We start from the raw sequence: 144,179 nt of genomic DNA on the forward strand, positions 1-144,179 counted from the left end.
CGCCAAAATACATTTTAGTCGACTAAATCAACTGTTCTTAAATTCTTATGACATTTAGTCGACTAAAACTAGACTAACACTAAGACATTCCAGGTGACTAAAATGTGACTAAAACTAGTCACACAAAACTAGTGACTAAACTAAAATATAAATTTGCTGCCAAAAACAACACTGGTATGGATGGATCTACTCCTTGTTTTAGATGCTTTTCCTTCTCCTCCATCGTGGTAATTAAACACTGACGACTCAACAGGCCTATTATTATTATTATGAGTTTTTATTTATCCGATTCTTTCTCTTACTTCCAAAACAAAAAGCAGAACTAAACGTAAACACAAAACAGGTGTGTGTGTGTCTCAGTGTCCGTTTACTTGTTTCTCTCGGAACAACCTGGCAACCCTTGTTTTAACCCATTCTGACCTGAGATCAGATTCTAAAAATGTCAGTCGTTCTTCGATTTTTCAAAAATAGCAGACCTACAAGCTCATAGCGCGCCACTCGGTGGCGTGCTATGAGCTTGTAGATCTGCTATTTTTCAATAGCTAAAGCATAACATGACGCTAACACCAAAATGGGTTCTCGCCCAAAATGGGACAAAATGGGAAAAACCTGGCAACCCTTGCAGGGCAATAAAACGTCATCCATGCGCGACGTCTTGCGCGACACTGACTGTGGGCGTGGCTTGCATTGTTTACACTTGTTGCAAAATGGCGACCGTCACAGAACTGAAGAGTGGTAAATATTAATACACGCTATAATTATTATGATTCATGTTCTGTTTGTTTCATGTTAATTATGTGTTTCTGTTAAATGTTTTCATGTCAAGGACCCCCAAATTGACACTAATTAGCCCCGCGGACCCCCCATTTGAAGAGACATGCCAGGGACCCCCATAAGAGAAGATTTATATTCTCAACCATTTCCACCCACAGTTTGACCTGCATTAGTCTAGACGGACCCCCCCCCCCCCCCCCCCCCCCATGGCATGTAATGACATTACTATCTCTGGGACCCCAATTTATATTGTAAAATCAATGTAAATGTAACTCTGAGTCTGAGCAGTTGGAACCAAATGGACCCTTTACTCTCTGGGTTACAGACAGTCACTGTGACCATGTGACCAGATGTCCCTCTTTGCGTGGGACAGTCCCTCATTTCCAAGACTTTTCAGGCGTCCCACATATTGAGACCCTGTCTGTCCCACATTGTGACTGACACTGACAGACATCAGTGTTCACATTGAGACCCTGTCTGTCCCCCATTGTGACTGACAGGCATCAGTGTTCACATTGAGACCCTGTCTGTCCCCCATTGTGACTGACAGGCATCAGTGTTCACATTGAGACCCTGTCTGTCCCACATTGTGACTGACAGGCAGCAGTGTTCACATTGAGACCCTGTCTGTCCCACATTGTGACTGACAGACATCAGTGTTCACATTGAGACCCTGTCTGTCCCACATTGTGACTGACAGACATCAGTGTTCACATTGAGACCCTGTCTGTCCCACATTGTGACTGACAGGCATCAGTGTTCACATTGAGACCCTGTCTGTCCCACATTGTGACTGACAGACATCAGTGTTCACATTGAGACCCTGTCTGTCCCACATTGTGACTGACAGACATCAGTGTTCACATTGAGACCCTGTCTGTCCCACATTGTGACTGACAGGCATCAGTGTTCACATTGAGACCCTGTCTGTCCCACATTGTGACTGACACTGACAGACATCAGTGTTCACATTGAGACCCTGTCTGTCCCCCATTGTGACTGACAGACATCAGTGTTCACATTGAGACCCTGTCTGTCCCACATTGTGACTGACAGGCATCAGTGTTCACATTGAGACCCTGTCTGTCCCACATTGTGACTGACAGGCATCAGTGTTCACATTGAGACCCTGTCTGTCCCACATTGTGACTGACAGGCATCAGTGTTCACATTGAGACCCTGTCTGTCCCACATTGTGACTGACAGGCATCAGTGTTCACATTGAGACCCTGTCTGTCCCACATTGTGACTGACAGGCATCAGTGTTCACATTGAGACCCTGTCTGTCCCACATTGTGACTGACAGACATCAGTGTTCACATTGAGACCCTGTCTGTCCCACATTGTGACTGACAGGCATCAGTGTTCACATTGAGACCCTGTCTGTCCCACATTGTGACTGACAAACTTCACATTGAGACCCTGTCTGTCCCACATTGTGACTGACATGCAATTGCATCAGTGTTCAAATGCCCTAATAGTTTAGTCCCCTAATAGTTGGCCTTCTGCTCTCTCATTGTCTCTCCCTGCAAGTGTTTTTAAGCCTGTCAAAATAGCATAAAAATAAAGCATGATTTTCATGATAGCCAATATTAGGCCTATATGACATCAAGGCTATTGTGGGTCCCCCGTCCCACACATGTGACACTTCTGTCCCTCAAATGAACATTTTGGATCTGGTTTGGATCACCCTAGACTTAGGTCATTGGGGTACTTTAGTTAATTTAACCACTGATTCATGACTGTACATTGACCTAATGCAAACTTTCTATTCCCCCCCCCATGCAGCCGTGAGAGAAACGCTGGAATCCCGCGGGGTTCTGGGCCAGCTGAAGGCCCGCATCAGAGCCGAGGTGTTCAGCGCGCTGGACGACCAGAGCGAGACTCGCCCCGCGCTGTCCCACGAGAACCTGCTCGTCAACGAGCTCATCCGCGAGTACCTGGAGTTCAACCAGTACCACTACACGGCCTCGGTGCTCACAGCGGGTGAGTCTAGTCAGTGGAACTAAATGACCGCAACCAGTACCGCTAAATGACCACAACCAGTACCGCTACACGGCCTCCGTGCTCACAGCGGGTGAGTCTAGATCAGAGGGCCACTATATTTCCACACTCACTCCAGAGGGCCACATTGTATATTTCTGTTATAGCAAAAAATAGCCGATCTACAAACTCAAAACGCGTCGCACTGCGACACGTGTTGAGCTTGTAGATCGTAATTTTTTTGCTATATTTGAATTTATATCCTGAATTCTTTTAGCTTTTTTGAATTGGAATTCTGAAAAGTAACCTTTTTTTAATTTAATTTCAAATACATTTAACCCATTCTGGGCAGGAACCCCTGTTGGTGTTGTAAGCATTATGTTATACTTTAGCTATTGAAAAATAATGCAATTTTTTTTAATTGTGAAAACGTGGTGCAAGAATGAATATATATTCTTTCAGAGCGAACATTTTTAACTCAAATGTTTGCTCCTGGGAGGGTCCCTGGAACTACATATTTTCAGAAGACCCCCGCAGCCAAATACAGATAATTCTGGGGGCCCTTGACACGGAATTGTTGAGCACCACTGACATATAGGTTTCTTTAGGAAACTGTCAGGATTTAGAAGACATTCGTAGAATCGTCCTCGGGTCCAAATGGGTTTTTAACTCGGCCCGGGTTTGTTCTTGCAGAGTCCGGCCAGCCTGGACTTCCTCTGGACAGACAGTTCTTGGCCAATGAACTGAGTGTAGTGGAGGACGCCAGGTCCACATCCGTGTAAGTTCATCAGGACTTGAAGTCAATATTAACCCATTTTGGTGTTAGCATCATGCTATGCTTTAGCTATTGAAAAATAGCAGACCCTACAAGCTTGTAGAGCTTGTAGGGTCTGCTATTTTTGAGAAATCGAAGAACCACTGACATAGAAACATGGCTTTTTCAGAAAACTGTCTGGATGTAGACGACATTTTTAGAATCTGATCTCAGGTCAGAATGGGTTCTTGTTACTCATGCATGTCAACTGATACAGTGCTCTTTCTGCAGGCCCCTCCTGTATGGCTTGGTGTCTCACTTCCTGACACGCAGGGGTGACGACGGAGGGAAGGTGTTCCTGCGAGGTCACCCCGTCCCAGGGGGTCACCCTGCCCCCCTGGGTCACCCCGTCCCAGGGGGTCACCAGGAGTCTGGACCTGATGTCTAAACATTGACCACTGGAATGTTTTTAATGTCCATGTAGTTGTTCCCAAAGTGCGGCCTGCGACCCCCCAGGAGTCCTTGAGAGGGTTAGGGTTAGGGTTAGATTCAGGTACAGTAGTTCTGTAATGAGTTGTTCCAAGGGGTCTCGACCTAGCCTGGCTAATAAGCCAGACTAATATCACCACGACACTGCAACGGCTGATTCGGTCTGGCTTTAGTGGCTTATTATTAGCCAGGCTAGTCTCGACCAGCATAATGTTTCACAGTTAAGAACCAAGTGGACACTTATGTCTGTAACTCTGATGACAGTTTTAACTCTAACAGTGTACAAATGGAACCAATGGATCCATTTGTACACTGTTAGAGTTAAGGGAGGGTGGGGGGGGTGTCTGTGGCCTAATGAATACCAAACGGGGGATCCTTGAAATGAAAAGGTTTGAGAGATACTGATGTACAGTACAGTACAGTACTGTCCAACAAGGTGCCTCGACATTTCCCAATGGTAACCATATTATTATTCTATGTTGCCCCGAAGTGTTTTTTGGCTGGGGACCCCCAGAAATGCTTTGGCCGTGTGAGTTAAAATAAAAACCCAAAATGATTTGGCGACGTCGCGCCCCACGGGTTGAGAACGCCTGCATTAGAATATGGAACAATAATTCTGCTACAATGAATATGAATGAAGTCTTTGAACTGCTCTTGTTGAGCTGTTGCCAAATGTTTGCTGAGGGCCAAATCATACCTATCGTATGTGATTCATGGTGTTTGTGTGAAATGTGAAAGTCAAATGGGGATGTTTTGTGTGTTTTAGACCTAATGCTCCCAACGTCCCCAAACATGTTTGTAAGTATTTGCTCTTCATGTGTAAAATATCTGTCTTTAATTTGGTATGTTGTATTTGGAATAAATATTTTTATATTGCTGAATCATTTTAATGTTGCTGTTCCTCTCTGCACCACATGGTGGCAACCTCACCCAAGAGGTTGTTACATAATAGTCATAGTTATCATACTTTGGAAATAATTCAATAGCAAGAATTGAATGAGTTCTGACACAGCAATATACATTTATCATGGCAATTATATATTTACTGGTGAATCTCCCATTAACCATCTGTGCCAACCAGTCTGCCCAAGAACTGAGCTAACCTATGCCACCATTGACCACCCATTCACTTCATTTCATTTTTTTTTTAATTCTCTGTTGGACCTATATGAACACCAAATGTATCGAAAGAAACTTTAGAATGTCTGGATTCATGGAAAAAATAAACTGAATTCATAACATTTTGTTATGTAGATATCAACAGATAAATAAAGCTTGTTCTCCATGTGTACCCTTGTCTGAAAACTACTATTAGCGTGAGACACATTTGAATGTTTCAAACACCTCTAGTCTAGGTTCTACTATAGCAACATATTCATGCTACATAACAAATTAAACCTGAGGTTGTCGAGTGTAATTGTAAAGAGAAATATTTCGAAACTGCCTCCCCCTGGCCAGCCGGGGCGCCTGATGGAGGGGAAAGGAACTGGTCTCTATACTGCCTCCCCCTGGCCAGCCGGGGCGCCTGATGGAGGGGAAAGGAACTGGTTGGAATAACGTGTTCCTTCCACGCGCTACGTCCAACCAGGGAAACTCCCCCCTGTCAGGTGTAAAGGAGCAACTTGGACACTCAGGCATGAAGGAAGCATGAGTTCAAGTCCGTTGCTCTCCCCAGGTTGGCGGAGGGTGTGTAGAGCCCAGGATCACATTATATGATTGACACAGGGGTGAAAAATGGGTTACAAAATCGTGGGATAAAAATATTTAAAAAAGAAAAAGATTTAAAATTGCATTATCAAAATATGGGCCTCTACAATGCAGCATGCGTGTAAACATACTGCTGTACTTGGTGGCCTCAAACCGTCTTTGGCTGCTGAGAACTGCACATGGTAGAAGATTATTATTATGTTTGGCTGGAAGTGGACATTCTATATGCTGTATTTGGATATACATTATGTTCACATTGCAATAGCAGTACAATGTCTAGGGATGCATAAAGCAATGTTGCATGTTTCTCAAATATCTGTTTATGAGAGAAGCAGATTTTTGAGAAACATGCAAAATCGTGGGATAAAAATTATAATATAAAGAAAATGAGCACTTCACTCCTTTATTTTTCATCTTGAGCCTTAACAAAATGCATCTCAAAAGATCTGTCAGAGTTCGATAATAATGGACTGTAAAGTACTGTGTAAAGTACTGGGAAACTGTCCACTAACCACATACTTCAAAGACACGAAAAGAAGAACAACAAAATGTATTCATTTCCAAACATAGAATATTCGCAATGGCACAGTTATCTGAATCACTGAATGTAGTACACGTTATTATATTTACTGGCTAATATATACTGTACTTTACATATTTACTGGTATCATATTTTAACATGAACTTGAGCTTGGAACGATGCAAGTTGGACATGTATGCCCCACCCAGTTATTAGGCTATATGGGTCCCATGTATGCCCATATATGGAGTTCTTTGTAAGGCATGCCCATGCAGTCTATGCAGATGTGAGAACATAAAGCACAGGCCAGCTCCATATATGGAGTCTAGGCAGGGGCCCTGTCCAGACTCCATATATGGAGTCTGGGTAGGGGCCCAGTCGCAGGGGCGAACAAAGGTGCACGTATAAACGGACGTATAAACGGGTATTTCAGTTTTCTGAAATACAGTGTCAGTGGTTCTCAAACTATTTCACGTCAAGGACCCCCAAAAAATATATGTAATTGGCCGCCGACCCCCGTGTGAAAATATGTTGTTCCAGGCACCCCCCCAGTTAAAAACGGTCGCCCTGAAAGAATATATATTCAAAGATTTGCACCACATTGTCACGATTTCTCAAAAATAGCAGATCTATACAAGCTCGTAGCACTTGGTGCCGATCTGCCCAGAATGGGTTAATTAGTGTGGCAAGATATCTGGGAGTGCTTTTCTAAGTAGAACTCAAAGACACTTTACATGTGTGGGGGCCGCGGGAGAGGACAAAAGAAAGGACTACTGACTACTCTATTAGGAAAAAAACAGAAAAAGAATAACATGAATTAATGGAAATAGCACAGTAAATGTAACAAGTTGAAATCAAAGTGAAGTCAGAAGTCAGGCTGTTCTGAACAGGTGGATTTTCAGGGCGCTGTTGAAGGTAGGGAGGGAGTGGCCGTCGCCTTTACCCCGTGAATCAAACCTATTCTGTTGAAGGTAGGGAGGGAGTGGCCGTCGTCTTTACCCCGTGAATGATACTTTTGCTGCCTGCCCACTGCTGCATACAGTGCTGGTCCCAAGTCGCATGACGCTGGAAGACAGATAATGTGTTAACCCATTCTGACCTGAGATCAGATTCATACGAGGTTTCCACTGGAAACACACTGGTCTGATTAACCCATTCTGACCTGAGATCAGATTCTAAAAATGTCAGTCGCCCTTCGATTTTTCAAAAATAGCAGACCGACAAGCTCGTGTGGCGCGCTATGAGCTTGTAGATCTGCTATTTTTCAATAGCTTAAGCATAACATGATGCTAACACCAAAATGGGTTCCCGTTCAGAATGGGTTGAGACACTTTTCAGTGCATTGTTAGCAGAATTAACACGTCTTAAGGCCTAGTTCACAACACGTACCAAACACCAATCAAGCAAATTTTTGGTCGTTTATTCAGACAGACAGACAGACAGTAGAAACATGAGATATTTACCATGTGCTGGTCTCTTATGCGAACACAGTCGATGAACGGCTGTCTTCCAGCCGGCGGCCCACACACACGACATGTAACCTCGAGCTGACAGACAGACAGACAGGTATTAATGTTGTGAAAAGGAATACACATGTTTAAAGGACAACTCCACCCATTTCCACGCCTTTGTTTTTTCTCGGCTTGACTACTGCAATGCGCTCTTTTCAGGACTGCCTAAGAAAACAACTGACAGACTACAACTTGTCCAAAATGCAGCAGCTAGAGTTTTAACTAGAACTAAGATGAGAGAACATATTACTCCAGTTTTGGCATCACTGCACTGGCTTCCTGTTGTTTTTAGGATTGATTTTAAAATTATTTTACTTGTCTATAAAGCTCTCAATGGTCTCGCACCTTCCTACCTACATGACTGCCTGCCTAAATATGTCCCAAACCGCCCCCTAAGGTCTTACACTGCTGGCCTGCTCGCTTTGCCTAAAAAAATGGCAACTAAAAAATACGGGGAAGCAGCTTTTTGCTTCTACGGGCCGTCGGCATGGAACAAGCTCCCACTGTATCTTCGTCAGGCAGCCTCTGTAGACATTTTTAAAGCACAGCTCAACTTCTCAAGACCCACTTCTACAACATTGCTTTTAAGTGATATTTTATTTTTTGTTATTCACTGTATTGTATTACTGCTTGTTTTTTAATGTCGTTGCCTTATTTTATCTGTTCTTATCTTTGTACCACTGCCTTCTCCTGATTTGACACTGCGTTATTGTCCTATTGTTTTAACTGCATGCCTGTTTTAATGCTGTTTTGTTTTGCTTTTGTTTTTATTATCTTTTCTGCTCTGTAAAGCACTTTGAGCTACATTTATGTATGAAAGGTGCTATATAAATAAAGTTTATTATTATTATTATTATTATTATTATTTAGTTGCATATAGTGAATGTAAACTTGTAAAGTGACCAACCTGTTTGAATGGACATTCAGGGCGATGTCTGTGCTCGGTCTGTTTGTTGCAGTTGGTGTTCTTTAAACGCACATCAATATTCACCCAGGACTCCGTCTGCAAGACAACAAGTCAACACAACTCCATTAAATGAAATGAAATGAAATTCAAGTAGATTCGTGCACATGTGTGCATGCGTGCACATGTGTGCGTGCGTGTGTGTGCGTGCACATGTGTAGGTGCGTGCACATGATGTAAGCACTTTTAAAACCTTTTAAAGGTTTCATGACATTAATTCCATGACGTTTTTCATTTAGGTTTTATTATGACCTACATTACACATCGGCTATACACCCTAAACACATACATAATACCTATTATACCTATACACCCTAAACACATAGGCCTACATATATACCTATTATACCTATACACCCACACAACCTGAACTTTGAACACTCAGTGGATTTTCTGTGGTCTATGAAAACAGGCAACGCACTCTGAGCCCCCCCCCCCCCCACCACACGTATAAACTGTACTTTTTGGCCAAAAGGGGATTTTGTTTCCACCGGGAAAAAAACATTTTTATTTACTCCGCTGCGCCCTCTACTGATATTGCCCAGAGAACTGCCTCATAGAGAATATTTTTCCTCCGGTGGAAAAAAATCCCTTTCTGGCCAAAAAGTACCGTTTATACGTGTGGTGGGGGGCTCAGAGTGCGTCCACTAAGGAAAGTAGGCTTTCTATTGACACAACCCGCCTTTGTTTTGGTGAGTAGCAAAAACGTTCTTTTTATTTACGCTAAAGAGGAGAGGCTGGTCTGATTTCGACTTGAGATTTAAAACGGAAAGTCCCATAGCCTTACTGCGCAGGGCAGAATCGTAGAAGCAGTAGAAGGCTATGGATCAGAGCTATCTATAAGCCATATCTCCAAAACTGGTGGGTCAAACTGAACAACCAATATGTCAATTTGAAGTTATGACAGTCCCTCAGTCAAATGTAGTCACATATATCGACACTCACCACTTTAGTATCACCCATCTTGTAGAAGTTAAGATGTCCATTTGATGAGAGCTCTCGGTTGGCTTTAACCAGAGCCGTGTCCACGTAGCCCTGCAGGCCAGCTGCTGACAGCTGATGGTAGCTGCTCTGTGCTGCCACCTGCAGGCAGGACGCCACGCTCAGGAATAACACCAGCATCATCTTCTACAGGAGAAGATAGTTATTATTATTATTATTATTATTATTATTATTGTTATTATTGTTATTATTGTTATTATTATTATTCTGCAGCGTGGACGCTGAACAGGAGAAGATAACAGTCAAGGACCCCCAACTTGACACGTATTAGCCCCGCACACAGACTCCCATTTGAAGAGATGTGCCAAGGACCCCCTCCATAAGAGAAGATTTTCACGGCTCTAGCAGTGATTCTCAACCCGTTTAATTTCATGGACCCCCACCCCCAGTTTGACATGCATTAGTCTACGGATCCCCATTTAATGTAATTTCTATCTAAAATAATGACCAACTGAAACTGTAGGCTATTGTCCGTTTTCAAAACAAACAAAAATAATAAATACATTGTCCTTTAGTTTTGTCAGCAATGTATAATTTAGGCTATTTAGTTTTTCTTTTTTTTAAATCGCAATACAAACTAAAATAAAACAGCCGTTGAAACTAAATTAAAACTGGCAAACTCGCTGCAAAAACTTGGAAGTCAAAACCAATGGAAAATAAAAAACAAATGAAAGATTAAAAAAATTACCTTTAACTTCAGAGGGAGGAGAATGTGGTGCTGTCTGGTTGAGTTTGTAGAGAGAGTTCTGCTGCGTCGGTCCTCGGTTATAACTGAACTGACCCTAGACTGTCGGTCCTCGGTTATAACTGAACTGACCCTAGCTGTGCACCCGATTCGACTGTTAACAATAGACAAGACCGCAGTGATCACTTAGGATCAGTACGACTGTTTTCGACGAGTATGGACATGCTCTGCCGACTGAGAAAAAACCTACTGGGAGCTGTGACCACTCCCTGCACGCACCCACCCACACACCCACCCACACACACACACGCACACACGTACACACGTTGAGTTGCTTTTAGTGGTTAAAGGATCCTAGGGAGGCAAGGGAGCTTTCCCTAAAACTGGACCAAATTGTTTTGTTTACTGCCTGCGGCCTGCGGGCACTAGTCTGAGCTCTTCAGAGAGAGAGCATTGCAGTCAGTCACTTTTCGGCTTGTAGGGCAGGGCTAAGGCTTACAGCGAGCCTCTCTCTGACGCCTTGTGGAAGTACCTTCCACAGCCCTCTGGTCATATTTCCACTCCCGTGCGCTGTTTTTCTAATAACAGCAAATAAACAAAACGACGAAACCACTCACCGAAACAAAGCCTGCTAGACCTTGGTAAAAGTCTATTCTCGAACCTGGGAAGCGTCTGAGGTCCCCAGTTTCTCTCTAAAATGCACTTTGTGCCATTTTAATAACGCAATGTACCCTGAATTTAACTGGGTCACGCTATCCTACACTCGCTAACCGCCAGTAATGTGATCCAATAGTGTGATTCCAAACTATTTGGAATAAATATTTTTATATTGCTGAATCATTTTAATGTTGCTGTTCCTCTCTGCACCACATGGTGGCAACCTCACCCAAGAGGTTGTTACATAATAGTCATAGTTATACTTTGGAAATATTTCAATAGCAAGAATTAAATGCGTTCTGACACTGCAGCTGTAGCAGTATACATTTCTCATGGCAATTATATATTTACTGGTGAATCTCCCATTAACTATCTGTGCCAACCAGTCTGCCCAAGAACTGAGCTAACCTATGCCACCATTGACCACCCTTTAATTTCATTTCATTTCTTTTAATTCTCTGTTGGACCTATATGAACACGGAATGTATCAAAAGAAACTTTAGAATGTCTGGATTCATGGAAAAAAATAAACTGAATTGATAACATATTTTGTTATGTAGATATCAACAGATAAATAAATAAACTTGTTCTCCATGTGTACCCTTGTCTGAAAACTACTATTAGCGTGAGACACATTTGAATGTTTCAAACACCTCTAGTCTAGGTTCTACTATAGCAACATATTCATGCTACATAACAAATTAAACCTGAGGTTGTCGAGTGTAATTGTAAAGAAAAAGATTTAAAAATAAATTGCATTATCAAAATATGGGCCTCTACAATGCAGCATGCGTGTAAACATACTGCTGTACTTGGTGGCCTCAAACCGTCTTTGGCTGCTGAGAACTGCACATGGTAGAAGATTATTATGATGTTTGGCTGGAAGTGGACATTCTATATGCTGTATTTGGATATACATTATGTTCACATAGCAATAGCAGTACAATGTCTAGGGATGCACAAACCAATGTTGTTGTTTTTGTTGTTGCATGTTTCTCAAAGATCTGTTTATGAGAGAAGCAGATTTTTGAGAAACATGCAAAATCGTGGGATAAAAATTATAATATAAAGAAAATGAGCACTTCACTCCTTTATTTTTCATCTTGAGCCTTAACAAAATGCATCTCAAAAGATCTGTCAGAGTTCGATAACAATGGACTGTAAAGTACTGGGAAACTGTCCACTAACCACATGCTTCAAAGACACGAAAAGAAGAACAAAATGTATTCATTTCCAAACATAAAATATTCGCAATGTCACAGTTATCTGAATCACTGAATGTAGTACACGTTATTATATTTACTGGCTAAAATATACTGCACTTTACATATTTACTGGTATCATATTTTAACATGAACTTGAGCTTGGAACGATGCAAGTTGGACATGTATGCCCCACCCAATTATTAGGCTATATGGGTCCCATGTATGCCCATATATGGAGTTCTTTGTAAGGCATGCCCATGCAGTCTATGCAGATGTGAGAACATAAAGCACAGGCCAGCTCCATATATGGAGTCTAGGCAGGGGCCCTGTCCAGACTCCATATATGGAGTCTGGGTAGGGGCCCAGTCGCAGGGGCGAACAAAGGTGCACGTATAAACGGACGTATAAACGGGTATTTCAGTCTTCTGAAATACAGTGTCAGTGGTTCTCAAACTATTTCACGTCAAGGACCCCCAAAAAATATATGTAATTGGCCGCCGACCCCCGTCTGAAAATATGTTGTTCCAGGCACCCCCCCCCCCCCCCCCAGTTAAAAACGGTCGCCCTGAAAGAATATATATTCAAAGATTTGCACCACATTGTCACGATTTCTCAAAAATAGCAGATCTACAAGCTCATAGCGCGGCACCCATAATGGGTTAATTAGTGTGGCAAGATATCAGGGAGTGCTTTTCTAAGTAGAACTCAAAGACGCTTTACATGTGTGGGGGCCGCGGGAGAGGACAAAAGAAAGGACTACTGACTACTCTATTAGGAAAAAAACACTAAAAGAATAACATTAATTAATGGAAATAGCACAGTAAAAGTAACACGTTGAAATCAAAGTGAACTCAGGAAAGCTGTTCTGAACAGGTGGATTTTCAGGGCGCTGTTGAAGGTAGGGAGGGAGTGGCCGTCGTCTTTACCCCGTGAATGATACTTTTGCTGCCTGGCCACTGCTGGATACAGTGCTGGTTCCAAGTCGCATAACGCTGGAAGACAAATAATGTGTTAAGACACTTTTCAGTGCATTGTTAGCAGAATTAACACGTCTTAGGCCTAGTTCACAACACGTACCAAACACCAATCAAGCAAATGTTTGGTCGTTTTTTCAGACAGACAGACAGACAGACAGACAGACAGACAGACAGACAGTAGAAACGAGATATTTACCGCTTTCCGCAGGTCTCTTATGCGAACACAGTCGATGAACGTTGGCTGTCTTCCAGCCGGCCCACACACACGACATGTAACCTCGAGCTGACAGACAGACAGACAGACAGACAGGACCATATTAATGTAGAAGTGCTGACGTGAAAAGGAATACACAATTGTTTAAAGGACAACTCCACCCATTTTGTTGCATAATAGTGAATGTAAAGTGACCAACCCGATTGAATGGACATTCAGGGCGATGTCTGTGCTCGGTCTGTTTGTTGCACTTGGTGTTCTTTAAACGCACATCAATATTCACCCAGAACTTCGTCTGCAAGACAACAAGTCAACACAACTCCATTAAACGAAATTAATTGAAATTCAAGTAGATTCGTGCACATGTGTGCGTGCGTGCACATGTGTTCAAATACATATAAGTGGAGTAACTAGAAATACAATATTTGCCTCTCGAAATTGGAAATACTCAAGTAAAGTACAAATACATCAAAGTTGTACTTATGTACAGTAGCCTACTTAGTTACTTTTAATCACTGCCCTTCTATGGTCTGGCGTTTATTTTTAGTTGACCATGAGACTTTTAGTCAACTAAATCTACGGTTGATTTAGTCGACTAAAATGTATCTTAGCAGGCGATGAAATGTCTGATTTATTCTCAGCTGTGTGCCGAAAATAGCAGAGAGCAGTACACCAGCACACAGCCAAACATAACATTTGTCTTTTTGTTGTACTGGATCTTCACTAGTTTTTAAAACTATGTTTATATCACTCAGTGGTTCTCAAACTATTTCAAGCCAAGGACCCCCAGAATTATATGTATTTATTTGGCCGTCGACCACAATCTCAAATGATGTTGTTCCAGGGACTGCCCAGAAGCAAAGATTTGAGTTGTCGAAATCGACACTCACCACTTTAGAAGCAACACCCATCTTGTCGAAGTTAAGATGTCCATAATGATGAATGTTTTGGTTGGCTCTAACCAGAGCCGTGTCCACGTAGCTCTTCAGGCCAGCTGCTGACAGCTGATGGTAGCTGCTCTGTGCTGCCACCTGCAGGCAGGACGCCACGCTCAGGAATAACACCAGCATCATCTTCTACAGGAGAAGATAGTTATTATTATTATTATTATTATTATTATTATTATTATTATTATTCTGCAGCGTGGACGCTGAACAGGAGAAGATAACATCAAGGACCCCCAACTTGACACGTATCAGCCCCGCAGACTCCCGTTTGAAGAGATGACCCCCTCCATAAGAGAAGACTTTCACGGCTCTAGCAGTGATTCTCAACCCGTTTAATTTCATGGACCCCCAGTTTGACATGCATTAGTCTACGGATCCCCATTTAATGTCATTTCTATCTCTGGGACCCCCAATTTATATTGTGAAATCAATATTAATTTAAGTCTGAGAGTGTACAAATGGTAAATGGTAAAATGGTAAATGGTGCATTTATATAGCGCCTTTATCCAAGGCGCTTTACAGAGATTGTGCATTACATTCACCCATTCACACACACATTCATACACCGATGGCAGCGGAAACCATGCAAGGCACCAACTAGCACATTGGGAGCAATTAGGGGTTCAGTGTCTTGCTCAAGGACACTTCGACAGTAACTCTGGGGGAGCCCGGGTTCGAACTGGCAACCTTACGGTTACCATCCAGGCACTCTACCCCTGAGCCACCGCCGCCCGTTAGGGTCCATTTGGAGTTACAGACGTAAGGGTCCACCTTATGGGTTACAGACCATAAGGGTCCATTTGGTTCCAAACTAGCTGGGGACCCCCTGGAACTGCTGGACCCCTGTGGGTCCCATGGACCCCACTTTGGAAACCATTGGTTTAGGCGGTTAACTGAAATTAAAATAAAATAATGACCAACTGAAACTGTATTGTCCGTTTTCAAAACAAACAGAAATACTAAATACACATTGTCCTTTAGTTTTGTCAGCAATGTATAATTTATTTAGTTATTTAGAAAAGAATCGCAAAACTAAAATAAAACAGCCGTTGAAACTAAATTAAAACTGGCAAACTCGCTGCAAAAACTTCGTTAAAACTTGGAAGTCAAAACCAATGGAAAATAAAAATAAAAATCTTTTTTTTTTACCTTTAGCTTCAGAGGGAGGAGAATGTGGTGCTGTCTGGTTGAGTTTGTAGAGAAAGTTCTGCTTCGCAAGACTGTCGGTCCTCGGTTATAACTGAACTGACCCTAGACTGTCGGTCCTCGGTTATAACTGAACTGACCCTAGACTGTCGGTCCTCGGTTATAACTGAACTGACCCTAGACTGTCGGTCCTCGGTTATAACTGAACTGACCCTAGACTGTCGGTCCTCGGTTATAACTGAACTGACCCTAGCTGTGCACCCGATTCGACTGTTAACAATAGACAAGACCGCAGTGATCACTTAGGATCAGTAGGACTGTTTGACGAGTATGGACATGCTCTGCCGACTGAGAAAAAACCTACTGGGAGCTGTGACCACTCCCTGCACGCACCCACCCACACCCACACACACACACACACACACACACACACACACACACACACACACACACACACACACACACACACACGTACACACGTTGAGTTGCTTTTAGTGGTTAAAGGATCCTAGGGAGCTTTCCCTAAAACTGGACCAAATTGTTTTGTTTACTGCCTGCGGCCTGCGGGCAGTAGTCTGAGCTCTTCAGAGAGAGAGCATTGCAGTCAGTCACTTTTCGGCTTTGTAGGGTCAGTATAGGTCATCACTGATGATGAGAGATAAAAACTGAATGTTGATGGTTTAGAAACTAATCCATCATCAAATCAAATCAAACTTTATTTGTATAGCACCTTCACACAGCCAAAGCTGACCAAAGTGCTGAACAGAGTAAAAACAAGACAGTAGAGCATAGCAATATAAAACAATGAAAAGAGACAATAAAATATAAAACAGAGCATAAATAACACAGAGCAGGAAATCAAAATACAGGTAAATCAGTAGCCGCAATTTGCAACTCTAGATTTTTTTTTACAATGGGTTGAATCTAGAGTTGCAACAAGCTCCATCCACTTCCTATTCATCATTTTTGGTTTGTGATCTGCTTGTCTTAAATGACGTTAAACTCACCAACATTGCAGCTGCAGTCCAAGCTTGAATTATTCTCTTTCAATCTGCCGAGCTTGTTTTTCATAAAAATCCCCCGTAGACATGTTGTGAGCTACTTTCTGTCCACAATATTCCAAGAGTGACATTCCGAGCCAGCCATTTTGTATTTTTGCAACGTGCCGTAAAACAAGATGTGAGGGGGAGCGCTTGTTTAATAGAAGGCTGTGCGTGATGGGGCGTCGCATTGCGTCGGCCTCTTCTTTGGGTGTCTTACCTGCGCAGGTAAGATTCTATTAAACAAGCGCTCCCCCTCACATCTTGTTTTACGGCACGTTGCAAAAATACAAAATGGCTGGCTCGGAATGTCACTCTTGGAATATTTTGGACAGAAAGTAGCTCATAACATGTCTACGGGGGATTTTTATGAAAAACAAGCTCGGCAGATTGAAAGAGGATATTCAAGCTTGGACTGCAGCTGCAATGTTGGTGAGTTTAACGTCATTTAAGACAAGCAGATCACAAACCAAAAATGATGAATAGGAAGTGGATGGAGCTTGTTGCAACTCTAGATTCAACCCATTGTAAAAAAATCTAGAGTTGCAAATTGTGGCTAGTAAATCAGGTGCAGTTAAAGGACAACTTTAGTTTTTTTCAACCAAGGTTCATGTTGTAGGTTGTTATTAGAGAAAGTAAAAGATGAGTGTTATTTTTTTTCCATTTGCTGCTTTCTTTCGTTTTAGGGATTTTAGCTGTTTTGTACAGGGGGGCGGGGGCATTCGAGCATGGTGCTAAATATGTATTTTTTTACAAAATATTATGGAGATAATTTTTTTTATTATTTACTATAGCCCTAATAAACCTGTGTATAAAAATGTCAGTTTGACACATTCAGTAGATTTCGTGATGTTTTGTCGCCAGATGTAATTTCCAGGGGTTTATTAGGACTATAGTAAATAATTAAAAAAGAAATCGCTATAAAATGTTGTAAAAAAATACATATTTAGCCCCATGCTCGAATGCCCCCGCCCCCGTCAAAAACAGCTAAAATCCCTAAAAAAAAAGAAAGCAGCAAATGAAAAAAAAAAGAACACTCATCTTTTAGTTTCTCTAATAACAACCTAAAACATGAACCTTGGTTGAAAAAAACTAAAGTTGTCCTTTAAAGACGAGGGAGAACAGATTTTGAGGAGGGATTTAAAAGCCCCAATTGCATTTTTGAGGATTTGAAAAAAATGAAAAAAACGACAGGTTATAGCCCATCGTTTTTTTAATTTGAGATTTTTTTTTTATCCTCGTTTTTCATCATTTTATCGTTTTTTTGATTTTTTGGGAAAAAAATTATCCTCGTTTTTCATCATTTTTGACCATGGGCTATAGCCCATATCGTACGGCATACTATAGCACGCCTTTTTTCATCATTTTTGAGGATTTGAATTTTCTTTTTTAAACGATGGGTTATAGCCCATCAGTTAAAAAAAAAAAAAAAAATCATCCTCGTTTTTCATCATTTTGTATGTAGGACTAGTAGCATGCCAAAGTTTGTGCTATTGCCATAGAGCATGCATTGGGCGTTTAAGTTAAATAACTCAGAAACTATAAAACATTTCAAAGTAAAAAGTTCCAGCATGTGTCTCCACAGTAAGCTGAACTAGAAAATTCGCAATTTAAAAAAATTGCAGAGTGTGGTTGCCGCAGTGGCTTACATATGCCCCTCCCACTAGTATTGCCAGCCAATTACAATTTCAAGTCACGCCTTAGATCATGCGTAAGTAATTCGGAGGGGATTTAACCCCCGAAATTCATGTTTTTGCGACAAACGGTTACATTTCTCGCATTTGCGGCGCCCCCTATGGATGAAAATGGAATTGCTTTTAGAACTTGGTTGATTGAACCACCCCGGACATGTGATTGAAATGTGGGATGGATTGGACATTCCGTTCGTGATTTATGGCATTTTTTGTGATATAGGCCCCTCCTACTAACTTCGGAAGAGGATTACGGCCGAACGATACGCACTTTCAAAATTCTGCAGTTCAGTTTTAATTGGATGGGTCCAGAGATCACGTGTGCCGATTTCTGTGAGATTTGGACAAAATCTGTAGGAGGAAAAGCAAAAAGTGTGTTTTGGACAAAATTCAAAATGGCGGAAAATCTATCATGGCGGAAATGGGCGTGGCCTATATGGGGAGATGCGTCATGACCCAAGGAATCCAGGGAAAAAATATTTTTTATTTTACGACCTACGGTTCAAGAGTTATAAGCCAAAAGGTAAAGTGGGCTGTTATAGCGCCACCATGAGGCCGACCGATAAAATGTTAGGGTTAAATAATTTTAGGGATAATGTTGAATTATCCCTAAAAGTTTTGTAACTATAGTGATTACAATCTCCGAGGAACAAATACTTGAATGTGAATTTTTGCCTTTTCCCATTCATGTCAATGGGGAAATTTAAAAATCACTTTCACCTAGAAACTACATTCACGCTTTGTTATTCAGCTTACTGTGGAGACACATGCTGGAACTTTTTAGTATTGAGTTTGTGCTTGAAATGTACTGTAACTCGACAATCAATCAATCCATCACTGACCTTGAGCAGTATAAATGACCTTCATAAGATTAGTAAATGACCTTCACCAGTATATATGACCTTCACCAGTATATATGACCTTGACCAGTATAAATGACCTTGACCAGTATAAATGACCTTGACCAGTATGCGGTCCGTGACCATGGACTATAGCCTTTCTCTTTTCCGCGATTTTCACCTTTTTTTTTTCAAATCCTCCGAAATCGAAAAAAAACGACATACTATTGTATGACCTCCGAGACCATGGATTAATGACCTTGACATGTATAAATGACCTTCACCAGTATAAATGACCTTGATCAGTATAAATGACCTTCACCAGTATAAATGACCTTGATCAGTATAAATGACCTTGACCAGTATAAATGACCTTGACCAGTATAAATTACCTTGACCAGTATGCAGTCCGACACCATGGACTATAGCCCTTCACTTTTCCGCGATTTTCACCTTTTTTAAAATCCTCAACAATGATGAAGAATCGCGCACTATAGCACGCCGCTCAATGACCTCTGAGACCATGGACCAATGAACCATGTAAATACAACACATTGAGCAGGGCACTGCAGGGAGTTGAACCCCGTTCAATGAACCATGTAAATGGCCCAGGCCGTAGCGTAACGGTCTGGGCACCGGACTGGTGATCCAGTCGCGGTGTGCCGCGGGTTCGACTCCCGAACCCGGCACGGCCTTTACCGCATGTCATCCCCCCATCTCTCTCCCGTTTCCTGTCAGCCTACTATCTGTCCCTTAAAAAATCAATAAAAGGCGTAAGCCGCAAAAAAAAAAAAAAAAAAAAAAGAACCATGTAAATACAACACATTGAGCAGGGCACTGCAGGGAGTTGAACCCCGTTCAATGAACCATGTAAATACAACACATTGAGCAGGGCACTGCAGGGAGTTGAACCCCGTTCAATGAACCATGTAAATACAACACATTGAGCAGGGCACTGCAGGGAGTTGAACCCCGTTCCGGTAAACCAGAAGTACGACACCAGTGCCTTAGGTTTTGTGTTGTCCTTTACAGGTCCTTTCGTTGAAATGTAAATTTTACATTTCAAACAGTAAAGTAATATATAAAGAAGAGAAACACAAAAGCACAAAAATAACATTTTCGAATTACCTTTGCTTTGATTTTTTAAACTTTCTCTTTTGCCGACCTCCCACATTTCATTCGATGATTAACAAAAAACAGTGTTGGATCTGTAAGGATCCATTTGGTTACACGTGCGTGCGTGTGTGTGTACATGCTTCGATAACCAGTGTTGGACCTGTAAGGGTCAATTTGGTTACATGTGTTACACTCTCAGAGTTAAAGACCTGTAAGGGTCTATTTGGTTACATGTGTTACACTCTCAGAATGACAGACCTGTAAGGGTCCATTTGGTTACATGTGTTACACTCTCAGACTTACAGACATGGACCAAATGGTCCATTTGGTTACACTAGACCTGTACGTGCCCGTCGGCCACCATATATACTCTCAGAGTTAGAGCTGTAAGGGTCCATTTGGTTACATGTGTTACACTCTCAGAGTTACATTTGGTTAGCGTGTGCATGCCCATGTGCGCCCGTGCGTGTGTAGGTGCATGTGTGTGTGTGTGCGTGTGTGCACGCTTCAATGACCACTGTTGGACCCCATGGGGATCAAGGACCTCAGGGAGCCACCCATAATTCACAACGATCACAGCGAACTCTGTTGCGTCACAACTGGTGGCCAACAGTCATAACCAACACCGCCGCCGACCCACAGGAGAATACCATCGCACAGTGGTATCAGACCAACCACAATCAGCCAGCCCTCAAACCAAACCCTTCGACCTAGAAGAACTCGAAACTGCAATGGGAAAGTTGAGCACCTGGGACCTAACGCAAAGACCTGGCTTGTGGGGATACTGAATAAATGCATGGCACAGAAAACCATCCCTTCTGTCTGGAGAAAGGCCAAAGTGGTTGCAATCCCCAAACCTGGCAAAGACCCATCATCCCCAAAGAGCTACCGACCCATTTCCCTCCTCTGCATCACCTACAAGAGAGGCTGCTACTCCAACGCCTCATGCCACTCATAGACACCAAGCTGACTAAAGACCAAGCTGGTTTCCGTCCCGGCCGCTCCTGTGCTGGACAGAACTGAGCGTCACTTGGGATGGTCACAAACTCTCCAACCATACCCACCCCATGTATCTTGGAGTTATACAGGACCCTCTTCTTCAAAAAACACCTGGAGAACACAAAAGCCACGGTCAACACCCACAATAACATCCTGTGAAAACTAGTGAACTCCAAGAGGGGCGCAGACCCACAAACAATCCGTGCAACTGCCATGGCCCTGTCTTTCTCTACAGCAGAGTATGCCTGCTCAAGCTGGAGCCGATCACGTCACACCAAATTGGTCGACACAGCCCTAAATGACACCTGTCGCATCAACACGGGATGCGTCAAGACAACACCTGTCCCGTGCCTTTATGCACTAGCCGGCACCTCCCCCCGCACATCAGACAACTGTGTATCGCTCAAGATGAATGGAGAACACAGGAGATAGACAGTGAAGTTGGGAATGAACGAAGGAAAGTCTGGAATTAAATGATAGAGAACACCTCACACACACATAGTTTCCTTTCGTGGCTGTTTACATTCGAGGGTTGCCGGTCCTCTCGAACGGAACAGTTTAACGTCATGCCCAGGACGAAAAGATATAGAGAACACCAACATGACAAATAACAGCAGGAAGGCATGGGCCACAATCCACCGTCTTGGCAAAGACCACACCACCCATAATTCACAACGGTCACAGCAAACTCTATTGCATCACAACTGGTGTAGTTATTGGATGGAGCCCGCACACCACCAAAAAAAGAAAAACAACATACTATAGTATGCCCTCCGTGACCATGGACTTTAGCCTTTCGCTTTTCTGCGATTTAACCTTTTTTCAAATCCTCAACAATGATGAAGAATCGTGCACTATAGCGTGCCACTTAATGACCTTGACCAATATCAATGACCTTGAGCAGTATAAATTACCTTCAATAAGACTAGTAAATGACCTTGACCAGTATAAATGACCTTGACAAGTACAAATGACCTTGACCAGTATAAATGACCTTCACCAGTAGAAATGACCGTGACCAGTATATGACTGTGACCAGTATACATGACCTTCATGAGACTAGTAAATGACCTTGACCAGTATAAATGACCTTTATAAGACTAGTAAATGATCTTCACCAGTATAAATGACCTTGACCAGTATGCGGTCCGTGACCATGGACTATAGCCTTTTGCTTTTCCTTGATTTTCACCTTTAAAAAATCCTCAACAATGATGAAGAATCGCGCACTATAGCGCGCCGCTCAATGACCTGAGACCATGGACCAATGAATGAAATACAACACATTGAGCAGGGCACTGCAGGGAGTTGAACCCCGTTCCGGTAAACCAGAAGTCCGACACCAGTGCCTTAGTTTTTGTGTTGTTGTTCATTTAAAGGTCCAGGTGTGCATACGCATGTGCGCCTGTGCGTGTGTAGGTGCATGTGTGCATGTGTGTGTGCACGCTTCAATGACCACTGTTGGACCCAATGGCGATCAAGGACCTCAGGGAGCCACCCATAATTCACAACGGTCACAGCAAACTCTGTTGCATCACAACTGGTGGCCAACAGTCGTAACCAACACCGCCGCCGACCCACAGGAGAATACCATCGCACAGTGGTATCAGACCAACCACAATCAGCCAGCCCTCAAACCAAACCATTCGACCTAGAAGAACTCGAAACCCGGAAAAGCAGCAGGGATTGATGACATACTGGCAAAAATTATACAGCACCTGGAACCTAACGCAAAGACCTGGGTCGTGGGGATGCTGAACACATGCATGGCACAGAAAACCATCCCTTCTGTCTGGAGAAAGGTCAAAGTGGTTGCAATCCCCAAACCTGGCAAAGACCCATCATCCTCAAAGAGCTACCGACCCATTTCCCTCCTCTACATCACCTACAAGAGAGGCTGCTACTCCAACGCCTCATACCACTCATAGACACCAAGCTGACTAAAGACCAAGGTGGTTTCCGTCCCGTCCTGGACAGAGCTCAACCTCACCCAACACATTGAGGATGGGTTTGAGGGAAAACAAATAACTGGAGCAGCAACTGGAGGGCGAAGCAAGCACGCAGGCAGCTTGTGCCTGCCTGCGTGCCTGCCTGCCTTCCTGCCTGCCTTCCTCATGTGGAAGCTGCATAGTTGACTTTGTGTGTGTCTTTCTTTTTCTGTCTGTCTTTCTTAGGATGAAGATCAAGGTAGACGCCGTTGGAAGGCTCAACACAAGCCGATGCCCCTAGAGATCCATCCCAAAGCTTCCCTCAGGGAGTCCAGCAAGCCAGCTAGCCAGCAAGCCCGCCCAGTCAGCCAACGCAGCCAGCCAGCTCCGCCAGTCAGCCAGTGTAGAAAGTCAGGCTGACAAGCCAGAGCATATCAGCCCTTGCAGTCCGCCATTGCAGCCATACCAGCCTTGCTCAGTCAGCTCAGCCAGGCCTCTCTCGAGGCCTGGCTCTCTGTCTGCCTGGCCCGGTCTGCCCTGCCCTGCCTTGCAGCAACAGAACCAGCCTTGCTAGCAAGCCAGCCAGCTCAGAATACGAGCTCAGCAAGCCAGCGCAGCTGGCAAGCACGCAGTTAGTCTTAACCAGTTTCAGACAGGCAGGCCAAGGCAGACAGACAGGAAGACCGAGGCGCCTAGGCAGGCAGACAGGCCAGGAAGGCAACAAAGTGCAGGCAGGGGGACTATCCGGCCTAAGGCTGCGCTGCAAGGGTTGGAGCCTGGCCAGCTCCTGCTGATCTCCGCTGAGTGGCTGTGGCTGCACAGTAAGGCTGCAGTAACCTAGTCTGGGCTTGTTGCTGCACTGGCTTGCTCAGCTCGCATTCTGAGCTGGCTGGCTTGCCAGAAAGGCTGGTTCTGTTGCTGCAAGGCAGGGCGGGGCAGACCGGGCCAGGCAGACAGAGAGCCAGGCCTCGAGAGAGGCCTGGCTGAGCTGACTGAGCAAGGCTGGCATGGCTGCAGTGGCTGACTGCAAGGGCTGATATGCTCTGGCTTGGCAGCCTGACTTTCTACACTGGCTGACTGGCGGAGCTGACTGGCTGCGTTCGCTGACTGGGCAGGCTTGCTGGCTAGCTGGCTTGCTGGGCTCCCTGAGGGAAGCTTTGGGATGGATCTCTAGGGGCATCGGCTTGTGTTGAGCCTTCCAACGGCGTCTACCTTGATCTCCGTCCTAAGAAAGAAAGACAGAAAAAGAAAGACACACACAAACCCAACTATGCAGCTTCCACCTGAGGAACCGAGACGCGAAAAAAGAACTGAGCGTCACTTGGGATGGTCACAAACTCTCCAACCATACCCACCCCATGTATCTTGGAGTTACACTGGACAGGACACTCTTCTTCAAAAAACACCTGGAGAACACAAAAGCCACGGTCAACACCCACAATAACATCCTGTGAAAACTAGTGAACTCCAAGAGGGGCGCAGACCCACAAACAATCTGTGCAACTGCCATGGCCCTGTCTTTCTCTACAGCAGAGTATGCCTGCTCAAGCTGGAGCCGATCACGTCACACCAAATTGGTCGACACAGCCCTAAATGACACCTGTCGCATCAACACGGGATGCGTCAAGACAACACCTGTCCCGTGCCTTTATGCGCTAGCCGGCACCTCCCCCCGCACATCAGACGACTGTGTATCGCTCAAGATGAATGGAGAACACAGGAGATAGACAGTGAAGTTGGGAATGAACGAAGGAAAGTCTGGAATGAAATGATAGAGAACACCTCACACACACATAGTTTCCTTTTGTGGCTGTTTACATTCGAGGGTCGCCGGTCCTCTCGAACGGAACAGTTTAACGTCATGCCCAGGACGAAAAGATATAGAGAACACCAACATGACAAATAACAGCAGGAAGGCATGGGCCACAATCCACCGTCTTGGCAAAGACCACACCACCCATAATTCACAACGGTCACAGCAAACTCTATTGCATCACAACTGGTGTAGTTATTGGATGGAGCCCGCACACCACCAAAAAATGAAAAACAACATACTATAGTATGCCCTCCGTGACCATGGACTTTAGCCTTTCGCTTTTCTGCGATTTAACCTTTTTTCAAATCCTCAACAATGATGAAGAATCGCGCACTATAGCGTGCCACTTAATGACCTTGACCAATATCAATGACCTTGAGCAGTATAAATTACCTTCAATAAGGCTAGTAAATGACCTTGACCAGTATAAATGACCTTGACAAGTACAAATGACCTTGACCAGTATAAATGACCTTCACCAGTAGAAATGACCGTGACCAGTATATGACTGTGACCAGTATAAATTACCTTCATGAGACTAGTAAATGACCTTGACCAGTGTAAATGACCTTTACAAGACTAGTAAATGATCTTCCCCAGTATAAATGACCTTGACCAGTATGCGGTCCGTGACCATGGACTATAGCCTTTTGCTTTTCCTTGATTTTCACCTTTAAAAAATCCTCAACAATGATGAAGAATCGCGCACAATAGCGCGCCGCTCAATGACCTGAGACCATGGACCAATGAATGAAATACAACACATTTGAGCAGGGCACTGCAGGGAGTTGAACCCCGTTCCGGTAAACCAGAAGTCCGACACCAGTGCCTTAGTTTTTGTGTTGTTGTTCATTTAAAGGTCCAGGTGTGCATACGCATGTGCGCCTGTGCGTGTGTAGGTGCATGTGTGCATGTGTGTGTGCACGCTTCACCACTGTTGGACCCCATGGGGATCAAGGACCTCAGGGAGCCACCCATAATTCACAACGGTCACAGCGAACTCTGTTGCATCACAACTGGTGGCCAACAGTCGTAACCAACACCGCCGCCGACCCAAAGGAGAATACAATCGCACAGTGGTATCAGACCAACCACAATCAGCCAGCTCTCAAACCAAACCCTTCGACCTAGAAGAACTCGAAACTGCAATGGGAAAGTTGAAACCCGGAAAAGCAGCAGGGATTGATGACATACTGGCAGAAATGATACAGCACCTGGAACCTAACGCAAAGACCTGGCTCGTGGGGATGCTGAACACATGCATGGCACAGAAAACCATCCCTTCTGTCTGGAGAAAGGCCAAAGTGGTTGCAATCCCCAAACCTGGCAAAGACCCATCATCCTCAAAGAGCTACCGACCCATTTCCCTCCTCTGCATCACCTACAAGAGAGGCTGCTACTCCAACGCCTCATACCACTCATAGACACCAAGCTGACTAAAGACCAAGGTGGTTTCCGTCCCGTCCTGTGCTGGACAGAGCTCAACCTCACCCAACACATTGAGGATGGGTTTGAGAGAAAACAAATAACTGGAGCAGCAACTGGAGGGCAAAGCAAGCACGCAGGCAGCTTGTGCCTGCGTGCCTGCCTTCCTGCCTGCCTTCCTCATGTGGAAGCTGCATAGTTGACTTTGTGTGTGTCTTTCTTTTTCTGTCTGTCTTTCTTAGGATGAAGATCAAGGTAGACGCCGTTGGAAGGCTCAACACAAGCCGATGCCCCTAGAGATCCATCCCAAAGCTTCCCTCAGGGAGTCCAGCAAGCCAGCTAGCCAGCAAGCCCGCCCAGTCAGCCAACGCAGCCAGCCAGCTCCGCCAGTCAGCCAGTGTAGAAAGTCAGGCTGACAAGCCAGAGCATATCAGCCCTTGCAGTCCGCCATTGCAGCCATACCAGCCTTGCTCAGTCAGCTCAGCCAGGCCTCTCTCGAGGCCTGGCTCTCTGTCTGCCTGGCCCGGTCTGCCCTGCCCTGCCTTGCAGCAACAGAACCAGCCTTGCTAGCAAGCCAGCCAGCTCAGAATACGAGCTCAGCAAGCCAGCGCAGCTGGCAAGCACGCAGTTAGTCTTAACCAGTTTCAGACAGGCAGGCCAAGGCAGACAGACAGGAAGACCGAGGCGCCTAGGCAGGCAGACAGGCCAGGAAGGCAACAAAGTGCAGGCAGGGGGACTATCCGGCCTAAGGCTGCGCTGCAAGGGTTGGAGCCTGGCCAGCTCCTGCTGATCTCCGCTGAGTGGCTGTGGCTGCACAGTAAGGCTGCAGTAACCTAGTCTGGGCTTGTTGCTGCACTGGCTTGCTCAGCTCGCATTCTGAGCTGGCTGGCTTGCCAGAAAGGCTGGTTCTGTTGCTGCAAGGCAGGGCGGGGCAGACCGGGCCAGGCAGACAGAGAGCCAGGCCTCGAGAGAGGCCTGGCTGAGCTGACTGAGCAAGGCTGGCATGGCTGCAGTGGCTGACTGCAAGGGCTGATATGCTCTGGCTTGGCAGCCTGACTATCTACACTGGCTGACTGGCGGAGCTGACTGGCTGCGTTCGCTGACTGGGCAGGCTTGCTGGCTAGCTGGCATGCTGGGCTCCCTGAGGGAAGCTTTGGGATGGATCTCTAGGGGCACCGGCTTGTGTTGAGCCTTCCAACGGCGTCTACCTTGATCTCCGTCCTAAGAAAGAAAGACAGAAAAAGAAAGACACACAAACCCAACTATGCAGCTTCCACCTGAGGAACCGAGACGCGAAAAAAGAACTGAGCGTCACTTGGGATGGTCACAAACTCTCCAACCATACCCACCCCATGTATCTTGGAGTTACACTGGACAGGACACTCTTCTTCAAAAAACACCTGGAGAACACAAAAGCCACGGTCAACACCCACAATAACATCCTGTGAAAACTAGTGAAATCCAAGAGGGGCGCAGACCCACAAACAATCTGTGCAACTGCCATGGCCCTGTCTTTCTCTACAGCAGAGTATGCCTGCTCAAGCTGGAGCCGATCACGTCACACCAAATTGGTCGACACAGCCCTAAATGACACCCGTCGCATCAACACGGGATGCGTCAAGACAACACCTGTCCCGTGCCTTTATGCGCTAGCCGGCACCTCCCCCCGCACATCAGACGACTGTGTATCGCTCAAGATGAATGGAGAACACAGGAGATAGACAGTGAAGTTGGGAATGAACGAAGGAAAGTCTGGAATTAAATGATAGAGAACACCTCACACACACATAGTTTCCTTTTGTGGCTGTTTACATTCGAGGGTCGCCGGTCCTCTCGAACGGAACAGTTTAACGTCATGCCCAGGACGAAAAGATATAGAGAACACCAACATGACAAATAACAGCAGGAAGGCATGGGCCACAATCCACCGTCTTGGCAAAGACCACACCACCCATAATTCACAACGGTCACAGCAAACTCTATTGCGTCACAACTGGTGTAGTTATTGGATGGAGATGAAGAATCGCGCACTATAGCGCGCCGCTCAATGACCTGAGACCATGGACCAATGAATGAAATACAACACATTGAGCAGGGCACTGCAGGGAGTTGAACCCCGTTCCGGTAAACCAGAAGTCCGACACCAGCGCCTTAGTTTTTGTGTTGTTGTTCATTTAAAGGTCCATGTGTGCATGTGTGTGTGCACGCTTCAATGGCCACTGTTGGACCCCATGGGGATCAAGGACCTCAGGGAGCCACCCATAATTCACAACGGTCACAGCGAACTCTGTTGCATCACAACTGGTGGCCAACAGTCGTAACCAACACTGCCGCCGACACACAGGAGATTACCATTGCACAGTGGCATCAGACCAACCACAATCAGCCAGCCCTCAAACCAAACCCTTCGACCTAGAAGAACTCGAAACCGCAATGGGAAAGTTGAAACCCGGAAAAGCAGCAGGGATTGATGACATACTGGCAGAAATTATACAGCACCTGGAACCTAACGCAAACACCTGGCTCGTAGGGATGCTGAATACATGCATGGCACAGAAAACCATCCCTTCTGTCTGGAGAAAGGCCAAAGTGGTTGCAATCCCCAAACCTGGCAAAGACCCATCATCCCCAAAGAGCTACCGACCCATTTCCCTCCTCTGCATCACCTACAAGAGAGGCTGCTACTCCTGTTTACATTTGAGGGTCGCCGGTCCTCTCGAACGGAACAGTTTAACGTCATGCCCAGGACGAAAAGATATAGAGAACACCAACATGACAAATAACAGCAGGAAGGCATGGGCCACAATCCACCGTCTTGGCAAAGACCACACCACCCATAATTCACAACGGTCACAGCAAACTCTATTGCATCACAACTGGTGTAGTTATTGGATGGAGCCCGCACACCACCAAAAAAAGAAAAACAACATACTATAGTATGCCCTCCGTGACCATGGACTTTAGCCTTTCGCTTTTCTGCGATTTAACCTTTTTTCAAATCCTCAACAATGATGAAGAATCGTGCACTATAGCGTGCCACTTAATGACCTTGACCAATATCAATGACCTTGAGCAGTATAAATTACCTTCAATAAGACTAGTAAATGACCTTGACCAGTATAAATGACCTTGACAAGTACAAATGACCTTGACCAGTATAAATGACCTTCACCAGTAGAAATGACCGTGACCAGTATATGACTGTGACCAGTATACATGACCTTCATGAGACTAGTAAATGACCTTGACCAGTATAAATGACCTTTATAAGACTAGTAAATGATCTTCACCAGTATAAATGACCTTGACCAGTATGCGGTCCGTGACCATGGACTATAGCCTTTTGCTTTTCCTTGATTTTCACCTTTAAAAAATCCTCAACAATGATGAAGAATCGCGCACTATAGCGCGCCGCTCAATGACCTGAGACCATGGACCAATGAATGAAATACAACACATTGAGCAGGGCACTGCAGGGAGTTGAACCCCGTTCCGGTAAACCAGAAGTCCGACACCAGTGCCTTAGTTTTTGTGTTGTTGTTCATTTAAAGGTCCAGGTGTGCATACGCATGTGCGCCTGTGCGTGTGTAGGTGCATGTGTGCATGTGTGTGTGCACGCTTCAATGACCACTGTTGGACCCAATGGCGATCAAGGACCTCAGGGAGCCACCCATAATTCACAACGGTCACAGCAAACTCTGTTGCATCACAACTGGTGGCCAACAGTCGTAACCAACACCGCCGCCGACCCACAGGAGAATACCATCGCACAGTGGTATCAGACCAACCACAATCAGCCAGCCCTCAAACCAAACCATTCGACCTAGAAGAACTCGAAACCCGGAAAAGCAGCAGGGATTGATGACATACTGGCAAAAATTATACAGCACCTGGAACCTAACGCAAAGACCTGGGTCGTGGGGATGCTGAACACATGCATGGCACAGAAAACCATCCCTTCTGTCTGGAGAAAGGTCAAAGTGGTTGCAATCCCCAAACCTGGCAAAGACCCATCATCCTCAAAGAGCTACCGACCCATTTCCCTCCTCTACATCACCTACAAGAGAGGCTGCTACTCCAACGCCTCATACCACTCATAGACACCAAGCTGACTAAAGACCAAGGTGGTTTCCGTCCCGTCCTGGACAGAGCTCAACCTCACCCAACACATTGAGGATGGGTTTGAGGGAAAACAAATAACTGGAGCAGCAACTGGAGGGCGAAGCAAGCACGCAGGCAGCTTGTGCCTGCCTGCGTGCCTGCCTGCCTTCCTGCCTGCCTTCCTCATGTGGAAGCTGCATAGTTGACTTTGTGTGTGTCTTTCTTTTTCTGTCTGTCTTTCTTAGGATGAAGATCAAGGTAGACGCCGTTGGAAGGCTCAACACAAGCCGATGCCCCTAGAGATCCATCCCAAAGCTTCCCTCAGGGAGTCCAGCAAGCCAGCTAGCCAGCAAGCCCGCCCAGTCAGCCAACGCAGCCAGCCAGCTCCGCCAGTCAGCCAGTGTAGAAAGTCAGGCTGACAAGCCAGAGCATATCAGCCCTTGCAGTCCGCCATTGCAGCCATACCAGCCTTGCTCAGTCAGCTCAGCCAGGCCTCTCTCGAGGCCTGGCTCTCTGTCTGCCTGGCCCGGTCTGCCCTGCCCTGCCTTGCAGCAACAGAACCAGCCTTGCTAGCAAGCCAGCCAGCTCAGAATACGAGCTCAGCAAGCCAGCGCAGCTGGCAAGCACGCAGTTAGTCTTAACCAGTTTCAGACAGGCAGGCCAAGGCAGACAGACAGGAAGACCGAGGCGCCTAGGCAGGCAGACAGGCCAGGAAGGCAACAAAGTGCAGGCAGGGGGACTATCCGGCCTAAGGCTGCGCTGCAAGGGTTGGAGCCTGGCCAGCTCCTGCTGATCTCCGCTGAGTGGCTGTGGCTGCACAGTAAGGCTGCAGTAACCTAGTCTGGGCTTGTTGCTGCACTGGCTTGCTCAGCTCGCATTCTGAGCTGGCTGGCTTGCCAGAAAGGCTGGTTCTGTTGCTGCAAGGCAGGGCGGGGCAGACCGGGCCAGGCAGACAGAGAGCCAGGCCTCGAGAGAGGCCTGGCTGAGCTGACTGAGCAAGGCTGGCATGGCTGCAGTGGCTGACTGCAAGGGCTGATATGCTCTGGCTTGGCAGCCTGACTTTCTACACTGGCTGACTGGCGGAGCTGACTGGCTGCGTTCGCTGACTGGGCAGGCTTGCTGGCTAGCTGGCTTGCTGGGCTCCCTGAGGGAAGCTTTGGGATGGATCTCTAGGGGCATCGGCTTGTGTTGAGCCTTCCAACGGCGTCTACCTTGATCTCCGTCCTAAGAAAGAAAGACAGAAAAAGAAAGACACACACAAACCCAACTATGCAGCTTCCACCTGAGGAACCGAGACGCGAAAAAAGAACTGAGCGTCACTTGGGATGGTCACAAACTCTCCAACCATACCCACCCCATGTATCTTGGAGTTACACTGGACAGGACACTCTTCTTCAAAAAACACCTGGAGAACACAAAAGCCACGGTCAACACCCACAATAACATCCTGTGAAAACTAGTGAACTCCAAGAGGGGCGCAGACCCACAAACAATCTGTGCAACTGCCATGGCCCTGTCTTTCTCTACAGCAGAGTATGCCTGCTCAAGCTGGAGCCGATCACGTCACACCAAATTGGTCGACACAGCCCTAAATGACACCTGTCGCATCAACACGGGATGCGTCAAGACAACACCTGTCCCGTGCCTTTATGCGCTAGCCGGCACCTCCCCCCGCACATCAGACGACTGTGTATCGCTCAAGATGAATGGAGAACACAGGAGATAGACAGTGAAGTTGGGAATGAACGAAGGAAAGTCTGGAATGAAATGATAGAGAACACCTCACACACACATAGTTTCCTTTTGTGGCTGTTTACATTCGAGGGTCGCCGGTCCTCTCGAACGGAACAGTTTAACGTCATGCCCAGGACGAAAAGATATAGAGAACACCAACATGACAAATAACAGCAGGAAGGCATGGGCCACAATCCACCGTCTTGGCAAAGACCACACCACCCATAATTCACAACGGTCACAGCAAACTCTATTGCATCACAACTGGTGTAGTTATTGGATGGAGCCCGCACACCACCAAAAAATGAAAAACAACATACTATAGTATGCCCTCCGTGACCATGGACTTTAGCCTTTCGCTTTTCTGCGATTTAACCTTTTTTCAAATCCTCAACAATGATGAAGAATCGCGCACTATAGCGTGCCACTTAATGACCTTGACCAATATCAATGACCTTGAGCAGTATAAATTACCTTCAATAAGGCTAGTAAATGACCTTGACCAGTATAAATGACCTTGACAAGTACAAATGACCTTGACCAGTATAAATGACCTTCACCAGTAGAAATGACCGTGACCAGTATATGACTGTGACCAGTATAAATTACCTTCATGAGACTAGTAAATGACCTTGACCAGTGTAAATGACCTTTACAAGACTAGTAAATGATCTTCCCCAGTATAAATGACCTTGACCAGTATGCGGTCCGTGACCATGGACTATAGCCTTTTGCTTTTCCTTGATTTTCACCTTTAAAAAATCCTCAACAATGATGAAGAATCGCGCACAATAGCGCGCCGCTCAATGACCTGAGACCATGGACCAATGAATGAAATACAACACATTTGAGCAGGGCACTGCAGGGAGTTGAACCCCGTTCCGGTAAACCAGAAGTCCGACACCAGTGCCTTAGTTTTTGTGTTGTTGTTCATTTAAAGGTCCAGGTGTGCATACGCATGTGCGCCTGTGCGTGTGTAGGTGCATGTGTGCATGTGTGTGTGCACGCTTCACCACTGTTGGACCCCATGGGGATCAAGGACCTCAGGGAGCCACCCATAATTCACAACGGTCACAGCGAACTCTGTTGCATCACAACTGGTGGCCAACAGTCGTAACCAACACCGCCGCCGACCCAAAGGAGAATACAATCGCACAGTGGTATCAGACCAACCACAATCAGCCAGCTCTCAAACCAAACCCTTCGACCTAGAAGAACTCGAAACTGCAATGGGAAAGTTGAAACCCGGAAAAGCAGCAGGGATTGATGACATACTGGCAGAAATGATACAGCACCTGGAACCTAACGCAAAGACCTGGCTCGTGGGGATGCTGAACACATGCATGGCACAGAAAACCATCCCTTCTGTCTGGAGAAAGGCCAAAGTGGTTGCAATCCCCAAACCTGGCAAAGACCCATCATCCTCAAAGAGCTACCGACCCATTTCCCTCCTCTGCATCACCTACAAGAGAGGCTGCTACTCCAACGCCTCATACCACTCATAGACACCAAGCTGACTAAAGACCAAGGTGGTTTCCGTCCCGTCCTGTGCTGGACAGAGCTCAACCTCACCCAACACATTGAGGATGGGTTTGAGAGAAAACAAATAACTGGAGCAGCAACTGGAGGGCAAAGCAAGCACGCAGGCAGCTTGTGCCTGCGTGCCTGCCTTCCTGCCTGCCTTCCTCATGTGGAAGCTGCATAGTTGACTTTGTGTGTGTCTTTCTTTTTCTGTCTGTCTTTCTTAGGATGAAGATCAAGGTAGACGCCGTTGGAAGGCTCAACACAAGCCGATGCCCCTAGAGATCCATCCCAAAGCTTCCCTCAGGGAGTCCAGCAAGCCAGCTAGCCAGCAAGCCCGCCCAGTCAGCCAACGCAGCCAGCCAGCTCCGCCAGTCAGCCAGTGTAGAAAGTCAGGCTGACAAGCCAGAGCATATCAGCCCTTGCAGTCCGCCATTGCAGCCATACCAGCCTTGCTCAGTCAGCTCAGCCAGGCCTCTCTCGAGGCCTGGCTCTCTGTCTGCCTGGCCCGGTCTGCCCTGCCCTGCCTTGCAGCAACAGAACCAGCCTTGCTAGCAAGCCAGCCAGCTCAGAATACGAGCTCAGCAAGCCAGCGCAGCTGGCAAGCACGCAGTTAGTCTTAACCAGTTTCAGACAGGCAGGCCAAGGCAGACAGACAGGAAGACCGAGGCGCCTAGGCAGGCAGACAGGCCAGGAAGGCAACAAAGTGCAGGCAGGGGGACTATCCGGCCTAAGGCTGCGCTGCAAGGGTTGGAGCCTGGCCAGCTCCTGCTGATCTCCGCTGAGTGGCTGTGGCTGCACAGTAAGGCTGCAGTAACCTAGTCTGGGCTTGTTGCTGCACTGGCTTGCTCAGCTCGCATTCTGAGCTGGCTGGCTTGCCAGAAAGGCTGGTTCTGTTGCTGCAAGGCAGGGCGGGGCAGACCGGGCCAGGCAGACAGAGAGCCAGGCCTCGAGAGAGGCCTGGCTGAGCTGACTGAGCAAGGCTGGCATGGCTGCAGTGGCTGACTGCAAGGGCTGATATGCTCTGGCTTGGCAGCCTGACTATCTACACTGGCTGACTGGCGGAGCTGACTGGCTGCGTTCGCTGACTGGGCAGGCTTGCTGGCTAGCTGGCATGCTGGGCTCCCTGAGGGAAGCTTTGGGATGGATCTCTAGGGGCACCGGCTTGTGTTGAGCCTTCCAACGGCGTCTACCTTGATCTCCGTCCTAAGAAAGAAAGACAGAAAAAGAAAGACACACAAACCCAACTATGCAGCTTCCACCTGAGGAACCGAGACGCGAAAAAAGAACTGAGCGTCACTTGGGATGGTCACAAACTCTCCAACCATACCCACCCCATGTATCTTGGAGTTACACTGGACAGGACACTCTTCTTCAAAAAACACCTGGAGAACACAAAAGCCACGGTCAACACCCACAATAACATCCTGTGAAAACTAGTGAAATCCAAGAGGGGCGCAGACCCACAAACAATCTGTGCAACTGCCATGGCCCTGTCTTTCTCTACAGCAGAGTATGCCTGCTCAAGCTGGAGCCGATCACGTCACACCAAATTGGTCGACACAGCCCTAAATGACACCCGTCGCATCAACACGGGATGCGTCAAGACAACACCTGTCCCGTGCCTTTATGCGCTAGCCGGCACCTCCCCCCGCACATCAGACGACTGTGTATCGCTCAAGATGAATGGAGAACACAGGAGATAGACAGTGAAGTTGGGAATGAACGAAGGAAAGTCTGGAATTAAATGATAGAGAACACCTCACACACACATAGTTTCCTTTTGTGGCTGTTTACATTCGAGGGTCGCCGGTCCTCTCGAACGGAACAGTTTAACGTCATGCCCAGGACGAAAAGATATAGAGAACACCAACATGACAAATAACAGCAGGAAGGCATGGGCCACAATCCACCGTCTTGGCAAAGACCACACCACCCATAATTCACAACGGTCACAGCAAACTCTATTGCGTCACAACTGGTGTAGTTATTGGATGGAGATGAAGAATCGCGCACTATAGCGCGCCGCTCAATGACCTGAGACCATGGACCAATGAATGAAATACAACACATTGAGCAGGGCACTGCAGGGAGTTGAACCCCGTTCCGGTAAACCAGAAGTCCGACACCAGCGCCTTAGTTTTTGTGTTGTTGTTCATTTAAAGGTCCATGTGTGCATGTGTGTGTGCACGCTTCAATGGCCACTGTTGGACCCCATGGGGATCAAGGACCTCAGGGAGCCACCCATAATTCACAACGGTCACAGCGAACTCTGTTGCATCACAACTGGTGGCCAACAGTCGTAACCAACACTGCCGCCGACACACAGGAGATTACCATTGCACAGTGGCATCAGACCAACCACAATCAGCCAGCCCTCAAACCAAACCCTTCGACCTAGAAGAACTCGAAACCGCAATGGGAAAGTTGAAACCCGGAAAAGCAGCAGGGATTGATGACATACTGGCAGAAATTATACAGCACCTGGAACCTAACGCAAACACCTGGCTCGTAGGGATGCTGAATACATGCATGGCACAGAAAACCATCCCTTCTGTCTGGAGAAAGGCCAAAGTGGTTGCAATCCCCAAACCTGGCAAAGACCCATCATCCCCAAAGAGCTACCGACCCATTTCCCTCCTCTGCATCACCTACAAGAGAGGCTGCTACTCCTGTTTACATTTGAGGGTCGCCGGTCCTCTCGAACGGAACAGTTTAACGTCATGCCCAGGACGAAAAGATATAGAGAACACCAACATGACAAATAACAGCAGGAAGGCATGAGCCACAATCCACCGTCTTGGCAAAGACCACACCACCCATAATTCACAACAGTCACAGCAAACTATGTTGCAACACAACTGGTGTAGGTATTGGATGGAGCCCGCACATCACAGGTATAAAAAAAACGTTCTGTATTGAAATACTGACAACGTTTCGATCTATTTGATCTTCATCAGGTCATGTGTACACAAAACATACACTTTTATACTAAGGGAGTGCCCCCATCAACCAATCAAAACACCACATTTTGGTGCCCCTCCCATCACTGCAGGTGTGACACGTCAACCCTGAGTGAGTAGGTGGGGACCCAGACATATTGATGTAAATATAGTCTGTTCAGAAATGTTAGTGCCTCTCATAGAGCTTGTAGGTGATGCAGAGGAAGGAAATGGGTCGGTAGCTCTTCGGGGATAATGGGTCTTTGCCAGGTTTATGGATTGCAACCACTTTGGCCTTTCTCCAGACAGAAGGGATGGTTTTCTGTGCCATGCACGTGTTCAGCATCCCCACAAGCCAGGTCTTTGCGCTAGGTCCCAGGTGCTGTATCATTTCTTCCAGCATGTCATCAATCCCTGCTGCTTTTCCGGGTTTCAACTTTCCCATTGCAGTTTCAAGTTCTTCTAGGTCGAAGGGTTTGGTTTGAGGACTGGCTGATTGTGGTTGGTCTGATACCACTGTGCGATGGTATTCTATGTGGGTCGGTGGCGGTGTTGGTTACGACTGTTGGCCACCAGTTGTGACCAAGACCGCCAACGATCAACAGGAGAATACCATCACACAGTGGTATCAGACCAACCTCAATCAGCCAGCCCTCAAACCAAACCCTTCGACCTAGAAGAACTCGAAACTGCAATGGGAAAGTTGAAACCCGGAAAAGCAGCAGGGATTGATGACATACTGGCAGAAATGATACAGCACCTGGGACCTAGCACAAAGACCTGGCTCGTGGGGATACTGAATAAATGCATGGCACAGAAAACCATCCCTTCTGTCTGGAGAAAGGCCAAAGTGGTTGCAATCCCCAAACCTGGCAAAGACCCATCATCCTCAAAGAGCTACCGACACATTTCCCTCCTCTGCATCACCTACAAGAGAGGCTGCTACTCCAACGCCTCATACCACTCATAGACACCAAGCTGACTAAAGACCAAGCTGGTTTCCGTCCAGGCCGCTTCTGTGCTGGACAGAGCTCAACCTCACCCAACACATTGAGGATGGGTTTGAGGGAAAACAAATAACTGGAGCAGCATTCAGAGATCTCTCTGCTGCCTACGACACTGTCCAACACCGCACAATGGTCAGGAAAAGCCTCCTCAACAACTATTCTATTCTATGTCCAGTTAAATGACCAGAGGAGTAAATGGAAAGCCCAAAAGAACGGCCTACCACAAGGTAGCCTGCTCGCCCCCTCCTTTTCAATATCTACACAAATGTCCAGCCACTACCCAAACCCAAAGTAGTAGTACTGGAATGAAATGATAGAGAACACCTCACACACACACATAGTTTCCTTTCGTGGCTGTTTACATTCGAGGGTCGCCGGTCCTCTCGAACGGAACAGTTTAACGTCATGCCCAGGACGAAAAGATATAGAGAACACCAACATGACAAATAACAGCAGGAAGGCATGAGCCACAATCCACCGTCTTGGCAAAGACCACACCACCCATAATTCACAACAGTCACAGCAAACTCTGTTGCATCACAACTGGTGTAGGTATTGGATGGAGCCCGCACATCACAGGTATAATAAAAAAAACGTTCTGTATTGAAATACTGACAACGTTTCGATCTATTTGATCTTCATCATGTCATGTGTACACAAAACATACACTTTTATACTAAGGGAGTGCCCCCATCAACCAATCAAAACACCACATTTTGGTGCCCCTCCCATCACTGCAGGTGTGACACGTCAACCCTGAGTGAGTAGGTGGGGACCCAGACATATTGATGTAAATATAGTCTGTTCAGAAATGTTAGTGCCTCTCATAGAGCTTGTAGGTGATGCAGGAGGGAAATGGGTCGGTAGCTCTTCGGGGATAATGGGTCTTTGCCAGGTTTAGGGATTGCAACCACTTCGGCCTTTTTCCAAACAGAAGGGATGGTTTTCTGTGCTATGCATGTGTTCAGCATCCCCACAAGCCAGGTCCTTGCGTTAGGTCCCAGGTGCTGTATCATTTATGCCAGTATGCCATCAATCCCTGCTGCTTTTCCGGGTTTCAACTTTCCCATTGCAGTTTCACGTTCTTCTAAGTCGAAGGGTTTGGTTTGAGGGCTGGCTGATTGTGGTTGGTCTGATACCACTGTGCGATGGTATTCTATGTGAGTCGGTGGCGGTGTTGGTTACAACTGTTGGCCACCAGTTGAGACCAAGACCGCCACCGACCCACAGGAGAATACCATCGCACAGTGGTATCAGACCAACCACAATCAGCCAGCCCTCAAACCAAACCCTTCGACCTAGAAGAACTTGAAACTGCAATGGGAAAGTTGAAACCCGGAAAAGCAGCAGGGATTGATGACCTACTGGCAGAAATGTTACAGCACCTGGGACCCAAAGCAAAGACCTGGCTTGTGGGGATGCTGAACACATGCATAGCACAGAAAACCATCCCTTCTGTCTGGGAAAAGGCCAAAGTGGTTGCAATCCTTAAACCTGGCAAAGACCCATTATCCACAAAGAGCTACCAACCCATTTCCCTCTGCATCACCTACAAGGCTATATGAGAAGCTGCTACTCCAACGCCTCGTTGCCACTCATAGATACCAAGCTGACTAAAGACCAAGCTGGTTTCCGTCCCAGCCGCTCCTGTGCTGGACAGAGCTCAACCTCACCCAACACATTGAGGATGGGTTTGAGGGGAAACAAATAACTGGAGCAGCATTCAGAGATCTCTCTGCTGCCTACGACACTGTCCAACACCGCACAATGGTCAGGAAAAGCCTCCTCAACAACAGGCGCTTCTATGTCCAGTTAAATGACCAGAGGAGTAAATGGAAAGCCCAAAAGAACGGCCTCCCACAAGGTAGTGTGCTCGCCCCCCTCCTTTTCAATATCTACACAAACGACCAGCCACTACCCAATGCCTAATGCCAGCATTTCATCTACGCCGACAACCTCTGCATTACGACCCAACAAGCAGACTTCCAGAAGATTGAGTCTGTCCTTGAAAGTGCCCTCCAAGAAATGTCAAGCTACTACAATACAACCACCTGAAACCCAACCCATAGAGAACACCTCACACACACATAATTTCCTTTCGTGGCCGTTTACATTCGAGGGTCGCTGGTACTCTCGAACGGAACAGTTTAACGTCATGCCCAGGACGAAAAGATATAGAGAACACCAACATGACAAATAACAGCAGGAAGGCATGAGCCACAATCCACCGTCTTGGCAAAAACCACACCACCCATAATTCACAACGGTCACAGCAAACTCTGTTGCATCACAACTGGTGTAGGTATTGGATGGAGCCCGCACTTCACAGGTATAAAAAAAACGTTCTGTATTGAAATACTGACAACGTTTCGATCTATTTGATCTTCATCAGGTCATGTGTACACAAAACATACACTTTTATACTAAGGGAGTGCCCCCATCAACCAATCAAAACACCACATTTTGGTACCCCTCCCATCACTGCAGGTGTGACACGTCAACCCTGAGTGAGTAGGTGGGGACCCAGACATATTAATGTAAATATAGTCTGTTCAGAAATGTTAGTGCCTCTCATAGAGCTTGTAGGTGATGCAGGAGGGAAATGGGTCGGTAGCTCTTCGGGGATAATGGGTCTTTGCCAGGTTTAGGGATTGCAACCACTTCGGCCTTTTTCCAAACAGAAGGGATGGTTTTCTGTGCTATGCATGTGTTCAGCATCCCCACAAGCCAGGTCCTTGCGTTAGGTCCCAGGTGCTGTATCATTTCTGCCAGTATGCCATCAATCCCTGCTGCTTTTCCGGGTTTCAACTTTCCCATTGGAGTTTCACGTTCTTCTAAGTCGAAGGGTTTGGTTTGAGGGCTGGCTGATTGTGGTTGGTCTGATACCACTGTGCGATGGTATTCTATGTGAGTCGGTGGCGGTGTTGGTTACAACTGTTGGCCACCAGTTGTGACCAAGACCGCCACCGACCCACAGGAGAATACCATTGCGCAGTGGTATCAGACCAAGCACAATCAGCCAGCCCTCAAACCAAACCCTTCGACCTAGAAGAACTTGAAACTGCAATGGGAAAGTTGAAACCCGGAAAAGCAGCAGGGATTGATGACCTACTGGCAGAAATGTTACAGCACCTGGGACCCAATGCAAAGACCTGGCTTGTGGGGATGCTGAACACATGCATAGCACAGAAAACCATCCCTTCTGTCTGGGAAAAGGCCAAAGTGGTTGCAATCCTTAAACCTGGCAAAGACCCATTATCCACAAAGAGCTACCGACCCATTTCCCTCCTCTGCATCACCTAGAAGAGAGGCTGCTACTCCAACGCCTCTTGCCACTCATAGACACCAAGCTGACTAAAGACCAAGGTGGTTTCCGTCCTGGCCGCTCCTGTGCTGGACAGAGCTCAACCTCAACCAACACATTGAGGATGGGTTTGAGGGAAAACAAATAACTGGAGCAGCATTCAGAGATCTCTCTGCTGCCTACGACACTGTCCAACACCGCACAATGGTCAGGAAAAGCCTCCTCAACAACAGGCGCTTCTATGTCCAGTTAAATGACCAGAGGAGTAAATGGAAAGCCCAAAAGAACGGCCTACCACAAGGTAGCCTGCTCGCCCCCTCCTTTTCAATATCTACACAAACGTCCAGCCACTACCCAAAGTAGTAGTACTGGAATGAAATGATAGAGAACACCTCACACACACATAGTTTCCTTTCGTGGCTGTTTACATTCGAGGGTCGCCGGTCCTCTCGAACGGAACAGTTTAACGTCATGCCCAGGACGAAAAGATATAGAGAACACCAACATGACAAATAACAGCAGGAAGGCATGGGCCACAATCCACCGTCTTGGGGAAAAAATAGCTGATCAATAAGCCCCAAACGCGTTGCACTGCGACGCGTTTTGAGCTTGTACATCAGCTATTTTTGCTACAACAGTAATATGCAACGTGGCCCTCTGGAGTGAGAGTGGAAATATAGTGGACTGTGGAAATATAGTCTCTATCGTCAAAGTTGCCCACCCCCATTCTAAACACTACAACATGCAGAGGAGAAGTCATAACAGAACCATCTAAACACTACAGCATGCAGAGGAGAAGTCATAACAGAACCATCTAAACACTACAACATGCAGAGGAGAAGTCATAACAGAACCATCTAAACACTACAACATGCAGAGGAGAAGTCATAACAGAACCATCTAAACACTACAGCATGCAGAGGAGAAGTCATAACAGAACCATCTAAACACTACAGCATGCAGAGGAGAAGTCATAACAGAACCATCTAAACACTACAACATGCAGAGGAGAAGTCATAGCAGAACCATCTAAACACTACAGCATGCAGAGGAGAAGTCATAACAGAACCATCTAAACACTACAGCATGCAGAGGAGAAGTCATAACAGAAGTAGAACCATCTAAATACTACAACATGCAGAGAAGTCATAACAGAACCATCTAAATACTACAGCATGCAGAGGAGAAGTCATAACAGAACCATCTAAACACTACAGCATGCAGAGGGGAAGTCATAACAGAACCACCTAAATACTACAGCATGCAGAGGAGAAGTCATAACAGAACCATCTAAATACTACAGCATGCAGAGGAGAAGTCATAACAGAACCATCTAAACACTACAACATGCAGAGGGGAAGTCATAACAGAACCATCTAAATACTACGACATGCAGTCATAACAGAACCATCTAAACACCACAGCATGCAGAGGAGAAGTCATAACAGAACCATCTAAACACTACAACATGCAGAGGGGAAGTCATAACAGAACCATCTAAATACTACAACATTCAGTCATAACAGAACCATCTAAACACTACAGCATGCAGTCATAACAGAACCATCTAAATACTACAGCATGCAGAGGAGAAGTCATAACAGAACCATCTAAATACTACAGCATGCAGAGGAGAAGTCATAACAGAACCATCTAAATACTACAACATGCAGAGGGGAAGTCATAACAGAACCATCTAAATAGTAATACTACGACATGCAGTCATAACAGAACCATCTAAACACTACAGCATGCAGAGGAGAAGTCATAACAGAACCATCTAAACACTACAACATGCAGAGGGGAAGTCATAACAGAACCATCTAAATACTACAACATTCAGTCATAACAGAACCATCTAAACACTACAGCATGCAGTCATAACAGAACCATCTAAACACTACTCTGTTCACCTCTAGTCGATTATTTATTCAGCCACGGACCACCATTGTGAGCATAGAGTATATTATGAATAGAGAAGGCACCCAGAGGAAACCCTGAGGCGAAATGGACATAGTGGCCGAATGAAGGTATTGCAGCCTGGCCCCAAACACATGAACGCGCTGGTCCGTTGACTATCATTGTGCACGTTCACGACGGCAGCACGCTAGCTAGCTAACGAACTAGCGTGCATCCCAGAATGCTTTGTTCCTACTGTGTTGTGTTCATATATGTTACTACTACTACTTTATAAAACCATGATCCAGTAGCCTAATGGTTAAGCCGATGGTATGTGAACATCCGGGCCCGGGTTCACTTCCCAGTCGATGACCGAGTTTATTTTCTTCTTAACAAACACAACACTGTTTGTTTGCATCAAGTCGAGGTCCTTTATTCATTCCGTATCTGAGCCACGGGAGCACCATTTTTAGGCTCAAATACTGAATGAATAATGGACCTCGACGAGAAAAGCTAAAACAATTGTGCTAGTTTGGTAAGAATGAATGAAAACTCTCAGTCCTCGATGGGGACTCGAACCCGGGCCCTGTTGTCTACTAGGCGCCGAGAGTAACCGTTCGGCTACTGGAACACGGTTTTGCAGAGTGGCACGAACATAATATATAAACATCACAACAAGTTAACATATAAAGTGATCACAGATGTTTGAACAACAACAACGTTAAGTATTAAATAACATTGAACGTACCTGCTTGCTGCGGACACGACGACGACCGACATGGTGACGTGGCAAAACAACACTGAGCAAAACCCCCTCCACGCGTCTCTTCCGTATTTGAGGGGGGGCGGCACTTCCTTCCGGGTATGACGTGAGGCCACGCCCGCGAGGACGTGGAGCTTTCTTGATTTGAGGGGGGGCGGCACTTCCTTCCGGGTATGACGTGAGGCCACGCCCGCGAGGACGTGGAGCTTTCTTGATTTGAGGGGGGGCGGCACTTCCTTCCGGGTATGACGTGAGGCCACGCCCGCGAGGACGTGGAGCTTTCTTGATTTGAGGGGGGGCGGCACTTCCTTCCGGGTATGACGTGAGGCCACGCCCGCGAGGACGTGGAGCTTTCTCGAGTAAGACCCGGAAGCGGGTTACGTCACGGCTTATAAATAGTCAATACAGACATGAGTCCCCTTCCTGGCAGCGTCCTCAGTGGTCTAGCGGTTTAGACGCCCGACTTTGAATTAAACTTTATATAACTTCACGGGTTCAAACCCCTCTGATGTTTTTCTCAATCATTGATTCACAATACCAGAATGCACGTTTAATCATAGTACATAAAGCAGACAGCCCTGTGATTAAACCTTCAGCATTACATTACACTGCAACCCCACTGTGGCTATACCTTTTTATTCACAATGCAAAGTTATTGTACTCCTAATAATATATCATGGTGTAGTCTAGCTCTGGTTTGATTGATTGATTTAAATATTTTATTAATAGTTTGTAGAATTACAGTACATTTCAAGCACAAACTCAATACAAAGACTGTTAACTGTGAGTGGACGACCCAATTAAGCATTACACTTGTTTTAGAGGGTCCACATTGTTCAATTCATCAAAAGTCCACATTGTTCAATTCATCAAAAAACAACATTATTACAAACCTACATTATGTGGGATCCTTTAGCTTACAAACGGAGTGACATTTCTGGCCACAACGTGGGTGTCGCTGGGCTGTGGCGCTGCCAACTGACTTTTGTGTTTCCCTCTGCTTCATGATCACCTTTTAGTTCCTTTATTACAGCGAATCAAAGGTGTGTGAAATACTTCTGTAATTAATGACTTGCTGACTATCTCGCGATTTTAGCCTGGATTTAGTGTTCACGCCACATAGGCTATACATTGAAGACCACATAGGCTATAGCCTACATGAAGACCCGACTCCAGCAGCAGAACTGACAGGTAGGCTACAGTACAAAAAAAAAGCCCTATCTTGACCACAGAAACGCCCCTAAAAGACACGGTATCCTACCGTCGGTATAGGCCTACGTGTAACATAGTGTGTATAAATTGGCAGATTTTATTTTTTATTTTGCACGTCACTTTCTGACTTTCCAAAGGAAACGTTTTAATGCCTTATTGCTGTGTTGTTGGTGATTTGTGGATTCGTTTTAGATCAATCAGGGATCTGTTAATAACTTAATACTGTACTGCAGTCTGCAGTTGTTCCCAAATCCACATTTGTTGAGCCCCCATTAGACCCCCATTAGACACTACTTGATATGTATCAAACAAATTTGGCTAATAATAAATTAATTAACATAATTTCAAACATTAAACCATTTAAACTTCTTCACCTGAACTGACCAGCTCGGTGAAATAACTCAGTACTCAAAACATGTTAATTTATATCAATTTTATTTATAACTGCCAATGTCATGTAAATGTACAACGCACAAAATGTATGTCACCATAACCAAACATGTATTTCTACTTGATAAACCTTATTTATTGGAAGACGGAGCACTTGCAGCATGTATAGATTTTGAGTCTATAATTTTGTTCTAAATACCTGCAAATTGACAAATTGTACATAACTCCTGTACTGGACGCTTTATCGTATAAAGTAAAGAAAATAAAGAACCAGACCACGTGATTAGACAAAAAGTCTCTGCAAGCTGATAATTAAAAAAAAAAAAAAACAGTTTCTTACCCAAACTTACAAGTGAAACTTCAGTAGTATTTAACCCATTCTGACCTGAGATCAGATTCATACGAGGTTTCCACATGGACACACACTGGTCTGATTAACCCATTCTGACCTGAGATCAGATTCATACGAGGTTTCCACATGGACACACACTGGTCTGATTAACACGGTTCTGAATGTGAAAATCTGACATAACATTTCTATGTTCCGCATCTAGAGCCATACTGTAAAATAGATTCCAGCCTCACAAGAACTATGCATACATTTCACCTGGGCTGGTGGTGATTCACATTAAATGCCGGCAAAGCCATCCATCCTTTAATCACTTGAAACATGTGAAATTATCCTTTACAAATGTTCAAAAACAGCCTCACAATGCTGTGTTGTGAGTTTGTAGATCAGCCATTTTTACAATTGAACATTGTTGTGCGACTAAGTGTATATATTATGTAGGACTTAAGAGGTTAATTACAAAATGATGTAACAATAACTGAACGACTTCTACAAACATCTGTCAAAGGCATCACAAATTTTAAAAAATTGCAGAGTGTGGTTGCCGCAGTGGCTTACATATGCCCCTCCCACTAGTATTGCCAGCCAATTACAATTTCAAGTCACGCCTTAGATCATGCGTAAGTAATTCGGAGGGGATTTAACCCCCGAAATTCATGTTTTTGCGACAAACGGTTACATTTCTCGCATTTGCGGCGCCCCCTATGGATGAAAATGGAATTGCTTTTAGAACGTGGTTGATTGAACCACCCCGGACATGTGATTGAAATGTGGGATGGATTGGACATTCCGTTCGTGATTTATGGCATTTTTTGTGATATAGGCCCCTCCTACTAACTTCGGAAGACAATTACGGCCGAACGATACGCACTTTCAAAATTCTGCAGTTCAGTTTTAATTGGATGGGTCCAGAGATCACGTGTGCCGATTTCTGTGAGATTTGGACAAAATCTGTAGGAGGAAAAGCAAAAAGTGTGTTTTGGACAAAATTCAAAATGGCGGAAAATCTATCATGGCGGAAATGGGCGTGGCCTATATGGGGAGATGCGTCATGACCCAAGGAATCCAGGGAAAAAATATTTTTTATTTTACGACCTATGGTTCAAAAGTTATAAGCCAAAAGGTAAAGTGGGCTGTTATAGCGCCACCATGAGGCCGACCGATAAAATTTTAAGGTTAAATAATTTTAGGGATAATGTTGAATTATCCCTAAAAGTTTTGTAACTATAGTGATTACAGTCTCCGAGGAACAAATACTTGAATGTGAATTTTTGCCTTTTCCCATTCATGTCAATGGGGAAATTTAATTCACTAATAAATTCATATCAATTAAACTATACAACATTTCTCTTAACAAAATACAAGCACACGATTCCCGATTTTTCCGGTCAATTTGACATATGGCTCAAGTGCGTACAGCGTACAGTGTGGGAGGTATAAAGCGTCAAAATAAAGACTACTCCAGTGAAATAATAAAGTGTCACAGTTACAAGAGTCTGGTTGCCCATTCGGGCAACCACACTAATAATAAAAAGTGTGAATGGAGTTTCTAGGTGAAAGTGATTTTTGACGTGCCAATGTCTGCCATTGAGCCCCTTTGTAAATTTTAAAGCACTATATTTCTAAAACTATGAAACATTTAAAAGATTCCTTTTCAGGCAAACATGTCCACCGTAAGATGAACCTAAGTAGGCTAGAATGGGGTTGCTAGGTGTAAGTATGTAGGACTAGTAGCATGCCAAAGTTTGTGCTATTGCCATAGAGAATGCATTGGCTAGAAGGCTATTTAAGTGTGAGAGATCCTTGGTTTGATTCCACTCAGTAGGCTAGTGGAAAAATTACTAAATTTCTTGAAATGAGTTTAGTAAATGTGAGAAGCACAAAATTTAGGTTGTCTGAGACCTTTTTCTAAACTAAACTTTTAACAATGGCTACTTCAGTAGAAGTCAGCAGTGGCAAAATATATGACACCAGTTATTTTCAAAATGTATGAATGTATTTATTCATGTATAATAGTAACTGTACACAACAAGTAACAGACTCAAACAGCCACTGTTTAATACTTCAAAATGTAAACAAATAATATTTAGCGTGAAAAGAGGAAATCACCATCATGGTATTACACTTCTACCTTTCTTTTTAAACCTCCTTGTTTTTCCACTATACTGCCTCTAATTAGCTTCCCTTGGAACAAATTTCTTAGAACATGATAGTGGTATATAGTCTTTTTCTTGTCTGCCGTGTTCCAGTGCAAAAGGTTTCTTAATAGTCTCAATGTTTTGACGTGCCAATAACCAGAGCCCTGCACCGTGCTGGATGTGTTTGGGTGAAGGACTCTGGCCATAAAGTGCTCAGTGGGTTTCCACACAGCTGTGGGTGTCTATGTGGATTAGGCTTAGAGAACTGTACTCATATTAATGGTAGTTCAGAGGCCTTGACACCCCACTGCATGTATAACCCATAAATAAATAGAAACCCTCCACAAGAGATAATACAATAAAGGTGAGCACCCCCCATCGACTCATAACGTTGAACGATGGCAGGTCTGTTAGATTAGAAGCACTCGGAAGTGCACTCACTGATGTGGTCCCTGTGGTTTGTCTCACTGTGTGACGATCCAGACGGCCTGTCTCACTGGCTAGCTGTGTCTCGTTTACAAAATGGAAGAGGATAATGATTGTGAAAGTCTGGACACTTATGTGTAATAGGTCTCCAACATTGTGATGGCTTGTAGACATATTTCACAAAGATACTGATGTTTGGCAACTGCACTGAAGATACAAAGATGAGACAAACAGAATTAAGGGAGCACAGATAGTACACCTACGTGTGTTTTCTTTTTATATATATATATATATATATATATATATATATGGAAAAGAGGCAATCAGAGGAAAATTGTAGCCGACTGTTTGCTAAAAAACATTTGAAATAAAAACAAAAGCACGCAACTTTGACGGTACAAATCGTTGTGTCCTCAGAATTATGCTGGTCGATCAAAAATACACATTCAGCTCCATTTGGCACCGGTGCTATGTGTTTTACACTTCACAAGTACTGTATATTTCTTCTTTTTTGTTTTTCTTTTGACAACATCACAATAGTATTATCGCACATAATATCCACATCTGTGTTGGCTCTGTCTGTGATGTAACACAGGTGCATAATAAAATAATCTGTCCGTGGAATGGATATTCTCTACATCCCATACACAGAGAGGATGCTAGCCAACCAGAGCTCGCAGGGTTCTGGATAAAAAAAGAAAGAAAAACTCCTCTCCATAGATGGGATCTTAGGCCTTACCAAATGGAACGTTCTCATTAATTAGCTCATTAGTCACATTAATACACATGTTTTTCTTTTACAACATGGATTTAGACTCCACATGTACTGCTTATATGCTCAGAAAATCCAACAATAGAGTATGATTTCAGTCCGTTTCAGGTCCCTAATAAGCCCATCTGACAAGTCATGCTTTGACACACACAATATAAGTGAGGATTGTCATGGTGTGTGTGTGTGTGTGTGTGTGTGTGTGTGTGTGTGTGTGTGTGTGTGTGTGTGTGTGTGTGTGTGTGTGTGCATGCAATAAATATTTCCAGGGTACTTCCAAAGTCCAATAAACAAGAATCTATCAGTTGCTTTTCACTTTACATCACATCTCTGCACGCCTATACTGGAGCATTATTCTGCACTGACAACTTGACAAGCATCTTTTGTTCCTCTTGGTCTTTGTCTCCTGCCATTTGATCCAACACGGTCTCAGTGAAAGCGGTCCATTGCTTTGAATGCCCTTTCATGCATGGTGTCATCGGTCGACTGTTCGATGTTGCTGTCTGTCACATACATTCCTCGGTAGCCTATGTACATTGTTGTTGTCGATGGACGATGGTGTTGTGGAGTTGTTGGAGTGCTGTGAGTTCTCTCTCGACCCATGGTACAGTACACACAGCAAAACCCTTAGCCTGAAACTCAGGATGTTGCCACATATAGGCACTGTGCTGGACAATGTCAAAAGACATAAAAAACCAAGCAAATAACGGAAAGAAAAAGTTATCTACCATAATCAATATCAAATAATCCAACACAAAACTCTGTTGAGGTTAAATTGACCTATTCGATGCATATAGTCGTATAAAAAGTAAAATAAATGAAGCTAAATTGATCAAATTAGAAACAGTTTGCCTAGCATTAAATATATATTTCTTAGAGTGAGATCAGTTGAATTGTAGAATTATCAATCATTGTCGTTTTAAAACAACTGCACATGGTAACGAAGAGAGATGGAGAGGGATTTGACCCTGAATATAAAACAATAATCCCTCCCCCTGTAGCCGTTGGCAGTGAATGATTGGTACATTTTCGCATCTTTTTAACGACTAACATCAGAATAGCACATACACATTTTCCCGGCTGAGTGCCGATAACTCAGTTTTCCCCACGTGAGCCGACTCACTCAACGCTCGGTCCAGCGAGCGCTGCACGTTGATCGCTCGTGCATGAAGACGGACTGGATTCAAACCGCCTCATCCAGTGAGTGAATATACATGAAGACGGACTGGATTCAAACCGCCTCATCCAGTGAGTGAATAAGGTCTGATTCTGCTTCAAGTCTGTTTCGGTCCGCCGTTCAACCCGTCCGTGATGTGGAGGAGAAGCACCAGTCTTCTGCCTCCACGCCCAATCCACTCCCTCGTGTCTTAGTAGCGTAACAGTTCTCTCACATAGTAGTTTTGCATTGATTTGCATTGATTTCTTTTTCTCATTATTTCAGTGTCTTGTCTGAACGCCTGCAAGTCCCACATCATCTTGTTCAAGAAGGCTGTGTGCTTATCCGCAGGTCCACTGAGAAATGATCATTGTAAAAGACTAAAGGAAAGTTGAAATAAAAAAAGAACATGTCCCTCCTTAAGTGGTCCTTGTTTCTGATTGGTGTTGGTAGAGGTGGTGGTGGGGTTGGGCGGGGGTTGTTAGTCTCTACCCCCTTGTGGTTGGTTGTAGAATCACACGGAGCTCTCCCGTGCCTTGCTGTCCATGAGGAAGGAGTTGAGTTTAGAAACATCGACCACTACGGCGTCCCTCTTGTTCAGGTGGAGGTCTTTCAGGTGGTCCTCATCACTTTGGTCCTTGGCGAAGTTAACGAACACCTGCGGGAAGACGGAACGACAGTTAGATGGACGTTACAGTAGGCCAAGACAACCATCATGCCAACAATACTGAGCGAACACTGAAATGAATAGCATTCAACACTATGGGCTGTTTTTTTACAAGGGGGATGATGGATTTTATCAGCACATTTGGTGTGTAACATACAGAATGAAAACATTCTTTACAAAACATAATGCAGAAAAAATATGCTTGTGGTAAAAATTCAATTAATGTTTCTTATACTAATATATTATTAAATTCCAGTGAAGTTTACTGTTTAGCTGCACTGATGTCTATGTTATTGCAATGATCCGTCATTGGATACCGGGCAATATAATGATATCAGACCCTTTTTAACTCGGAATCTTCTTACTTGGTCTAGAGTGGTTTGGGACACGGAGTAGTCCTCTATGCTGAGAGCCTCCTTGTTGGAGGAGAGCAGGGAGAAGATGCGGGCCAGGGAGGTGAGCGAGGAGGGCAGCTGGTACTGCAGCATGTTGCGGTGTTTCTCCTTCAGCGTGCTGCCCGGCAGCTCGCGCTCTATGAAGCCCATGACCGGCCGCAGGTCTGGGTCGGGACCCGCCACCCGCAGGATGATGGTGTAGCCGTCCCCGAACCTGTTTGGAGAGGGAAGAGGTTAGCGAACTGGCCTGGTTCAAGACAGGAGAACACTCTAAAGATGGACACTGTTTTCTTTCTTATTCCCAATGTGCTTGTGGGGTATTGTTTTGGAGTTTATAAACAGATGTATAAACTAATTTAGACAGATGAGAAATTAGTTTTGCGGTTGTTAATAAAGGCCTCTCTTTCACTTCAGTGTTTTGTTATTATAATTATTGGGGTATTCTTCATTCACTGTAACGGAATGTCATGTGCAAGTCATGTTGGCTACAATGGCGTGAGTAGGCAGTGTGTTCGGAGCGCTCTCTCTCTCTCTCTCTCTCTCTCTCACCTGTTCTTGAGGTGCTGGACAGAACCCAGACAGCGGAACCTGCCGTTCACCATGATGGCCATCCTGGTACACAACGCCTCACACTCCTCCATACTGTGGGTTACACGTATATTATTAACACAAAGATGTTAACAACACAACGCAAAAAATGACCTGTGAAGACATGAGTATGATAAGAGTATCTCTAGTAGGCTTTCTTTCTCCACTAAATAGAAGCGAATGTGCTAACCTGTGAGAGGTCAGGACTACAGATCGTCCCTCTTTGATGATGCTGAGAATGGCGTTCCACAGGGCACGCCGCGCCTTGGGGTCCATCCCTGTCGTCGGCTCGTCCTGTCGACACAGAAGATACGTCTCAGCACAACACGACTGCACAGTGAGGCCTAACTCATTCTTAGTCATAGGGCTCCATCTTGTGCCACCCTTATCCCTAAACGTATGTCATTTTGTACTATTTTGAAAATCATTTTAAAATAGTTCAACTAGATCTACATCTACACATTGTGAGCTTGTAGATCAGCTATTTGAACTATTTTAAAAGGTTTTTTAAAATAGTAAAAAATGGCAAATAAGTTTAGGGATAAGGGTTAAGGGGTTGCACAAGATATAGCCCTTTGTCTATGTTCTTGTGATTTGCCACGTTTAGCAGACTCTTTTGTCCAGAGTTTCTCCCTGAGTAGTCGAAATGTGCGGTGGACAAAATAGCAGATCGTAATTAAGCAATAAGCCACGAGAGGTCTCAGGTTACCGGGTATTTTACACTGGCAGGGGGCGTAGGCAGACCCGACGCACAGCGGAGGGTCTTCTAACCTCCCAGCCAATGTAAAATACCCGGTAAGCTGGGGCCTCGAGTGGCTTATTGCTTTTCTAAAACGGTTACAAACATATAGCAATATAAACCTAATAAAACTATTAAATTCACAAAAGTAGCTACGCTTTGCGCCACCAGAGCGAGCGAGCCAGAGCCACAACACTTCCTTGTGTTGCTCGGCAAGTAGCCTATGTGACGGGAGAATAGCGCTTGATGTATTTACGGGGCTGCCTGGAGCCACACATTCACAGTCATATGAGCCGGGCAGTGCTTAGACGCCCGCACGGCATGTGTTTGTAAAGCAATCAAGCGCTCCCCTTCCCCAGTTCAGCTACAAGGCTGCAGGATGATACAAAGTGATTGAAGGAGTGGGTTATCGGTGAAATTTACACCGGTCACGTGACGGTAACCAGCCAATCAGAATGAAGTATTGGGACTACCCGTTTTTAGAAAAAGCTAATCTACAAGCTTGCACGGCCGTTCATAGCCTGCCGTGTTACGTGGTCAGATGGGTGGGCCGGCGGCCACGTGCATTTTCAGAGCATAGTTTGTTTTAATGATCAGTCAGTCGATGGCGTTCTGGCTTGGATCAATCACTTTTGTTGGGAGAATGGCTTATGAACGTTACTGACCAGGAACACTACAGGTGGTCCTCCTATCAGCGCCATGGCTGTGGATAGTTTCCTCATGTTGCCTCCGCTGTAGCTGCCTGCTGCCTTGTCCACATACTTCACCAGCCCCAGCTTACGTATACCCCAGTCTGCCACCTAGCGGAGAGGAGAGGAACAGGAGGTTAGTAGGTGAAATATGTGGTTTTCTCACCTCTTTTCTTGTCTTTTTTGAGTGGTGCAACCACTCCCTTACGGAGCTATGTGTGTGGGTGGCTGGCTGGGTGGGTGCGTCTGAGCACGAAAACAGCGTGGTTGTTTTTCACCACCTGTGCGCAACCTAACACACACACAAACATATTAACTGTATATATGGTGATTTCGGGTGTGCCAGTACAGTACAGTGACAGTACAGTAGAGGGTTTCAGACGTGGGGCGGCTCGCCGGAATCGGGCCGGCGGGCCGCCCTGTGGGTCTGGAACTTCTGCCCCCACCCCCACATCACACGGGTGTGATTTTACCAATGTAGCCAATCTTTTTTCTTTCTGTGTGTGTGTGTGTGTGTGTGTGTGTGTGTGTGTGTGTGTGTTTGTGTGTGTGTGTGCATCAGTGCGCTTTTGACTGACCTCACAGACTTCTTTCTCAGGTACTCCTCTCAGGATGGCGTAGAACTCCAGATGCTCTCTACCAGTCAGCAGGTCATTGATGGCATCGAACTGGGGACAGTAGCCCATGTTCTGATGTACCTCATCTATCTCCGTAGTCACACTACACACACACACACGCACACACACACACACACAGAGAGAGAGAGAGCGAGAGAGAGAGAGAGAGAGAGAGAGTAAGTTCTCTAGAATAGTGGTTCCCACATTATTTTGCCCGTGACCCAAAAGACAAATTAGACATTCCACTTCACTACTTCTTAAACATTAGATTTCTTCGATTTTCTTTGATTTCTTCATGCAATTGAATATCATTTTGTTGTTTATATCATGTTTGTAATTCATGAAATGTTGGCATGGCAATGTTTTTGGAAAATGTTTTGAAACAATAATAATTAAAAACAAAATGTAGGAAATAATAAAGGGACCCATACAAATGTGTCTGCGAACCACAAATGGGTCCTGACCCAGTGTTTGGGAAACATGTAACATAGCACTAACACATTATTTTTTATAATGAATGTTTAGATTTCGCTCTCAGACTGCAAAAGTGGATTGATAGATTTTGAGTGGTTTTAACAAGTTCTTCTAATTCTAATATTTGGTTGATCACATATGTTGATCACATATGTTATTGATGACTGTATGTTATTGATGACTTGTACCTCTTGCCATTCAGGTAAGCTTCTCCACTGGTGACCAGATTGTCTCCAGTCAGCATCTTGAAGGTGCTGGTCTTTCCCGCTCCGTTGACCCCCAGCAAGCCGAAGCACTAAAAGACAGACGATACATAGGTTTTAAGGAACGAGTCAATACTCATTTTAGTATAATGATGACCCGTTACCGAAACTGTTCACTCCGATGCTCCAAGTTTTTACACTTACACCCTACCCTGGATTCGAAGCCAATAATCCCATGTGAGAGACCAAAATAACTTCTACCTCTCCTCAACAGACAATCCCTGCTTGGACAGGGGTAATTATTGCACTTATCTTGCTAGGTGTAGTACTAGGTGTCCTACCTGACACCACACCAGGTGTAGTACCAGGTGTAGTACTAGGTGTCCTACCTGACACCACACCAGGTGTAGTACTAGGTGTAGTACTAGGTGTCCTACCTGACACCACACCAGGTGTAGTACTAGGTGTAGTACTAGGTGTGTACTAGGTGTTTGGAAGTAAATGGAAGTGTAGGGAGGCCCCCTCCAACCACTGCAGTTATATTGTATACAGATGCTTTCAATCATTCCAAATAACTTCAGGATTAGTTGAAATAGTAATAAATGGAGATACAGTACAGTGGGCATTCTGTGTGTTGCATGTGTCTCACCTCTCCTCGAGGAATTCCCACACACAGGCGGTCCACGGCGGGCTTCTGCTTTCGTTTGTAGACCTTGGTTAGCTCCCGGAGCTCCAGGATGTCGGACGGGCTTCCCCCGCTGAGGATCCTCTGTCTCTCCCTGGCCACGTCCTCATCCTCCTCTCCGATGGGCTTCAGGTGACTGCTGGATGACCTGGGGACACCAGACCACACAAGGCAAGGTCAACCCTCCGGTAAGAGATACAACATGATTTAAGCCTTACACTGTCGTATGACGGTGTCTGAGTTGGTGTATGTGTCTATCTGTGTCTGTGACTGTGTCTGTGACTATGTCTGTTATGGTGTCTGGCTTAAAGACCTGCTGCAGTGCGACATCACCATACAAACCATACTGATTTTTGCCTATAATGACATGAAAATAGCCTACAACCTCACAATGCATCATGTTGCGAGCTTGTATATCTGCTATTCTCATCGAATGTTAGCTCCAGAAAAGGGACGCTCAAGAGCGTCGCACTCCCGCCCCTTTCAGAACGACCAGTGGCCCTCGAATAATTCCCCATTCATTTTCCTCATAGGCTCACACAATGTTTTGGGCCGATCAAATAATTAGTAAGAAGAAGAACAAAACAAAACGTGTTGTAAGCTAGGCTTACCATACGTCCTCTTTTGCCCGGACAAGTCCTCTTTTGGGAGGCTGTCCGGGCTGTCCGGGGGGGTTTTGTAAATTCCTGCAAACGTCCGGGGTTTTAACTTTTGAGGGTAGCGTGTAACGCTGTGTATTTACAATGCTCGTTCGTGTTGGGGCACGTTCGAAAAAAGCGCACTGAGCGCACTGTGCAATGCAAACTGATAGGTGTGCTCTGGTGCGATATTTCCGAACGCGCCCGAACAAAGCACTCTGAGAGGCGGAGTGCATGCACAGATCTAAACAAACTAACTGGAGGCGAGCGCATGCATGCAGTCTGTGTGTGTGTGTGTGTGTGTGTGTGTGTGTGTGTGTGTGTGTGTGTGTGTGTGTGTGTCACTCAGTGCACAGAGAGAGAGAGAGAGAGAGAGAGAGAGAGAGAAAGAGAAAGATGCCAAAACGAAAATGCAACTTCACAGATGATTTGCGGAAAAAGTATCCGTGTTTTCGTCCTGGCCGTGACAAATCTGAAGCAGAATGCACTGTGTGCAAAGCAGGAACGTATGTATCTGTGGCAAATAAAGGTGCCAGCGATCTACGAGCCCATATCGAAACTACAAAGCACAAAACAGCTGTACGGGGTGAGAGCTCGTCTGCTAAATTGAGTACCTTGATAGACTGTTGAAATGCCAAAGAACTATCTCATCATTGACATGCAGAAGAAGTATATAGGCTACTGTTTTCTTAGCTTTGTGACTGACCAATGAAAAGCAGATTGTATTGTCTGCAAAGGAACTATATGTGTCTGTCACAAATACAAGTTCTGTCCTGCAAGCCCATGCCATCAACACAGACAAGGCAGCTGTGCCCGAGGCGAGTCCTGCAAATTAAATTGACCCAATATTATTTTGTACAACCTAGAAAAGCAAAAGATAATGGTTTGGAGAATAGGCTGGTCTCTCTTTTTACAAGAGATAAGCCATTGTATACAGGTTCTCAAACTTTAATTTCAAGGACCCCCATAACTCCGAGAGTAAAACCAAATGGACCCATAAGAGTCCCATTTGATTCCATTTGTACAGTATCAGAGATAAAAGTTATAAAAGGGTCCATTTGGTTCCATTTGTACTAGTACACTCTCAGAGTTACAGACCTGTAAGGCAGGGTCCATTTGGTTCCATTTGTACACTCAGAGTTACAGACCTGTAAGGGTCCATTTGGTTCCATTTGTACACTCTCAGAGTTACAGACCTATAATGGGTCCATTTGGAACCCCCTCAAGGAACCATGAGGGTCCCTGGGTCACACCTTTGAGAGCCACTGCTTTAAATAAATACATAACTAATATAGATCAATTTTGATCAAATTTAGGAGCATAACTTTTTTGTTATAGATTATTTTGACATCTGAATTTAATTCAAACAGAACCGCGCATGCACGACACATGCACGACGTGCACGCGCACATGCACACGCACATGTGTCCTCTTTTTGGTAATTCAGAATATGGTATGCCTATTGTAACCTGCCTTTATTTTCTTCTTTCTAATTATTTGATCGGCCCAAAACATTGTGTTTATTGTCATGATTTGTCACAACTCGAGTTGGCTTTGTCCGCGGCGTAAACGTCTTTAAATAAATACTTTTTGAAAAGCCTATGGGTAAAATTAATGGGGAATTATTTCCTGGGCCACTTGTCGTTCTGAAACGGGGCGGGACTGTGACTACTAACTATTCAGCCAGTTAGCATTTCACTTTAACCATAGTCATCAACCCACATATAGACATATTTATGCCTACATGTATTTTGCTGCTAGCGTGTATATATATATTACAAGATGACAAGTGATTTGCAGCCACTGGGGGGTGTAAATGAAACCATTTTGAAGATGGACTGAAAAGTGTAAGAGGGCAGGGCCTACCTGGCCTTGATGCAGAAGCGGTATTGGATGAGGACGGTGATGGCGAAGAAGACAACTCCCTCCACGGCCATGGCAAACAGGTTCTTCCCCACCATGTCCCACGCCAGTGGGGAACGGAAGCGGTTCTCACCTGGAGATGCACGAAGACGACAAAATAAATAAACATCTTTACACAAAGACCTAGAATAGATCAATCGATTGATCGATCAAGGTCTGTCTGTCTGTGATCAAAGAAGCACACAAAACAAATTCTCGTTTTACAGCCATAATGTGGGGAGTGGGACGTCGATGTAAATGCATGATCTACAGGATATTTCTGTGTCAGCTGTTCCGGGCGTGTGAGTGTAATCAATTTACGTTGCTCTTACCAAACCTCTCCAGAGCGTCGGCCATGGCCTGGTTCTTCACCATGTCAATCAACCCTCTGCCCAGACAGAAGTGTGGAAAGATGAGGAAGACGTTCTTCAGGATGTCGTTGAGACCTCCTTCTTCCTGTAACACACACACACAACCAGGAAGATTCAGCTAAACATTCCACTGATTTAAATTCATTACATAAAACCCATAAGCAGCATTTTCGTAGCAAAGCTACTGATGCCATCGGAAATATTTGAGTGAGTAAAATGATCCAAACTGTGGAATAAACGTTTTGTCACCTAATAGATCGCTATTTTATGCAGATATATCTTGGTCACTTATTTGCATGTTTTATTTCCTATATTTATTTTTGTCCTACATTTCTTATACCCATCTTGCACTTGCAAGTCTGCTAAATGTCACCCACCTTTTTAATTGTAAAACAGTGATGTGACAATAAAGATCAAAACTAAATAAAGAAGATTCTGATTCTGATTTTGATTCTGACATTGTGAGCTTGTAGATTGTAAATTGTATTGCAAATTGCTTGTAAATTGGACTGTGACCCACAAATGGGTTTGATAATGATGCTTACGTTGCTTCCAAACAGCTCCAGGACGAAGGTGGACACACTGCCATTGATCCCGATGAGGATGTTGACGCTGGTCAGAACCACATAGGCTGTGCTGGGGATCTTAAAGAAGAACGAAGCTGGATACATCAGAGGTGTGATGGACCACCTGGATGAGACACAAAACAACATATAAAATTATACAGAAATAATACATAGAACGGATGTACAGTAGCACTTTTATGACCACTTCTCCTTCTTTTGGCGAATTCCCATCGCTACAGCGGGTCACCCTTTCTTCTCCCATCAGGTTCTGTTTTCTGCATCTCCCTCGGTCACTACCTCCACCTGCATGACCTCTCCCATGCATCTCAGTTGGGATCTTGTCTCTACTTGTCGCTGATATTGACATTTGTAAATTCTGCCAGCTCCGCCTCCTGCCCTTTCCTCAGCGCCACAGTTTCCAAGTCGTGCAGTGTGTGTGTGTGTGTGTGTGTGTGTGTGTGTGTGCCTCACCCGTAGAGCAGAAGCAGCAGAGCTAGTACTGGGAGGTTGGTTGAGGAGACGTAGGCCTCTTGTTGGAAACACATGAAGATGATGATGACCAGGGTGGCTGGAACGATGTAGTTACACTGAGGAGAGGAGAGAATACAGCACTTAAATATACATGTCATGTGTTGTAAAACAGATGCGTCGGGTCCCATTTGTGGGTCGCAGACACCTGTTTATGCGTCCCTTTATCTTTTTGTTTCCTACATTTTGTTTTAATTATTATCATTATTTCAAAACATTTTCAATTTAATTAAAAACAAATTCAATTACATTTTCAAAAATGTCATGAAGAAATAAAAGTTAAATCAAATAGAAAACTATTAAAAGCTATTTTCACTCCCGGGGAGACAAACATTTTCTCTTTTGGGTCCCAAGCTAAAAAGTTTTAGAACCACTGTGATGAATAGTTAACTACTGTTAACCGAATAGACCCGTAATATGGGTCCATTTGGTTCCATTTGTACACTCTTAGAGTTATTAATAAACATGCGTCTTTGGAAAAAAAAGTTTGAAAATGACTGATCTAATGCCTTTCTGCTGTGTTGATATAAAGTCTAATTGCCGATTGCTCAGTCTATAGTCTCACCATGTCCCAGACAAAGGTGGCCACCCAGTAGAGTAAGGGCTGCACGCCGCTGATGAACTGCATGTGCTTGGCCTTGTTCACTCGCTCCTGGATGAGGAAGACCACGAAGCTGGCCGGGACGAATGACATGGCGAAGATGACACAGATGGACACCAGCACGTCCACCGACGTGGTCATACTGGGGGGAGAGAGAGAGATGGAGGAATGTGAGGAAATGTATAGCAACGATGCATGTAGACAGAGAAATGAAGCAACGTAGGAAAGAAGGAGTCCGTGTTTATACTTTCAGAGCTACATTAACACTGAATTTCACTGTGTAGGCTACGTTCTCAAACTCCACGCCATGCTTTGGGCTGACTTCAGATCAGCTTCAGGGGTCTGAAGTGATTTTATTTGGAAGAAAAGGGGATAAAAATAGTCTGAGGCACTTGAATAAAAAAATACAAAAAAATTGGCAAGAATACAAATATTTATTTTTGCCATGTAGCCATGCAAAAGGCTTCCCGGTTTGAATGTGTTAAGACCCCAGAAGAAGCCCTCCTTATCTCCTGGTTCGTACTCACATTGCCACCTGAGACAGCTGCTCCTTGGTGAGATTTAGGGGGTGGTTGAACGCCGTGATGCCAAACTTGCTGGGGTCCTTGTCGCCGGGCAGACTGGCCCTCAGGATGCCGTTGTTCATGACGTTCAGGAAGGAGCCGATGCTGTGCCATCCCTTGTTGTTAAACCAGATCTGAGGGGGAGAGGAAACGCCACATGAGGCAACCCGCGTTCAGAGTGACTAAAAAAGACAAGACTCATTCGGACACTTTGTTGGTTGTGTGTGTGCCTGCGTGTTGGTTGTGTGTGTGCCTGCGTGTTGGTTGTGTGTGTGCCTGCGTGTTGGTTGTGTGTGTGCCTGCGTGTTGGTTGTGTGTGTGCCTGCGTGTTGGTTGTGTGTGTGCCTGCGTGCTAACCTTGACGTTGTTCTTAGTGTCCAATCCCTGGATGAAACTGGAAAGACTGCGGAAGAAGCGGTCGGCCGCTGTTCCCTACAGAGAAAGAGAGAGAGAGAGAGACAAAGGCAAAGAGGGAGACTTAACTCAACATTATACAGCAATATGCAGCATATAATATAGATCATGTGAGCTGGTTTACACCTAGCAAATGTAAAACTACTAAAAAAAACTACTAATAAACTAGTAATACTAAAACTTTACAAGCTTTTTTTGTAGGCTAGCGAGTTAGCTGTCGGTCTCTCTGAAAGTTTATGAGGTTTCCCAGGGTGACGGTTCCAAACAGGATGTTAAACGTTGTGTTATTGTTTACACTACAGAATGAAATGTCTGTAACGTACTCTCTCCAGACGGAAGCGTTTCCTCAGCTGAATGATGGCGTCATCGACATCGTCGCCATGGGGGAGGAACTGGGACCTCCTGGCACCCAATGAGAAACCACCGTATCTGCACCAAGGATCCTCATTTTAATATCAGCGGAGCGGTACAGATGGAAATAATACCAAGCATAATGAACAAGAAATTACTCGTAAATGTTGACTCAAAACGTACCTGAACTCGTTGACCCAAATCTTGTTCTTCAGACTGTGAGGGGAGAGGATCGATAATGTAATTTTAAAACAGTAAATGGACGAGGAAAGACAAAACCGTTTTAACCTTTTAAATGCAACCAGGGTGCAACCATTGATTATTCTCCAAGTTGTGATGCGACACGTGAGCTTGTAGATTCAATTTCAATGTCAGATTTCAATGTCATTTGTGAATGTTTCAAAAAATATATACGGTACAAATGTTTGATAATTAAATTGATTAGTTTGATTAACTGTAACCCATTAAAACTCGAGGGCGATTCTACAAATACCTTCTAATCAGTAGTTCTCACACTTTTTTCAAAGATGTTCAAAAATAGAAGATGTACAAGCTCGAAGCTTGTATATCTGCTATTTCTGAAGAGCCAAAGCAAACATCTAAAATAGACACATATGCTTTCCATGGACTAATGCACAAGTAATAAACTTCTGCAGGAAATGTGCTGTATTGGATGCTGTGTACTGATGCTTTGGAAATGTGACAAGGACTGATTCTTAACAACTGAAAGGGTTGGACCTGAACCATGCACGTGTGAACATCACACCAGAGACAGCTAGTGAGACGATACGTACCTCTTCCCGATGATCTGAGCGTACGTTTTGACCAGGTAGTCAGAGATGTTTCTGCCCGTCAGGTTCTGCAGGGTGTCTGTCTTGGTGATATTCATCTACACACACACACACACACACACACACACACACATACAGGACTTGAGTAAGCAGTCAAATATATGCATTTTGTGTGTTATTGACAAGGTGAACTAGCACCAATGTAATACCAGAGATTCGAACCCGGGGCTCCTGGGTTGGAGACCAAACAGGAGCAAGAGGGAATCCACCCATGGCTGGCAAAGATATTAAACGTATGTGTGTGCGTGTGTGCGTGTGTGCGTGCGTACGTACGTGCGTGCGTGCGTGCGTGCGTGTATGTGTGCCAGCCCATATATACCTGAGGGGGCGGCAGGCCTCCAGCTCCGGGTGGACACTCGGGTAACATCTTCTTGCGTCCGTCACAGCTGCACTCACACAGTGGGGAGGGGTTCTCCATGCTCCAGTTCCCATTGGTAAACATGTCCTGTACGCTCTGATGCACGGGCGGAACTGACCAATCATCTTCTACCGCTGTACAGGGTGCGTCACTGGAGGGACAGAGGGGGGGAAGAGAGTTTTCAAATAAAAGTAACAAAATAATGAAGCAAGGCAAAGTAAATTTCCAATTTGTGTATAATCATAAATGTATTTTATTTGTTATTTGTTCAACCACTTGAACCCTAGCATACCCCTATTCTGGCAGCACATAAGCCAGAAATCGCTGATGAACAAGATGCCTACTTTTACCAGGCTATAGAGCAGGGGTCTTCAAAGTTTTTCAGCCCGAGGACCCCTTAGCTGAGAGAGAGATGAAGCAGGGACCTCCACTACATATTGCATAGAATTTCATAGATGTCATAGTTAGTTACATGCTAATGTGTATTTATTTTCACATGCTTTTAAACCCTCAATATTTAGTCAACTTGACCGTTGGCTCTGTACTGGGTCTGCTCTTGTCCCCCTCTAAACCGAAACTCAGAAAGTCTCGCGGTAAGAGGCGTTGTGTTTTGGCTAATGGGCCCCCCTCACACAAATATTTGGCGGACCTCCTGTAGTAACTCTGAGGTCCCCTTAGGGGTCCCGGACCCCTGAGAGGGTTTAAGTGGTTAACAACAGTGCTGTGTGATTAGCTTTCTGTTGGCAGTAGATGACTCACGGTATGGGCTCTCCATCCATGCAGCGCGAACCAAAGCCTGGTTTATCAGTCAGAGCTCCCAGTAGCTTGTTGATGTGACTGTCCTCTGGGGCGTCATTACTGAAAGAAAAAAAACACATTCAGACATTATTATCTAGTGCAAAATGCACTTCATCATGAGTCATTTGTTAGTTACAGTGTAACAATAATGAATAACATTTTAACGTTAATGCTATGTGTGTAATTAAGGTTACGATTTCCTTTGAGTGACAAACAAAAAAAGATGAGTAATAACAGAATGAGATCATCTAGGGACCCTCATGGTTCCTTGAGAGGGTTCTAAATGGTCTGGTTATACAGGTCTGTATAACTCTGAATCGTGGGGGCCCTTGAAAATAGCAGATGTACCCACAGCTTAGCCTCGGTACCAGGCTTTCATTTTTGTTGGTGCAAAAATTGAAAGCCTGGAGGAACGCATTGGCCGCTCTGGTCTAAAAGTGGGAGTCAACCCTTCCGGGTGGGCGTCGCTCCAAATTATGTGACGTAGAGCTGCACTAGGGGGGAGAGGAGGGGCCGGGGGTGACGGACAGATTGATGAGATCCAATCAGGGCGTGCGCAAATCTGAGCCGCGACCCGCCCCTCTAGACCAGAAACCTAACACGTTAGCTCAGGCTACCCACAGCTTGAGCTCAAGCTTTTTAGGTATAGAATTTATTTGATTTCTGTATTAATTTCTAACATCCTGTTGTTGTGACCTAGAGAATAAACAGAAAGTCTACAAATAGACAGAAGTTCCTCACCTGATGAAGGTGAACTGCTCTTCGTACATGCCGGGCTGCAGGGCTAAACTGGGGTACTTTCCAAACGGTGGCACGATCAGACTGAATACCAGAGCGATGCACACAAACACAGCTGGAAGAACGATCTGGAACACACAGAAAGGCAACAAATATAGTCTACATTATGATATGCTCCAATGACACATTTAGAGTAAGTCACAAATTCAATATTTTAAGATAATATTGTCACGATTCGATTCTTAATTCTAATCATGGTGGCTTCTTGCAAGGAGGAAACTTACTGTAAGCTGTTGTTGTAAACTTCTGCCCTCGTAATAGCAATTTGACTTTAGATTTTAAGGTCACAATTTCTAATCTATTTTCACAAATTTTGATGATTGGTCTGATTTCTATGGATTTTCCTCGACACCCCTAATGTAGATAATATTAATAGTCATTTGTAACATATAAAACACTACCCATTCATGCATACACATCATACTCATCTCATACAAATGAAGCCCTAAAGTAACAGGGCTGTTTCTGACCAGGTGGTGTACTATCAGGACATGTATTTGTAGTACTGCGAGGGTGCAGGATCACAAAGTTGCAGAAGAAGCACAAAGTTGCCGTGTTTGTACCTGAGCAAAGAAGCCCTTCCTGGAGCGTCGCGCGTAGAGGAACCGTTTCCAGAGGAGAGCCACAAACTGCTGCCTCTTCAGACTCCATCCTTTGACCTGGTAGGAACCTTTACCGTCAGCTCCGCCCAGCCAGTCTGTCTCACGGGATTCTGCACGGATGGAGACAGCAGGACGTCAGCTCACAGCACGCAGTGTCAACATTAATGACGTTCAGATATTAAGTAGACAACATTAAGGTGGGTAAACAATGTTGGTTGTCTAAGTACGGTTCCATTAACACGCTGGCTGTCAAAATGGCTGATTTTACACTTCATTTCATGCTGAGATTAGCCGATCTGCAAGCTGTGAGACACTGGCACAAATCTTAAAATCTTACAGCTATGTGGTAAGCGTGTTTTTTGCTACGTTAAGACACATGCACCGCTGGGCATATGCTGTGCTGATCTACCTGGGTCACCTTCAGAGTCGTTGAAACCTTCCATGTTGTCGTCCTCGGTGAAGGGCTTCAGGCAGCTCTGGTGGTCCCCAAACGCATGGCGACGGCGGCGGGTCCTTGTGGGCACCACGCCATCTGCAAGGTGAAAGGAGGTATATTTGTTTGATGTCCTTACTGTAATAATTTGTGTCACTTATTTGAACATAAATTACGTGGGTAGACCTTTTTTATCATATTTTAGCGTTGTCAGTAAGTCTCACCTGAGAGCTCCGCTGCGTCCACGCCGCTGTCCTCAGCAACTTTCAGGAAAATCTGCAGAGACACGTGAACAGAGATTAGATTCAAGACGATTTAAACCTATCTGATGAAAACAAGCATAAGTAAACGGTGAGCCGACCTCCTCCAGGGTGGTGTCAGAGATGCCGTAGCTGGATATTCCCAGGTCGGTGAGTCGGTCGTCCATCTCGTGGAAGAGCTCGACGAAGGCTCCGTCTTTGGCCGACTGGTAAGGCAGCACGTAGGTCAGCTCGTGACCCAGGTCCTCCACCAGGCGGGCCTCCGGCACGTGCTTGAAGATCACGCCGGAGATGAGCGACACGTCTGCAACAAAGAACCAAGAACATCATCATGATCAGAATCAGAATCCTCACAGTCTCTTTGTTGTGTTTCATTAAGTTGATATTTTCTGTATTTTCTGTAAGGTTTAATAATTGAGTGAAATAATAATCCTTTAAACATTTTGTCTTACCGATGGTGGTGGTCTCACTTTCCGGTTCGCTGCCCAGACCTGCATCAGAGCTGACGCTGCTCTCGGAGACACTGTCATCCTGAAAAATAAACAATAATAATACATTATTATAATACATTAATTATGTGGATTTTATTACATATATATATATATATATATATATATATATATATATATATATATAAGAGAAAGGTGCAGAAAACATCTTGGTTTGGGAAGCTTTTATACACAGGTGAAAACTTGAAATGGGACATTCTGCATAATGAGTACTTAAATACATTTGGATTTTTGAATTCTAGACTTTTACTCGTAACGGAGTATTTACATTGCACTATTGATACATTTGAGTACTTTTTCACCACTGGATGGGGGGGGGGTGCTTCTTCTCAAGCTGTCTCATGTATTTACCTTTTCTCCCGACGGCAGCTTCTTGCTGTAGGAGGCGGTGCTGGCGGAGTTCCTGCAGGAGTGCAGCGACAGGTCGTAGTCCCTCTTCACCAGCGTGAGGTAGTAGCCCGTGCCCAGCTGGGTCTTCAGGAAGAGCGAGGAGCCCACGCAGCACAGCTTGCCGTGGGAGATGATGGCGATGCGGTCGCCCAGGATGTCCGCCTCGTCCATGTGGTGCGTGGACAGGATGATGGTACGACCTGAGGGCGAACGAAGGACGGACAGTGAACCAAAGTACATTTTAATTTGAGTTACTGTTATTTAAACCCATTAAATTAATGCCTTCTAAATTCAGTAGTTCTCACACTTTTTGCCAAAAAACGTAAAAGAATTGTAGATTGTAGACATATGTTTTGAAAAATCATGAACATTTGTGCAAGTGCTTGAATATATATTTTTTTTCTTCAAAGAAAACATTTAGCGTTTGCTTCTGGGGGTCCCTCTTGAACTAAATACCGTATTTTGAGATGAGGGTCCATGGCCAAATACATATAATTTGGGCGGTCTTTGACGTGAAAAATGTGAGCACCACTGACAGACTAGAAATGTTTTCAGAAAACTGTTCGGATTTAGAAGAGATTGAGCAGTATCGAATCTCAATTCTTAATGGGTGTTTTACCAATTATTTGGGGGCCCACTTCCTCATGGCCCACAGGTTGCAAAATTGCTATATTAATTCTATCTATTCCAGCTGTGTTTACCTTGTCTGTATTTGAGCAGCAGGTCCCAGATGCCCCTGCGTGAGTACGGGTCGACCCCCGCTGTAGGTTCGTCCAGGATCACCACCTTTGACCCCCCAACAAAGGCCAAAGCCACTGACAGCTTCCTCTGCATGCCTCCTAAAAAACAAAAACAACAAACGGTCACCCCATTTTTCAAACGCGTCACCTGTCTGTGTACATGGAGCTTATCACAACACGTGGAAAACATCCAGAGACTTTGAGGACAAAACAGACCATTTCCTTTTTATTTATTTTAAATACATTTTCAGTTTAGGTTTTGAGAGCTACCAGGGTTAAGTGGTTAAGATTTATAAATAAATTATTATGTCGGTTCGTTGATATATAATGAGAAGAGAAGAAGAAAAATATATATAAATCTGCTTCTGGATTATTCAATTAACCTACATTAGCCAGATTAAATCGGTTATTGGTTCTAAATATCGTTTAATTGCCCAGCGCTACACTAAATTATCCACTATTTACATTCCTCACAATGTCACGCAAAAAGTCCACTGCAATTTCCAGGAGGATCCATAATCAGTGATAGTTAACATGCAGCAGATTTAACAGGAGGATTGGCCAAGGCTCAATAGGGACACTACTAGAGGCAGGAGGATTGGCCAAGGCTCACCTGACAGGGTGTTGGAGCGGCAGTTCCTCTTGTGAGGCAGTCCGATGTCGCTGATAATCTGTTCCATCTCGGCTTTTACCTTCTCCTCTGACAGACCCTTGAGCCGAGCGTAGAACCAGATGTGTTCCTCCACGGTCAGCCTGAGGTAGTGGAGAGCACCAAGACATGGTACAATCAGTCAGTCAGTGCATATACGTACTTGATTTATAAAGACAGAGGACACGGTCAACAATTCTGGAGTGAGATTGGGTAATCTGTTACAGAATGGGGGTCCTTGACATTTACAAAGCTTGAGAATCAACCTTTTCAATTTCAAGGATCGCCATTAGGTCCCCAAGGGACACCAATCTAAGCATTCATGTGGTTCCTACTGTATCTATCAATAATTGAGCTGGGGACCCTTTGGGGACACGTACATGCTGAAGAGGACATTGTGCTGCGGACAGACGCCCAGGTTCTGTCTGATGGCGCTGAGCTCCGTGCGGATGTCTTTACCCAATATGTACGCCGTGCCAGAGGTGGGTGGGAACAGCCCTGTCAGGATCGACCTATCAGGAGACAAGGAGAGAAGCAATAGGCAATTAGCAAGACAATAAGGAAAAACGAACACACTTAACTTTTACTATCACAATATTTCAAGAGCGCATCGCAATGTTTGTGCAACAATGTTATAAGACAATGTAAGTAGGGCATTCATTTATGGGAAAAAAATAAATAATAATAATGTTGTTTTTACCATGAGTAGTAATTGTACAGTGTGTACCGGTATATATCTTACATAGTGGTGGTCTTGGTACAGTAACTGCACAGTGTGTATATATCTTACATAGTGGTGGTCTTGCCAGCTCCGTTGTGTCCCAGGAAGGAGGTGATCTGGCCCTCGTAGAAGCCCAGGCTCAGTCCATCCACCGCCAGCTTGTTCCCGTGGCTGTACACCTTCACCAGGTTCTTGATGTACACGCCTGGCTCGATGTGGGACGGCTCCTCTTCGATGCACACCGCTACGTACGCAACAACACAGGGAACATCTTAGGAACGACGACGCAATTTAAACACATCAAGAAGAGATACTGTACATAAAACAGTGGTAATGGCCTTGCTTTGCTATATGGAGTTGATTTCCTTCCCAGTGTTGGCGGTTGAACCCTGGATCGATCAGTAGAGTATCCCTTACTGCTACACCTTCTGCCTCGATTGATGCTAGCGATTGACCAACATATGGCTACAATGCAGACATATCTTGGTCACTCGCTCTCATGTGTTTTCTTGACCACAATGTTAAGAATGCATCTTAGATAGTATAGTATAGTTTCAATGCACAGATTGTTATTTGACTGATGCTAGATTCTTGGTTTACATGGAATCCTAGTTTCTTGAGGCACCATGTGATTACCTTGCTTATTCTATGTCACTCAAAAATGCCTAAATTGTAATTGTAATGTCGTACCATCAGCGTTTCCCTGCTTTCCAGCAGAAGATGAGAGGTTCTTATTGCACTCCTCTCCACACCAGTAGGTCTTGGTGAAGGGGAAGTACCAGGCTCTGGGAATCCCGTACATACCTGGTTTTAGAGACAGTAAACATCGGTAAACACGTCTGACCAATCACCACCAACAGCATACAGCATAGACATGAAATAACCACGACAACAGGCAGTATGCCCAATAGACTTTCAATTGCAATCATGTGGTATTGTGATGGCCGTGACATACCAGGGAACACGGCCTCGATGTACCAGGTCATGACGGCGTACAGGAAGGCGTCGAACAACATGAGGCAGATGGAGGTGGTCAGGTTGTAGCTGTCAGCCTCCATGGGACTGGCCAGCAGGTTGGACCACTGGATGCCCACACCCTGTTCCTCGAACAGGGCAAAGTACTCGCAGCCGAAGCCGAACGCCACGGGGGACAGCAGGCTCTGAGAGAGAGTATACGACGAGGGACCAGATCAGTTACACTACTCCTTTTGGGGTATTCTACCCATTCAGCTATGGCCAGGAATTCTAAAATATAAGAAACGTATCTATTCAGACCCGGGTCTGTGAAAGGGAAATATCATTAAAAGTCTCTTGCACACCTGAATAAAATCCTTCTGACATGGGTGGATTAGAAGACGACGTGTACAGTACTTACAGTAGCAGATCGTCTATTTAAAAATAATATTAAAAAGGTGTGCACTCACCACCACCAGCTTGGCGCCAAAGCCAATGTAGTCCTGCCAGGCCACACAGAGCACGTAGGGCAGGTAGAGGGTGAAGTAGATGATGCCGCCGCACGCTGCCGCCAGGTTGGCGCGTGAGAACAGCGTGCTGATGAGGAAGCACTGCATGATGGTCACGACGGCGAAGGAGCTCAGGAACAGAAACACTACGCCGGGGTCACTGTATGGCAGCAGGTTACCCATCTGAGAGAGAGAGGAGAGCAGTGGAGAGTTTTTTTTTATTATTATTTAATGTCTAAGGTATATTAATGACATAGTTCAATGTTGAAAATGAGTGGTATTCCCCTTCAAGTAAAATTTTGAGGCACGTGCGTGCACGCCACCCACCTTCAGGATGACGACCAGCAAGGCGGCGCTGATGAGCAGCGGGATGAGGCTGCTGATGAACCAGCTGAGCCACAGCGTGCCGTTGTTCAGCCCCATGATCCTCATGGTCTCCTTGAGGCGCGCCTCCTTCTCGTACACCACGCCCTTGATGATGATGGCCACCGAGTACATCCACGCCAGCGTCATGAACAGAGGCATGGACCGCGACATTATACGCAGGAAACTACAGGATAGATAGATAGATAGATAGATAGATAGATAGATAGATAGATAGATAGATAGATAGATAGATAGATAGATAGATAGATAGATAGATAGATAGATAGATAGATAGATAGATAGAGACAGCAAGTTTAAATATTTGTTTGTATCTATAGACAGTCCATCATCATTCCGCAAAAAAACCCAGTTATAGTCCATTTTTAGCGCGATGTCAAATAGCCGACTATTGCTCAGTGGGTTCCCAGATTGGGATCCCTCCCTGGACACCTTACTTTGAGAAGCACCGGTCTAAAACACTTGCTCTTTCACGTCAGTGGTGGTGGTCTTACATGTCGTCCACGTAGCAGGGGTATGGCATCTGCTGGATGTAGACCCCCGTCTTCTCCTTGCTGCCGGTGACGGCCCTGATGATGCCCTGCTCGATGACGTCCTGCAGGTAGGAGAAACCTCCCCAGATGTAACGCAGGTCCTCGAAGGGGTCCGCCCTGGGACCGGGATCCCAGTACCTATACAACACACACACACGCAAGCACAAAAAGAATGTTGTTTTGTTTCTCTCTCTGCCCCCCCCACCCCCTTATTATCTTTCCTCAGTAGGTGTTCCCGCATAATTTCCGGGTATGATGATGATGTTCGTACCCGTCCTTAATCTTGTTGGTCCTCTCCACGTTATCGATGTCCATGCGGATCTTGTAGTTGACATGGGGAGGCAGCTCGGTGCCGTCGCTGTGGGTGATGTCAGGAAACACGATGCCAGCCCAGAACTTCTGGTTGTGGAGGAGACCCATGGACTTGTTGACCAGTCGCTCCTCATTGGCCACAGGTTCCAATTTGTCTAGGTTCACACACTGAGAATGTGAGAGAGAGAGAGAGATAGAGAGAGAGAGAGAATAAAAAATAAGTATTTAGGAACTTTGACCAAGACAAAGTTCTACTACTAGTATTGCCTAACCGCTCTGTGATCTAAGAAAAGTTGTACTTGTTTATTTTGGGTGGAAAAGAAAACTTCTGTGAACTAATTACACACACTACTGTGAAAGGGCTTGAGCATGTCAGGCGCTCTGAAGGTTTTCCAGTCTGTGTACGTTCTGGCAGTTGGATTTTGCTTTTGAAACCACAAAGCAAATCGGTCGTTTCGCCCCGATTTTTCATGTTTACACATGACATTAGTCCCTCTACTAAGCCGTCTTCAATAGACATTATAGTCTTGTCTTGTGCTGCATCCATAAATGCTGAGAGAATGCTGGAAGGCACTTTCCAGGAATCCCTAATAATCCATGCATGACATTCTCCCTACGTGAAGTGAAGTCACTGGACCACTTTCCGGTGTGTTTCACGAGAGTGCTTTACGATTTAACGCTGTGACATCTGTTCAATCAGTAGGTTAACGGGTGGTATTCACGAGGAATGTCATGACCTTCTTTTCAGGTTCAAAGCTGCAATGTCAGTGAACTTAAGTCTTAAGAGCTTAAATTCTCCTTTTATGTGTAATAGAGTGTCGCAGTCCCGCCCCCTCGAGAGACCCAGAAAATAATTCCCCGTTCATTTTCCTCAGACTTTTCAAAAAGTATTTATTTAAAGACGTTATGCTGCGGACAAAGCCAACTCGAGTTGTGACACATCATGACAATAAACACGATGTTTTGGGCCAAACAAAGAATTTGAAAGAAGAAAGAAACGGCAGGTTACAACACTTTTTTTGTTCTTTGTAATTATTTGTTTGATCCAAAATATTGTGTTTGTTGTCATGAGTTGGCTTTGTACGACGCTTATAAGGTCGTACAGGACTTTTTGAAATATCTATGGGAAAAATGCATTGGGAATTATTTCCTGGGCGTCGTCTGGGGGGCGGGACTGCGACACTCAATAAATAGTGGGGCCCAGAAGAGAACCAAGCAACAAGGTCAATGACCTGGATCAAAACGCATCAAGCCATGGGTGATTATGGTTAATTCATTGATGGTGTTCATTTGTTTAAAGTCGACATGCATTGGACATTTGGCCTTTATGTGAGTATGCTCATTGAATAGACAAACTGCTAAATTGAACATTGATTAACCACTCAAACCCAGGTTCTGTTGGTTCTGCTTCAATCTCCCTTTACAGCAGTGTTTTGACACCTCTGTCAGGATGTTGTCATCTATAACACACTGACCCCATTCAGACACAAAGACGGCGGACACAGAACCCTTTCAGACACATTTCAAGAGGCTAAGCGATTGAAGATTTGATTTCAAGGCTTTTAATAGCCTTGACGGTACTGTAGCATCCTGGCACAGATTGCAGAGTGAGTAATGGCTGTGATTTTCACAAAGGGAAATGGTCTAAGATCTGGAGTAACGCGTCTGTCTGACTGCCCTGGAAACAAGGACATTTTAACATAATTACACATTTTCCCACAGAGGCAGACGATCATGTGAAAAGTATTATGTTTTTCATTTTCTTTGAGGGTTACGTTTGTTTGGGTCCGTTATGCGCTTTGCGTGAGCTATGGCTACAGCTTTCAATGAACAGTTCTGAAAATGCAACACTTCTTGCGACAAAAAGCACAGGATTAGTTTTTACACTATTTGAAATATATATTTGAAAGATCTTGTGGTGTTCATCCTGTATGCTTCAAAACATGCACACAGGCACACATATGAATTACCATGACTTGAGGACATCGACATCTCTTTTTTTTTTTACAATGTTTTGCCATTTCTAACAAGCTGATCCACACACACACACACACACACACACACACACACACACACACACACACACACACACACACACACACACACACACACACACACACACACACACACACACACACACACACACACACACACACACACACCTCCATGAAGCGTGAGATGGTCATGATGGCCTGGTCGGTCTCGTTGAACACCTCTCTCCAGGTGTAGGCTCCTACGCGGACGTCCTCGGAGGCCTTGGACAGGAAGCCTTGGATGTCCTCCACACTCCAGTCCGTCCCGCTGAGCTGGGCCCGCAGGAACGCAGCGCTGGCGTTGTTCTGGAGCAGCGTCTGAGAACACACCACGGATCATTTGAGTCAATGCAGTAGTAGTAGTAGTATTAGTAGACTAACCATTTAAATCCTCAAAGCATTAGCCGATCTACAAGCTCACAACGGGTCACAACGTTGTAGATCTTTTATTTTATCTATTCTAATGCATGTAAATCTTGAACATTTACGTTCCAAGTATTACAAAAAGGCAGCAACTTGTACGTTTTTATTTTATTTTATTTAAAACAAAAATTACCTTCCCTGAAACAGTTATTATCCCAAGTTGCTCACTGGCCACTGGGTGGCAGTGGTCTCTATGTGCTTCACAGAGGGAAGCTAGAGTTGATGCAGACAAAAAGCCTGGAAGGACTGGAAACGCTGGGGAAAGCTTTGTTACATAACAGACGGTGGCCCCTTCTTATCCATTTGTATCCACTTACTTACTTTTGTAAGTACCTTAGAATGCAATGACTGCACATTTTAGTATATGTGGCCCCAGAGGATACCTACCTTCCACAGTGTGTTCTGCTTTGATTGATTATTGGATGGATAGATGGATTGATTGATGGATTGATCAAATACTTTAATAGATGAAAATGTATAACACACTTGGGCTAAAGGGATAACACAAAAAAGTGTTATCCTTGCGACATGTCGTGATATTAACGGATTTTAAAGATTTCTGGAAAATACCCCCAAAAATGTATAGGCCTACAGAAATGCATTGATGAGAAAATGCACTTTTTTTTAATTTAATTTTTTACATTTTATTTTTGAACTTTTGAGTTAAAAGCTACTACTTCAGTACATTAACTCAAGTATGAAAGACCGAGCAACTTATAGTTGATTAATATATTGTTGATTAATATCTTTTAGACCCAAGTACACTAGGGTTGAGTACTTTTTGTTCCCCACTGCCCTCTGAGAGTGCAGGTCACACTGCACACGTGCACAGACATCTATTCTCTCTCCTCCTCTCTGTTGTGGCTTGGGGGGGGGGTGGAATAAATGAGGTCAAATCTTATTTGGCTTCAAAGGGCAGGCATTATCATTGAAATGATTGTCAGTCCTCCACATGTCGCTGTAATCAAATCAAGACGGATTATTGGATGCTTCAAAGACCTTCTGTCAGCCTATTGGAACATTAATTCCGTCTGCTTCCCATATCACTTCTGTCTGTCTGTCTGTCTGCCCAAAAAGGTATCACTGATCGATTAGTAATTAACTGATCTGTTTAGACGGACAATGTCAGAGTGTCAAGCTGTAATTCAATACTTCTCTCTCCTCCACATTAGTCCATCACCCTTTCCAGGAAAACATCAAAGTATTGACTGCTACCAGCGTGTACAACCCTGGATAACAACTATCCTCCATTTCCATGCCCCATCAGACAAGTAAATTATACTTTAGTAACGTTGACGACACGCAGATTACTATCTTCACATGCCCATATAGTCAGACTGCAACAATATGGCATGTGTGTGTGTGTGTGTGTGTGTGTGTGTGTGTAGGGGGGGCTTTTGGGGGCATGCGAGGGGTGTGCGTGCGTGTGCCTTTGAAATCTTTCTTTTGGGCAGTAGAGACAGGAAACAATTTTGTTGTATTCTGTCATATGTTCAGAATAAGTAGCAAAAAGAGCCAATCTACAAGCTTGTGACTTGATGTAAAATATCTCGATTGGATCCATTGGAATACAGATCATTAATTCCCGAAAACAAAAATATGGTCTGAGCCACCAGGCATTATGTGTCATAACTGAGCATTTACCCAGAGTCAACGACTGCAGGGTCTTCTGCGTGCCAACAGACAATTATGTCTGACATGCGGCGGCATGTTACAACAATCGTGTCACCGTGTTCTGTAAGGCGGCCTGCCAGATATCACAACCAGCATCATTCCATTGCACGATATCTTCTGTCGGGCGGAAACCTCATATGTCCAAAACTGTTACTTTTCAGGATTCAAATAATACAAATTAAATTAAAATCTACTCACTCTGACCAGATCCACTTCCTCGCTGTTCTCCATGAAGCTCCACACTTTAGGTCTCATCTCCTCCCACATGCCTCCGAGGTCCCTCAGGACGCCCAGCTCCTGGAAGGTCTTGTTCACCTGGACATACACAAGATGACACACATAATGATGTCCCGCTGTCTGACAAGTGGAGGCACACACGGACGAGCAGCCATTAACTCAGATGCTTTCCCGGAAAGTGTAATAACCCACGTTCCAGGACATTATCTGTCATCTTAGATTTAGATTTTGTTTTCTTTTATCTTTTGTAAATGAGGCTCTGCCCAGTTGGATGCAAGTCTCCTTACATGAAATGCACGCTCAGAGTCAGGAGATGCAGATCACAGCGTCCCTAAAACCCTCACTGATGGATGCTGCTAGGTAAGCGCAGGTTCAAAATCACAGGCTTGCTTCGTATAATGTAGGGGTTGTCACGAAAATAGATCACGATGAGCGGAAATTGAATTGCATGAGAATCGTGACCATACAAAAGTCAAAATTGCTATCAGGAGGCTGAGCAGCACTTGTTTGATGGGAAGAGTGCACACACAGTACTGCATTTAAAAGAAGAGCCACTACAGCACATGGCGGAAAGAGACTCTACAACAACAAGCTGGAATTTCTTCATCTACAAAAACCAACCAGGAAAAACACACCAGCACGGAAAATCTGCAAATATTTCACATCAATCTATAAAATGCCCATTCACACATACGGGATGCTTTTTTTATTTGCCTTCTGTCTTTGGAGGATATATCCGAACTAATCCCACGATTAATAACACGACACCAAATACCAGTCATAGTGCAACACCTTTAGTAACACCTGTACAACTGTCTTTTCTAACAGTGATTTAAAAAGATGAAATCGAAAATCGACTTGCATTGTGGCCTTCAAAACTAAAGTTAAAGTGAGACGTGGATTTGGAGAATGGCAGCACAGCCCTGATATGATAAAAGAGACATGAGGACAGAGGAGCGTGCGTACCTCGTGGATGATCCTCTGCGTGGCGGGGGTGTCGGGGGTGTACAGGATCTTCCCCATCAACAGGGGCTTCAGGGCCCTCCAGATCATCCTGGAAATGGGACTGGACTCCAGCTTCCTCATCAGGTTGTTGCAGTACGGAGCTGGAGCAGAGAAAAACACAATATATACAGTATTCCATCAATCAACTTGAATCTTAGCATCCATTCCATATTCTGGTGTGGAACTATTTGGCAAAAAAGTATCCGATCTACAAGCCCACAACGTGTCACATTGTGCTTGTAGATCTGCAATTTTTTGATGAAGAGAGCCAACTCAGGTCTCGTTTACCAAGCCTAGAGTAGGGTTGAAGTGGGTAATGGTGCAATCCAAAAAGCCTCACTTACACTTTGCTGGCATACTGCATGCTCGACATAAACATATACAGTAAAATCCAGTGTGTACATATAACTCACTAACCAAATGGAGCCTCATTTGGTTTGACCACCAGCCATTTGACCATGTATCTCTGTAAGGCAAATACATCAAATAATCTCATCAAAGAGATGTGCGGACTCACTTGATGTGTTGTCGTAGGCGGAGACGGTCTCGCTGTCGCTGTCGTTGCCGTGGTTGCCGAACAGGGCCTTGTAGTTGTTGTCCTCGTACCAGTTGAGCGACTTGATCTTGAGGCCGCCACCCTCGGGGTGCCCGCACACGATGCGCGACACGGCCTGGTACATGAGGTTGGGAGACACGGTGGCGTTGCCCGTCAGGTACTGGATCTCCTTGCGCAGGTCCATCCAGCTGTTCATGCTGGCCAGCTTGAAAAGAACACAAGAACAAAGGGCTAATGTTAGCATGTTAGCTTAACCTATTAAAACTGGGGAAAGCATCTGTGTCATTTTAGATTTGAGCTATACAGAAAAGTAACATATGAGGTTTTCCACTCGACATAGACGATATGATTGTCTGGGCAAGTATTTCTCTGATGTAGAGAGAAATACTAGCGGACCTATACTGTAGTATAGTGTCCCGCAGGTCGAAGTACATACTGCACATAGGATCTAAGTGATTAAGTATAAAAACAAAGGAGGCATGGAAGAAAGAAGGTGTTTATTTGGTCTTAGAAGCTGAAACAGATGAGGTATTAAGGAGTTGTGTCGTGAGCAGAAGCCATGTCCCTTTGTGAGTGTGTGTGTGTGTGTGTGTGAGAGTGTGAGTGAGAGAGAGATATTGTAGAAATTAAGCTGCAACGTGAGCCTAGAGTAAGTAAAGGAGAAGGAGACACCAGGGGAAAGGTTTCCTACGGTTTCCTAGAAGTTACAGAGTGTTACCTAGTAAAATGGTACAGAGCCCACAAGAACACATAGGAGGACAAACACATGTCCAGTTCATGTTTCATTATAGGCCTATATACTGTATAAGAGAAGGAATAGCCAAACGTAAGATATGCAGAGAAGAAAGAAAGAAAGAAAGAAGAGTGAAGGAAAGAAGGAAGGAATAAAGGAAGCTAGGAAGGAATAACTAAAGGAAGAAAGGCAGAAGTACATGAATATGAAATGCATGCAGGTCTGGATGTGTGAGAGAACATGAAAGAGGTGTGTGTGTGTGTGTGTGTGTGTGTGTGTGTGTGTGGACTGTGGAGGGGGGGGGGGGGGTTAACAAAGCAGAGACAGAACAAAGTGAGGTTACTGCCGGTCATTAACGACACCCAGCAGCACACTCCAAACGTTTTAACTCCTGCTTCTTCGCACGATGGTGTCGAAAATGGCGGATCTGCAAGCTCACAAGGCACCGTGGACTCCATGCCATGGGAGCTTGTAGGTCTGCTATTTTCAATGTGCGCTACACCGTCGCGTGGCAGAGCATAAATTCGGCTTTCCCCCAGTCACTGACTGTCATGTTTGTGCTTTTTACGGTGAACGTTTAACTGTCTGTTATGTTCTTGATGAACTGTGTTTAAGCTAAGGCAAGTGATGCTATACACACACACACACACACACACACACACACACACACACACACCAGCATGTGCATGTGCGTGTAGGCACACTTGTCTATGTATGCTCTCGGACTGCATGTGTAGCTTAATCTAATTTCCATCGCCTGCGGCTGTGTGTGTGTGCGTGTGAGAACACAAACCAAGACCACGAGATGTGCTCTCCTGCTGTTCCTTCCTTTTTTTTGTTTGTCTCTCAGTCTCTGTTCTGCTCTCGTGTCTCACACACATGAGTTGTGTGTGTGTGTGTGTGTGTGTGTGTGTGCATGTGCATGTAGGTGTACACACGTTTGGGTGTGTGCTTGCGTGTTAATCACAATGTGTGTCATGTCCCCTGGAGGCAATACTTACAAGAGTGCATTGAGACAGACAGACACACATGAGCACGCACACACACACACACACACACACACACACACACACACACACACACACACATACACACAGCAAAAAAAGAAGTGAGCAGGAAAAAAAGGAGGCAGGAAGGCAGAGCGACTCGACCCAGAGTAACCTAGCAGAGCTGGAGTCGGGGTTACTAGAGTTCAAGTTAGCACTGTGCCAGACTCATTTTGACAGTCAGTTTTGACAGCAAATTCTGGTTTAGTCTTAGTCTTTTGAATAACACACCATTTAGTTGTAGTCCCATTTAGTCATGTTAACTTGCTCACTCTTAGTCTAGTCTTAGTCGACTAAATATCTTAGTCTTTTAATGTTTTAGTCAACACATGTAGCACTTCCTGTAAGGTACACAGTACAGTAGACACACTGAGCCTGACTAGTGGTACTGTGTGTACTAGTCAGGCTCAGTGTGTCTACTGTACTGTGTGTACTAGTCAGGCTCAGTGTGTCTACTGTACTGTGTGTACTAGTCAGGCTCAGTGTGTCTACTGTACTGTGTGTACTAGTCAGGCTCAGTGTGTCTACTGTGTGTACTAGTCAGGCTCAGTGTGTCTACTGTACTGTGTGTACTAGTCAGGCTCAGTGTGTCTACTGTACTGTGTGTACTAGTCAGGCTCAGTGTGTCTACTGTGTGTACTAGTCAGGCTCAGTGTGTCTACTGTGTGTACTAGTCAGGCTCAGTGTGTCTACTGTGTGTACTAGTCAGGCTCAGTGTGTCTACTGTACTGTGTGTACTAGTCAGGCTCAGTGCGTCTACTGTGTGTACTAGTCAGGCTCAGTGCGTCTACTGTGTGTACTAGTCAGGCTCAGTGCGTCTACTGTGTGTACTAGTCAGGCTCAGTGTGTCTACTGTACTGTGTGTACTAGTCAGGCTCAGTGTGTCTACTGTGTGTACTAGTCAGGCTCAGTGTGTCTACTGTGTGTACTAGTCAGGCTCAGTGTGTCTACTGTGTGTACTAGTCAGGCTCAGTGTGTCTACTGTGTGTACTAGTCAGGCTCAGTGTGTCTACTGTACTGTGTGTACTAGTCAGGCTCAGTGTGTCTACTGTACTGTGTGTACTAGTCAGGCTCAGTGTGTCTACTGTACTGTGTGTACTAGTCAGGCTCAGTGCGTCTACTGTGTGTACTAGTCAGGCTCAGTGTGTCTACTGTGTGTACTAGTCAGGCTCAGTGTGTCTACTGTGTGTACTAGTCAGGCTCAGTGTGTCTACTGTACTGTGTGTACTAGTCAGGCTCAGTGTGTCTACTGTACTGTGTGTACTAGTCAGGCTCAGTGTGTCTACTGTGTGTACTAGTCAGGCTCAGTGTGTCTACTGTACTGTGTGTACTAGTCAGGCTCAGTGCGTCTACTGTACTGTGTGTACTAGTCAGGCTCAGTGTGTCTACTGTGTGTACTAGTCAGGCTCAGTGTGTCTACTGTGTGTACTAGTCAGGCTCAGTGTGTCTACTGTGTGTACTAGTCAGGCTCAGTGTGTCTACTGTGTGTACTAGTCAGGCTCAGTGTGTCTACTGTACTGTGTGTACTAGTCAGGCTCAGTGTGTCTACTGTGTGTACTAGTCAGGCTCAGTGTGTCTACTGTGTGTACTAGTCAGGCTCAGTGTGTCTACTGTACTGTGTGTACTAGTCAGGCTCAGTGTGTCTACTGTACTGTGTGTACTAGTCAGGCTCAGTGTGTCTACTGTACTGTGTGTACTAGTCAGGCTCAGTGCGTCTACTGTGTGTACTAGTCAGGCTCAGTGTGTCTACTGTGTGTACTAGTCAGGCTCAGTGTGTCTACTGTGTGTACTAGTCAGGCTCAGTGTGTCTACTGTGTGTACTAGTCAGGCTCAGTGTGTCTACTGTACTGTGTGTACTAGTCAGGCTCAGTGTGTCTACTGTACTGTGTGTACTAGTCAGGCTCAGTGTGTCTACTGTGTGTACTAGTCAGGCTCAGTGTGTCTACTGTACTGTGTGTACTAGTCAGGCTCAGTGTGTCTACTGTACTGTGTGTACTAGTCAGGCTCAGTGCGTCTACTGTGTGTACTAGTCAGGCTCAGTGCGTCTACTGTGTGTACTAGTCAGGCTCAGTGTGTCTACTGTGTGTACTAGTCAGGCTCAGTGTGTCTAATGTGTGTACTAGTCAGGCTCAGTGTGTCTACTGTGTGTACTAGTCAGGCTCAGTGTGTCTACTGTACTGTGTGTACTAGTCAGGCTCAGTGTGTCTACTGTACTGTGTGTACTAGTCAGGCTCAGTGTGTCTACTGTACTGTGTGTACTAGTCAGGCTCAGTGCGTCTACTGTGTGTACTAGTCAGGCTCAGTGTGTCTACTGTACTGTGTGTACTAGTCAGGCTCAGTGCGTCTACTGTACTGTGTGTACTAGTCAGGCTCAGTGTGTCTACTGTGTGTACTAGTCAGGCTCAGTGTGTCTACTGTACTGTGTGTACTAGTCAGGCTCAGTGTGTCTACTGTACTGTGTGTACTAGTCAGGCTCAGTGTGTCTACTGTACTGTGTGTACTAGTCAGGCTCAGTGTGTCTACTGTACTGTGTGTACTAGTCAGGCTCAGTGTGTCTACTGTACTGTGTGTACTAGTCAGGCTCAGTGCGTCTACTGTGTGTACTAGTCAGGCTCAGTGCGTCTACTGTGTGTACTAGTCAGGCTCAGTGTGTCTACTGTGTGTACTAGTCAGGCTCAGTGTGTCTACTGTGTGTACTAGTCAGGCTCAGTGTGTCTAATGTGTGTACTAGTCAGGCTCAGTGTGTCTACTGTGTGTACTAGTCAGGCTCAGTGTGTCTACTGTACTGTGTGTACTAGTCAGGCTCAGTGTGTCTACTGTGTGTACTAGTCAGGCTCAGTGTGTCTACTGTACTGTGTGTACTAGTCAGGCTCAGTGTGTCTACTGTGTGTACTAGTCAGGCTCAGTGTGTCTACTGTACTGTGTGTACTAGTCAGGCTCAGTGTGTCTACTGTACTGTGTGTACTAGTCAGGCTCAGTGTGTCTACTGTACTGTGTGTACTAGTCAGGCTCAGTGCGTCTACTGTACTGTGTGTACTAGTCAGGCTCAGTGTGTCTACTGTGTGTACTAGTCAGGCTCAGTGTGTCTACTGTACTGTGTGTACTAGTCAGGCTCAGTGCGTCTACTGTACTGTGTGTACTAGTCAGGCTCAGTGTGTCTACTGTACTGTGTGTACTAGTCAGGCTCAGTGTGTCTACTGTACTGTGTGTACTAGTCAGGCTCAGTGTGTCTACTGTGTGTACTAGTCAGGCTCAGTGTGTCTACTGTGTGTACTAGTCAGGCTCAGTGTGTCTACTGTGTGTACTAGTCAGGCTCAGTGTGTCTACTGTGTGTACTAGTCAGGCTCAGTGTGTCTACTGTGTGTACTAGTCAGGCTCAGTGTGTCTACTGTACTGTGTGTACTAGTCAGGCTCAGTGTCTCTACTGTACTGTGTGTACTAGTCAGGCTCAGTGCGTCTACTGTGTACTAGTCAGGCTCAGTGTGTCTACTGTACTGTGTGTACTAGTCAGGCTCAGTGCGTCTACTGTGTACTAGTCAGGCTCAGTGTGTCTACTGTACTGTGTGTACTAGTCAGGCTCAGTGTCTCTACTGTACTGTGTGTACTAGTCAGGCTCAGTGTGTCTACTGTGTACTAGTCAGGCTCAGTGCGTCTACTGTACTGTGTGTACTAGTCAGGCTCAGTGTCTCTACTGTACTGTGTGTACTAGTCAGGCTCAGTGTGTCTACTGTGTACTAGTCAGGCTCAGTGTGTCTACTGTACTGTGTGTACTAGTCAGGCTCAGTGTGTCTACTGTGTGTACTAGTCAGGCTCAGTGTGTCTCCTCATTTGTAAATGTCTCTCAAAACATAATCTGGCACTGAAAGAATGGGAATTATTTGGTATGAATACATGTCAAACTTGTACGCGTTAATTTCTGTTAATTAGCATTCAACAGGCAGTTAGTGACAGCGTGAACCAGGCTGTGATCAAGTGACTTTTCTTTCTTTAGGTCTGTCGGCCATCCGTTTGCAGCCATCAGCCAGCTTCCCCGATTACCATCAGCGCTTGGCAGCGAGGTTACTTGGGTTCATCTACACTCTCCTGCTGTGCAGCAGCAAGTTTACTTTGCAGCCACTGTGGCTGTACGACAACAATAATAATAATACAACATATTATAATGCTTTTTCTTTCTTTTCTGTTTTAGTTATTTGCTTTTCTTTTGAGGGAGAGACACATTAACAGAGGGGGGACGCATTGATAATAACTTTTTTTCCTTCCCAAAAATAATGCTTTTAATTATTCATGTTTTCTTATATTTTATTTGTGTTGCGTCATCAACAGTATCCGTATTATGTCAGAATGTTTCTATCCAACTGAAATAAACAAAAACAAACACAATCCGTAAGTTAAATGACAGAGAGTTAGATGCAGCAGTAACACCCATCAGGCTTCCAACTGGGCTCTCTCACACTATGGGGACACATTGGGCTGGAGCTAGTGCTACTCGTCAACCAGTATTAGTCCTGCCCCACACCAGGGACCAGTTATAATGTATTAACATACAGATTAACATTTTGGTTAAAATAGAGTATTGTTTCTCCCCCTCCTGCCTGGGTGACTCCTATCCGGCTCTATTCATTTAAGTGGGATGTGACAGCCTGTTAGGTGGTGGGAGATGAGGTTATTAAAGGGCATTTATCTTCTCTCTGCCAGCCTGCTGGGCGGGCTAACTACCTAACTAACTACCTACATACCTAACTACCACCTAACAACTTGATTTTAACACATAATATCCTTTCTATACCGATAGCCGTGTCCCCATGGACTCCCCACGGTCCGGAGTTTGGGATCAAATCACTGTCCGGGTGTCCGTGCGCCACTTGGGCAACATTCAATTTTGAGTAGACCTACATCATTAAAATAGTTCTGATTCTGATTAGAGTACAAAACAAATTATAGCCCAATAGAAAACTTATGATATTGTGATTCGCGTCGTCTCCCCCCCATCTCTCTCTCTCTCGTGTCGTGGGACCACTTTTTTGATTTTGCACAATAAAAAATAAAGCCGTTTTGACTGAAAATGATGACTAACTGAAATTATGTTGGCATAGCTGTTTGCTCAGGGTTGCAGCTGCAACCCTGAGCAAACAGCCATGCCAACATCTACCGTCATTCCTCCAGATAATGGATTTTTGTTTAGTTTCAATTTCACATTATCAACAACACTGATAATGATTTGGTTATTAAAGTTCAGTGCCAGGCTCACACCTACAGTATGTTCCATCAACATTCAGCACTTCTCATCCAAAGAAATGTGAGCTATTTCTGTGAAGATAAAAGGTCAAATACAGTGGCACTTCAAGATAAAAGGTCAAATGCAGTGGCACTTCAAATATACCAGCTGTAGGGCAAATTGCGTTAAGGTGTCAAGTTCAAATTCCTCTCAGATTGTGTTTTGTTTGTTTTAGCTAGAAGCTTTGGGTCACTGCAGTTCACTCCCAGTTCAAAACAAAGAATATATAAAAATATAGTGAATATGAAATATTATATAAAAGCACACTAATGTGCTCTGGCAACACAGTATATGGAGTATACTATAGTAAACACACACACACACACACACACACACACACACACACACACACACACACACACACACACACACACAGCTGACGACCGTCTTATGTTTTGTCAACTCAGCAGATAGAACAGAAGCTGTACAGCCGCAGCTGCGCAGACAGTAATGGGGTGAAGGGTTACTGTATGTGTAGCCTGTGTGCATGTGTGCATGTGTGCGCGTGTGTGTGTGTGCGTGCGTGCATGTGGTACCCCTCTTTAGTGTTTGCTAAGTCACTGACTGTTGATTTCTCTCCTTTCACTACATTCCACTGGCTCAGGTTGGGTTACATTTAGGTCAGACAGGGTCTCTCTTTCTGTGTGTGTGTGTGTGTGTGTGTGTGTGTGTACATTTGCATGCATGTGTGAGTGTCTGTGTCTGACCGCATTCTTTCCTGTCAGCAATAAGTACACATGTACAATGTGCGTGCGTGTGTGCGTGCGTGCCACAGCTCCGCTATCATAATAAACAGGGGAATCAAGGTGGGCAGTGGGCACTGGGCAGTGTGGTGTAAAGTATGTGGTCTAATGAAAGTTATTTGACCTGGACAAAACAGCGTCTGACCAGGCCAGAATATTCACCGGTCATATGAAACCGGCACCTTCTTTACACTGTGGAATACTCATGGTATAATGTATCCATTCGTAAGTTAACTCTGAGAGGGTAAACGCTTTGCTCAACACACTCCTTTAGAATAGGTTTAAACCTTTACATAATGATATTTGTTTTTGAAATCATTAGAAAGATGTTTGTAGTAAGTCGTATAAGACAAAATAAGTATGTATCTGTGTGTGTGTGTGTGTGTGTGTGTGCGGAGACACGTGAGTGCATGAGGCTGCTACCTTTTTTCATGACATCCTTTATAGAGCATTGATTGCTGTGACCCCATTTCAAGTCACTGCCAATCAATAGCAGTGCATATGACCTCTCGTGCGTGCACATGTGTGCGCACGTGTGCAAGCGCCCCGCTGGATCGATATCGCACCATGAAGCTTCTTCACTACTAGCATTTTCACTACTTTAAAAAAATATTGAATGAATTTAACTTGTGAACTACAAAACTAAATGTAGTAAACAAAACATAAAGGGATAGTTATTTGCGACCCAATAAAAATGTGTCCACGACCCTTATATTGGTCCCGACCCACTGTTTGGGAAACAGTGATTTAGTGTCTCGTATAGCTAGACAATGAAAAAGTCTGAAACTACACCCCCAAAAAGCCCAGGCAGAAAATACGCTGTCATTTCCGTTCACGAAAATATATTTTAAAATATCTTTATTTTATTTTTTTATTTATATTTCTGCCAAGCGGCAAGCAATATAGGCTTTCATAATTCAGTAAGCTACAGTAGGCTACTTGAATAAATGTGCTTAGTTAATTTCTATCACTGACGACTATACCACAATCCATCACACCTGTCACTTGCTCATTTGAGCCACGCCAGTCGCTGTCACTTGGCCATATAGCCCTATTACCCTAACATGGATTGACTTTTCTCAGAAGGCACACGTCAAACAAAGGTCATACTGTACAGGCTCTTGTGTAAACAGACACAAATGTCAAATCGATAGAACATAAAATACATTACAAACATTACCAGCGAAAAGTGTACTTTCTTAGCATGATTTATCTCCATGTACTGAACGTGTGTGTGTGCGTATGTGTATGTGTATGTGTATGTGTATGTGTGTGTGTGTGTGTGTGTGTGTGCGTGCCTACCTCCACACCCAGTGCCCCCAGGCTTTCCAGAAGGCTGTCCGTTGCGACGGAGACGTCTTGAACGACTTTGGGGTCTGACTTCACATCCTTCTGTAGAGAGAAAGTGAGATAAACAGTATGATTGCCTGATGACTGGTACATTAGAGAGATCCTGTTTGTTACCACAAAAAGACAACACATCCCATTACTGCATGTGTACTGTATGTTTGTTAAGTGTTTTGCTGGGATCGTTGGGATCTTGTTGACGTTTAATTTAAATCTAAACGAACTGTATATTACTGCGTGAGTGTACATGTGTGTGTCTTAAATGGGAATATGCTGTTCTGTACTGGTAGACAATGCCAACAAGTTCAAACTATTTTATTATGGGTTAATTAATTAATTCTGATTGGTCAACTAATGCGAATTGCGATTTGTCAGATTTTCTGCTACACTGACCTCGATTAGGCCTCTATTCACGTTTCTAATGATGCAAGTCCAGTAGCACAGCAGAGTACACTGTGGGGTTGGTTTTTCGCAGAATCTTTTGAGCCCATGATTTTTCTAAATCAATATGCTGTTTAGATTTCTTGTGGTAAGGGGTTCAAACCTTAGAGTATATATATTTATAGAGAAGGCACCCAGAGGAAATCTTGAGGCGAAATGGACATAGTGGCCGAATGAAGGTATTGCAGCCTGGCCCCAAACACATGAACGCGCTGTCCGTTGACTATCATTGTACACGTTCACGACGGACGACGCTCATGCGCGTTCAACGGCAGCGCGTTCATGTGTTTGGGGCCACTCACCATTGCAATCCGTCCCAGAATGCACTCTGTTCCTACCAGGAAGGAGGAGTGAATCCGCCTCATGCGCTTTTGAGCAACTCAATGCAAGTGGATGGGAGGAGAACTCGGGTGTCTTCTCTATAGATATATATACTCTATGGTTCAAACGCACAGCAAGGAATGGGTTATTATTGCTGTGCTAACAATGAACAAGAAGAATGGCAATGAGGTCAAAGGTGAAGGTGGAGGGGCAGCTAAAAAGACCAACATGCAGGTCAAACACGGGTTTAACCCGCTATGTGTGTTTGATGTATGTGTTGCTGTCTATCACATATCATAACGTCTATGTCGGGTGGAAACCTCACATGTCCAAAACTGTGACATTTCAGGATTCAAATTCAAAAGTAGCAAAAGTCACAGATCTACAAGGCTAGATCTACTGTGGTCAAGCAGAGCGTTCCATTCCCGAAAACACACAAAAACGTTAGAAGAATTTGGAGATAAGAGGTTTCTGCCCGACAGCTGCTGGAATGTATGAGTCTCAACACAGTGCAGGTGTCACTGAAGGGCAGCACAGGAATAGTTCACGATCATGTGTTGATCTATGGAGAGCAGCAATTTGTTGTGACAGGAGGCGGTGAGGTTTTGCGCTGAGTCCCAAGTGGCAAAACAGTCAGAAGGTCGCTGGTCGGTTCACCCCCCCCCCCCCCCCCCCAATCTATTTTTTAATGATAGTGTGATAGTGTTACTTGTCAATAGCAGCACATAATAGCATTTGGTTAGCAAACACTGAGAAGTATTTGTGAAAGGATAATGACTTATGCTGTCATATTCCTTCTCCCCCCTCCATCTCTCTCTCTCTGCCTCTAACTCATGCACCCCGTCTCTCTCGTCGCCTCCAGATGACAAAGACGGAGCACAATGTTCTCATTACCCCATGCCAAAATCCTCCATCGTGATTCACACTTGGGTCACATGATATACGGGTCTAGGAGAGTGAGCGTTGGAGGAGGTGGGGGGGGGGAAGGTGAACAGGCTGCAGTGTGGTCTGGAGGAAACAGAAGAAGTGAGAAAGGAGAAAGTTGCGCGCGCGGAGACACGAGAAGACCTGCGTGGGGGGGGACGTTAATTTCAGGCCCCGGCATGTAATGTTTGTGAAATTAATGAGGGGGTCTTTTCTGTCCAAAGTCTCAGTCGGCACAGAGCTGGAGAGGATCACTCTGCTGCCTTTGTCTGCCATCACACAATGTTAACATCAGTGTCAATGCCTCCCATTGTCCCGGTACTGTAATGAGAGGTCCTAATGACAGCTCTGTGAAGAACTTGTGCACACATTTATTTGTGTGTGTGTGTGTGTGTGTGTGTGTGTGTGTGTGTGTGTGTGTGTGTGTGTGTGTGTGTGTGTGTGTGTGTGTGTGTGTGTGTGTGTGTGTGTGTGTGTGACACGCACATAACGCTCGCTCATATGACAAATATGCTCATGCTAGTGTAAGAATGAAGCTTTTCTAAATCGTGTCTGAATGTCACCCCTCTGTGTAAAAGAAGCACACATTCCATTGGTCTGCGAATCATTTGGCAAACTGATGAAAGGCAGAGAAGTGTTAGCGGGAGATGGATTCATGTTTATACATGTTTATACATGTTTATACATGGACAACAGCAAACATATTCACGTGATGTTTTCCATACAGCAGTGACATAATTTGCGTCCTCACTTTTGTCTTCTAGGTTTGTGTTTACACAGACCCTCAAAGCTGGACATAGGAGGGGCTAGGGCCCCTCAAACATAATATGGAGATAGGAGGTTTCCTCCCGACAGCGACGATAATGTATTTCTGAAGTCAGCAGTATTTTAAACTGATTTTGGATGACAGTGTCCAGTGTGTTTTTTTCAGTTTTTTGCTGACTGTGCCAAGTGAGTGTGTTTCTAGCCAGTGGTCATGCAACGTGCTGCTGCTGTGTTGAAACAACAGACTACAGCAAGGGGGGGGGGGGGATGTGGGGGGGAGTGGAGCGTGATGTTGTACTTTTTGGCTCAAACAGGAAGAGAAGTGGAATCACGCCTGGTCCCAGTGGAGACAGATCAGTTCCTGCGATGGTGAAACAGATTCATCACACTTTGCAACGCACCAGTGAAAAGGTCAGGGGTCAGGGGAACATATATGAGCCTGAAGTCTTTCCTTTCTTCTTCTTCTTCTTTTTTTACCCAGAGGATCAGAAGTCTGTCTGACTCCGGCTTCACAGGATTTATGAATAAATCATGTTAATAATGAGACACAGGGAACTAAACTTAAGGCTAGAACTAGAAGCTACAAGGTATATGTTTATAGAGCTTAAGTGGTTACTGTGTGTGGTTGTTTTCAGCTTTAGCCAGATGTAAGAAGAGAGAGCTCCAAGAAAGAAAGAAAAAACTAAACAGACAGCACAACTCACGCGTATGGGTTTGAGGAAGTCCAGGTTTGACAGGAAGTGGCTCTGGGCCCGGTCCAGCCACTCACTGGTGGAGTTGCAGATGATCTCCTGAGTGAGACGAGACACGTTCCCGTCGGCAATGGTCACAAACTCCTCCAGAGACGTGGTGTTGCACAGGTCTCTGAGGTGGAACCCAAAGCCTTTGATCAGCACCTGTAGGGGGGAGAGACAGACAGAGAGGGGGGGGGGGGGGGACGTAGAGAGAGAGAGAGTGTGTAAGCCACTGTATCCCAAACAGTGGGTCAGGACCCATCTTTGAGTTGCGGACCAATTATCGTGATAACATTTCTCTTCGTTTCTGTTTCCTACATTTAGGCAAATGCCTATAATCTCTCTTTTGGGTCTCGAGCTAAAAGGTTTGGGAACCACTGCTGTAAGCACCCCGTCTAACATAAACTAGTCCGCTGAACGCAACAATACAGCTTCAGCAAAGTATTGAATATAAAATGTAAAGGTTACAGAAATTGCAGATAAGTATACTGGCCTATCATATAATATATAAAAAATAAAGTGTCTATATGTGTTCTGCATACTTGGCTGCTGGGTCGCAAGACAAATTTCAGTGTGAACTGGCAATAAAGTACTATATCATATATCAGCAAAAAAGGTTAGGGGTTAAGTGTCTTGCCCAGAGACAGCTTCAGGCATTGCCGGGAACAGGGCCTTCTCCCAGGTGGCCTCTCTACCATTCAGCTATGGCCGCCCCAAATGAAATGTCCTTAGACCTTGACCTCTAGAGTTTGCCAAGGTCATATCCGTTACTACTCCTTCCTGTGTGACGGGAGCACTTGTAAGCATTTATTTTGATCAGAAACAAACTCTTATTTTGAATGGTTTTATGTCCCTCCTTATTGGTCCCGCACAGTAACATATCCTGTGAGAGAAGCCTGTCTCTTATTTTTAGGATTTTATACATTTGATTTGATACACAGAACAGAACTGAGGCACATGCTGGAGGCATGTGCGTTTGGACACACACACACACACACACACACACACACACACGCACGCACGCACGATTCATAGATCAACCGCTCTCTTTGTGTTCCAAAACCCCAGCTAAACAGAGATTCCTTCTGCTGGGACAGAAGCAAGATGTTCCACATGCAGGCACCCAGAAGCTGCAGCAAACATCATAAAGGCGCGCGCACGCGCACACACGCACACGCACACACACACACACACACACACACGCACACGCACACAAACACAAATAAACGTCCATGGCTACAGTGGGTTACATCAAGCAGATCAAATGTAATCCAGACATGTTTTCTCTTCGGTTTATTTAATTACATCTTTCATGCTCTTTTATTTTCCCAGCTTTTCCATCGAAAGACCGGAGGCGCATCTAAACTCTGGTGCAACTACGGCCAAATTCATATTTTCAATCAAAGCAGATAAACTGCTCTCTCTCTCTCCCTCGTGTGCGTGTGCGTGTGTCCGTGCGCGCGTGTGCATTTACTGTGACACGCGTGCGGTGGGTGTCTGAGACTGAGACCCACTCTCTGCACATGAGGAGAGACATCGGGGGAGGGTTTAGTCATATGACCAAAGCAGAGAGACATCGGGGGGAGGGTTTAGTCATATGACCAAAGCAGACCACCAGAGGAGCAGCGACCAGCACAAACAAATGAGAAGAAGAGGGGGAGGGGGGAGGAAGAGGAAAGGAGGAGGAGAGTGCCATATACCAAATACAGAGAAAGGAAAAGAGAAAGGAAATCTGACAGGAAAGGTGACACCAAGTAGTACAGTGTCAGTTCAGGCCCATTTGACTAATCATCCAGGGTTGAAGTGGTTGACCCCCTAACTGCTTCCCAGGTGCCGTATCAATGGCTGCCACTGTTCCTAATGGTTAGGATGGGCAAAACTGTTCCTAAGTTAGGATGGGCAAAACACTGTTCCTAATAGTTAAGATGGGCAAAACACTGTTCCTAATAGTTAGGATGGGCAAAACTGTTCCTAGTTAGGATAGGCAAAACTGTTCCTAGTTAGGATGGGCAAAACACTGTTCCTAATAGTTAGGATGGGCAAAACACTGTTCCTAGTTAGGATGGGCAAAACACTGTTCCTAATAGTTAGGATGGGCAAAACACTGTTCCTAATAGTTAGGATGGGCAAAACACTGTTCCTAGTTAGGATGGGCAAAACACTGTTCCTAATAGTTAGGATGGGCAAAACACTGTTCCTAATAGTTAGGATGGGCAAAACACTGTTCCTAATAGTTAGGATGGGCAAAACACTGTTCCTAATGGTTAGGATGGGCAAAACTGTTCCTAAGTTAGGATGGGCAAAACACTGTTCCTAATAGTTAAGATGGGCAAAACACTGTTCCTAATAGTTAGGATGGGCAAAACTGTTCCTAGTTAGGATAGGCAAAACTGTTCCTAGTTAGGATGGGCAAAACACTGTTCCTAATAGTTAGGATGGGCAAAACACTGTTCCTAGTTAGGATGGGCAAAACACTGTTCCTAATAGTTAGGATGGGCAAAACACTGTTCCTAATAGTTAGGATGGGCAAAACACTGTTCCTAGTTAGGATGGGCAAAACACTGTTCCTAATAGTTAGGATGGGCAAAACACTGTTCCTAATAGTTAGGATGGGCAAAACACTGTTCCTAATAGTTAGGATGGGCAAAACACTGTTCCTAATAGTTAGGATGGGCAAACTGTTCCTAATAGTTAGGATGGGTAAAACACAGAGGACAAATTCTGCTCTCGTGCAAATGTACTATCATAGCATAAATAAACTAGAAAAAGTGCCCTTCCGGGCACAGGTCTCCACCAGGTTATCCACAGATCCGTGCAGTTAGAGGTAAAAACACTTTTTGGCCAGTTATAGCGCCACCTTGAGGCTGAGTTGAAATTGTTCATGTGGCATTTCGTCCTCGGCCTAGTGGGAATGTGGGTGCACAATTTCACGGAAATCACGCGATGTGTTCATGATTTGCAGCATTTTGTTTGAAACTGAGCACTCCTGTGAACTTTGGAAGCCAATCTTAACCAATCAGGATGGAGTCTGATAAATCTGAAAGACCTGTTTCGTTGAATGGCTCTAGAGAGACTGTGTACCAATTTGCGTGATGTTTGGACAAAATCTGTAGGTGTACTGTGCAAAAACTTGTTTTGCACAAAGCGGCCTCCTGGTGGCGCTATAACAGGCCGTTCTGGAAAGTTTGGGGCAGAGGTTCATCGTTGGCATCCAGGGAGTGTGTGTGCAAAATTTGGCATCGACCGGGTTGTTTTGCACAAAGCGGCCTCCTGGTGGCGCTATAACAGGCCGTTCTGGAAAGTTTGGGGCAGAGGTTCATCGTTGGCATCCAGGGAGTGTGTGTGCAAAATATGGCATCGACCGGGTTAACGGTGGCCGAGATTAGCTGTTCACGGACACACACACGGACACACACACACACGGACACACACACGGACGGACGGAGTGCAAAACATGCTCTCCCCACATGCCTTCGGCCTGGTGGAGACAATAACAACGACACAACATGAGCAACGAGAGAGGTGAGGAAAGGGACACATTTTGTCCTGGAGCACCATCCTTAACCCGCCCCTCAAGCCAGCCATGGGGATTTGACTGCTGGGGGTATGAAGAGCTCACAGGGTGGGCAGCGCTGCTCTCGTCTGGTCACTGTGACGTATGCATGCAGCTCTCGTCTGGTCACTGTGACGTATGCATGCATCAGAAACTGGCAGAATTTCCGAGCATTTCCTTTACCTTTTCCAGATTGACGTCAGCCTCTACGATCTGTCTCATGGCGTGATGGGGAAGCGAGGCGTTGTGGTGGAGGAAGTGGGACAAGGTTTCGTTGTCTTTCAAGAAGTCCTTCAACTTGAATCCTGTAACATGACACAGACAGAGAGGCGACATTAAACAGGGCATGCTAATGTTCAAAACACCACATGCAGGCATGTAGAACAGAACTTATTTTTTATTTATTATTCAAGGACCCCATAACTCTGAGACATTTGGAACCCCTTCAAGGAAATCTGTGTAGAACATATGTAGAAGAATGTATGGGTTGAGTAAAGACAAGATTTTAAACATATTTCTTAATAGAGAGGGGACAACAAGAATGGCAAGAGTGTCTGGAGTGTCTGGTGGACTGGGATTTTATCCCAGTTCAGCAGGAAGCACATATATAAAGCTACAAGCCTGGGACTTATTTAAAATAAATTAAATGTTACACATTGTAGATTTAAGAGCTATGACAGTGTTTCAACAAAGACCGGCCATGAACTTCACCACCAATGAATTTAATTAAAGCGTTGTTTACATAGAAACCAACAACAGAGAAATAATGCAAAGAAAACAACCCATTATGATTCCTTCCCAATCCAATGACTTCATTAGATAAAAATGACTTCATGACTGACACCCGCTTGTTTGTGCTGCTTCTGTATTCAACATTCCGAGGGAGTCAAACCAGCACTGAAAACCAGTTTGAGTCAGTGCTGTGGTCAAAACACACACACAAAGACACACGCACGCACACACACACACGCACGCCATGCACGCACTCACACAACTACATAATGTTTTCTTTTCAACTCAGCAGTTTGCACTCAGTTGGGGTTACTGTAGTGCGTTCCACACTGATCCAAATACTGGTCCACCAGTGTGTGTGTGTGTGTGTGTGTGTGTGTGTGTGTGCGCGTGCGTGTGTGACATTATGCAACCCCAGGTTGCCACGGTGGAACAACCAGGGAGTGTTAATGAGGTCTAATCAGCCTCCCCACGGGAGGAAACTACATCTCCCATGACACATTTGCAGCCTGGGGCCATTGGGAATAAGCAGGATAACCTGGAGTAACAGAGGCGCACTAATGTTACCTCATTGTGTCGGTACATTCGGTACATACGAACATAACACAGGACTGTACGGTACATATGAAAATAACACTAATGTTAACTCATTGTGTAGGTACGTTCGGTAAATACGAACATAACACAGGACTGTACGGTACATATGAAAATAACACTAATGTTACCTCATTGTGTAGGTACGTTCGGTAAATACGAACATAACACAGGACTGCAGGGTTGAGGGAACACAGGGCCTAATCTGACCCTGCTGTAGTTATGCTCACATTCACACTACAAAGATTCTATTCATGCACTCCGGTGGACACAAACTTGACAGTGTGTGGTACACCTCACCGCAACACCAGCAATCTTTTACTGGAAGCAGCACATTGTCTGTTGGTGCGTGTGTGTGTGTGTGTGTGTGTGCGCGCGTGCGTTTGTGCGCGCCTGCGTGCGTGCGTGCGTGCAGGGCCAGGCGCTTTCATTCCCGTGTGTCTTGACAATCTTCGTTATACACGTCTATACTGTACATGCGAGGATGACTGCTGAGCCGTGGCTATTCTATTCCTGTCTAACCGGAATCTTACCCAGTCAGCAGCAGCCACACCAGCCTCAGCATCACTATGTGAGCTGCCGATTAGTGGGCCCTATACTGCCATGGCAAGCATGTGTGCGTGCGTGCGTGAATGCTGGTATCATGGGATAGGGTTAAAATTGGCAAAAAATAAAAATGGCATTTGTCTGTGTCACATGAAATGTTGGGTTTCAAAGCCTCCACTTCAGAGTGTGCGCTCCCCCCTGTGCCTTTCAGCAAGCACACACACACACACGTCATCAAATGGAGTCTTTGTAACGATCCCACCAGTCTACTCTAAATGTCACCAAGACATTTAGCATTTCACCAAGAAAGGCTCAAATAAAATAAATGTGCCCCATAATTATGTGCTCTATCATCTTCAGAGCAGACACAAACGACACTATTCAAAGACACTATTTTAATGGAATTAAAACGTTCTCTTCCTACTCTCAACCCTGGATAAACGTTCATTCTATCTATTGGCATCCATCTGCCCTATCATTCCCAAACCGTTCACTATCAAATAAGGCCTCCTGTACTATGAGCCACGTAGTCACTGATCTATCTGCTGTATCATTGACAGACTTATCTCTCACCGTGGGCTTTGTAAATCTCATCCACAGTGCTGATAAGTCCAAGCTTATATTATCATTCTGAGGCTAGGCCACACAATGTTATTTCAATGGTCACTTTTGAGACAGAATCACTGACTAGTGCTTAAACTATTTGTTGTATGTGTGGCTTGTACTGTACTTTGTTCTTTGGGGTGTTGACTTGTATTGACTGTTTTTGTTTTGTCTCAGTGTCAACATATAGTTTTGTTCTGTCGTGTTGCCTGTCATGGCCGCCGACAGGACTCTTTTATCTCAGTGGGACCTATCCTGTTTAAAAGAAACAACAAAGAAAATCTTCTGACCCTGCTGATATCCTATTATAATTAAGGGAAGGCAGTGTCACTCTCTCTTCCGTATTCATCTCCTCACTGGCTTGTGCAATTGATCTCAACTCGCACACAAAATTGACCATTAGCATTATTCAGACCGGGAGGAAGCCAGATTTCCACTTCAGCCCTAATTCAAGCTGTTCATTATTCAGACCGGGAGGAAGCCAGATTTCCACTTCAGCCCTAATTCAAGCTGTTCATTATTCAGCCCTAATTCAAGCTGTTCATAATTCAAGCTGTTCATTAGCGTTTTTTTTGGAACTCTGTTATAGCTCTATGACCGCAGTTTGTGCCATTACTGCACATGCACAGCCACAGGGTCTGTTGTCATGGTTACGCTCCTCTGGCTATGGGATGTACTCTTATATCACCGTCCCAACCAGTGGCCACAGGCCAGTCCCCGGGTGTAGACTTGGTTGTGGGCTGCAGCTCTCGGTGCTAAATAATAGCGCGAGTGATGTGTGTGTAGCTGTAGATTATTTAGTCTGGCATTTCAATACAACAGACTGAGTGCTTATTATGTGCGATCTCAGCATGTGTGAGAAAGTCAGCGCTGACGCTAATGTGCCCATCTCAAGTTGATCTCTTAACTCACACTGCCGCAGACTGTCTGTCTGTCTCACCAGCTGTCCTCAATCAATGCCATCATATTAACGTGCAAGACCGCAACAAACTTGGTCTCTTAAAGTTTAACTAAGCCTATAGGCTATATTGTGCATAACCCACAAGCTGCAAATACTTTTGACTGCACACATCACCGGGTATGGACTAGTATGAATTATTAACCGACACGCGAGGTGCCCCACTCACTTTGATCTGCACCATCTATAGACGGGAGAGGCTATTTCTGAAGCGTCTCCGGTCTAATGAGCTCCTTGTTCAAGCCAAGAGTGTGGATTTCTAAATTCTATGTCTTATTTCTGCCAGCTGTCCACCAGTGTATTCCCTTGTGCGGTTTAAAATAAAGTAGAATATATACTGCAAGTGAACACTACATTTTAAACGCTCAATGGCAAGGGAGAGCATAAATGCGTCGTTAAGCTAAAGTGGACATATATACACATTGGTTTCCTTTGCCACACTCGTACATTTCGTTTTTATTTGTTCAGTCTGCCGCACGATTAGGCTGGAAGGAACCAAAGATGGCAGATAAGATACAGAGGTCTAACAATGTCCCAGTTTACTAACAAACATCACACAGCTGGAAGGAACACAGAGGAAAGGGCCACAAGGGGAGGACATCTTACGTCAAAAACAAAATGACGAGTTCCTCCCTAGGGGTACGAACAGGAGAGGTCATACATTCTGGATGAATGTGGGGGCAAGGTCGTGAATTTTAAGATTATGAATATTATTATCTCTACTGATGTCCTTCGGTGATATTCTCCTTAGACCAAAGAAACAAAGGCAAAACATGACATGCTTTCATAGGTTTCATTAAAAAGGCCTGTTAATCAGGGTCGAGGTGGGGGTGAGGGATCAAACCCATCTGTTAATCTGTTCTAATTAGAGCAGTGAATCGTCCAATTCACAGAAATTAACTCACACATGTCAACACGGATACAGAACTGCATCACAAATTGATCAGACTGCAGTAGCCTACAAAGAATCTACCATGGATTGATTACACACACACACACACACACACACACTCACACACACACTGAGCTTGCAGATCTGCAATTTTAAAGTAGCGCACCGAGTGCCACGCTACGAGCTTGTAGATCTGCCATTTATGAAAAATCGTTAAAATGTGAATAAATATTCTTTCAGAGTGAAGGTTTTTAACTCAAATCTTTGCTTCCAGGGGGTTCCTGGAGCAACATATTTTTAGATGGCGGTCTGTGGCGAATTACATATCATTTTTGGGGTCCTCGACATGAAACATTGAGCACCACTGATATAGAATCATAGGTATTTCGGAAAACTGTCAGGATTAAGAAGACATTTTAAATTTCGATGTCAGGCCTAAATGAGTTAAGTCAAGTCAAAGAGTATAGAGAGTGAGAAATCAAGGCGCTGTCACTGTAGAAGGATGACCTTTCTGCGATCTGAACCATTGAAGGGCACCCTGATGCTCTGATTCCTGCTCCATGTAGATCAGTAGAAGTAAACTGCAGAGCTACCAACCTGCACACATTTTGTGTACCAACCACGCAATTCTAGGTGTCTATACGCCTAGAATTGCGTGGTTGGTACACAAAATGTGTGCAGGTTGGCAGCTCTGCAACTGCCACACCACAGTTCACCATCCTAACAATATATATATATTCCACAGCTGGCAGTGTACAGTTATCTGTAATCTGATAATGCTTGGGTATGTGACCTGATAGTGTAAACAGGAAGTAGCAAAATTCCAGCCGCAGAGTACACCCCCCCCCCACACACACGCACACACAAAAAAAACAGTCTAGTTTAAATGCCCGGTCGTTGAGATCTGTATCCTGTTGCTTAGGGTGGTATGAAGATGGGGCGGGGGGGGGGGGGGGGAGAGAGAGAGAGAGAGCGAGAGAGAGAGAGAGAGAGAGAGAAATGCAGGGCAATCAGCCCAGGACTGCCTGGCAGTGAGCGATAAGGAAGGCAGAGGTCACTCCCTCCGTGTCTGCAGTCCATGTTAGCCTTCAGACACTGAAGGCTAAAGTGGTTTTCCTGCCAAGGACCCCCACACATTGACATATATCGGCCCGCAGACCCCCACACATTGACACATATCGGCCAACAGACCCACATCCCCACAGACCCCCACACATTGACACATATCGGCCCATGCACAGACTCCCATCCCACACATTGACACATATGGGCCCACAGACCCCCATCCCCAAGGACCCCCACACATTGACACATACCGGCCCACAGACACCCATCCCCAAGGACCCCCACACATTGACACATACCGGCCCACAGACACCCATCCCCAAGGACCCCCACACATTGACACATACCGGCCCACAGACCCCCATCCCCAAGCAAATACTTTTGTTGTGATTCTCCTCAACCAAGGGCCCCCAGTTTGATTTGCATCCGGCCACAATTCCCCATGTGATGTTTTTTTCTTTTCTTTCTTTTTTATTTATTTTTAATCTGTGGGAACCCAATCAACACTACACTGTAGTAGCGTCAGTGTTAATTTAACTCTGAGGGTGTACAAATGGAACAAAATTCGTTCCAGTTGTACACTCTCGTTACAGACACATAAGGGTCCATTTTGGTTCATAAACAATTTGAGGAGACGATATTCATTATGATATCTAATTCTGCCTGCCTCAGCAGAGCCAGCTAGCACCCTTTAAACATGACCCTAAAATAGTAAAGCTGGTGTGTGTGTGTGCGCGTGCGTGCGTGCGTGTGTGTGTGTGTGTGCGTGCGTGCGTGCGTGCATGTGCGTGTGTGTGTGGGAGAGCACGCCGGTGGGCATGGTTGCATTTGCACGATCACAGATCCACGTCCTCCCATAAACTTTGTCAAGATTAATTACATCCCATGGTGCAGTCTGGCTGCGCTGCACAATGTCTTAAAGCAATAGTGTATAAAGGTCAAACAAACAGGAACAGATGTGATTAAATACAGGTCAGAATGTTCAGTAAACAATCTTCATGTCATACTGAGAGCACCATTTCTGGTAATGTCATTGCTTGTAAAGAAGACAAAGTAAGATTAAGGAACGTAGTAGCCTTGGGGACCAACGGTTCCCAGACACATCTCCTGTTTCTGCAGCACGAGGCAGCTTGATGTACAGATACACCCTCTGGACATGACACTAGTAGGTCACAAGGATTTAACCTGGCAATCCAACCCTTGATGCTGAGTGCCAAGCAGAGAGGCATTTGGTCCCATTTTCATGACACGGCTGGGGATTAAACCCCAGTCCATACTTCCAGTGCGGACACTCGCTTACGAGGCCGCTGAGCTGGTATAAATGAACACAAAGCAACAGTATGTGTGTTGTTTTCCATAGGAGATTGCAAGATTAGTGTGTATACTTTCGTTCTTACCTGGTGCATTCTTCTGCAGTTTCCTGAGCGCCCTCACCAGACCTTTGAACCCCTCAAAGCTCTTATCGTTCTGACTGTACAACAGTATCTTCTTCACATCAATGAACAGACGAGAGACGCTGATGAGAACGACAAAAGCTAATTAATGAAATGACTGGAAACAGGAATGAGATATACTGTAAACAACTTTCCAAACTGCAACTGAAATTCTCAAATATCATACTTGATGCATTTATCAGAGAAATTTATACAACATCTGTTGCTTGGTGATTTATTTCAAGCTATGAATTCTATGAATTCACTCAGTTCTACTAAAGGGCAAACCGTTGAACTGGGTGCAGTGTGTATTGGAGGAATATCGAGGAATAACGGCCACTCACATTGAATCGTTGAAGTTTCCCACCACTCCAGGACTCTCTCCCGGGGTGGAATGACGGAAGCAGGGGTTGTTTGCATTGCAGATGATACCCTGTACCCATGGCAGGGTGCCTGCCGAGGGCATGGCCTTGTTGGGGAAATGGCCTAGAAAAAGAAAGAGGGGGAAGTATACAGGTCAGAATTACCAAGCAAGAGTCCCAGTGACGGGTCTTGTTTTAGCCTGCTAGTTATCAATTTTACCATGCTTCAGTTTCATCTTTGGATCTTGTCTTTGTCTCAGTGATTGCTGGTTAGTTTAGTTTTTGCACTCTTGGCCCTTGACAAGTAGACAATGATGAGGGCTGTAAATGAGTGTCCCAGATGAGCTCAATAACGGTCAACATGTCTTTGGCAACAGTCACTCTACAGCTAATGTGTCTCAGAATACAGCACTGCATGGAATATGTCTCAAAGATTTACTTAAACCAGTGGTTCTCAAGCGTTTTATTATCAAGGACTCCTGTAACTCTGAGAGTGTACAAGGGTCCCTGAGGGTCCCTGGACGCCAATTTGAGAACCACTGACTTAAACGATACAAGAGAGTGGAGAAATGTACAGAACATCATAAATGAACACTGGCTCCATATTCCTACATTACGCCAATGTGGTCCATTACCAGTGGATTTACACCATTCATCTTTTGGCTGACCATGTAAAAAAGCCCTAAAACTTTGTCTTTACAGCTGTCTTATCAACGAATGACTCTGCTACTGTTTACAGTGTGTTTACTATCGAAGTGAATGTGATAAGGATTAGAGGAGAGATGGGTGGTCTGGAGGTTGGCCTGACATTAACTTGTGATACAGTTTCTGGTCTCTAATGTGGTCAACAAAATGGACATGAGTGAAGTAAAAATGGTGGCAGTTTGGACCTTGGTTATTGTGCGTGCGTGGGTCTTGTGTTTGCAAGCAGGAGGCCTAAGCCACCATGGGGAACTCACATGAGATAATCAACTCCGCCAGCTGACCGCTGAGCTGGTCAGCTGCCTCCAGTAAACGTATCGATGGGTTCACAGAGAAATATGGCAAGCCTACTATAGCCCAGTGACAAACTACTGACAGCCGCCATCTTACAAACACCTTGAGATAGCATCCAAGATATTATATGAATGTGTTACAGTATTATGTGTCATCTGATTAAACAGATGAGGGACGTTCAGTATTCATGAGCAGTTGAGTGAGAGAACTTGCATTTTAGGATAGATTATATTCACAGTAGTATTCACTCAAACTTCTTATTTCTTTTTTTTCATTTTTATTTTTTCATTTCAAAGACCCCCATAACTCTCAGAGTTAAAAGGGTCTATTTGGAAACATGTTTTTCATGTCATAACTTTCTTTTGTGGGTTAAATACAAAATGGGATGAGGTGTTGAGAAAAAATAATAGTCAGACACAGAGAAGTAAACGTTACTAAAATGGTAAGTAAAAACAGAAAGTCTAATTTGAAGTTAATTTAACAAAAAAAGGACATAACAAACCCTGTTTAAACTTAAAGATATAGAAACAAGGATATTTATTTTGGTATATCCTGTACAATTCTATGCCCAGCCAGTCTAGTATCTGAAGCACCTTTCAAATTAAATTTATTTTTATTTTTTCCCCCTCCTCCTTTTTCTTTATATAACTCAGGCCTAGTGCAGTGTTTGTGCAGCATATTGTGAATCTGTTTGATACAGAACAGCCCTTCCACTTTCTTTACGGCAAAAGCATAAGCTGCCCTTGTCGTGGTGACTGGTCAGGTTTATCTATCTGCATTGTTGTTCTTTCACAGGACCTTCAGGACAAAACACTCTCTTCCAGTAACTAAGGAGGAAGAGGCACCGGATGGCTGTTTGTCCTTCATTCTGTGTGAAATCCGTGCCATTCACAGAACTGTGTACTTTCGAGATTAGAACACAAGGATACACGTGATAAAGAACAACCGAGTACTTTAAGAGTCCTTTGTGAAAGAGTGTGTTTACGCTAATAGGAGCACCCCTGTGGTCCTTTTGAGGAAACTATATAGTTCTCCTTTTTGTTAGTTTGCGTGATCAAATTATGAAATGTTCTTTCGCTAATGGGTCTTCATTTAATGATGTCAATGTTTTCATACCATCTGTCTCCAGAAAGAACAGATGTCTTTACTGTTGTTAACCCTGCCCCCTACTTTAGACTGAGATATGTGTATATGAATGAATTGATTTATAAGCAATTTAATTAATTGAATTAAGGCTTAATATACTGTAGAGTCCATGCACTACTGTTCCAAGTATCATATCAATCCATCTATGGATCCATCCAATGTTGTTACTGCAGCAATGTAATCAGGCACTCCATTAAATAACAAAAACAAAAGCACAACAATACTCTGTTGATAAATAAAGGGAGCTGAGAGCCTACAATAAAGCTTAAATCTGTAAGACAATCTGTAAGACTTACATTCGTGCTGTTCGTAGGGAGGGTAGTGCATCCGTACGGAAATGAGGATGAAAAAGATGAACAGAGGCCAGACGATCTCGATCAGTAGCTGGGTCTGTGAGGAGGGTAAAGCACAAGAGAAGAGGCATGAGAGGAAGATGGTGTGAAGGGGAGACAGCAGTCTGTAAAAACGCCATGAGAGACAGCACAGAGCGGCGTCCTTAAAGGACGGACAGTTTTTCCTTCTTCTTTCTGTTGGCTTTTAAAACACCTACATGTATCAGATGGCTTCAAACTGACAACAATAAAGCCTGAATTATACTTTGTTGTGTGGTGGTGGTGCTGCAAACACGCAGCTATATGCAACTACTCACAACCGTTTGGTTGCAAGGAGTTGCATGGGGAATCATTGGTGCGGTTTGGGCCTAAAAGCGAACAAGTCAATGTGTCACGTGTGTGAGCTTGAAGATTTTATATTTTCAGTGGACATTCCGATTCATATGAACTTCCATTGGGTTTCCAAAATAATAATTTAAAAAGCCTTGTTGATCATCTCATAACATAGCTACAGTAGTAGACAGCTATAATGTCCAGTAGCTATGTTACTTATGGGTATCTTTCTCCCAGATAAGCCATCAATGTTATACATTTTAAGTCACGTAGTAGTTAGCCTTTAATAACTACAAAATGAAAAATTAACAACCAACTGGATGTGTAGATGCAGGGAATATTTTCACAAGAGAGAAGATGTCTGCGTTGGATCTGCTCAAAACAGATGCAACTTTTTCAAATGGCATCTAAACCTCTAAGATCACCAGCTGAGCTCTTCTGACATAGAAGAACTGGGTCACTAGCTTGCACATGTGGTGGGGTGTTCAGCTGTTGTACACAGTAATCCCACATTTGAGTCTGTTATATATGGGTTAATTGAGCATGTGTACGAGAGAGAGAGAGAGAGAGCGAGAGAGAGAGCAGTGAAACAGTAATTGAGAACTTTGTGTATGGACTTGAAAGTAAACTCTAGAGTAGACCACTGGGAAATTATAGGACTGGATTTGTTCTAGCCTCGATCACATCGACACAGTGCACATTTGCGGGCTGTGTGTGTGTATAATAAGTCAATAATAAGTCTTTGTCTCAACAACTTGAACCCTATACAGTTTGTTGACCGGGTCAACCCGAATTCTGTAGATCTGCTAGTATTTCCCTCAGTTAATATACGCTTGTAGATCTGCTATTTTTGTTTGGCCCCGAATAGGGACACTATAGTGTCAAGTGGTTAAGAAATATTTAAATATACAACATTGCTATTGACAATTCTATATCATCAACCAAATCCGGTGTAGTAAACGTGTTGTGGAGGTTGTGTCTATGTGTGTGGCTTGATGTGACTTGATTCTGTAAAAGCAGAAACCACTGTAGACAGTGAGTGTAGTGTAGCTAGCCACCCACATATCGATGTGTCATTATGTTTGACCGGCTCACAATGCTCAGTGAATTCTGTGTGGTTTTCACTCTCAATGGTTGACCTGAATTGTTTCTATTGTAAGTCTTTGCCTTCCCGTTGAAGCTATGCGTATTGAAAAAAAATACCACGTGTTAAGGACTGATGATATTACCACGTGTTAAGGACTGATGATATTACCATGTGTTAAGGACTGATGATATTACCATGGCTAGTCAGTAGTAGTCACTGTAAGTGGTAAATGTGATTCATGAATCATCATCAAAGCCAGTGGTTCTAAAAGTCTTTAATTTCAAGGACACCCATACTGAGTGTACATATGGAACCAAATGGAGCCGTACATCAAGGAACCCTGGGCCCCATTTTGAGAGCCAATGATCAAAGCATGTGTTGATGGCCTAGATCTCTTTACTTGCTTTTATTGGTTGATTCCATTCCTTCACCAATCGCTGTTCTAACGGCAGAGATTATTCACTGCCAAAATGTAAAGTGTCATCCCATTTGAGAGATACTGAATGATAATAATAATCCCTTCTGTGACTTACAGTCTGTCTCCGCCGGTAGGTGAAGTTCTTCCACAGCAGTAAGCCCAGCTGAGTAGAGACTGCCATGTCGCAACCTCACTGGACTGCTGCCGGCAGCTCCCAACTGTGAAACAAAGATCAGTCACCATTAGACACTGAAGCCCCTATATACTTTGTAGTAGAACATATAACAAAAATACTTGATCTATGCTTCTAGATCGTTTTAGATTTTTGGAAATAAAGGGGGAAAAATGATTAGGCCTATTCATAGTTTTTAAATCATTATGTTTGTTCCCCAAAATAGGGACCTCACAATGTACAACAGACCTCACAAAGTCACAAAGATGAGATGGGATCAACTAACTAATTATAAAATGGTGTTGGCTTGCACTGCAGGAAAGGGGAAAAAACACACAAAAACGAAACTCAAAACAAGGTCAGCTAATCTCTAGCTAATCTAACGAGATGAGAGTTGTTTGTTAGTGACACACTTTTTGACTGACTCCCTCAAACTTTGCTACTTCCAAGTTTAGACTTTATTAGACAAACATCAACTTATTTTGTTTGACAAAAGCGATAATGCCATAAAATGACAAAAACAACAACAACTGGATACAAATACAGAAAGTCAGCTGTAGGACAAAATATAAAGTTACTAAGAACCAGATCCACAAGCTTTGAGTTTGTAGATCTGCTACTTTTGCTATATTTGAAAATGAATTTCAATCCTGAAAAGTAGTTTTGGACAGTTTCGGCTTCCACCCGACAGATTAAATGCAAAATCATCACCACGATTCAAACTAGAAAACCGGGTTTATTGAATCACACGGGACAGTAAGTAACCAATACAAATTTAAAAAAGGAAATTACTGATAATCATGAATGTCGGAAGACAAACGAGAATTACTCTTCATACCTGTAGTAGATCAACCAGGAGCACAAGCACAGTCTGTATTATTATGGTAATGATCACTAACAAGTGGTCACGAGTCAAGTACTCTTGATGTAAGACACCCACCACCGTATTTTAACCAATGTACTGTAAGTGGGTGGGTGGGCTGATGGTAGCGGTGTGTGCGTTGTGTGTGTGTGTGTGTGTGTGTGTGTGTGTGTGTGTGTGTGTGTGTGTGTGTGAGAGAGTGGTGTGAGTGGGTGTCTAAAAACTACATTGGAAGCATGTGGCGCAGACCTTTATCATTGGCCTTTTCTGCCAACACGCAATGTCCATATTTGAGCAACATGTCCTGTTGTTGAATCTTAGAAAGGTGACAGTAAGTAAAGCAGCTGTCTATGCGTCTGTTCATTCAATAGTCCTCCCATGCAATATTGATCACAACATTCAGTCAGGTCCATACTGATCCATACTCAAGTTAAGACCGAAATTCACAACTAAAACATCATTACTATTAATACTCCACTGACAATTAACCCCTAAAAGCTCATCATGACAATCTGAGCAGCCATCCGCTGCGTGTATGTAGGACTGCATTTATGTAGTGCCTTTGTCCAAAGTGCTTTACAACGTATTTCACATTTTCACCCATACAGCAGAGGAAACCATGCAAAGCACCAACATGCTCATCGGGAGCAGATTAAGGGTTAAGTCTTGCTCAAGGGCACTTCTGCATGCAAGTAGGAGGAGCCAGAGATCGAATCGATGCAATTCCCGGCATGCTCTAACTTCTGAGCTGCTGCCGCCAACAGAACTTTGGAAGGTGAATTTCACAATTTGATCAATTTGATTTAATCATCAAAGCAATCCTGTTCAATTTCCAGTCTATGTAGGCCTACCAGTATTACAAAGTAGAATGAGAAACCCCCAGTGTCATGAGGGTATTGAGGGTTTCTCCTGAATTTCAAAAGTAGTAAACTGTTGACCTGTCTTGGCACTGGCAGATGCCAGCAATAAGCAAGTTACGCATTTTAACATTAAATGTATAGTGTCCTGATATGTGAGTCCCAATGTGACAAATGATTAAACTTCACATTTGTTTTCCCCTTGGTAACTGCAGATCATATTAGAAGAAAAAAAAATCAAGAAATAGCTAAATAAATATTAAGGAATGTGATGAGGAAACCACCACCTGAGAAGCATTTCCTTATATCCTTACATTTCCATATCCTTTTCATCATAGCCTCCTACAATATCCTAAATACAAACATGAATAAATAATGGCTGTTTTCACTGTCGCAATAAAACACAAACAGGGACTTGGACCTCCAAACAGTTTAACACCCACACTTTGGCACAGACATATATGGTTCTCCTCTCGCTCAAGTGATTTTATCTAAAAAATATTTTTAAATACGGTGTGACTCTGAAGGAGTCTAATCGTCTAGATTCTATAGAACACGAGTTCAATTTTGAATTACAGACATTAACTTGTAGAGTATATCTACATTCCAGTATTAATAATACTTAATTACTTGGGTAAGTAAAACGTGTGTAGGCCAGATTTCTTGTAGACACTGCTTTTATTCATGTTTTAGAAGTAGGCCTAACTTTAATTAGGCTAATGAAATGGATTTGGTTCAGACAGTGGACCCCCTCCCACCCCCTACCTGAGGAACCCTGGGGTCCCGGACCTGACCCCACATTGAGAAACAAATCAACCAGAAATTAACGCATTGTCAGCACATGGAGTGTCAAGAAAGGGAACGGTCACATTTGCTCACGAGTCCTCTGATGCAATCAGTTTGAACAACGTAGTGAGTCACTCAATGCTATGTAAATGTGCACTTGTAGTAGGCTAAACACAAAAATGATCGTTTCCAAAGAACTACAGCGGAAACAGGCCGATGTTTTCGAACACAACAAGCATAATTTCATTCAATCTTCAATAACCCTTTTTTGCGTGGGCCTCAGCCCATTACCCAAATAATATTTGCATATTAACACTATGCCGCAAAATGAGATGGAAGCTCATTGACATAGGTGCAATGTTGCAGTGCATTTTTGAGATTTTATATAGCCTGGGGATTTCATCCTTTTGATAATCAACAATTTAAAGTCCCATTTAATTATAGTAGGTAGGCCTACATCATGAAGTGGACCGTTGGATGTAGGCTAAATACACTCGTTATGTATCACTTGATAAATAACAACAGCTACGACGACTGCATTAGACCTACAAGCTGGGTAGCTTGAGCTTCAGAGATCTTGAGATTTTGTTTTGCTTTTTTGCAAGCGAGCACCGACACCCTCGGACACCGTGGATAGAATTACCGTGGATAGAACTCCGTGGTACCACGGACGGACCGTGGCACCAATAGGAGTTCTATGCTGCCTAAATGGTGCAAAGCCAACTGCGCCCCTATTGGTAGATCATGAATATGACCAATTCCTGTACTTGTTTACTAAAACCTCGCTCACGTGCCACACAGTATTACACATTTATTTATTTATTTACATCGAGGACTTTCAACCATTGCCTATACTGGAAACACCAAACTGATCAATTCTGACATGAAGCAGTAGCCTATTCAATAAAAAAAATCCTGTTGATTACATTGACTTTGATTCGTTCGTGGATGGTGCTTTGATAGCCCATCAATAGGCCTATCATTCCGCAAATGTGCACCACGATGAATGAAATCGACCAGTAATATAAACGATTGTCACTTCAACACCAACGTATAACTAAAATAATCACTTAAAACAAATATTGCAGCGCAAAACATGCACCAACCCCGTTGGAATCGTAATTATCGTAACAAAACCCGAAAAAAACCACTTGACAGTCATACAGACTCGTTCCTTTTCGTCACACAAGCATCGCTCTTCACCTGCGACCCGGTGTTGATAAAACCAGTGAAATAAACACGTTGAAAATGCTTCTAAACTTCGTCTGCGGCTCCTCTATTGTTCCAGTAAATGAACCGGGGTTACTGTCGGTCATTGTCAGCGCAGCTCCGCTCTTCAATGAAAACGACCCACAGATGCTTTGGTCAAAAAGACAAACCGCTTCGCTGGCGTTTATTTCCTTCTTATAACGATATAATATATATAAAAAATAAATAACGCTTTAACGCCACCTTCAATGTCACAGTCATTCAGCACTGTGATTGTTCAACAGTCATAGGCTACGACCGACGTTAATTAAAAAGGCTCTATAACTCATGGTAGCTGTTGCTTTGTCCAAAAAACATCAAGACTAGGCTATTGGAAATAGTCTTAAAACACACTCGGTGAATGGATTTCAAGCTAAGCTGTATATGCCTACATGGATATATGTTAAAAACGCATGTTTTCATTTGTGAAACGAGTGATGACACGGTAACAACAAAGAAACATAAACAAACAAACAACTCCGGTACTCACCAACCGTTATCCTTTAAGCGTTGTTTTCCTGCTCTCATAAATTTGTAATCCCTTGGTCAAGGAGAAAGCTTAAGAAAAATGACACTTTCTCCGTCTTTTGTGTGTCCCTCTCAGCTCTCCCTCAGCTGTTAACTGTATCTGTTTCACACACAACTGTCCCCCCCCCCCCACAGGCTTTTATACCAGTGCTGAGAGAGAGGAGAGGAGAGCCGAGGAGAGAGGAGGAGGTAACTATCGGTCACACGGAGGAGAGACTGTGTTTATTACTGCTGCCGTATAAGGCAAGCACGTGCCCGGTCAGAACATACATTAAGGGGACCATCACACTACACACTCACTGTATGTATCATATCATGTTATCATATCATAATGTTATAACATGTTATATAGCCTATGTGTTTTGTATATATTGTGTTTTCATCATGTATTATGTATATGATCACAAACATACAGACACAGTATAGGCGCTATAGACACATATATACCGTACATGCATAGCCTACATGATGCAGGGACATCAGGGCTATACAACATGGGAGCTAGTTCTCTTGGCGTGGCTTGTTGCTTCTTGCCTGGTCTACTGAGTTGGAGATCAGGGTTCGACTCCGGCTCAGGGTGCTAAATGTTACAATACATACATACATATTATTATAAAGTCAGTGTATCACTCAAAATCCTCATACATGGGAAAGCCCCCATATATGCATGGTGCCCAGGTATCTCGTGACATCATCAGTGATGGAGATCGCTGATGTCATAGTAAATGTGACCTACTGTCGCAATTAAGCCCATATATGGACCTGGAGATCCCTGATGTCATCAATATTGGCCAGCAACTATAAACCCGTAGATCTCCATGTATGGATTAACCTGTTCTGACATTCCATTATGTTGATCCTTCCCCATCGATGTCTCCCTTTTGACTTTAAACTCTAGACAGGCCTGTCATAAAGTTATTAATGCAGCTGCGCCGGCGAAAACTAGAGTTCTCAACAGGCCCGAAAATTAAGGCCCGGACCTATACCTCATCATCAAACCCTATAGTGGTAAATGGTAAATGGTGCATTTATATAGCGCCTTTATCCAAGGCGCTTTACAGAGATTGTGCATTACATTCACCCATTCATACACCGATGGCAGCGGAAACCATCCAAGGCACCAACTAGCACATCGGGAGCAATTAGGGGTTCAGTGTCTTGCTCAAGGACACTTCGACAGTAACTCTGGGGGAGCCCGGGTTCGAACTGGCAACCTTGCGGTTACCATCCAGGCACTCTACCCCTGAGCCACTGCCGCCCCATAGTGTACACTCAAGACACTGCCCCCACTGCCACCCTTAGATCTCCATATATGGAGCTGACCAGAGACGAAAAGTTGTTTTTTTCGTTTCACACTAAACCCAAGCGGTTTAGGTTCTAAACACTTATTTGCATCACTTTTTACAGTACTATGCATACCCTACCTGGCAAGTGAAAACAAGCCATCTGATTTGCATTTGAATGCCTGATCTGCATGTGTACAAGTGGACAGGCAACGCGGTCCACCCCCCAACACCCCCTGCCCCCTGGCCAGGACAAAAGAGGTGTTAAGGTGCGTTCAGACTTGGATGGTTAGAGCGGCGCGATTACATACAAAGTCAATGAAAAGACGAGAATTGCGCGAACGGTCACGGCACGACCTGGCGCGGTACAAACGGGACGGACCGAGGCGAATATATATATTCCATAGAGTAATGATATATTCAAGTCTAATTCCTCATGGGGGCTCGAGCCCCGCCGCCCCCCACGGAGTCTACGTCACTGGACTGACTTGTTCTGACATTCCATGATTTGACCTCATCAAACCCTATAAAGACACGCTCCATATATGGCCAGTACAGAATTCATTCCATAATGTTGATCTGACTCCCAATGTCAAAGCCCCCTCCCCCCTCTTACTGGTTAACCAAGTTAATTATTGATGGAATTAATTTGATTCAAAATGTTAATGCAACTAACGCATAGTCGGCACTCACCCTAGTCGACACTGTTATGATGGCTGATCCCACAAATTATATATAGAGAAATATTTTAGGCAAAGTTATGCGCACACACGCACGCATGCACGCACGCACACACACACACACACGCGGAGGGCTAAGTTGTCGGATTGCTTGATTGATTGACTGATTGATTGAATGATTTTATGTGATGATCAAAGAAAGAGCACAATAGTGCTTCCAAAACAACATGTAGGCCTATACAAAGAGATCTCAGAGGATAAAAACAACTGTAGAAAGCCCTAAGGCTTATTTTTAAAGTGATCCTCTTATAATAAACACATAAAAACAGCCAACATAATGAAAACAAAACAAACTGTCACTCACTCATACAGGTACAAGCAGTGGAATGTTAGTTATGGCATTCTCCACAGACTGTGCTAGCAATAACAATGCAACATAACTACAAGATAACAATGATACTGGATATTCATAAAAAAGAAAGAAAGAAAAATATAACTAGAAATACAGCATTGCGGTGTTCTTTGCCTCAACACGTTACAGTTTATATCCATATCTCCAGTTAATCTTATGTTTATCACCTTCTAATCAGTCCTTCATTGGACTCAAATCATACTTGTTGAGCCCAAGTGGAATCATTGTCATGATATTGCCTCAAGGCATTCCAGAGATGCAGTCACAAGGTTGGGACAGACAGACGGACAGATGGACAGAGAGATGGAAGAACAGACCAAAAACATTGATTGATTTGTTGATTGATTGATTGAATGAATCTACTTTATTAACAGTTTGCAGGAAAAAAATTGAAAGTACATTTCAATACAAGGTTTGAAGAGGATTTAAAACCAAATAAAGCGTATGGCTTGTTTCCATTGGGGTCTGTCATATTCAATTCATAGGGAATATAGGGAGTCTGGGCATGGCTGTCCACCACGCAGCGCAGGCATTAATGAAGATGACAATAATACAGTGTAGAAACTAAAGACAGGTACAGTACACACTCCCCATTGCTGTTATATGGATTTTAACCTTATAGCAGCAATGCGGAGTGTGCAGAATATGATATAATATGGAGTAATTTAGTGGCTGGATATATAGAATGTGCAATAAAAAGGTAGACACAAATATCCATAGAGACAGACAGACGGACAGACAGACAGACAGACATATACATGATATAGAAAAGAAGAATATACATGATAGAAAATGGTGTGCCCCCTGGACAAAGCATGGAGTATAAAGGTATTTTCACACGGGAAGCAACTGACCCACATAGTCATTCATTTTCAATGAGAGGCAAGCAGCCATAAGGAGGTGCAGCCAATCTGACAGGCAGAGACACCTATGCCCGTGACAAGAGTTGGAATGTGGTCAACGTTTTTCTGATTTGACTTTGTGTATTCACATGAGAAAAAAAATGCACATAGACACCTGTATAATCCTTGACACCACATACGGTAAGCATTGCATAATCTGTCTTGTCCTTTCTTCTGTGTGTGTCCCAGAAGCCCTTCTATGCCTCTAGTATTGAACTATTGCAGGACAGTAGGCCAGGCCAGCCCAGTTAAGCTAACTGGGCTTAACTGGGCTGGCCTGGCCTACTGTCCTGCAATAGCCCAATACTCCATGGCCATGTACTGTAAGTACACTAGGTCACTAATGCAATAATGTTGACAACAATTGAAGATCATGAACTCACACATACATGCTCACACATACATGCCTGTCTGTCTGTCTATTTCACTGCTTAGTATGTTTATCCTTAAGCTATCATAAGATCACATGATGGGGTTATTTGAGGAAGGACGAGGCATCTGTGTTGCCACTGAAAGGGGCAGGCATCTTGCAGACTATACTGAAATGCTTATTATAAGATATGGCACAATTTTGACAGTTCAGACACATGGCTACCAATGACATCATCGATGGTGATTCCAAGCTAAAAGAAACTACAGCCTTTATCTCCCTGGAAAGTTAGCATGCTGAAATGGAAGCTATTGTTTGCTAAATTAAATCTAAAACGTTAAACATGTGTTTGAAATTACCAAACCTCAAGGTCAAGGTCTGGTAGTGTAGAGTGATTAGACAGACGTGATGCCATCTCAAATGATCATTAAGTACGTAAGTAACTTAGTAAGTAGGTCGGAGAGGCTTATTGTGAGGACCAATTATATGAAGATAAGGTTGAAAATGGGTCCTTCTGTATTATATCATGCATATAATGATTAAGATGCCATGGCATTGCTAACATAACACAGGATTGACATACAGTCAAGAATAACAGTGAGTTATGAAATATCAGCTGTGAGAAATGTCAGAACTCCTTACTGTTCCATTCAATTCCAACTATAGAGAATGTGGAGTCTAGAACTATCTGTGCTTTTAAATCAAAGCTGAAGACCTGCCATTCATTGACACATTTGACTACTTCATTCTGCTTCAATGTAATACTTTATACTCATATTGCTAACTGTATAATTTCATCTTATTTCCTATTATCTTAACTCTTTAATAACTATTTTAATGCATTCAAATGTCTCTTTATTTCCCCCTCTAGTACCAAATATCTTAGTGAAAAAGAACAGCTCTACTAATAACTCATATATGTTGTGTGCTTGTTTATGTGCTGTTGTTGCTGAATGTTCACCTATTATGACATGCCAGAAAAGAGATGCTAGGATTCAAGTGGTTAAGGCTTTGTGCAACACAGTTGTTCTCAAAGTGGGGCTCAGCCAGGGACCCTTAGGCTTCATTGAGGGGTTTCCAAATAACCCTGAAAGTTACAGAGGTCTTTGAAATGAAAAGGTGTGAGAACCACTGGTGTAATGTAAGCCTTGTTGTTGTTGAAATGTGCTGTACAAGTAAACTTGTCTTGCCTTAAGTAATACATTGCCCTTGTGACCTCATGAGCTCTCATCTGGGTCAGGGATTCATTGTCCCCACCCCTCTCCTTCTCTTTCATGCAATGTAATCTAACAACAGACTTGTGTCCTCTTATGTCTTATAAGCTTATTATAAACATATTTGTGACCAATAAAATACTCTAGTCATACGTTGTCTAAAATGATTTTAACGCTATTACCATATTAACGACTTTTGATATCCACATAAGCCCTATTTTATACTTGTCTTGTGTGGCAAAAATACTCGATCTACAAGCTCATAAGGTGTCACATGCGATGTGTTGTGAGCTTGTAAATCTGTAAGACTGCAACTTTTTGCTTTTGCTGTTTAAGTTTGTAGGCAAATATTGCTTGTTTCTTGGTTGGGTTTTGTATTATCTTTTGGATGAAAAGGTACAGTTGTCTGACTCAGAGTCTGGGCCAGAGCATGGTGGATGACCATCTGGTGGTGATTATCTGGGACCTAGATAATCAGGCCAGGAGAAGACATAACCTAGATCACTGGTTCTCAAACACTAGGTCGAGACACATGTTTGGGTCACAGTCACAGACCAAGTTTTATGGGTCGTGAGTAAATACATAAAAAAATATATAGATTATTAAAAAAAGAAAGAAAAAATAATGATGAGTCATAACTGCCAGGTGCAGCAAGCACTGCTGCTTGGCTGTCTCTGTTGTGCATCTTTTCCTTTTTCTTTTTTTGAATTATTATTATTTTCCCTCAAAACTCTTTCTCTGTCACAACCGTCCGTTGTTTTTGTTAGTTTCCGACATTCTTCCGACATTCAGTCCTAAAGAACTGTGACCTTGATGACCTCACCCTGGAGTTTTGCAAACTGTCACTAATGAACAACAAACAGCCTGAAATATGGTCTCTGTCCAACATCATTCCAGTGCCTAAAGCTGGGGACCTCTCAAAGCCAGACAACTACCGAGGCATCAGCCTGACTTGTATCACTGCAAAGATTTACAACAGAATGATACTAAACAGGATACGGCATGCCATCGACCCTCTCCTGAGAGAGAACCAAAATGGCTTCAGAGAGGGGAGAACTACCGTAGCACAGATCTTGGCACTGAGGAGAATGATTGAGGAGGTGAAGAAGGATAACTTGACTGCTGTACTCTGCTTCATCGACTTCAAAAAGGCGTTTGACTCGATTCACAGAGGCACAATGGTGAAGATCCTTAAGGCCTACGGTGTGTCCCCCAACTTGCTCCGGGCAATAGAGTCCATGTATGCAAGAACAAGGGCCAAGGTGGTGACCTCAGATGGTAACAGCGAGGAGTTTGATATCCGGGCCGGGGTAATGCAGGGGGATACCCTAGCCCCTTTCCTCTTCATCATAGTCCTGGACTATGCACTCAGGAAAGCCATCAGTGGACGAGAGCAGGATCTTGGCTTCACCCTAACACCAAGGAGGTCAAGACGACATCCCAAGGTAGTCCTGACAGATCTGGACTATGCGGATGACATCGGCCTGCTCTCCGACAGCGTGGAACAAGCTCAGGAACTCCTGAACAGAGTGGAGCTGGAGTGTGCCAAAGTTGGCCTTAGGCTAAATGCCAAGAAAACTGAGGTTATCACCTACAACATATCACCGGAACATCCACCTCTCACAACAACAGGAGGCACGGTGCTGAAGGAAGTCAAGAGCTCAAGAGATGTACTCAAGAGCGATGCAGGAGTGCAAAGTACCAACGAACTGGCCGGATGTATGGAGAATCGGGATGACTGGAAACGACGATGGAGGGCCCGTCTGAGGACGACCTAGAGACATTCTTTTGTTGGTTCACTCACTGTATTTTGTTATGGCTTTCCTCTTCCCATTGGCTTAGCGGCAGCCAATCAAAAGTGCCTGCTAAGGTCGTCTTTACGGTTGCTAGTATAGAAGTAGGAAATGTAGTCCAGGCGCTTTTCAAGCACCTGGCTAAAATAAAGAAAAAAATTAAACAAAAATATCACAACTTTCAAAAGCATTTCATAATGAATAAAATACAAGAAAATATTAATTTCTATAAATAAATGTGAAAACAAATGTTTAAGAAGTAGATTTGTTGTGGGCTTGTTGGGCTTATGTAGGTCTGCTATTTTCACTAGTTTGGATCTCATTTCTCTTTTGGGTCTCGAGCTAAACATTTTGGGAACTACTGACCTACATTCTGCTCCTCCACTCTGTTCTATTCCCTTCCACTGAGTCAGCAGTTTCTTCTTAATGTGTCATCCTTTCTTCCTGACCTTCCCCCCAAAATCTGTGGTTACTGTAGGAGCAGGAAGTGTTCTCACGTTATTCAGCCCAATTGTCTTACGTCATCAATTGCAATGCAGAGAGAGGGTCTTTATCACAAGGCAGAATGTCTGAGCGTTGACAGAGAAAAGTGTGGGAATACTGGACTGTCTGTGACTGGTCTCAGGAGGTCATGCGGTTGGTCAATTCATATGTCTGTCATGCATTGTTACGCCGTGGATTTTTGCCATTTATAAGAGGGTCTGTCCATCAGTGTCTGGGTGTCCGGTCAAAACCGCTGGACCATAATCATTGTTGGCAAGCCACAAAACACCATAAAGGCTTACACTTGTTTACAATAGGGTCCACCATTTTCAATTAATCAGCACTGTAGAAAAAGTTGGGATCCTTTCTTGGCTCAGGATAGAATAAGGCACACATTCATGAAGGCTGTGGGGTACAGCCTTCATGAATCCCTGCTGACTGGCACCTGGCTAACAAGGTGTTAACACTGTCTGGCCATGCAGGACATGCAGTTAATCAGCACATTCTGCGAAACGTCCCCCCCCCCCCCCCCCCGTGTGGGAGCAGCACCGTCTGGGGAGCAATGAGTTTTCCCCAGAGGGGGGTCTCCTTAACAGACTCCTCATTCAGACAGATTAGTTATTCCATGAATCACGAAGATCAAGACCTGTCATAGTGCTAAAACTGCTCTAATTCCGATTCATTTTGCATGCATGTGCACAGCCAGGCTACGTTTAGAAGCAATGTGCACAGCCAGGCTACGTTTAGATGTCGGCCAATGAAGATTTGTTTGGGTTTTCTCTCAGGAGGATACATGAATATTAATGAGCTCTCAAAAATGACAGACCTATGAGGGTGCTGTCATCTACGGTGACTGCACGTTATGAGATTTGAATTCAGTAGTGAAATATATTTGATATTTGGGGGGATGAATTAGAATACAATGATATAGTAGGCTACCTAATCTATCAGGAAATCATATTAAAGTGTCTTGGTTGTTGAGGGCAATGTCTCCAAGGGGCAATTTGCTTTACATACAATTAGTCCATACACAAACACAGAACAAGATCCATACTGTACGTTCCACACTGAATCATATGGGAAAGAAAGAGGAATGCGATAACAAATCAGTAACAGCTGGGTCAAAAGACAATCTGCATCTGTAATAATGGTGTGAGCCTTTTAGATGACCTTTTAGATGACCAGGTGCTGAAAGTAACCTTCACTGAAGGTTAATAAACACTAAACCCAATACTTTGTTGACTGGGGGTTGAGTGGGGTCTGCCAGGTGTTTGTACTTGGTCAGCTCATTCCCCCCCCTTCTACACCAAATATCTTCACAGGAAATAACCGATCTACAAGCTCACAACGCAACGTTGTGAGCTTATATGTCAGCTATTTTCATGGAATGACATTTATGTGGGTAAGGGTAGCACCAGTAATCTTGACCATTATTTCCAGGTTTGTTCCTATTTTCAAGACTCAACTACAGGTAATTACACACACTGATGGTAGGATGAATAAACAATGCAACAATCATAGCCTACAGCTTAATCATGACACACAGTTCAAATTAACAAACACAAAATAAACGCCCCCAGTGTGGAAGGAGCTTAAAGGTCTATTCATACTCCAGTTTGAGGTGATTATCACCGCGGTGTAGTTTTCGAAAGTTAGAAAACTACATTACGTCACTCGCGAGTCGCAACAGTGAATTGCTTATCATGGGTGAGCGGTCACCCTGACACGTCCCTCTGTTTTTATTGACCGACATCTCCCTTTTCACTCTGGGCTATCACCTTGTTCACTGATTGATCTAGAAGTTGGGTGGGCGTCTCCTTGGTTTTGCAGGCACTGGGTTTGCACATCTGAACCAGAGGGAGGGAGGGTCAATGCTTAAAGGACCACTTCACCACTTTTCAATCTATCTTCATATAATTGGTCCTCACTAATGTTCATGATAAAATGCCTAAAATATTTACTACTTAGTCTGTGTCTCAGAAGAAAACCCATCCAGACTTTTTCACTTTTCAGGAATAGAAAGTCTGCCGTTTCTATTAGCTTGGATTCCCCATTGATGATGTCACTGGTAGACGGATTTCTGAACTGCCCACAGCACTTACATGATATAGACTGAGTAGGAAAAAATGAGTGAGGTCCTTTAAGGACATTTCCTTTAAGGACATCACCGCAAGTATGATGGCCTTGACTCATTATCACAGTTTTAGGTGATAAGCTTATCACCTACAACTGGAGTATGTATGAGTCTACTCTTAAGTTAACACTGCCAAACCAACAACCCATAGAATAAGAAACAGACACAAAAAGTGATGAAATATTTGTTATAATGTCCACATTAAAACTACTTGCACCCAAGTTATAAGCTTCTCATCTAGGACAGTGCCCAATTATACTGCTGCGCTACCATTGGCTCACACTTAATCACACAGAGTGCAGGGGCAAGTACGGGGCCGCCTCACAAAATCAATAGATCTTAGACATATTTGGAGGAAAGACTGGTCACAACAAATTAATCAAGGACTGGGCTATGATAGGGCTCCCCACCCTGCAGATGACTCACACCCCGATCTTGATGCAACATTGCTCAGCCTCTGACACTCATTTGTATGTCAATTGTGCATTTATCAATTTTCTTTACCGTAAAAGGTACTTTATAAATGCATAGTTTACCATATATTCAATTTTACATGAATAAATGCACACCCAAGCTTTGGATAAAGACTCCAAAGCTCCAATGTGCATTACTAACAACACACACACACACACACACACACACACACACACACACACACACACACACACACACACACACACACACACACACACACACACACACACACACACACACACACACACACACACACACACACACACACACACACACACACACACACACAATACAAGTCACCAACCTGCTGGGTACCGTCCTAAAGTCGGCTCTTCGGTGCTACTGAAAATTTCTGACGAGCCAAAATCATTTTGGCACTACAGCGCCGAAACAGCGGTAAAATAGGAGTATGAATCGGCCCTAAGTCCCTGAGCAAGGCACTTAACCTCTAACTGTTAGAGAGGTTAAGTGCCTTGCTCAGGGACACTTTAACGCTAACTCTAAAACATGGCACCAGGGATCGAACAGGGAACCTTCCAATTCCCATGTGACTGCTATACCTGAACCACTGGTTTGCCGGCCAAATAAAAATGAAAGCACTTGAGGGGATCCAGTGGAAGATGAGAGTTTACTGGTCAGAGTTCCATGAACCCAGACAGACCCTTTGAGATCTGGTTGGTAAGAAAAGTGTGAGCCAATAAAAAACATATTAAAGAGTCTGAGTGTGCAAGAACATGTGGCTGGATACAATTAAAAACAGAAGAACACTCAATAAAAAAGCAAACATGCATGTTTGTCTCCCAATACATGTCTCAGTACAAGATTTTACTGTTTTACTTTTAAACGTGGAAATATTGCATGGCATATTTGACAGCTTTGAGTGATTGGGCTGTATTTACAAATACAGTATCATGACTGTATAAACCAAAAGGTGTACCACATTGCAACATGCAATATCGTGAGCAGACTGAGCACATACAGTACACAGTGTACAAACTGTACATTTAAGGCAGAGAGTGTACAAATCAAACCAAAGGAGACTCTTTGTGTCTCCATAGGGAAACACTGCTGGTCATCAAAATATTGGCTTAGAAATGTGACAAAAACAAAAGAATATCCACAAATTAAAGTCTCCATATGGGTGAGTAATCGATTTTTTTAGGGGTGAACTATCCATTTAAAAGGTCCATTTGACTGCATTTGGCTTCAGAATCAATTGAATACTAAGGATTTTACTGCATAGCAGTATTTTTACGGTTCCACAGTTTGCCTCTCATTCAACTCTATTGTGTGGTACTGTATGTCAGGTGCAGACATTTCTACTGTATGGAGAACAATTAGTTGTTATGGCTGGCCCAGCATGAGGTAAGCTTACACATTAGGGGCTGACGAGGCCACTGGACTAATTACCCCTCTATTGTTAACCACTTAGGCCTATAGTTTATATTTTGTCGTACAACAATGTTGCATGAAAATAGCTCAAATAGATGCAACCCTTTCTGAGCTTGTGGATTGGATGTTAGATTTTTATCTATAATGACATGCCTAAATAGTTATGACAGGTTGAGAGTGGTTGTGAAGTAAATTATCAGTATCATACAGTCTTTGGAAAATTATATTATATTTTGTAACATTACGTTCATGTATGTGTTATTACATGTATGCATTTTACTACTTTAGGCGCATGCTTTGGTGGCTTGAAACACTAGACCTGAAATAGACCTTGTTTTTGCTTTTTTTGCTTGCTTGTGATGAAGTGGAGGTCACATCTAGCTTAAAACATAATAATAATAATAATAAATGCACCTGTATCCTAAGCAGGGGGGCAGTCAGACAGATATTTTGTGAAGCCACTAAGGAAATCGGGATTTCCTGAAAGTTCATATAATGGCCTGTTGTGGCGCTGTCATTGGGCCCAAAAAAACCCATAGCCCCATAGAAGTCCATGTATTTGGGCCCAACTTCACCTAGACCAGGGGTCCTCAACTAGAAATGATGAAGGTCCACAAATATTTTTTTGAATAAGACCGAGGTCCGGTCCCATGTGCGGCGTCCATCGGAGAGCGGGGCTCTATGCCCGTTTAGTATGGTCAAGCCAAGCTTATACAAATCAGATCCCCTTCCAACCAACCAATAATGGGGTGCAGAGTGCAGGCCCGGAGTGGAACTCCAAATCAGGCCGGGAGTTATACGCCCTGGCAGGCCACACTGTGCGCGCGCATAGCGCGCGCCAGAATTTTGGGGGACCTTGGGGGACATTTTGGGGGCCTTTGCAGCAATTTCACATGAGAAATGTACCATCTGATGTTATTTATATTATTAACTTAAAAAAAAAAAAAAAAAAACTTTTTTTTTTTTTTTTTTTTTTTTTGGGTGGTCCGCAAAGAGGTGGTCCGCGGTCCGGTCGCGGACCGCGGTCCGCCAGTTGAGTACCCCTGACCTAGACTGTATTACCTTAATAAACATGGTCATGAATATTTTCTGCTTCCAGTCACTAGTTTAAAGTCTCATTTCTAATTTCTCATAATATTCTTTTTGGAAAATTATGGTCCCATTTATTAAAAAAATGTCCATAAAGTCGCGTATGTTCTGAGGGGCGTGGCTACCGTTACAGTCTATGATCGGGATTCCCCACCCACTCGAGTCAAAATAAAAACCAACTAAGAAGAAGGGGGGAAGTCCCGCCTCGTTGTCTGGGCCAGCCAATGGCCAGCTGGGCCAAAACGGATCTAGAAAGATGGCGATTTACAATTCAAGGACTGACAGGCTTCATTTTACGTTCATGTTAGACCCGGGGAACGCTTTGTCCATATTTTTTACAGTCTATGATCCCAACATGCCTTGCACTGCGTCGACGCGCTTGATTGGCCGTAACCAATCGGAAGAAGGAAACACAGGAGGCCAGTTCCTGTTTCTGGGCCATTTTAAAAATCTGTTTTCTTGGAATCAAGGCGCCATCCATGGTGATTGAAGAAAACGCAGATGTTCTGGTATCATTTCTGATATTATGCTGTGTCAACGTAACAATAGTAATAATGTCTTGGGATCCGGTTGACAGGGGCATAATTTCTAGGCTATATGACATATAGCATTCAGAGGGTGGCTTCCCCGTCACTTGAACGTGTGAAGGGGGCATGGGAGGAGTTGGGTATGGACTTATTATTATTATTATTTTAACTGGCAGATGGCAGTCTCACTGGTACACTCATCCTCAATATGCATTAGACATGGTTTGTTACAATTTAAGGTTTTACATAGACTACATTTATCCCCTAGCAGACTAGCCACATTCTATCCAGACCCAGATCCAGCCTGTGCCAGGTGTGGTCAGGAGTATGACTACATTTTGGACAGAGATATTTAATACCTTCTCGTATATTTGTAACTCAACTATAGATCCCAATCCGATAACGGCGCTGTTTGGTGCCCCTCCAGAGGGAATACAAATACCAACTCATCAGGCTGAAGCTATAGCGTTCTCCTCTTTACTTGCCAGACGCCTGATACTATTTAATTGGAAAAAAGCAGCGCTGCCATCTCACAAACGTTGGGTGGAGGATGTTATGTCACATCTCAAGCTTGAAGAACTTAAATATACGATCAGGGGCTCCACTCAGAAATATACCAGAGTTTGGCAACCGTTCCTAACCTACTTTGCGGTAGTATTCTCTACATAATCATTGGCCACCCCCCCCCCCCCCCCCCCCGCCTTTTCATTTTTATTTACCCACTTGTTTTGTATTTTTATTTAAAAAAAAATCTATATATTTTATTTCAGTTATTGTTGATGTCATAAATGTACAATTTGGAGGGTTTTGTTTTACATTGTATTTCAGACATTTATATTTTTTACATGAATGTTGAGTACTGGTGTTGTTGTTTGTCCTGTCTTATGTTAAAAATACTTGAATAATAAAGTTCTCTGACTACCGAGCAATCTTCGTTCCTACTCTCACCTATGGTCATGAAGTGTGGGTCATGACCGAAACAATAAGGTCACGAATACAAGCGGCCGAAATGAGTTTTCTTCGACGGGTGGCTGGCACCCCCCCTAGAGATAGGGTGAGAAGTTCAGTCACACGAGAGAGACTCGGAGTACAACCGCTGCTCCTTCGCCTGGAAAGGAGTCAGCTGAGGTGGTTCGGGCATCTAGTTAGGATGCCTCTCGGGCGCCTCCCTAGGGAGGTCCTCGACGCACGTCCCACTGGGAGGAGACCCCGGGGCAGACCAAGGCGCAGTTGGAGGAAATACATCGACTCACTGGCCTTGGAACGTCTCGGAATCCCCCAGGAGGAAGTCACTAATGTTGCTCTGGAGAGGGAAGTCTGGAGCTCTCTGGTGGAGCTGTTGCCCCCGCGACCCGACTACGGATAAGCGGTTGAAGATGGATGGATGGAAGGTAAAAATATTCACGCTTCTGAAGGGAAATAGACTTTTAAGCCGGGTGGAGTGAGTAATTTGAAATTTGGATTTGAAAAACGGAAGCTTTCAAAGCTGGGTTGAAAACGCAGAGGTAAAGTGAGTGACGTCAGAGCACAGGCACAGCACAGGTGCCAACGGCACTTCACAGTCTATGACTTGGCAACCTTGGCGACGTGGCGACAACCAGCTTGGGCATGTCATTATAGCAGGAGTGGATTAGCTATTTTCCTTTTTGTAATGTAATTTAATCATGGCTGTTTTCATCAGTCAAACAATTCATTGCTTTGATCAATATTTTTGGGTAATTGCTGCAAAATATTGTGCACCTCATAAAGGGCCCATCAGAAAGAGGCCTCTTGGCACTTTTGAACGTTGGAAAGTGTTCACAGTGATTCTGCATCATTCAGCAAACGTCTTTCCAACATGATCTGCTTGCCGGGCAGAAACCTCATATCCATATTGTATTTAAACTTTTATGCTTTTCCGTAAATGATTAAAATGAATGCCATACTTTAACAGTGTCTCACACAAACATATATAGTTTTATAAATATTGAACCAATGAAAAGTATTAACAAGAGCTCTACATTTGATTCATTGGAACACAGGTTATTTGATCCCATTTCCTTAAAAGTACCAGTTTTGGAATATAAGGTTTCCGTCCAACAGCGACGATAAGAGAGAAGTGATGAGTTTCCACAAAACCTCACTATTCGGAGATATTGCCAAGTCAGATTTGCATGGGAAATAGGCCTACACTTGCAACTCAAGCCTGTTTATTTTTACTCTCATGTGGGGAGAAAGGACTTCACACTCCATAAGTTCACTCAGCTACAAAACAAAGAAAAGACACTAGACAGGCTTTTGTAACAACTTGGTTTTTATGTCATTACTCAAAAACCTATTGAATAGTTCGAGAGGTTTTTGAGTAATGACATCAATTGGATACAACCTGTTACGTATGCATGTTATCTGTGTTCTACTTTTAACAGTCAACAGTAAAGAGTCACAATTGGGGGGCGCCCTGGTGTAGTGGTTATAGCATATGCCTTTCAAACAGAAGGTTCTGGTCACAATGGGTTCCTAACGCCAAATCAAATGGGTTCAGATCTGAGCCTTCTGAGGAGGTGTGTCCGAACTGTACTGGATGCCAAATCCAGTTAAGAGTCGCAATTGATTGCAACACTATAGAAGTCAACAATGGGTGGCCGTAGCAGAAGGTCCTGGGTTCTATTCTAGACCTCAGCAATGTGTCAAGGTGCCATTCCCGTATAGGACCCGTTGCAGTTAGGAGGGGTTAAATGTAGACACCTCATGTCATGGTTATTTGGAAAGAAGGTAGGATGTTCGCACACACCATTCTTACGCTCCCAGTAGTATTTTATTAGGATTCAATGAATGATTCATTGAATGAAGATGAAGATATGTTGATCGATAATTCCTTTGCCTAAGAATAATGTGTGCCAGTAGTGGAAAAATACAAAAGTCAGACATTAAAAGTTAAGGCAGTATGAGTAAAATACTGTAGATGAAAAACAAATTACTTTCATACCTCAAAAATGAACCTTGGCAGAAAAATATGTTATATTGGCAGACAGTGTGTCCTTTGGCAGGCAGAGAGGGATCAAACCCACCACAATGAGTTCCATGGTTGTTTCTGACTGGTGCAATTTAAGATGTTACAGTTGCCTCTCACCTCACCATTGCTCCAATAAATAGTATGTATGTATCTTTTCTCTCTAGGCTACCGGTACTTTAAAAGTTAAATTGTGTCATTTCAGCACAGAGGAGGCAGCTGCTCACTGCTGTCAATGGATCCTACGACTAGATAAGCAAACCAAATTAGAAATGGGAAATAGGTTTAATTCTGCCTTCAAGTTTATTTTAAAGTGATTTCTCACACTTTGACACTAACAGTCCAATAGAATTCGACACATTTTACCATAATAGAAGAGTATTGGCCTACATTAGCCATCTACCTTATTAACATAACAACCATTCATATGTCTGACAAATGTTTATGCCTGTCAAGAATGTGTTTCCCACTCAATACAATACTTCCATATCCTATCTGTAAAGCACTTGATGTATATCCTGCCTGTGAAGCACTTTGAACTGCAACCCTGTATGAAAGGTGCTATATAAATAAAGCTTATTATTATTATTATTAATTGACCATGGTAGGGGCGTGATAGTGTTCAACAATGCATTTCTGTCAAATCCTGGAAAATACCTGCTGTGATTGGTCAGTAGTCACTTTGAGCCACTTTGAGTGACAGTTGGGGAATTGGGGCAAACATTCACCCCAAAACATGATTTACGTCGATTCTGTGCCTATCGGTACATAACTCGAACTTCGCAACGTTTGGCACGGCGATGCACTCATTTTAACTCGCTTGGCAGTGCCTCACGTAGCTCAACTTCGCTTGAGTAAGACGGCGCGCCTCCATCGCCGTAAAAAACAAACAAAAGAAACTGTCCACAGTTGTAGTAAATTACATAGTGGCAGCAGGTTTCGATACCAGGAGGTTGGAGTCGAGAGTCTAATGACTAGCAAGGCACTCTAATTGGTTTTGGGTGTAAGAACGTGACAATGCCCCCACCGTTCCCTCTAGGGGCGGTGTCCTTGTTTTCTCGTTATTGCATTCAGCCAATCGAACACAGCAGGCAGGGTGGGGCTTGGTAGAATCTAGTTGTAGACCAATATCACACAGTGTAGGTGGGGGGATGGCTGATTTGATCAGTCACACCTGGCCTGACTCCCGAGTTAAACTAACTAAGTAGTCCTACGCTCTAAGCTAGGTGTGACAACTCACCTGTGGGGGGGTTGCACCACCTCACACTAAGCTCAAACTTAGCCTATAGTTTTCTCTCTTTTTTTCTTAACTGGCTTTTAAGTCGAGCCATTTAATCTAACTACTCTATAAGTTTAAAATTAGTGTGAGGTGGTGCAACCCCTTACTGTTGTGCACAATGGGCAGGATGAAACAGCCTGTGTGTGTGTGTGTGTGTGTGTGTGTGTGTGTGTGTGTGTGTGTGCGCGTGTGTGCGCGTGTGTCCCCCCGTCCGTCCGTGCGTGCATATGTGTCCTGGGCATGATGTTAAACTGCTCCGTTGTAAAGATACCATCGTCAATATAGAAGGTGCAGTGGATGCATTTGCAACTTCCGTGGACTACTTGCATACAAGAACACACTATTCACCGGTGGAATCTACCAATGGCCTTTCAGCGGTGTGTATGTCCACTGTCGGGCGCTTTAAGGCCCAAACCACACGCTGCAACTCCTTGCAACTCATCGCAGCAAAACAAACCACACCAATGCAACTCCTGCGGCAACATCGCATAACATGCCATTGGGAACAATGGTTGCAAGGAGTTGCATGGCGACCCTCTGGTGTGGTTAGCGAGACCCTACACAGAATTCTGCTAATCCATTCTCCGGATCCAGCGGAAAACACCAAATGATGCATGCAGGGCAGAATTAGGATGATACCCACTCATAATCAAAATAGAAAAGACTAAGAGAGAACTTAAATTCTACAACCACCTAAAAGAAAGTGACCCACTCCATAACAAGGTACTCACACACAGTGAAACTCTAGAGAGATGCCCCCTCAGTCAGCTGAACCCTGGAACTCTGGAATAAAACAGCAAAGGGAAAGCTATCTGACACATTGGAAAGAAGCAACACAAAGGCAGAGCTACGTAAACTAGAATGCTATCTGGCCCTAAACAGAGAATACACTGTAGCAGAATACCTGAGCACTGTGACCGAGCCAAAACAAAGACAAATCATAACTAGGCACAGACTGAATGAGCACAGTCTTGTGATCGAGAAAGGTTGTCACACTCAGACCTATATCTCCCTAGAGAAGACAGACTATGCACCCACTGCACACAGAATGAAGTGGAAACTGAGTTACAATTCCTAACCATATCTGTCACTGTACCTGTACCAAGACATCAGAGACACATACTTCCCACAGAAAACATGACTAATGACAATAGACGTATTCGTGACCTAGGCTGCAGTGATAGGACATCAAATGGAACACAGCCACCCTAAAGACTAATCACTGTGTGAATTTGAGTGATCTCGTTACATAGAACGTGATTTTTTGGAGATTCTGAATTTCAATTGTAGGCCTACCGTATACATTTTGTTTTGATTGTATTGTTCCACTTTTTGCTTTGGCAATGTAAACATGTTTTCTCATACCAATAAAGCCCTTTGGATTGAAATTTAAATGAGTGAGATGAGAGACAGAGATTCTTTCAGGGGGGGATATACACAATTTGGCAGTGATAAATGATAGCCATGCAAGCAGTTGTGAATTACTGTAAGCTACAGTATATATAGGCCTACTCCTACAGGGGAGGACAGCACTACTGGTAGTTAGGTTAAATCAATACAATCCCATTCCCAGTTCACTTGACCGATAGTAACCCCGTCTGAACCGCGGCATGCTGTGAACTGGGCTACTGTGTTATAATAAGCCTCGGGGACCGCTGGCGTTACATGTGTTATACGCTGCATGCATCTCATTCCTGACGTGTGTCGGTGTGTGATATCAGTTTCCCCTGTATCAAAGTGTGATGTCTGTTGTTAATTATTGTATGACTGCGTGCCGTTAGCATGGAAACAAAAGGGAGAAGTGCTGTGCTTTGGTGGATAGAATACAGCCTCTTAATTCCTGGATGAGACTGGGGCAGACTGTCCGATAGTAACCTCACGAAAAGCTGGGGGAGGGTGTCTGTGCCTATAAATAGCACCACAAAAGAGAAAATATGCCAGAAATCTGTGTCGTGCACCTCTGGCCAAATTATCCCCCCCAAAACACCCGTGAAAGAAATACTTTTTGGGGACCATGCACGCAGACCTACCTCTGCAACGTGCAACCCTGCCCGCGCGCTGTGATTATCTGAATAAACCCCCATGATTGCGTTAATTTGGTTATAATAATGCAGCCTGTGTGTAAGATTATGTGTTGTTTCAAATACACAAGCAAGCAAAGATGCGTCTCCAGTCCAGACTGAGCTGTCTAAAAACCACAGGATCATAAACGGAGAACGACTCTCACGACACACGATTCGGGTCTCTCTCCTCTTTCACAGACATCCCCTTCTTCTTTCCTGCTCTCTCAGAAGTGTTGCCATGCAGATTCTATGACAGAAATAAGCACCCAGGTCTAGGAAAACAAGCCCCAAAGAAGCGATTTCTTTGATTCATTGAAATATGAATTAACAGTACATACAATTCCAGTACAATTCCAGCACAAATCGATACAAACACTGTTAAATGAGTGGACGACCCAATAAAGCATTACACTTGTTTACAAGAGGGTCCACCTTGTTCAATTCATCAAAGCATTAGAGACGTACACATAGGCCTATACACTATAAAAGCCAAAGAACAGAACAGGAATTCATCATAAAGGAGGTAAAAAGGGAAAAGAAACATATACAGTGAGGGGAAAAAGGGGTTGGTGGGTGGGGTGGCAATTCAGATTTACCGGGGCCCAGTTTCGAATTGCAGCTGTCTGTAGGTGCCCTTTGAGAGCGGTTTTGAAGGAGTCAAGGGATTTGCATGTCTTAATGACTGTTGGTAGGGCGTTCCACATTTTGGTGGCATAGGAGCGAAAATAATTTAGTCCCTTGTTTGTGCCGAATCTGGGTTGCGCATGATTTGTTGCACTCCCTCTGGTGTTGTGGGTGTGGACTTCGTTAACATTAAGGAAGTATTTGGACAGGACACATGGGTATCTTGGTGGTGTATTGAATCTTGTGGACCAGACCCATTGTAAGATGCTGTACTCTGTCGTCGACCCTAAGCCATTCCAGCCTGTCAAAGTGGGCAGGGGTGAGGTGGGTTTGGGGGGTGAGGCCAAGTAGGAGCCTGACCAGATTGTTTTGGGAAGTCTGGAGCCTTGTTTTAAAGGAGCATTCAGTGATTTCGGTGATTTGGAGAAAAAAAACGGTCCACCCCGGTAACAAGATGTGCACATGCACACACACTACAGTGGGGGGGGGGACACGTGTCAGAAATATCTTGAAATATCTTTGAAACTAATTCAACAACAAATCTATATGGGTGTCCCTGGCACAAATGTTTTCATATGGGGATAATAATGTTTGGGTCTTTGACATGATTATGTTTGAGAACCTCAAACCCAACAATAAATAAAAAAAAACAAGCCACAAAAACAGCAACCAGCAACTACCAATATTTACAAACAAGTTTGAAGAGAAACATGCCCAAAGTAGCTTATAATAAGCAGTCATGGCAACACTGCTTCTTGGTTGCTTAGCAGTCTAGATCCCATGTCCCGGAAGGGAACTGTTTTGTTAAATTAATATATGTCACATTTAGGACTGCGCTTATATTGTATTATGTCTTATTGCATATATTGATTTGCACTATTTTCACAAGATAGCCTAAATGACGACGAAGGATCTTGAAAAACCGAACTGGTCAAAATCAAATCGCAGAGGGGATCGTCTCTACGGGCTATGGGATCCAGAGATACACTCGGTTTGACCGAGAGTAACCTCGCTGTGCAGCCGGCAGAGAAGTGGGTGAAAGGGGAATGATGTCATTGCCTGGCTTGGAACTGAAGGCTGCAACACAATGAGCAGCATAGCATCTCATTCCTGGAGGAAGCAGTGCTGATGCATGACAGGGAAATATATGTGTTAACTGATCGACACATGGTGGTGATTGGGCAAAATTGTGGAATTGTTGTTGGCCAATTATGAAAGTAATTTATTATTGTTGACTATTTATAGCACAAGTTACTGAGCAGAAATCGGGTTACCAGACTTTTCACCTGAATTCAGTGATTCTCAGTTCAATTCAAAGGAGCTATTCATTGGCATGAGGAAACATGCATTTAGGCCTACCGTACATTGTCAAAGCAAATGTCAAAACATAAAACTATTTAAGGGAAAAGTGTGTACAGTTGACAGTTATAAGAAGTATTCACCCCTGGTTAGTAGCCTCTGTGCATCAGATTGTGTGCTGTTTACAGCCTCCTGATTCAGTGTATGTTGCAAGCATGTAAACACTCAACACTCATCCTCCTACACAGCTCAATGAATGGTTGCAGCTGTGTGTGTGCGTGCATGCATTTTGTTGCCTCCCTATCCCTCTCTTTGTTCACTCTGGATGTGTGTATGACCAATGAGAGTGTACACACACACACACACACACACACACGTAAGCACATGTACGTATATACGTATGTACGTATGTATGTATATGACCCTATTGGTTACACAGTGAAATGGGTGATTCATGCATAATGTAGGCTGGGCCAAATTATACAATCTAGCCGCTAGATTTCATCATTTAAATTATTATTACATTTTTATTTAACCAGGTGAGTCACAGTGAGATTACAAAACCTATTTTTTCTGGGGAGCCCTGGCACCTGGCCAGCAGCAAAAAACAAGTGCTGAAAACAACATGAAGCTCATATCTCAAACATACAGTGGAAACTCACAGAACCATTTGCTGAAAATACAGACAAGGAAACAGAATCTAAGGAAAATTTCCAATTGAATCTGCCAGCAAACCATTTACTGCATTTAAAAAGAAAAGTGCGAATCAGACTCAAAGTCATCCGATTTGTCACACACAATTTGTTCTCCGCATTTGACCCATCTCTTGGAGCAGTGAGCTGCAGCCGTGCTGTGCTGCGCTCGGGAATCATTTGATTAGTTGATTTGAACCCCCAATCCAACCCATTGATGCTGAGTGCCAAGCAGGGAGGCATTGGGTCCCATTTTTACAGTCTTTGGTATGACCCGGCCAGGGATCGAAACCCCAACCTCCCAGTTTCAGGGCGGACACTCTAACCACAAGGCCACTGTCTGGTTCATGCAGCTTGTGTCCAAGTTGCAGGGACAGTGCACATAATAGGCCGAAGTATGAGAGGGCGAGCTCCAGAATGGGAAGTATACTCACATTACTTTACATTTCATCATTCATTATGTTTAAACATGTTCTGTCTTCTTACTTTGAGGTGGACTGGCCTTGTTATTGTTAAACCCAATGTATTGAACGTAGTGCTTTTAAACACTTTATACTAGAAGATCCAGTCTCATCTGACTTTATCTATTAATGGACTTTCTGCCATACTAAAACTGTGATGGTTCTCATTGGTTAGTGGTCTGTACACTTTTGTTTTTTGTATCGTGTTACATGTAGTTTACATTGTGATACTGGATGTATTTAGGTTGGGACAACCTAATACATCCAGTAAACAAGATGGTACATCTCAAGGTGTTTATCCTAATTTGAACACCTAAATCCAACCTGTGATAAACTAAAGCAATACGCCACGAGAGGTCTCAGGTTACCAGATATTTTACAATGGCTGGGAGGCGTAGGCAGAGCCGACGCGCAGCGGAGGGTCTTCTATCTACCCTCCCAGCCATTGTAAAATACCCGGTAAGCTGGGGCCTCGAGTGGCTTATTGCTTTTCTAAAACGGTTACAAACATATAGCAATATTAACCTAATAAAACTATTAAATTCACAAAAATAGCTACGCTTTACTCTAAGTTTGCGCCACCAGAGCGAGCCACATCACTTCCTTGTTTTGCTCAAGGAAGCTCTGAGAAGGAAGTGAAGTGGTCACGTGACTGGGCTGCGCCATGACACTTTCATGGACACTTTCATGGGAGCCAAACTCACACAGGAAGTGCAATGAATACATGGCAGTGAATGGAGCCGGCTGGACCAGCTCATAACAAACATTATTCATGAACAATTGTGACCTTTTGAAAAGTAATCACTTCTGGAAACAGAAGACATATCACAGGTTGTTTTCTAATCACTTACTTTTCGATGTGCACAGAGTGCACAGTATATAATTTTATCTGAGGATCTAAACAGCAGCAGGTATCGTTTCTGGCTCCGAAGTATCGCGATATTTGGCTGCCAGACAGGAAACGGTGGGAAGTCTCACGATACTTGGTGCGTTCAGAAATGTACTTTGTACTTTATGGTATCTCTATTTTTATAGAGATACCATACCTCTATAAAAATGACAGTGTACACATCGAATAACAACACAGCACTGCAGACAATAATGTGTTACATGTCTTCTGTTATTTTCCAGAAGTGATTACTTTACAAAAGGTCTCAATTGTTCATAAATAATGTTTGTTCATGAGCTGGTCACTGAGCTCTCATTGACTCCAATGCATTCTGCCAAACTTCCGGGTAGTTTGGCTCCCATTAAAGTGTCCATGAAAGTGTCTTGGCGCAGCCCAGTCATGTGACCACTTCACTTACTTCTCAGAGCTTCCTTGGTTTTGCTCGGCAAGTAGGCTATGTGACGGGAGAATAGTGCTTGATATCTTTACGGGGCTGCCTGGAGCCACACATTCACAGTCATATGAGCCGGGCGGTGCTTAGACGCCTGCACGGCATGGGTTTGTACAGCAATCAAGCGCCCCCCTTCCCCAGTACAGCTACAGAGCTGCGGAATCAGCTGGGAATGATATAAAGTGATTGAAGGTGTGGGTTATCAGTGACATTTACAACAGTCACGTGACAGTAACCAACCAATCAGATTACGTAACGTAATTATTTGTGGCATTAAAAGTTTGAAATCAAACAACTGTGATGAACTGTTGACAATGTGTTTTCAAGCATTTCTCTGATAAACATACTTTGAAAATAATTCTTTCTCATGACCCAGACAAATTTTATAGACCATTACATGGGCTCAACTAACTACATTTTATGTTGTTTACAGTCTGTTTGTGTCTATATTTGTGCCAGAGCTTGTGAGGACATGTCCAGAAGAACAGAAACAAACCAGTGGAAAATAACCAAAATACATACTGATGATTCCATATATACACTATATACAGTACATTACCTGTTGAAGGTGATCATCAACATTTGTGTGTGCAGCTGACAAATTATATATTTCAATACTGTACTTTAGGATATGCACTTTAATTGAGTGTTTTTTACCTATTGGAAAGTCATGGCATTCACTCTGTTACATTTGAGAGATAAATACCATTCATACCGCTATACTGTATGAGGACAACCACAAATGATTGATTGAGTGCTGATCAACAAAAGAAAGAGTGTCCTCTCCTCCACGTCATCAGTGCCCTGCATACCCGAGGTGGGGTTTGGCGAAAGGGCCTTTCTGTGTGGAGTTTGCATGTTCTCCCCGTGTCCCCTGTGAGTAGGTACCCTCACATAAACATGCAGTAATCCTGGTCTCTAAACTGCCTCCCCCTGGCCAGCCAGGGCGCCTGATGGAGGGGAAAGGAACTGGTTGGAATAACGTGTTCCTTCCACGCGCTACGTCCAACCAGGGAAACTCCCCCCTGTCAGGTGTAAAGGAGCGACTTGGACACTCATGCATGAAGGAAGCATGAGTGTCCAAGAACATAACCCATCTAAAAGCTTGTGAGAGCTTGGTGATCGGCTAATTTTGCAGAAGAGATTTCTTGAGGGGACAAAAGCAGTGGAACTGGGGGACCCCGGTCTTTCAGGGGCTAATCTACAGCCACCCGAAGCTGACACGAGTGGACTTTTCTATTCAAGTAGCTGCTTTCAGCTGGTGTCAAATCAAATTACAAGGGGGGCAGCGGACTGACCTCATGCTTCCTTCTATGCATGAGGAGTCCAAGCTGCTTCTTTTCACCTGACTGGGGTGCATTTTTCACCGGCCGGACGTAGCGCGTGGAAGGAACACATTATTCCAACCATTTTTTCCCCCTCCATCAGGCGCCCCGGCTGGCCAGGGGGAGGTAGTTTGGAGACCAGGATTACTGCATGTTTTTGTGAGGGTACCTACCCTAGGGGGACACAGGGAGAACATGCAAACTCCGGAGGAGGGAACATGCCCCCAGCATCCCCAGCGGGAATCGAACCCAGGACCTTATAGCTTCCATCCTAATTGGCTAACATTGGCTTTCAAAGCAGGATTGGCCCGTTTGGAACAAAAAGCCTCAAATCATGAACGCAGAACGTGAATTCTTTCACGCACTTTTCTACTAGGCTGAGGAATATATCCCACCATTTTCACATTGGCCACCAACAGGCGGATTTTTGCAAAACACATTTTGGAACAAAATTCCTCAAATCATGTAAGAACAAATGGCACCCTTTTCACATTGGCCTATTATAGTGCCACCAGGAGGCCACAACCTGACCTGCCCTGGTAGAGACCTGTGCCCAGAGGGGCACTATTTCTGGTTCTCTGTGTTTTTGTGCCAGAGCTTTTGAGGACAAAGCTAGAGCAACATAAACATGGCAGCCGAAACTAACCTATCTCAAACTTCTGATTAGTGTACTGTAAGGGGTTTGACGGTGTGCCGAATATAGCGATCAATGGACAGGTTTATAGTGCAATTTCTAGCACGTCTGACAGTGTGACAAACACAAGTGACCAGAATCGCTGTAGCTGGGGACAAGACCAATACATATGTGTGAGATGTGCTTGTGTCTGAGCACAGCGGTCGCACTTCAAATCTGCCATTTCAGCCACCCTGGCTTTACTAAGATGAGATATGTACTACTTTCAGTTGAATTAGGCTGAGGCGTGCACATGAGGTGGTGGAGTTGACTCTGTATAGTGCATCTGCCCACCACTCATCTGTCAATAGTCAATACGGTACTTAATTCTCTTTCCCATTCGTTTTTTAACCCTCCTTGTTTTTTGAGGAATGTACAACATGTTTGAGGAGGCAATATAAATATGAACACCACTCTTCTTAAAATAGTTCTCCTTGTCCAAGAAGGTCAGGGACCTTGTTCAAGTTTCTGTCTGGGTCCCCAAAACTGGACTTTGGCACCATTTCTATTGTGCTTCTGTGCCTTTTGCAAGCTTATCATGTTTTTTCCTCATCCTCCTTATGTTTCACTTTGTCCCTCTGCACTGTAAATACAATTTGATAAATTCACCATAAAGCTTTTTCATCAGCTACAGTCATAAGTCTTTCCTGTCTGCTGAGACGCTATCAAAGATCATGAACATTTCATTTCCCACAAGCCCTGCAGTGAGGCAATGTCAACAGTGTACATGTATATCTACATGTATGTGCATCACTGTGTAAACACGCACACACGCACACACACACACACACACACACACACACACACACACACACGGATATGACTGGCTTTAAGACATCACATGCTGTGTGCGCTAATTCATGCAGTCTGACTGAGAGGACATTGTTTTCCTAATAAAATAGCATGACATCTGCTATCTACGGGGAAGCTGTGATGTGTAATCAGTCCTGAGTCTGAGTGTCACTGTGTCAGTGTACTGTCTTTAGTCACTGAAAGTGAACAGACACTCTTATCCAGAGGAATAGCGTGAACCAACAAACAACAGGGTAAATGGTCAAGTAAATAGACTGTGAAGGAAACAATTAGGTGGAGTAACTAAGATACCAAATAAATATCAAACCAAGCATCTGTCAACAACAACATCAATCCAAACAGCTTCAACCGCTCATCCGGAGTCGGGTCGTGGTGGCAAAAGCTCCAGCAGAGATCTCCAAACTTCCCTTTCCCAGGAAAAAAAAAGAAGAGAGAGAATAGAAGAAAATAAAAACGAACCTGTGACAATTAAGTTGTGAGCTCAAAATAACTCTTGTCAAGATAATCTATATAGAATAATTATATAGAATATAGAATAATTACTAAGGAAATAATCAACTAGTTGAGTCGTGAGCACAGTGCACAAAACAAGATCAGTTTCACACGACAAGTTCTGTGCGATCGCGACTCAACTGAACCGCACTAGAGGAGGATTCTTAGCATCAGGATAAGTGACTGTGACAGGGATTTGACGGAGGCAATGAAAGGCTCAATATCTGGATGGTCTCCATCCATTGTTCATAGAGGATCCAACCTTGCTGAAAATGTGTTTGTACTGTTTAGCTTTAAACCAGATTTTGAGTTATGTTTTAGAGAAAGTCAATGGGTCTATATCCTGTGTGTTTTAATGTATTTGATTACATTTGACATTCTATAGAGCGCCGCAGTCCCGCCCCCTTTCATGACGACGCCAGGCCCATGAAATAATTTCCAATGCATAGACATTTCAAAACGTATTTATTTAAAGACTTTTTTTTTGGACCAAACAAATAATTACAAAGAAGAAAAACAACAAATAAGTGTTGTAACCTGCCGTTTCCTTCTTTCAAATTTTTTGTTCAGCCCGAAAAATTGTGTTTGTTGTCATGATTTGTCACAACAAGAGTTGGCTTTGTCCGCGGCGTAAACGTCTTTAAATAAATACTTTCTGAAAAGTCTATGATGAAAATTAACATGGATTTCTTTTCCAGGTCTCTTGAGGGGGCGGGACTGCGACGCTAGCCTGATTATCAGACTCAGTCCACTCAGAGAGTGGGCGGGGTCTATGGGCTGGATCCAGGCTAATGTTGACCCACCTTTTTCCGTCTTTCCTGTTCTGATATTCCATGTTGATCTGACCTCATCAAACCCTGTACACTCAAGACACGCTGCCTCCAAATATGGTCGGTACATAATTCATTCCATATGTTGATCTGACCCACCATACCAAAGTGCCAGGCGGATGTGTGCACGTGACGCTTTTTGCCCTCAGGGCGTCTATTGGTATTAAAACAGTAATATTTTTAAAATTTCTATTCCTCTTTTGTCTCCTTAATTTGTTTTACTAAGTCTACAGCACTTTTGTTCAGCACTGTTGTTTTAAATATGTATATTGATTATTGAATCCTAAAGTTTTATTTATTTATTTTTACGTCGTAATATGATCCATGACTTATGTCTTCATGTGCTGGAATGTCCTTACACACGTGTGTTTATGACACACACACACACACACACACACACACACACACACACACACATGAAAGCACACATTCAAATCAGACATACACACATGCATGCATATGTGCAGTTGTGTGTGTGCTGACTTGACTAGCCATCTGCAGGCCTTGTGTTTCACATAATGGCCTATTCACTACAAACAACTGCCGGTCTATCTGTCTGTATTATTTGACCTTATTCTCTCTCTCTCTCTCTCTCTCTCTCTACAAAGTCACAGCTGTCTGTTTGTTTCTCTAGCTGTCACACTGTCACTTTCACGTGCTCAGTCATTGTGTCTATTAATCCCTACTCACCCCGTCTGCTTCTCACTCTATTCACTAGTCTGTCTGTCTGTCTGTCTGTCTGTCTGTCTGTCTGTCTGTCTGTCTGTCTGTCTGTCTGTCTGTCTGTCTGCCTGTCTGTCTGTCTGTCTGTCTGTCTGTCTGTCAAACATCCATTCGTTATTCTTCCACATTTTGATGTCTTGCTGTTCTCCACTTCTCTGTTGATTTATTCTGTGCCTTGACAGCTGTGGTCATCATCATGCACATGCTCACATGCACAGTTGCACATACACACAAAGGCACACGCACAAAGACACACATACGCATGCACACACCTGCAGGAATTGTTTGACAACTATCTGTATATTCATCCATGGTCAGTGTCTCCCTGTGTAGCTGCTGACCAAGCAGCAGCAGCGCAGGTCAGAGTTCACACACAGTGACACTCTGACTCAGGACTGATTACACCTGGATTACACATCACAGCTTCCCCGAAGATAGCAGATGTCATGCTATTTTATTAGGAATAAAATAACCTATTACCAAGCCCTCTCAGTCAGAGTGCACAAACATATGAACTGAACACACACACACACACACACACACACACACACACACACACACACACACACACACACACACTTAAATGGGTGTTACTGATACCTGTGTGGTGATGTAATTTAATCCTGTAGTTACAACGCAGCGTTTTGTAACGTGATTAAAGTGACACGGTGATTGGGTACCATGACGAGCACACAGTGGTACATACTGGATGTTCAAATGAGACCACTATGCCTTTAAATCTGTAAGCATGGGGCTGTATCACTATGCCTTTAAATCTGTAAGCATGGGGCTGTATCAGGTAGCACACAGTGGTAAATACTGGATGTTCAAATGAGACCACTATGCCTTTAAATCTGTAAGCATGGGGCTGTATCAGGTAGCACAGCTTGTAAAGGAGTCAAACACACGTGGACGCACACACGCACATGCTTGTCACATACATGATGCAGCACACAGTATCACAGACACTTGTGCAGACAAATGGCATACACATGGCACCATGCATGCGTGTGGACACTCACACGCACGCGCACACGCACACACACACACAATCAGATTGGCCATTTTCATTCTGATTAAAGTTTTTGTAGGTGTTTACATGACAACTTTTAATAGGATTTCACTTTTATTCTGAATGAAAAGGGGATTTAACTGTCCATGTAAACGTAGAGGCCACTGAGAGGGAGAGATAGAGCGATATAGAAGCTTGTGTGTGAGTGTGTGCACGTGTGCGTGTGTTAATAAATACATATTCCAACCATTTGGTTTAGGAAGTAGTATTGTGTGGACTGTGATTAATCCACATTCCGCCTTAACGAAAAAAGAAAAACGTGATTAACCCATTTAGGACTGCAGATGATATTATATATGATGTTATATACTACAAGAACCCCAAAAGGTGTTCCCGTCCTGAATGGGTAAACCATGTAAGAAAAATGATCTACGTAGCCTACGTTCCCTGTCATTTTAAATGATCTTCGTAGCCTACGTTCCCTGTCATGTTAAATGATCTACGTAGCCTACGTTCCCTGTCATTTTAAGATGATCTACGTAGCCTACGTTCCCTGTCATTTTAAGATGATCTACGTAGCCTACGTTCCCTGTCATTTTAAGATGATCTACGTAGCCTACGTTCCCTGTCATTTTAAGATGATCTACGTAGCCTACGTTCCCTGTCATTTTAAGATGATCTAAGTAGCCTACGTTCCCTGTCATTTTAAATGATCTACGTAGCCTACGTTCCCTATCATTTTAATGATCTACGTAGCCTACGTTCCCTGTCATTTTAATGATCTACGTAGCCTACGTTCCCTGTCATTTTAATGATCTACGTAGCCTACGTTCCCTGTCATTTTAATGATCTACGTAGCCTACGTTCCCTGTCATTTTAATGATCTACGTAGCCTACGTTCCCTGTCATTTTAAGATGATCTACGTAGCCTACGTTCCCTGTCATTTTAAGATGATCTACGTAGCCTACGTTCCCTGTCATTTTAAATGATCTACATAGCCTACGTTCCCTGTCATTTTAATGATCTACGTAGCCTACGTTCCCTGTCATTTTAAATGATCTACGTAGCCTACGTTCCCTGTCATTTTAAGATGATCTACGTAGCCTACGTTCCCTGTCATTTTAAGATGATCTACGTAGCCTACGTTCCCTGTCATTTTAAGATGATCCACGTAGCCTACGTTCCCTGTCATTTTAAATGATCTACGTAGCCTACGTTCCCTATCATTTTAATGATCTACGTAGCCTACGTTCCCTGTCATTTTAATGATCTACGTAGCCTACGTTCCCTGTCATTTTAAGATGATCTACGTAGCCTACGTTCCCTGTCATTTTAAAATGATCTACGTTCCCTATCATTTTAAAATGATCTACGTAGCCTACATTCCCTATCATTTTAAAATGATCTACGTTCCCTATCATTTTAAAATGATCTACGTAGCTTACGTTCACTGTCATTTTAATGATCTACGTAGCCTACATTCCCTGTCATTTTAATGATCTACGTAGCCTACTGTACGTTCCCTGATTTTAGTCCACCAGCATCGACACATAATCGTTCATCTGAGCTTTCAGTGAATGAAACTCTCGAGCTGAGACGAAAAAATCATGATGATGACGACGCGCGAGAAGAAAACGGCTGAGGGAAAGGAAGATGAAAGAGGGGGGTGTGAGGAGAGGAGTTGTGCGGAATAGAAGTAGGCTACTGTAGGCTGGAGAGATGCAACTGAGGGGGCAAGAGAGAGGAAACAGATGCCCCCAATAACGAGTAGCGTACAGCACCCACTATTCTCTCTCTCTCTTCCCAATCCCCCCCATCTCCCCATCCCCCCACCCACCTCTTGTTCTCGCTCTTTCTGTAGCCTCACGCTCCTCTCTTTGCTGCGCACACGTGAGCTGGGTTTCTGGTGGTGGTGTTTACATGCGTTTGGGGTGGGGGGATGTTTGTGTGTGAAGGATCGGTACCACTGTATACACCGCTGCATCGCACACATAACTAATCCAATTGTGACCACTTTCAAATAGACAAAAAGGTCGGCCATGCATTTACGCATGAAAAGAGCTCAAATTGCAGTACCGTATGATTGAACCCATAGCTCTGCGAGAATAGCAGATAGAGACAATACTGTATGCCTGGGCTCTATTTTCATCCATGCTAAACCCCTTATTAACTACTAATCATTTTTGAATAGTGAAAATAGCCAGTCTACATCGACACGTTGTGAGATTGTAGATCTAGTGCAAATACATACCGTATCTCTACGGAATGTGAGACCTGAAACTGGTACAAAGCATATTATACATTTTCACAATGGTTGTTGACATAGTATGGAGAAATATCTACACATCCTGTATTAGGCCATAACAAGGAACCTTGGCCGGCCCTTGGGGCACCCTCTTTGAGTGTGTCGAAAAACGAAAAAGAGGAAGTATAGTGGACCCTTCCATCTGAACACATTGCATTCTGGTAGACAGACAGTACATAATAGTTGGCAACAATATAATCCACTGGCTTGTACAGAAAAGCAACATCAACAAGCCAAAGTAGTGTGGAATATGTATTGTCAAAGATGCTGTAGTCAACTATATCAACGCTTTCAAATAATCAATAGGGTGTTGCTGTGCAGATTCTTATGCAATCCAGCTCTTCAATGACATCATCTATGACCACAACCTGTAACTAGGCTATCTCATGGTCACTGGTGAAATACCCTGACCTCAGACAAATGGAGAAATCTACCAGGGAGCACATCACATTATCACAATTACTTTATGGCATGACACCACATGGGAGCTCATTTAGGAAAAATGCATTCTATGCTGCAACCAAAACGTGAAATGCCTTTAAAGAAACTTAACTCCCTACACAAATTCAAAACTATACTGTCCAACCAGGCTTAGTAGGCTACCTTTGGACACTTGGTAATAGCATCCTCCCCCTTTTCTTCAGTAAATATACCTTTTGCTGCTACTGACTTTACTGATATTGTATTGTTGCGACCAAAGGTCGCAGTTAACTATGGAATTGTGCATTGCACGCCTGGGGCATGCACGCATGATTAATTGAGTACAATGGACCACAATGGAAACACGCCCCTGGGGATTTTACCTGTACCGTTAATAATAATCCTGTCAATATAGTATTCAATCAAAAATCCATCAAATATCTTGGATTCGTATCTGTGTGAACATGTGCTCTCCCATTGTCCTTGTGTTTTCACTTGTGAATTTATGTTGTATTTAAGTTGACGGTCGGTCGGTGGGTGGGTCGGTCGGTCGTTTAATTGAAACGGGCCTCGAGCCTCCAGAGGCCTCCAAAAAATTGATATATATATTTTTTAGTAGTAGTAGTAGTAGTAGTAGTAGTAGTAGCACCTAGTACCTAGTTGGCAGCAGCTAATAATCACTGCAGGTACTCGACCTGTCATGTCACATTGACCTGTGTTTGGTTGTAATTGTTCCCACTTCCCAGTGTGTGCACTCACTGCACTAGCAGCGTTGAGAGTTGCGATTGCGTCATTGTATAGCCTATGTTGCCTTCCAGTTATACCTTTAAAGGTATATTCAGTGATTTCACTTAATTCAAATATCACTTATTTTTTTGTTTTGTTGTGATAATCCTCCCTACTATAGAGTGTGCTGGCCATATAAGGAGTTCCTCCCTGTCCCCAGTTAACCCCTGGGGGTCAAAAAACCTTAGGTTTCGTTTTTGACTATCTATCCTGATTGGACGAAAGGCTGGGTCCCACAGCCAAAAACGAAACCTAAGGTTTTTTGAGTGAAATCACTGAATATACCTTTAAGTAAAAAGATGTTTAATCAAGCTGCTTTTGTCTATTTTTCTACTTTGCTGTGTATGCTGTTCATGCTTTGAAGTCCAATAATACACACTGACATATTTCTTCTTCTTTTTCTTTAAAAAATAATAAAAAATAATAATTAAAATTATGACGTCATGAACGGGGCCTCCCGATCCTTAAGGCCGCCCCTGTGTGTGTGTGTGTGTGTGTGTGTGTGCGTGTGTGTGTGTGAGAGAGAGAGAGAGAGAGAGAGAGAGAGAGAGAGAGAGAGAGAGACTGTGAGAGAGAGATGGAGAGTTTATCTCTCTTTGTATGTGAACAGAAAGCGGAAGGATAATTAATAATTATGATTATGTTTTTTTAACACCCTCCGGCTGACATGCAATCTTATTTCCCCCTTTCGCCCACTAGCCTGATAGGTATCATTGAATCCCACACAGCACAAACATGTATACATCAGATAAGTTGCAGATGATTCACAGTGACAGGTCGTCTCTACCAAAGTGTAACATGTCTGGACATGACCTGCTGTGCGCTCTCAATAAAGCTCCATTTAGGTTACAATCACTTTAGGACAGCTGTGGTTCTCACACTTACTCATGCCAATGACCCCCCAAATTAATGTGTATTTAGCTGCGGACACCCATCCCCATCTTTGTGCCAGGGGAACCCCAATACCAGATGTTTTGTTAAAATGAGTGTTGAATGCATCACATTGTGACGTGTTGTGAGCAGTAGATCTGCTAATTTTCAAATGACCAATATAGGGTTAAAGTGGTTAAAGTGATTTTCATGCACATTTTGCTAGGGGGATTTGCTGGAACCCCCTCAATGACCCTCTGGGATCCCCAGACCCCAGTTTGAAAACCACTCCCTTGCTGCTATTACTCCTAAGGCGGTGTTTACGGTTTACTGTATATGGTGGGAGCTGGGAGGTGCATTTGTGATAATCACTGTAGACAGCAATTCCATCCCTCCATCCACCTTCAGCTGTTTATCCGTAGTCGGTAATATTAATATAGTGGTTGTAACTGTATTCATTGATTGCCCAAGTCCTCTGGTGGGAGTTCTGCTCTGGTTTTTGGTCAATATTAAGTAGTTCTGGTCATTTTGTGGGGGTCACTGGGGCAAAACTAACGTAATTTGTATTGTTGACCTATTTCTAAAATATTAGCGCAACTTTGACCCCTCTATCACACGGAACATTTTTTGGGGCGTAGTGATATGGACACAAAAAACATAGTTCCGTGTGATAGAGGGGTAAAAAATGAACGAAAGTTGCACTAATATTTAGAAATAGGTCAACAATACAAATGACGTTAGTTTTGTGGATTAATTTACTTTTACTGCGTGGCCCCCTGTGCCCCCCACAAAATGACCGGAATTACTTAATATTGACCAAAACCAGAGCAGAACTCCCACCACGGGACTCAATTAATACAGTTGCAACCACTATATTAATGGCAAGTATTTATTTCATACAACTGAAGTTAAAAAAATGCGAGTACTAAAACCACCACTGCCTACTATCCAGAAAGTACAAGTGCTGTCTGTCTGTCTGTCTGTCTGTCTGTGTCTACCTATACCTATCTAATCTATCTTTTATTTTTTCTTATCTCTTCATATCTCTCTCTCTCTGCCCCATCCATCATCCATCTTCAGCAGCTCTCTGTGCTTTCAGACACAAAAGTTTGCTGCATTTTGGTAGCAATATTATCTCTTGCCTTGCATTGATTCATCCATGGGCACATTTCTTTATTACTCTCTCTTTCACATTGAGCGTCTTTATCTGGGACCATGAGACTGGTATATTGTCTTCTCTTGTATTCCGCTCCTGAGTGTTAATGACTACCGGTATGTCTTATTCAACGTCAACGTACCCGTCGTCAATTCAGTTTGTGTATGAAGGCCCAAAGGCCAAAGAAGAATTGCTTTATAAGCCTCCAGTGACTGGTCGTTTGTGTGTGTGTGTGTGTGTGTGTGTGTGTGTGTGTGTGTGTGTGTGTGTGTGTGTGTGTGCGTGTGTGCGTGCGTGCGTGCGTGGGTGGGCACGATCTCGTGTGCGTGTGCCTGTGACGCGTGTGCTGTATGCACGTAACCAGCCTTCAAAGTCACCAACCAAGACTCATCCTCCTCCTCAGTCTCCTTGAAAAGTAGGCTCAATTCTACTGCCATCTGCTGGCACAGGGGTGGAAATTGAACTAAAGATCTCCAGCCATGCAGTTGAAGCCTAACCTGACGCTGCCAGATCCAAAAAGCTTGCTACACAAATTTGTTTACCCAATACCGCCCTCATCTGGCAGCGTCAGGTTAGTTGAAGCCCACTAAAATGAACACCATGATGTCGTTGACAGTCGCT

At 44.1% G+C, this 144,179-nt stretch overlaps 3 protein-coding genes and 2 long non-coding RNA genes across 6 annotated transcripts; 2 read left to right on the plus strand and 3 right to left on the minus strand.

Moving 5' to 3' along the window:
* The first annotated feature begins 696 nt into the window (after positions 1-696).
* cep20 (centrosomal protein 20) lies at positions 697-4,268 on the plus strand. Its single transcript, XM_083764257.1, has 4 exons — positions 697-735; positions 2,563-2,760; positions 3,451-3,535; positions 3,803-4,268. The coding sequence occupies exons 1-4, from the start codon at positions 708-710 to the stop codon at positions 3,957-3,959; spliced, it is 468 nt and encodes a 155-aa protein (XP_083620383.1). The 5' UTR covers positions 697-707; the 3' UTR covers positions 3,960-4,268.
* A 1,504-nt stretch (positions 4,269-5,772) lies between these two features.
* On the plus strand, positions 5,773-12,785 carry LOC310858924. Its single transcript, XR_014569248.1, has 2 exons — positions 5,773-6,593; positions 12,569-12,785. It is a non-coding gene; the product is annotated as an uncharacterized lncRNA (long non-coding RNA).
* LOC310858922 (cystatin-like protein) lies at positions 6,099-9,827 on the minus strand (the record flags this gene model as incomplete). The annotated part of the gene is made up of 4 exons (XM_083765229.1): positions 6,099-7,292; positions 7,691-7,774; positions 8,646-8,741; positions 9,648-9,827. 4 exons carry the CDS (start codon positions 9,825-9,827, stop codon positions 7,185-7,187), a joined length of 468 nt encoding a protein of 155 aa, XP_083621355.1. The 3' UTR covers positions 6,099-7,184.
* Positions 12,786-13,430: 645 nt separating the features above from the next.
* On the minus strand, positions 13,431-15,581 carry LOC310858923. Its single transcript, XR_014569247.1, has 4 exons — positions 15,539-15,581; positions 14,333-14,518; positions 13,642-13,737; positions 13,431-13,511 (listed from the first exon to the last, which is right to left on the minus strand). It is a non-coding gene; the product is annotated as an uncharacterized lncRNA (long non-coding RNA).
* Positions 15,582-47,647: 32,066 nt separating this feature from the next.
* Positions 47,648-108,751, minus strand: LOC310859480 (phospholipid-transporting ATPase ABCA1-like). 2 transcript variants are annotated; one of them, XM_083766038.1, is made up of 50 exons: positions 108,615-108,751; positions 104,315-104,417; positions 102,326-102,419; positions 99,870-100,011; positions 99,490-99,608; positions 92,886-93,007; positions 89,120-89,311; positions 85,920-86,009; positions 76,782-77,025; positions 76,226-76,365; positions 75,221-75,337; positions 73,055-73,243; positions 70,852-71,060; positions 70,542-70,718; positions 69,991-70,213; positions 69,625-69,846; positions 69,156-69,360; positions 68,891-69,004; positions 68,270-68,444; positions 67,860-67,991; positions 67,444-67,583; positions 66,792-66,929; positions 66,052-66,290; positions 65,644-65,722; positions 65,293-65,495; positions 65,156-65,207; positions 64,917-65,030; positions 64,460-64,608; positions 63,840-63,964; positions 63,060-63,158; positions 62,262-62,451; positions 61,886-61,980; positions 61,275-61,307; positions 61,064-61,169; positions 60,684-60,758; positions 60,291-60,460; positions 59,728-59,905; positions 59,106-59,221; positions 58,614-58,758; positions 58,030-58,153; positions 57,662-57,791; positions 55,122-55,305; positions 54,458-54,564; positions 53,757-53,898; positions 53,155-53,289; positions 51,941-52,044; positions 51,712-51,804; positions 51,133-51,376; positions 50,185-50,758; positions 47,648-50,136 (listed from the first exon to the last, which is right to left on the minus strand). In XM_083766038.1, exons 2-49 carry the CDS (start codon positions 104,378-104,380, stop codon positions 50,615-50,617), a joined length of 6,825 nt encoding a protein of 2,274 aa, XP_083622164.1. In that variant the 5' UTR covers positions 104,381-104,417; positions 108,615-108,751; the 3' UTR covers positions 47,648-50,136; positions 50,185-50,614. The 2 variants fall into 2 exon arrangements, with proteins under 2 accessions (XP_083622164.1, XP_083622163.1); XM_083766037.1 differs by having other exon boundaries at positions 64,908-65,030.
* Between the last annotated feature and the right edge of the window lie 35,428 nt (positions 108,752-144,179).

The sequence above is a fragment of the Protomyctophum parallelum genome, assembly GCF_964188405.1.
Source record: "Protomyctophum parallelum genome assembly, chromosome: 5".
Classification (NCBI taxonomy): domain Eukaryota; kingdom Metazoa; phylum Chordata; class Actinopteri; order Myctophiformes; family Myctophidae; genus Protomyctophum; species Protomyctophum parallelum.

What these genes read in the sequence shown, in the direction of transcription:
- cep20 (XM_083764257.1), top strand. Translation starts at nt 708, where the DNA reads ATGGCGACCGTCACAGAACTGAAGAGTG. An exon ending in CGTCACAGAACTGAAGAGTG is followed by an intron (nt 736 to 2,562) that starts GTAAATATTAAT and finishes CCCCCCATGCAG; the next exon opens with CCGTGAGAGAAACGCTGGAA. An exon ending in GGCCTCGGTGCTCACAGCGG is followed by an intron (nt 2,761 to 3,450) that starts GTGAGTCTAGTC and finishes TTGTTCTTGCAG; the next exon opens with AGTCCGGCCAGCCTGGACTT.
- LOC310859480 (XM_083766037.1), bottom strand. Translation starts at nt 104,380, where the DNA reads ATGGCAGTCTCTACTCAGCTGGGCTTACTGCTGTGGAAGAACTTCACC. An exon ending in TGGGGGCACTGGGTGTGGAG is followed by an intron (nt 77,026 to 85,919) that starts GTAGGCACGCAC and finishes GTTCTTTTCAAG; the next exon opens with CTGGCCAGCATGAACAGCTG. An exon ending in CCATCTCACGCTTCATGGAG is followed by an intron (nt 71,061 to 73,054) that starts GTGTGTGTGTGT and finishes TCACATTCTCAG; the next exon opens with TGTGTGAACCTAGACAAATT.